This window comes from Syngnathus floridae, chromosome 14, assembly GCF_059516105.1.
Source record: "Syngnathus floridae isolate MCC-2025c chromosome 14, RoL_Sflo_1.0, whole genome shotgun sequence".
Classification (NCBI taxonomy): Eukaryota; Metazoa; Chordata; class Actinopteri; order Syngnathiformes; family Syngnathidae; genus Syngnathus; species Syngnathus floridae.
Window position 1 is genome coordinate 8341352 of NC_142426.1, and position 116505 is coordinate 8457856.

The 116505-nt window shown below is 42.9% G+C and overlaps 12 protein-coding genes and 2 long non-coding RNA genes across 32 annotated transcripts in view; 7 read left to right on the plus strand and 7 right to left on the minus strand.

The window, feature by feature from the left end:
- Window positions 1-1548: 1548 nt before the first annotated feature.
- LOC148387493 (uncharacterized) lies at window positions 1549-9947 on the minus strand. Of its 4 annotated transcripts, none has more exons than XR_015862692.1 (6): window positions 9847-9947; window positions 9525-9628; window positions 9358-9447; window positions 8933-9261; window positions 8803-8857; window positions 1549-1766 (listed from the first exon to the last, which is right to left on the minus strand). It is a non-coding gene; the product is annotated as an uncharacterized LOC148387493 (long non-coding RNA). The 4 variants fall into 4 exon arrangements; XR_015862690.1 differs by having other exon boundaries at window positions 9358-9454; XR_015862691.1 differs by lacking the exon at window positions 9358-9447.
- Window positions 9948-11811: 1864 nt separating this feature from the next.
- On the minus strand, window positions 11812-18220 carry LOC148387494 (uncharacterized). 3 transcript variants are annotated; one of them, XR_015862695.1, is made up of 7 exons: window positions 18116-18220; window positions 17955-18000; window positions 17413-17874; window positions 17008-17119; window positions 15709-16907; window positions 13925-15643; window positions 11812-13672 (listed from the first exon to the last, which is right to left on the minus strand). It is a non-coding gene; the product is annotated as an uncharacterized LOC148387494 (long non-coding RNA). The 3 variants fall into 3 exon arrangements; XR_015862696.1 differs by having other exon boundaries at window positions 13925-14301; window positions 14376-16907; XR_015862694.1 differs by having other exon boundaries at window positions 13925-16907.
- Window positions 18221-20747: 2527 nt separating this feature from the next.
- On the minus strand, window positions 20748-28411 carry ranbp3b (RAN binding protein 3b). Its single transcript, XM_088397306.1, has 18 exons — window positions 28276-28411; window positions 28000-28200; window positions 26118-26173; window positions 25791-25827; window positions 25638-25715; window positions 25489-25560; window positions 24773-24838; window positions 24553-24645; window positions 24342-24451; window positions 24155-24274; window positions 23867-23967; window positions 23709-23784; window positions 23513-23603; window positions 22940-23067; window positions 22739-22859; window positions 22509-22651; window positions 22000-22177; window positions 20748-21918 (listed from the first exon to the last, which is right to left on the minus strand). Exons 2-18 carry the CDS (start codon window positions 28130-28132, stop codon window positions 21875-21877), a joined length of 1647 nt encoding a protein of 548 aa, XP_088253432.1. The 5' UTR covers window positions 28133-28200; window positions 28276-28411; the 3' UTR covers window positions 20748-21874.
- On the minus strand, window positions 28350-35835 carry LOC148387496 (serine/threonine-protein kinase NIM1-like). Of its 3 annotated transcripts, none has more exons than XM_088397309.1 (5): window positions 35688-35835; window positions 35349-35624; window positions 34919-35187; window positions 33995-34725; window positions 28350-28497 (listed from the first exon to the last, which is right to left on the minus strand). In XM_088397309.1, exons 1-5 carry the CDS (start codon window positions 35740-35742, stop codon window positions 28482-28484), a joined length of 1347 nt encoding a protein of 448 aa, XP_088253435.1. In that variant the 5' UTR covers window positions 35743-35835; the 3' UTR covers window positions 28350-28481. The 3 variants fall into 3 exon arrangements, with proteins under 3 accessions (XP_088253435.1, XP_088253434.1, XP_088253436.1); XM_088397308.1 differs by having other exon boundaries at window positions 28358-28497; window positions 34009-34725; XM_088397310.1 differs by lacking the exon at window positions 28350-28497 and having other exon boundaries at window positions 29942-34725.
- Window positions 32322-33617, plus strand: LOC148387497 (C-C motif chemokine 25-like). The gene is made up of 4 exons (XM_088397345.1): window positions 32322-32481; window positions 32981-33098; window positions 33199-33316; window positions 33390-33617. Exons 1-4 carry the CDS (start codon window positions 32418-32420, stop codon window positions 33414-33416), a joined length of 327 nt encoding a protein of 108 aa, XP_088253471.1. The 5' UTR covers window positions 32322-32417; the 3' UTR covers window positions 33417-33617.
- On the minus strand, window positions 35830-53434 carry LOC148387498 (ras-related protein Rab-8A-like). 4 transcript variants are annotated; one of them, XM_088397329.1, is made up of 9 exons: window positions 53251-53434; window positions 52814-52874; window positions 52512-52572; window positions 52278-52355; window positions 52047-52136; window positions 51770-51835; window positions 51644-51694; window positions 41832-41886; window positions 35830-35973 (listed from the first exon to the last, which is right to left on the minus strand). In XM_088397329.1, the coding sequence occupies exons 1-9, from the start codon at window positions 53372-53374 to the stop codon at window positions 35879-35881; spliced, it is 681 nt and encodes a 226-aa protein (XP_088253455.1). In that variant the 5' UTR covers window positions 53375-53434; the 3' UTR covers window positions 35830-35878. The 4 variants fall into 4 exon arrangements, with proteins under 4 accessions (XP_088253455.1, XP_088253454.1, XP_088253457.1 ...); XM_088397328.1 differs by lacking the exon at window positions 35830-35973 and adding an exon at window positions 36923-37062; XM_088397331.1 differs by lacking the exon at window positions 35830-35973 and adding an exon at window positions 40750-40775 and having other exon boundaries at window positions 53251-53433.
- pnhd (pinhead) lies at window positions 36940-41853 on the plus strand. Its single transcript, XM_088397322.1, has 7 exons — window positions 36940-37276; window positions 37653-37748; window positions 37817-37959; window positions 38070-38349; window positions 39544-39725; window positions 40567-40625; window positions 41296-41853. Exons 1-7 carry the CDS (start codon window positions 37225-37227, stop codon window positions 41444-41446), a joined length of 963 nt encoding a protein of 320 aa, XP_088253448.1. The 5' UTR covers window positions 36940-37224; the 3' UTR covers window positions 41447-41853.
- admp (anti-dorsalizing morphogenic protein) lies at window positions 43291-45824 on the plus strand. Its single transcript, XM_088397311.1, has 5 exons — window positions 43291-43647; window positions 44350-44486; window positions 44555-44677; window positions 44750-44942; window positions 45031-45824. The coding sequence occupies exons 1-5, from the start codon at window positions 43338-43340 to the stop codon at window positions 45459-45461; spliced, it is 1194 nt and encodes a 397-aa protein (XP_088253437.1). The 5' UTR covers window positions 43291-43337; the 3' UTR covers window positions 45462-45824.
- On the plus strand, window positions 46817-49230 carry LOC148387501 (calcium and integrin-binding family member 3-like). Of its 2 annotated transcripts, XM_088397337.1 has the most exons (5): window positions 46817-46946; window positions 47031-47142; window positions 47629-47776; window positions 48110-48305; window positions 48460-49230. In XM_088397337.1, exons 2-5 carry the CDS (start codon window positions 47128-47130, stop codon window positions 48479-48481), a joined length of 381 nt encoding a protein of 126 aa, XP_088253463.1. In that variant the 5' UTR covers window positions 46817-46946; window positions 47031-47127; the 3' UTR covers window positions 48482-49230. The 2 variants fall into 2 exon arrangements, with proteins under 2 accessions (XP_088253463.1, XP_088253462.1); XM_088397336.1 differs by having other exon boundaries at window positions 48110-49230.
- Window positions 53435-54140: 706 nt separating the features above from the next.
- Window positions 54141-61250, minus strand: LOC148387502 (tropomyosin alpha-4 chain-like). Of its 3 annotated transcripts, none has more exons than XM_088397324.1 (9): window positions 60990-61244; window positions 59608-59733; window positions 56308-56441; window positions 55730-55847; window positions 55584-55654; window positions 55372-55447; window positions 55159-55221; window positions 54995-55064; window positions 54141-54478 (listed from the first exon to the last, which is right to left on the minus strand). In XM_088397324.1, the coding sequence occupies exons 1-9, from the start codon at window positions 61101-61103 to the stop codon at window positions 54396-54398; spliced, it is 855 nt and encodes a 284-aa protein (XP_088253450.1). In that variant the 5' UTR covers window positions 61104-61244; the 3' UTR covers window positions 54141-54395. The 3 variants fall into 3 exon arrangements, with proteins under 3 accessions (XP_088253450.1, XP_088253452.1, XP_088253451.1); XM_088397325.1 differs by lacking the exon at window positions 54141-54478 and adding an exon at window positions 54604-54861 and having other exon boundaries at window positions 60990-61250; XM_088397326.1 differs by lacking the exons at window positions 59608-59733; window positions 60990-61244 and adding an exon at window positions 57488-57811.
- A 3489-nt stretch (window positions 61251-64739) lies between these two features.
- LOC148387503 (AP-1 complex subunit mu-1) lies at window positions 64740-71654 on the plus strand. The gene is made up of 12 exons (XM_088397002.1): window positions 64740-64942; window positions 65452-65608; window positions 65998-66065; window positions 66139-66269; window positions 66353-66500; window positions 66605-66731; window positions 66834-66976; window positions 67320-67391; window positions 67599-67757; window positions 67909-68034; window positions 70669-70744; window positions 71126-71654. The coding sequence occupies exons 1-12, from the start codon at window positions 64901-64903 to the stop codon at window positions 71146-71148; spliced, it is 1272 nt and encodes a 423-aa protein (XP_088253128.1). The 5' UTR covers window positions 64740-64900; the 3' UTR covers window positions 71149-71654.
- Window positions 71655-100834: 29180 nt separating this feature from the next.
- Window positions 100835-103139, plus strand: klf2b (Kruppel like factor 2b). Its single transcript, XM_088397312.1, has 3 exons — window positions 100835-101200; window positions 101377-102298; window positions 102409-103139. The coding sequence occupies exons 1-3, from the start codon at window positions 101129-101131 to the stop codon at window positions 102582-102584; spliced, it is 1170 nt and encodes a 389-aa protein (XP_088253438.1). The 5' UTR covers window positions 100835-101128; the 3' UTR covers window positions 102585-103139.
- Window positions 103140-105327: 2188 nt separating this feature from the next.
- On the minus strand, window positions 105328-115907 carry LOC148387505 (epidermal growth factor receptor substrate 15-like 1). Of its 6 annotated transcripts, none has more exons than XM_088397298.1 (23): window positions 115861-115907; window positions 115146-115187; window positions 114973-115062; window positions 114842-114889; window positions 114642-114737; window positions 114320-114379; window positions 114133-114258; window positions 113930-113989; window positions 113565-113855; window positions 112688-112845; window positions 112283-112442; window positions 111590-111672; window positions 110991-111063; window positions 110734-110895; window positions 110447-110644; window positions 110112-110273; window positions 109936-110038; window positions 109737-109861; window positions 109601-109661; window positions 108523-108599; window positions 108030-108102; window positions 107266-107300; window positions 105328-106348 (listed from the first exon to the last, which is right to left on the minus strand). In XM_088397298.1, exons 1-23 carry the CDS (start codon window positions 115870-115872, stop codon window positions 106202-106204), a joined length of 2442 nt encoding a protein of 813 aa, XP_088253424.1. In that variant the 5' UTR covers window positions 115873-115907; the 3' UTR covers window positions 105328-106201. The 6 variants fall into 6 exon arrangements, with proteins under 6 accessions (XP_088253424.1, XP_088253423.1, XP_088253422.1 ...); XM_088397297.1 differs by lacking the exon at window positions 115861-115907 and adding an exon at window positions 115445-115669 and having other exon boundaries at window positions 108039-108102; XM_088397296.1 differs by lacking the exon at window positions 115861-115907 and adding an exon at window positions 115445-115669.
- Window positions 115908-116209: 302 nt separating this feature from the next.
- Window positions 116210-116505, plus strand: part of cldn1 (claudin 1) — a 2282-nt gene continuing 1986 nt past the window's right edge. Inside the window, exon 1 of the mRNA XM_088397334.1 lies at window positions 116210-116505. This exon is cut by the window's right edge and continues 110 nt beyond it. Within this exon, the coding sequence (XP_088253460.1) occupies window positions 116393-116505 (113 nt within the window). The 5' untranslated portion in view covers window positions 116210-116392.

The window sequence follows — 116505 nt, forward strand, 5'->3', positions numbered from 1 at the left end:
CCCCTACCCTACTGTCTTTTTGTAGGGCAGGCCCCGCCCCCTGCCCTACTGTCTTTTTGCAGGGCAAGGGGCGGAGTCAGTGGGCGGGGCCATTTCGATGGGGGCGGGGCCAGCTGCATCGCCCCGCCCACTTGCGGGCGGGGCCCGGGGCGGAGCCAGGGGGCGGGGCCAGCTGCATCACCCCGCCCTCTTGCGGGCGGGGCCACACTGGGCGTTTATACATAAATAAATGCGTCGACATGCAACCTATATGCATGTATTCAGACACAAAAGTGGGCCGGAGAAAGTTCCCACCACTGGGATCGAACCAGGGATGTACGGGGCATGAGGCCGTGTCACGAACCGGTCGGCCAGTGTGACGTGACAGCTGACGGCCGCCAGTTCTCTTTTGTACTTACCCAGCGCGCGCGGAGCGCAATACTGAACGTATAAGAATGACTCGAAGTGAAAGCGGGGTCACTGCCGAGCTCGCCACGCTTGGCGAGTGGCTCCGTCGCTGCGCTTGAACACCTGAGACCCAGGGTTCGATTCCCCACCCTTGCTGCTTGCGCCCCATACTGCCTGCGCCGCCTGCGCCGCCAGCGCCGCCAGCGCCGCCTGCGCCCCATACTGCCTGCGCCGCCTGCCCCCCATGCCGGCTGCGCCCCCTACTGCATACGCTGCGCTGCGACATTCGCTACATAGCGATGTCTATAAATAGACAACTTTTTAGGACTTTACAAGTTTTTTTTAATTTTTTTTTAACCTTCTGTAATTTACTATTCTAGGCTGTTCTAAAACACCATCTGGTATGCTTGATACACATTAGAGAAGGTGTAAAAAAACAACATTCCGTTATTTACTTCATATGGTGTACCGGCACAAAGGTTTGCAGTGCTGAGGACATGAGACATAGAAAGAAGCATTGCTGATGTATCAATGGCCGCGCGATTAGGCACATGGACGGGCAACCCCCAGCCTCGGGTTCAGATACGGCATTGCTCAAATTGGCAAATCTTAGCAAGCTACAGAAGACGACTTTCTGCATCACATGAATATTTCTTGGGCATGTGGTTTGGAAGTTTATTATGCAAATGAAGTTGCTTTGTACATTTTAGAGACACACACATTGACGAGATAGCGGCAGTACTTATGTGTATTTGTTAGGTTGCTTTGGGCAAAACAAACCGCACGCAAAACACAGGTCACATTGACCCAGCTGTCTAATTGGGGCGCCTATCATTTGTAATGTACTTAAAAATTTAAATGATTAAAATTGTTAAAAATTATCACATACAGTTAAATAGAGCATCAGACAGGTTGAGGCAAATATCTAGCATGTGGTTTAGACGTCTATCATGCAAATGAGTTTGTTTTGTACTTTTAACACACATGCACACTGGCGAGACAACGGCAGTACTTCTTTCTTAGGTTGTTTTGGGCAAAACAACGAAAGGTGCATCGCATTGACCCAGCATCAGACAGGATGCAAATACGCTGCTACTCGGTGGCAGCACTTGGAAGTCATCTAGCCTTTCTGATATGGTCAATTTCATAAGGATGCCGGTATGAATAAGAACACTCTGGCCTTTATTTCACTCTGAACTGTGTAACCACCCAGTACATGTACCGAGGCTGGCCGTGTAGTTACGCAACTGCTTTGAATTGAAAGCTAAGGTCCTGGAAGTTACACGCTATGTTTATACATTCAATTGACTATAGCAGCAACCTGGACTGGACAGCAGCAGCCTTCTTTGTAGTCAGACAGCCAATGAGGACGCCAAGCCCTGCAACAAAACATGCAAGAAGTTTCACATTCAAGAGATGCACCATCGATTGAGGCACATCGCGAATGATGACTGACACCAAAGTTGACTTTATTTACAAGACCACCAACAGGAAGCAAACACGCCACTGTTGATTTTATTCACAAGAATGCCCACATGATGCATGACGATTCAAAACAAACCAAAAAATGGCTCTGACCACATTAAAACAGCTTTTACTCGTACAGAAAAATGTACCAACATTCTGCAATATTGCAAAATGACGCAAAACATAAAAAAAAAAAGAAAAACAAACAATACATACAATACAATACATACACTACAATCAATACAAAAAAACAAAACAAAAAAGAAAACAAAACAAAAAAAACAAAACAAAAAACAATACAATACAATACAATACAATACAATACAATACAATACAATACACACAATACATACAATACATACAACACATACAAAAAAATACAAACAATACCATACAATACCATACAATACCATACCATACCATACCATACCATACCATACAATACATACAATACATACAATACAATACATACATACAATACATACAATACATACAATACATACATACATACAATACAAAAAAACAAAAAACAAAAAAAAAGAAGAAAACAAAACAAAAAAACAATACACACAATACAATACATACAGTACATACAAAACAAAACAAAAAACAAACAAAAAAAATACATACAATACAATGCATACAATACAATACAATACATACAATACAATACATACAATACAATACATACAATACAATACAATACATACAATACAATACATACAATACGATACAATACATACAATACAATACAATACAAACAATACATACAAACAATACATACAATACAATACAAACAATACATACAAACAATACAATAAATACAAACAATACAATACAAATACAATACAAACAATACAATACAAACAATACAATACATACATACATACAATACAATACATACAATACGATACGATACATACAATACATACAAAACAAAAAACAAAAACCAAAAAACAAAACAAAACAAAACAAACAATACAAAACAATACATACATACAATACAAAAAAAACAAAAAACAAAACAAAAAAAATACATACAATACATACAATACAATACATACAATACAATACATACAAAACAAAAAAAACAAAAAACAAAAAAACCCCCAAAAAAAAGCCAATACATACATACAATACATATAATACAATACATACAATACATACAATACATACATACAATACATACAATACATACATACAATAAATACAATACATACAAAACAAAAAACAAAAAAACAAAAACAAAAAAAAAAAAAACACAACAAAACAAACAATACATACAAATCTTGGGATTTCCTGGGTTGAGCTGGCTGGATGAAGTGGCTGGAGAGAGGAAAGTCTGGGAGTCCCGCAATCCGACGTCCGGATAAGCGGTGGATGGCTGGGTGGCTGGATGGATGGGTGGCTGGGTGGATGGATGGGTGGGTGGGTGGATGGATGGGTTGGGTAGATGGGTTGGGTGGGTGGATGGGTTAGATGGACGGATGGATGGGTGGCTGGCTGGATGGGTGGGTGGCTGCCTGGATGGGTGGCTGGATGGATGGGTGGGTGGCTGGATGGATGGATGGGTGGGTGGATGGATGGGTGGATGGGTGAACAAAAAACAAAACAAAACACAAAAAACAAAACAAACAATACAATACAAACAATACATACAATACAATACAAACAATACATACAAACAATACAATACATACAATTCATACATACAATACCTACAAACAATACAATACAAATACAATACAAACAATACAATACATACAATACAATACATACAATACAATACATACAATACATACAATACAATACAATACATACAATACAAAAAAACAAAACAAAACAAAAGAAAACAAAACAAAAAAAAACAAAACAAAACAATACATACAATACAATACAAAACACACAATACATACAATACATACAAAACAATACAATACAATACAATACATATATACATACAATACATACAATGCAAAAAAAAAAAAAAAAAATACATACAATACACACAATACAATACATACAATACATACAAAACAAAAAACAAACAAAAAACAACAACAATACATACAATACAATACATACAATACAAAAAAAACAAAAAACAAAACAAAAAAAAACAAAAAAATACATACAATACATACAATACAATACATACAATACAATACATTCAAAACCAAAAAAACAAAAACACAACCAAAAAAACAACAAAAAAACAATACATACAATACAATACATACAATACATACAATACAATACATACAATACAATACATACAATACAATACATACAATACAATACATACAATACAATACATACAATACATACAATACAAAAAAAAAAAAAGAAAACAAAACAATACATACAATACAATACATACAGTACATACAAAACAAAAAACAAACAAAAAAAAAATACATACAATACAATACATACAATACATACAATACAATACAATACAATACAATACATACAATACAATACATACAATACATACAATACATACAATACAATACATACAATACATTACAATACAATACATACAATACAATACATACAATACAATACAATACATACAATGCAAAAAAACGAACAAAAAAAAAACAAAAAAAAACAATACACACAATACAATACATACAAAACAAAAAACAAAAAAAACAATACATACAATACAAAAAAAACAAAAAACAAAACAAAAAAAAACAAAAAAATACATACAATACATACAATACAATACATACAATACATACAATACAATACAATACAATACATACAATACAATACATACAATACATACAATACATACAATGCAAAAAAACAAAAAAAAACAAAAAACAAAAAAAAACAATACATACAATACAATACACACAATACATACAAAACAAAAAAAAACAATACATACAATACAATACATACAATACAAAAAACAAAAAAACAAAAAAATACATACAATACATACAATACAATACAATATATACAAAACAAAAAAAACAAAAACACAACCAAAAACAACAAAAAAACAATACATACAATACAATACATACAATACAATACAAATACAATACAAACAATACAATACAATACATACAATACAATACATACAATACAAAAAAACAAAAAACAAAACAAAAGAAAACAAAACCAAAAAAACCAAAACAATACATACAATACAATACAAAACACACAATACATACAATACATACAAAACAATACAATACAATACATATATACATACAATACATACAATGCAAAAAAAAAAAAAAAAAAAAACAATACATACAATACACACAATACAATACATACAATACATACAAAACAAAAAACAAACAAAAAACAACAACAATACATACAATACAATACATACAATACAAAAAAAACAAAAAACAAAACAAAAAAAAACAAAACAATACATACAATACATACAATACAATACATACAATACAATATATTCAAAACCAAAAAAACAAAAACACAACCAAAAAAAACAACAAAAAAACAATACATACAATACAATACATACAATACATACAATACAATACATACAATACAATACATACAATACAATACATACAATACAATACATTCAAAACCAAAAAAACAAAAACACAACCAAAAAAAACAACAAAAAAACAATACATACAATACAATACATACAATACATACAATACATACATACAATACAATACATACAATACAATACAAACAATACATACAATACAATACATACATACAATACATACAATACAAAAAAAAAAAAAGAAAACAAAATACATACAATACATACAGTACATACAAAACAAAAAACAAAAAACAAACAAACAAAAAAAAATACATACAATACAATACATACAATACATACAATACAATACAATACAATACAATACATACAATACATACAATACAATACATACAATACATACAATACAATACAATACAATACATACAATACATTACAATACAATACATACAATACAATACATACAATACAATACAATACATACAATGCAAAAAAAACGAACAAAAAAAAAAACAATACATACAATACAATACAATACATACAAAACAAAAAACAAAAAAAAACAATACATACAATACAAAAAAAACAAAAAACAAAACAAAAAAAAACAAAAAATACATACAATACATACAATACAATACAATACAATACATACAATACAATACAATACAATACATACAATACATACAATGCAAAAAAACAAAAAAAAAACAAAAAAATACATACAATACAATACACACAATACATACAAAACAAAAAAAAAACAATACATACAATACAATACATACAATACAAAAAACAAAAAAACAAAAAAATACATACAATACATACAATACAATACAATATATACAAAACAAAAAAAAAAAAAAACACAACCAAAAACAACAAAAAAACAATACATACAATACAATACATACAATACAATACATACAATACATACATACAATACAATACATACAATACAATACAATACAAAGAAAAAGAACAAAAAACAACAAAAAAAAAACAATACAATACAATACAATACATACAATACAATACATACATACAATACATACAATGCAAAAAAAACAACAAAAAAAAAACAATACATACAATACAATACACACAATACAATACATACAAAACAAAAAACAAAAAACAAAACAAAAACAAAAAAAAATACATACAATACAATACATACAATACAAAAAAAACAAAAAACAAAACAAAAAAATAATAATACATACAATACATACAATACAATACATACAATACAAAAAAACAAAAACAACCAAAAAAAACAACAAAAAAACAATACATACAAGATACAATACATATAATACAATACATACAATACAATACATACAATACAATACATACAATACATACAATACAATACATACAATACATACATACAATACATACAAAACAAAAAAAAAACAATACATACAATACAATACATACAATACAAAAAAACAAAAAACAAAACAAAAAAAACAAAAAAATACATACAATACATACAATACAATACAATACATACAAAACAAAAAAAACAAAAACACAACCAAAAAAAACAACAAAAAAACAATACATACAATACAATACATACAATACATACATACAATACAATACATACAATACAAAGAAAAAAACAAAAAACAACAAAAAAAAACAATGCATACATTACAATACATACAATACAATACAATACAATACATACAATACAATACATACAATACAATACATACAATACAATACAATACAATACATACAATGCAAAAAAACCAAAAAAAAAAAAACAATACATACAATACAATACACACAATACAATACATACAATACATACAATACATACAAAACAAAAAACAAAAAACAAAACAAAAACAAAAAAAAATACATACAATACAATACATACAATACAAAAAAAACAAAAAACAAAAAAAAAATACATACAATACATACATACAATACATACAATACAAAAAAAAAAAAGAAAACAAAAAACAAAATACATACAATACACACAATACAATACATACAGTACATACAAAACAAAAAAAAAAAATAAAATAAAAATAAATAAAATAATACATACAATACAATACAATACATACAATACAATACATGCAATACAATACATACAATACAATACAATACATACAATACAAAAAACAAAAAACAAAACAAAAAACAACAAACAAAACAAAACAAACAATACAAAACAATACATACATACAATACATACAATACAAAAAAAACAAAAAACAAAACAAACAAACAAAAAAAAATACATACACTACAATACATACAATACAATACATACAAAACAAAACAAAACACACAAAAAAAAACAATACATACAATACATACAATACATACAATACAATACATAGAATACATACAATACAATACATACAATACAATACATACAATACAATACATACAAAACAAAAAACAAAACAAAAAAAACAAAAAAAACAAAAAACAAAACAAAAAACAACAAAACAAAAAACACAAAAACAATACATACAAATCTTGGGATTTCCTGGGTTGAGCTGGATGAAGTGGCTGGAGAGAGGAAAGTCTGGGAGTCCCTCCTAAAGCTGCTGCCGCCGCAATCCGACGTCCGGATAAGCGGTGGATGGCTGGGTGGCTGGATGGATGGGTGGCTGGGTGGATGGACGGATGGGTTGGATGGACGGATGGATGGGTGGATGGATGGGTGGATGGGTTGGATGGACGGATGGACGGACGGGCGGACGGACGGATGGATGGGTGGATGGATGGATTGACATAGAACACATACAATACCCTGCTATACGCTACCATACACACAATGCATACAATACAATACATACAATACAATACCATACAATATCATACCATACTATATGCTCTGCATCTGGGAGTTACAATTATAGACATTGAGTAGAGTGGCAATGGCATGATATTTTTGCAACAATTACACATACCAACTCCAGTTTTATATTTAAAATATGTATACAATTATCAGTATATTGTAATGAGTTATAATAATTACAAAAGTATCCGAATTATAATAATTTAATTTTATCATCCATCAACTCACTCAAAAATGTCGGCATGAATCGAGCAGTCGACTAAACGGGAGAAAATCACGCTCGCAAACGTTTGTTGCATAACGGAAGGCGGAGGGGCGGGCGCCATCTTGGAATAGATTTGAACACGACGTAACAAATTTGTCACATTCATCAGTTTGCATAACACGGAAATAGCACACTATATGTAATGCAACATTGTTAATTTGACGAAACACAACGCCAAAGAGATTTGAAATACTGTAGCGGCAAAACGACAGTCGCGGTGGCCGGGACGAGTGTGAAAAGATTTTCAAGATATTTGTTCGCATCAAACAAACAAGGCGTCCGTCGTGAGAAACGGCAATGAACGACAAACATTTGATAGCTTACCCGAGAAACCGCCACACGGTCGGTGGCGCCTGCATTTGATAACTCGCCTTGAATCCTGCAACAAACAAACAAGGCGTCCGTCGTGAGAAACGCCAATGAACGACAAACATTTCCTAGCATGTTAGCTTACCTGAGAAACCGCCCGCTGCGCGGGTGATTGCACCGGTATTTGACAACTTCCCCAATTCACCTGAAGACATGACGTCACATCCGTCAATTCAAATCTTCCTCGCCTGCTCGTCCAATGGTGCTTTGCACACTAGCGTACCACGTGACAGGCCACTTCACACGCGGGCGGTTGCGCCTGTCGCTCACCTCAAGACTGAAAACTGCCTTCAAAAACCTAAGTGCCACTTTGCCCGCCTCCTACCTCTGCCCAAATTCAGTCTGACCAATCACAGCGCAACTGAAATTGGCTTGACCACGCCCACCTCTCCGACAGGCAAGACTGAAACCTGCCTTCAAAAAAAAAAAAAAAAAAAAAGTCACAAACTTTATGCAGAAGTGAGTGAAAATCGACAAAGTACAGCTCGTGGGTAAGGTCGGGTCCCGAACCATGGTTCCATCGTGTTAGAGGCAATGACGTTTACCACTTGACCAAAGACTCGTGTCCATGACAGTGACAGAAGGGCAACCAACGCTCACCTCAAGACTGAAAACCCAAATAGTGTTGGCTCGTGAGTGAACGATTCGTTCAAAGAGATTCTAAAAATTCAGTTCACCTAAAAGAACTGGAATGCACATCAGTACTTGGGGAGCTTCCGTAGTTGGTCTTTTAGCAGGCCCCGCCCACAAGTACCTCCACATTGGGTCACGTGACTAACAGCTATTTACATACAATAAAATAAAGTATGAAAACGTTATTAAAAAACACACACAAAATCATACATACACAAGACTAATGCCGCTGGAACGAGCTGGACTAAAGGAAGACATCCGTTTAAATTTGGTCAGTTTTAAGAAATAAGGAAATCATGAATATTAAAAGAGGATTTTTTTTTTAAACGACAAAGACGACAAACATTTGCTAGCATGCTCGCTTACCTGAGAAACCGTCCGCCGCCGCCGGCCCGCGCTCGGTGGCACCTGCATATGATAACTCCCCTTGAGCGAGCACACCTGTCTTCAATTGACCTAAAGCCCTGACGTCACATCCGTCATTCAAATCTTCTTCTCCTGATCGTCCAACGGCGCTCGGCACACTGACGCCACCAGGTGGTCGCCTGTCATGGTGACTACTGTGGAAAGGCTTGCTTCGGACTATCCGTTGAAACTTTCAACACCGAACATGTTTGGATGGAGGATACCCTATCAATATGACCAAATCTCCTTTGGTTCCCGAGCAGGCTCTGGTCGAGTGGTTAACGCCATTGCCTTCAATCAAATGAAAATATTTGTATCGAGTATATTTGTATTGTATATTTGTAAACGTGCTTTTGTTGTGCAATTAACCCTTTATTTATTTATTCTCTTTTTTTTTTAACCTCGTGTAGTGTACCTACACATATTGTCATATAAAATGTCTGATTTTTATGTTTTAATTGGCGAATATAAAAACAAGGAATAAGACGCCAGACACGTTTTAACATAAATGTTTATTAAAAATAATAATATCAAAAGCAAATTTCAAACCAGCAATCTAATGTGAAATTGCAGTAGATATATTGGATGACAATATTAAGGCGTATATAGGTATACACGTTATTTAAAAACGACTATAAGTGTTATACTACGACACAAGTGTTTACCAGCTCAGTGGCCTAAGAGGAGAGTGTCCGCCCTGAGACTGGGAGGTTGTGGGTTCAAACCCCTGCCGAGTCATACCAGTGACTATAACAATGGTACCCATTTCTTCCCTGCTTGGCACTCAGTGAAAGGGGTTGAAATGGGGCCCCCCCCTGCTGCTCACTTATACTCCGGTGCGACTTACAGTCCGAAAATTACGGTAAGTTCAAAAATATCAGAGGAAGTGATAAACAACTGAGGTGATTTGGTTGCATAAGCAAGCCTAACCCTAAGCACAGCAAAAGCGAGAGCAAGCCTAACACAAACCCCAACCCTAAGCACAGCAAGAGCGCTGGTCGAGTGGTTAACGCCATTGCCTTCAATCAAATGAAAATATTTGTATCGAGAGTTCATCCTAAAATGAATTGTTCTTGCAAAAATTCTGCCGCCGTTGCAGTGCTCCCGTGGACTCATTTTCAAGTCAGTTGCTAAGAAACACCACACCGTTGCACAGAGACAATTCTTGAGTCATATCAAATCAATGATTTTCAAACGGGTCCAAACAAGTTTTTCCCTCATGGCTACAAAGATCTCTAGATCTTTTCGTTCACTCTCGTTCACTGAAAACATTCGTTCTTTTGAACCCATCGTTCACTCACGAGCCAACACTACACTGCAGTAGTGATACACACACACACACACACACACACACACAATGATACGACAAACACGATGACACGACTTTTCACGCACCTGCACTTAACGAGGGAATCTTGGGAAACATGTTGGAACGCGGCCCCGAGGACTAGAGCTTGACACCTGTGACCTTTGACCATGATATTTCCCTCATAAAGTGGCCTGTTATTAGGTACACTTGAAAAGGGCGGTGTACCTAATGGAGTGTCCGTGTGATTCCCTCGTTAAGTGCACCTGCGGGAAAACTTTTAGCTCCTGCGGAACGTGAAAGTGACCAAAAACTTTTCCCGCACCTGCAATATGGCAGTAAATGGCAATATTTTTTCATTTTTACATAGCTTGGAAATGTATTATGATGGAGGAGTTTACAGGTGCAGGCCGGAGGGGGCTCGGCCCAAAGGAAATTAACAGATAGAAATATTTAAAAACACTTGAGGTCACCATTAGATTCAGATTTATCATATATATATACACACGTATATAAATTGAATTTCCTTGAAGGGGATTTACACTGTACATGAAAGTATTTGTAACACCATCATCAGTATCTATAAAAACCTTCAGAGTGGAAAGAAGACAATAGCAAAGTGAAGGGATGGACTGATTTTAGACATCACCATATTTCATATTTCCACAGACAGATATAATTTTGATGTAATTCAATTCAATAAACAAATCATAATGTTAATGTACATTCTTGAAGCATACATCAAGTTGTGCAGGACTTGTGCCATAATGTATACATGTCTGATCATTTCTTTTTTATGGAACAGTCGCCCACCACCCTGCCCAGCCCCCCCTTGCTGGCACTACAGTGCTAACAAAAGTTCCACAAGCCTTTTTTTAATTTTATTTTTTAAACTCTCATACGTTTCACCCATTCAGTAACATTTTTTAAAACTATATATTGGAGGAAATTCGACCTTTTAATTACTATTTTAAAAAAGCTGCAAGTGCAGCATCGATAAGTTCGTGCTCGACTCTTTTATTGTACATAGAGAGACAACTAGGGGCACAAACTTTGAAATAAAAACCCCCTTAATTTGATTTCCAATTGAGGTCTGCAGTGCACGTCTATCATGCAAATGAGTTTGTTTTGTACTTTTAACACACATGCACACTGGCGAGATAACGGCAGTACTTCTTTATTTCTTAGGTTGTTTTGGGCAAAACAACGAAAGGTGCATCGCATTGACCCAGCATCAGACAGGTTGAGGCAAATACGCTGCTACTCGGTGGCAGCACTTGGAATTCATCTAGCCTTTCTGATATGGTCAATTTCATAAGGATGCCGGTATGAATAAGAACACTCTGGCCTTTACTTCACTCTGAACTGGGTGGTACCACCCAGTACATGTACCGAGGCTGGCCGTGTAGTTACGCACCTGCTTTGAATTGAAAGCTAAGGTCCTGGAAGTTACACGCTGCGTTTATAAATTCAATTGACTATAGCAGCAACTTGGACTGGACAGCAGCAGCCTTCTTTGTAGTCAGACAGCCAATGGGTACGCCAAGCCCTGCAACAAAACATGCAAGAAGTTTCACATTCAAGAGATGCACCATCGATTGAGGCACATCGCGAATGATGACTGACACCAAAGTTGCCTTTATTTACAAAACCACCAACAGGAAGCAAACACGCCACTGTTGATTTTATTCACAAGAATGCCCACATGATGCATGACTATTCAAAACAAACCAAAAAATGGCTCTGACCACATTAAAACAGCTTTTACTCGTACAGAAAAATGTACCAACATTCTGCAAGATTCTGAGTTCGGTGGCCATTTTAAAGCAGGGTTGCCAAAGATGACTTACTGATCGCAACAGAGACCGTCTGTACACTTGTCGTTTGCATCTATGGGTGTCTGGCTACTTGGCTTTTGTCAACAATTTAGAATGCATCCAGCTTTTCTTTGTCTAGTTAAAAAATAAATAAAAAGCCTGACACTGCATATTTAACAAGTCAATTTTGTTTCAGCCTAACTTTACAATTGTCTTGTCATTGAGAATGTCTCAAATGATTCCAGTTTGTATGCACGATAGACTGCCAATGCCAATGTTTAAAATGGACCACTTGAATTCAGTTCACAGTTTAATTGCAGTTCAGCGGTACACACACAATTACAGTACAAACAGTTCATTTCATGATTAAAAAAACAGTAAAACAACAATATTGCAAAATGACGCGGCGCTGAGAGAGAAAGAAAGAGGCATCATGCAGATAGCCAGTGTGCACACCCAGTGAAAAAGTGGAGGGAGGGAGGGATTTAGGAAAGAAAGGACAAAAGAAAAAAACAGTCATACTCTCCTTAAATGCTGGCTGGGCGTTTTGCCCTCGCCGCATCCGCACCCGTCCGTCTCGTGTCGGCCGCTCATCACGGGCGAATGTTGGCTCCCCCCCCCCGGCCGGTATTCGACGTTTGGACTCATCCTCCGCCTCGTGCCACTGCAAAAAGAAAAACGGCACTCTGTTGCACGCGGTTCACTTCTGTGGACGTACTCATTACCCGTCTATTAAAGCGTGCTCCTATTTTAAGCTCCTTTATCAATAGCGTATGTACACATGAATGTTTTTGTTTTCTTTTTATGTCTGTTCCTATATGAAGAACTCAATGCTTATAATTTCTTTGTTGTAAAGTGCTTTGAGCTGCATTTCTTGTATGAAAGGTGCTCTACAAATAAAGTTTTTTATTATTACCCTCTGGTCTCGCGGTCCTGTCCAGTCCCTCTCTGTACAGGCACCCATCAAATCCTGAAAGGCAGACATTGTGGTGGTTTTTGCAAGGGGAAAATTTTCACTAGCAAAACAAAGTCAGACTCCCCCCAAAACGCTGGCTGCATCTGCACACATCAGTCTCGTGTGGGACGCTCGTCACGGGCCAAGGTCCGGGTCTACTCCGGCCGGTGTTGGACTCGTCTTCCGCCTCGCACAAGTGCAAAAAGAAACGGCACTCAGTTGCATGCGGCTCACATCTGTCAACGTACTCATGACCTGCCCTCTCCCTGGTCTTGTGGGTGCAGCCCAGTCCCTCCGGGTGCAGGCTGGCGCTCGTCCCATCCGCCGCCCCGGCAACCCTGAACGGCAGACAAATAAGGAAATCAAATTAAAACTAACAAGTGCGTTGCATATTGGATTGCCATGTCACCACCTCTGGCCAGCCTTGGCCAGTCATGCATCAGGCTCCTCATCAACACTTGGCGACTGCTTTCTTTGGGTGAGTCCTTCCTTTGCACCCCGCTCACCAATCGCGGGTCTGGTGGCCTCCGTCCACCGGCTCTTTGTTTCATACATCGTCTCTTCCACCTTGCAAGACAAGCACAAAGGTCTCGCTGCGCCGTCGCTTGCGCTTGCCGTCGCTTGCGCGGTCGCTTGCGCTTGCCGTCGCTTGCGCGGTCGCTTGCGCTTGCCGTCGCTTGCGCGGTCGCTTGCGCTTGCCGTCGCTTGCGCGGTCGCTTGCGCTTGCCATCGCTTGCGCGGTCGCTTGCGCGGTCGCTTGCGCTTGCCGTCGCTTGCGCCGTCGCTTGCCGTCGCTGCGCGGTCGCTTGCGCTTGCCGTCGCTGCGCGGTCGCTTGCGCTTGCCGTCGCTGCGCGGTCGCTTGCGCTTGCCGTCGCTGCGCGGTCGCTTGCGCTTGCCGTCGCTGCGCGGTCGCTTGCGCTTGCCGTCGCTGCGCGGTCGCTTGCGCTTGCCGTCGCTGCGCGGTCGCTTGCGCTTGCCGTCGCTTGGGCTTGCCGTCGCTGCGCGTTTGGCACTCAATGAGGGCTGCACAACATTTTGGAATACCAACGATATGGCAGTATTGGGCCAGACCACAGTATTGAGCAAAGTTGTGCAAAATTCTAGGATGGAGGGGAACTATTTGATCGCAATGACATCACTTAGACCAGTTAACTTTAACTTGCATCAATGACTTGTTATCTTCTAAACTCATTACAAATAGTTAGGAGGCCAGAAAACATGTTTCATTTGCCACATGAATAGAAAAAAATCTTTGTTTTCCTAAAGTGCATGTCAACGACCTATACCACCATATGACGGTTTTCCAATCCAGGTGCAGCCCTACACACACGTCACCATTGGTGTCCAAATGGTAGCCTCGGGCCAACTTGATCAACACACCCCACGAATGAACGCAACTCTACTTTGTAGCACAAAATATGAATGGCAACATTTTGTGATTGATTTAATGAATTTGTGTCAAAGAATTCTCAATTTGATTCAGTATGCAGCCCTCGAATAGACATTTGGACACCGCCGGTGTGAACTAAAAAGAAAAGAAAAAAACCATTTCACATGCTGAAGCTGCGCAGGTCGACGCCTCCAGGGAAGGGGGTCTCCCTCAGAACTCTGCTACTTCAGAGCGATGCCACAGCGGTCCGTCCACCTCTGAGCAGATCGTGTCGCGTCCCGGTCGCCATCTGCACAAACAGAAACAAATGTTAGAAACTCAAAGAGCACCCCAAGTTGTAGGTCACTTGCTTACTTGATCACAGCGGTTAGGTACTCTAGGTGACGGTCACCGGGTCGAATCGGGCCATGCACCCCCCTTTTGCGTCCGGCCTGCAAAAGGTAGAACATGCAATGAGTTGGGCGCTGCTCACATCATTAAGTCTTCACTGTGGACCGGCTCGCCCCAACACCGCCCCCTACACCTAGAGAACAAAGGACGCACAGTGGTACGTTAGGCTTCGATCAAGCACGACAGTGCTAGGTTAGAAAAAGACACAATGTGACTGTCTCGCTCCAACACCTAGGGGAGAACAAAGAACATAAGTACCACAGTGGTAGGTTAGGGTTAGAGGAAGTGCAACAGTGGTAGGTTGGAAAAGGAAAATGTCACAAGTCAAATTGCAAAATTGGACATTCGGGATCGGCTCGCTCCGACGCCACCCTACACCGAGGGGAAAGAACAAAGAACGCAGCAACTACGACAGTGGCAGGTTAGAAAAAGATACACAATGGTTCAAGTCGTATGGCAAAATTGGACATTCAGCTCCACGTCAAAGTTCAGTTTTGTGTCCATCCACAGAACCACGTCCTCCCCTAAGTGGGCCGTCAATGGCAACCAATCACAAGACAACGCTGGATCCAGACCAGCCACAACCACAGCGCACCTCGAAAGCAACACCAACCATCAGAGCCCTAAACACTGTCCACACCTGCAACCTTTCCGTCGTGCACCCATAACCAAAGGCAACCACACTGCCCCCTCCTGGGCACATGATCCGCACACGTCGACTTTGGCAGCGCGATGCTTGATTCTTGACTTGATATGGCCATTGCTCCTTTGCACATGGCCATTGCTCCTTTGCTCCTTTGCACATGGCCATTGCTCCTTTGCTCCTTTGCATATGGCCATTGCTCCTTTGCTCCTTTGCATATGGCCATTGCTCCTTTGCTCCTTTGCATATGGCCATGGCTCCTTTGGATAGGCCATGGCTCCTTTGGATAGGCCATGGCTCCTTTGGATAGGCCATGGCTCCTTTGGATAGGCCATGGCTCCTTTGGATAGGCCATGGCTCCTTTGGATAGGCCATGGCTCCTTTGGACAGGCCATGGCTCCTTTGGACAGGCCATGGCTCCTTTGGACAGGCCATGGCTCCTTTGGATAGGCCATGGCTCCTTTGGATAGGCCATTGTGCCTTTTCATATGGAATTGTCCCATTCGGCTCCTCTTGCAGCCTACAAAAACACAGACAGCCATTAATTGTGTGCTGGGAAGCTAAAACTCGACAACCATTGTGTGTTGGGAAGTTGAAACTTGACAAAAACAGGTTTTCACCTGATTTAGGACTACTCTTCCTCAGTGTCCTCAACATCACTGAAAGGGCTCCTTCAAGGGCCTCCTGCTTGCTTTGTATAGAAGGATGCTGGCTGGGCGGCAGTTTTTAGTGCTACAAAAGACAAGCAAATGATTGCAACAAAAATAGACATTGAGTCGAGTGCCAATGGCATGATTTTTTACCAACAACTATACATACTAGGAGTTTTACATTTGAAAAAAAATATTATATTGTAGTAAGTTATGATAATTGATCAAAATTATAGTTCATCTTTGAATTTGATACATTCTAAGTAGAGTTTTACATTTGAAAAAAATATATAATCATCACATTGTAGTAAATTATGATAATTATTCAGGATTATAATTCATATTTTAATTTCATCATTCATCAACTCCCCTCACATTGGACAGATGATCCAGGTTGGCGGCGTCCAAGACGGGAGAAAATAACCCGGGCAAATGTTTGTTGCGTAACGGAACGAGAGCGGGCGGGCGCCATCTTTGAATGGATTTGGTCCGATTTGGACATGACGTAACATATACGCTGCATTCACCAGTTTGCATTCACCAGTTTGCATGATATGGAAATGGCACACGCATCATATAAAATAATTTAAAAAACGGTTAAGTTGACTAGAGTCAAACTAACATTTCCTATAGTCAGACAAACACGCGCTTATCGGCGGCGTCATTTACGAACCGTCTACAGACAGACGAATGAAAAAAAATGCTGGCCAGCATGAAAAAAAACAACCGCGAAAGACATTTAAAATACCACCATAACGCGCAACGACGCGACGCGACGCAAAGTGGATTGTGGCGTGCCGTGCCGAAACCTCAAGCACTCCCTAGACAGCGAAAATCCTGCAAGAAATAATAAATGGCATCGTAAGAAACTGCAAACATTTGCTCACGGGCTAAATGGCCTGCGGCCTACAATTTACCTCCAGGCCCACCGTCGCGGTGGAGAGTCACGAGAGTACGACAATCCTGCGACAAACAAAATAAATTAAAAAAAAAAAAAGGCTTGTGAGAAAAAGCAACAAAGCGTGCCGTCGTGAGAAACGGCAGGAGATGACAAACATTTGCTAGCATGCTCGCTTACCTGAGAAACCGTCCGCCGCCGGCCCGCGCTCGGTGGTACCTGCATATGATAACGCCCCTTGAGCGAGCACACCTGTCTTCAATTGACCTAAAGCCCTGACGTCACATCCGTCGACTCAAATCTTCTTCTCCTGATCGTCCAACGGCGCTCGGCACACTGACGCCACCAGGTGGTCGCCTGTCATGGTGACTACTGTGGAAAGGCTTGCTTCGGACTATCCGTTGAAACTTTCAACACCGAACATGTTTGGATGGAGGATACCCTATCAATATGACCAAGTCTCCTTTGGTTTCCGAGCAGGCTCTGGTCGAGTGGTTAACGCCATTGCCTTCAATCAAATGAAAATATTTGTATCGAGAGTTCATCCTAAAATGAATTGTTCTTGCAAAAATTCTGCCGCCGTTGCAGTGCTCCCGTGGACTCATTTTCAAGTCAGTTGCTAAGAAACACCACACCGTTGCACAGAGACAATTCTTGAGTCATATCAAATCAATGATTTTCAAACGGGTCCACCACAAGTTTTTCCCTCATGGCTACAAAGATCTTTAGATCTTTTCGAGGGAATCTTGGGAAACATGTTGGAACGCGGCCCCGAGGACTAGAGCTTGACACCTGTGACCTTTGACCATGATATTGCCCTCATAAAGTGGCCTGTTATTAGGTACACTTGAAAAGGGCGGTGTACCTAATGGAGTGTCCGTGTGATTCCCTCGTTAAGTGCACCTGCGGGAAAACTTTTAGCTCCTGCGGAACGTGAAAGTGACCAAAAACTTTTCACGCAGCTGCGCTTAACGAGGGAATCACACGGACACTCCATTAGGTCCACCGCCATTTTCAAGTGGCGTTTTTGGTCAGTTCGCGGCCCCGAGGACTAGAGCTTGACACTTGTGACCTTTGACCATGATATTTCCCTAATAAAGTGGCCTGTTATTAGGTACACTTGAAAATGGCGGTGTACCTAATGGAGTGTCCGTGTGATTCCCTCGTTAAGTGCACCTGCGGGAAAACTTTTAGCTCCTTTTGAACGTGAAAGTGACCAAAAACTTTTCACGCAGGTGCGCTTAACGAGGGCATGTTGGAAAAGATGTTGGAATGCGGCCCAGAGGACTAGAGCTTGACACCTGTGACCTTTGACCATGATATTTCCCTAATAAAGTGGCCTGTTATTAGGTACACTTGAAAATGGCGGTGTACCTAATGGAGTGTCCGTGTGATTCCCTCGTTAAGTGCACCTGTGTGAAAAGTTTTAGCTCCTTTTGAATGTGAAAGTGGCTAAAACTTTTCACGCAGGTGCGCTTAACGAGGGCATGTTGGAAAACATATTGGAACGCGGCCCCGAGGACTAGAGCTTGACACGTGACCTTTGACCATGATATTTCCCTAATGAAGTGGCCTGTTAATAGGTACACTTGAAAATGGCGGTATACCTAATGGAGTGTCCGTGTGATTCCCTCGTTAAGTGCAGGTGCGTGAAAAGTTTTTGCTCCTTTTGAATGTGAAAGTGGCTAAAACTTTTCACGCACCTGCACTTAACGAGGGTAACTTAGAAAACATATTGGAACGCGGCCCCTCGAGGACTAGAGCTTGACACTTGTGACCTTGGACCATGATATTTCCCTAATAAAGTGGCCTGTTATTAGGTACACTTGAAAATGGCGGTGTACCTAATGGAGTGTCCGTGTGATTCCCTCGTTAAGTGCACCTGCGTGAAAAGTTTTAGCCACTTTCACGTTCAAAAGGAGCTAAAACTTTTCACGCACCTGCACTTAACGAGGGTAACTTGGAAAACATATTGGAACGCGGCCCCTCGAGGACTGGAGGTTGACACCCCTGGTTTAAGTGAAAAGTGCCACACCCGCCCTCACCCCCACTTTCTGATTGGCTGGTTGATCTGTGACATCACTCGGACACTCCATTAGGTACATTGCCATTTTTAGGTGTACCTAATACCTTATGCATTTTTTGTACGTGTCAAGAATGTGTATTTGACTACTTGCTCTTTATTCTGGGGGACACCAACACATATTACACAACGTAAAACATACATATTGTCATATAAACCAAATGTCAGATTTTTGTTTTCATGCCCAAAAAAATAAAAAGGAATAAAACACCGGACAAGTTTGAGCAGGTTTTAAAGTTTATTAAAACAATAATAATAAAAGTACATTTCAAACCAGCAATCTAATGTGTAATTGCAGTAGATATATTGGATAACAATATTTAGGCGTGTATATGCATACACGTTATTTTAAGTGTTATAAAATAAAGAGAAGTTGTTGCATAACGGCGCATCCCTTCATGCAATAAAGTTAGCCGTTAGCTGGGAGAAAACATCCATATAAGAAGTGGCGTTTCTTGGCAAATCGTAAATGTAGATTCTGGCTGACATAGTTCACGCCAGGAGACGCAAGACGTTCACTGACTGATCTGTTGATGCACGGGAAGTTACGTCGTTATCTTCTTCGTTTGGTTTTACGGCGAGGTGGCACCAGCTTCAATGCACATTACCGACACCTACTGGTTGAATTTATAGCTCGTTCACTGAAAAAAATCGTTCTTTTGAAGGGGTAGACAGTACATCTTATATCTTATATTTCATGTACGTATTAATTAAATCAGGAAAGCAACATTTATGGCAGAGGTTTATTTTGTAAAGGATGAGGAAGGAGCAGGAGTTGGTGATGAAAAAATGGTGCGCCAATAAATGATATATTGTATTCAAAAATGTACATTTGATGAAAAAAAAAGGGGTAGTACAGTTATCACGCCAATTATTCCACACGCACACAGTTTCCTTCCAACATGTTTTTCAAAATGTAAATAAAAATATAAACACAATAAAGCCCTGGGATGTTTTAAAGAAATACAAATGATTACATGCAGGATGATTGACAGTCAAACTTCTCTGAAACAAAAAACATGTGGGGGAAAAATAGGAGAATTCTTCTGCCCTTCAAAGTCATCACATGAACAGAAAACTGCATGGTTTCAGTCCTTTATTCACTAGAATATAGATCGATAGGAAATCAAAGGAAAATGCTATTAATGACAAGTTGAGTGGACTCTCGCCTAGCTGTTACAAATAGCACAAACGTTGAGATGCCTCATGACCCCCCCTCCCCCCCAAAACAAATAAATTACCGTTGCCAAAACCAAACACACTGATCAGGTTTTGGGGTAGGGCTGGGATGGAAGGGGAGTTTGTGGAGGGCTCGATATAGCCGAGCTGACAGAACAGACTTGGTCTAACGCACTGCGAAATTTGGGACTCGGGTAACATGGATGTGGCATCCAGAGAACGCAGGAGTTTGGGGTGGGGGGCTGTACATTGAAGTAGAAAGGTCCCAAAGTAGAAACTGCAGTCTTAACATGTGCCATACTTTAAAATGTAGAGGAAAAACACCCTTTACACTCATCAATATGATGAGCAGAAAAGTCCCAAACCAAAGCTCTGAAGTCTTTATTTTTGCTAGTGGGGGGGAGGGGAATGGGCGCGGGGGACGTAGAGGAGAAACTCCAACAACAGGAGGAGGAAAGTACTCCTTTGATGACGCAGATTGGCTGGTGGGGTGGGAGACACTTCGGCACTGGGGGAAGGGGGGGCTGGGGAGGTTATTTCCTGGAGCTAGAATTCTAATATCCAAAAGTTACTGGTCTGGAGGGACCACGTTGGTCAAAGGGGGTGTCCGTGGAGATGCCAACAGAAAAAAATGCCTCCAAAGTGGCATCTCTGCAGGCTGTCTCAGAGGGATAGCGCTATGTGCTTCCCGCAGCCTGGTTCTCTCCTCCCTCGGTGTTAGCTGCAGGTGGACAAAACAGACGCCTGGTTGGGGAGGGACTAGCAGTGTAGAAAGGACTAAGACAAAAGTGGAGTGACTTACTCGTTGCGGAAGCGGAGGCGCTGCCTTCCTCGTCGCTGTCGTCCTCGTTGGACTGCGGCACCTCGGCGTCGGGGATGGTTGTCACGGGGGCTTCGGGCTCCTGCTCCGCCCGGCTTTTTAGGGCCAAAATCCGGTGATGCAATGCCGCCGCCAGCTGACCTACATCCTTGGAACTACCCTGAGGAGCACAATAGAGCAATCTTTTTAAGCGGATCATGAGGCATCCTTGTAGAAAACAGCATAAGTGGGAAAGTTCCTGCTTGCTTTGACTGGGGAGAGTAGCACCATCTGGTGGACAACAAAGCAATTACAGCCAATTAAGCCAGTCTCACACAGGTATTATGTCTCATCAAAAGATTTACAGGAATTATGACTTGTGAGTTGTGTGAATGTGTATTAGCTTTCAACGTTTCACGTTTCATTAGTAGTAAATACAAGTACAGAGCTGAATGTAACAGTCCTACATTGGTGAAACTACAACACAATCTAACAGTTTGGTCAAAACATACCGATATTAGGAAGACCTTGACTCCTTGATCCTCTGTGTCTGTGGCCGTGACCCGTACACTTTTGTCGCTTGCCTTGTCCACTTGCATCTGGGGCCAAAGTTTAGTGTTGAGGATCAACCGAAGGCTGCCCTGGGTCCTCATCACTGGAGGGAGTCCAAAAAAAAAAAAGACCATGCTTAGCCATCACAAGTCACGACAGGCCATAATACACTTATTTCGCTTGCGTTTACCTAGACGCGACTGTAGCGTGCCATCGTCCGTCGACGCCATGTCGTTAAGCCGCAGTAGACCCCGCCCTCGCTCTATCCATGACTGCGTCGTCTTCTCGAAGACGTACAACTTGCACTGCATCTGAATTGCGGGAAAAAGCAAACTCACTGGCTGTGTACCTCTTGCAGGTGCCAAAATGTCAAATGAACCCTCGACGGCACCTGTAAAACGTTGCTTTCTGATTCTTCCCCGGTTTTCACGTCCACTTTCTCTAAGATGCACTTCTTGGCTGTGGCTTTGGTGTAGGCGGCGGCAGACTCCTCCAAAGACTCCGACACGCTGTTCAATGCTGAGAAGAGTGCAAACTGTCAAGTGCTGAGCTGGACTATAAACCTTGAGAGCCTGAACAGCCACTACAAACTACTCCGACGGACACTACTCGACTTCAAACTGCAAGCAAAGAGGTAGCCAGGAAAGGCTTTTTTACTGTATCCTACCTAAACAGAGCCTGTTGATTTACTTGGGCCATTTCCCCCCGCCCCACCCATTCAGAGTTCAATTTTAGTTTGCGTGCATGTGTGGCTTGGGTACTGGAAACCCATATACAGAGCAAAATACAGGACTGGTTGCAAGACAGACTGAAGTTTGTTTCCCCAAGGACTGCCTTTAAATTCAACTTCACCTCGAGGGACAGAAACGCTGACTTCTTTTTTCCGAGATGTACTTTTTCAGTCTCAAAACCCTTAATGAGAACATAAATTGTCGTGTATGAAGGGAGGCGGGGTGGCAGTTACCCTTCTCTGGGGTGGCCTCCTGTGACGGGGGCTCTGAAGCCTCTGGAACCTCTTTACTATCTTCATTGGCAGTCTCACCCTTGGGAGGACTCTAGGATGGGAGAAAAATAAAGATACACACAGCCATGAGGGAAATGTTCCAAATTTGGACATTGTCCAACTTGGTTGACCATGCAAACAAGCCGCCAACACTCACCAAAACTCGTTCGGACATGTTCTGTCCAAACACAAATTTCGCCCCACTGTCTGCACTGTTTGAGGCATTATTTAAACTGGGAAGACAAAGAACGGAAGAATTAATTCATGCAATAATAACAATCAATATGAATGAGCAAGAGACTATAGTGAGATTACCTTGGGGTAGAGATGTACTGCAAGAAATAATTGGTTCCCTCTGCTTGACAATCTCCTGGAAGAATGTCCTTTGACTTTTCTTCTTTACTGTTCTGGTCCAACTAGAAAGAAGACACGGGAGGAATCGCTCACATCTTCAGAGAGTGTTGTGAATTTCAAGTAAGTGACGCAAACTAAGAGCAGCAACAGACATGTGACTACGAATGGATTTTCTTGCATTGTCTGGAGTCTCACCCCAAAAAATTGATTAGAATGTTGAACATTTTTCTGTAGCTCATGCAAACCCACCTTTGCTCTGTCTTTGATATTCTGACCAAATACAAAAGAATTTGCTACATCTCCTTCCTCCTTCTCGTCCCCTCCTTCATCTTTGACGTCACTTGGGCCGTCTTCCTCATTTTCGTGTTTCTGAAATAAACGGGAATACAAAAACTCCACAACTAGGACCAAGGAGGAATCATTTGCAGGATGTTACCAGTGACATGTTCGGGGCGGCTGAGTGCTCTGTGTTGTTCAGGAAAAGGGACTGGGCGACCGAAGGGCCGTCTGACAACTTTTTCACGCCATTAGTTCCGCAAGTGGAGTCTGCAAGGAAAGAAAAGATGTAAAAGACACAAGTGTGAACGAAGATGCCGAGCAAAGTAACTGTGACTCTGCAGCACGTGAGGAAATGTGATTTTCCCTACTAGACTCTGTGTGGGATTTGGAGGGTGGCGCTTGAAGAACCGCCGGGCGGAGAACGCTGCGTTGTTGCTCTTTCGGTTTTTGACTCGGGACGCCTGCAAGAACAAGAAGATGCCGTTTCGTGCAGGTTTGCAACAACTGTTCCAAACATTTGTTACTTCCTTTACATTGGATTCAATGTGGAAAAGCTAGGCATGGCTTGAGGCAACATGTGGCACAAACCTGAACTGGGCGCCTGCCCGTGTATGAGAGTTGGCGGCTTTAATCGGAACCCAACTGGCTTCTCCTCTGGCGACGCCCGAAAGCAGGTGAAGGGACAAAACATTAAACATACATCGATCACATAACAACTTGTTCTTTTGCACCTCTCTGAGCCGCTTGGGCCTGTTACCACGGCAACACTCAGTCATTTCTAAGTCCTCAATTCAGACAAATGTTAGCGACTTCATTTTGATTCTAATGCCTTGACACGAGTCTTAAAATGTGGCAGTGATCCAGACACAGGCGACAAGCTGTGTTTGGACGTTCTACCGATGCAAACATTCATGCCCTGTTAAGAAAGCATGATGTTGACATTATTAGTTATATCTTTTGGGGGTTCTGGGGTGCATGCTCTGGATGCACCGCATTCACTGATCTGCATACCAACTGACAATTGCACTGCTTGGTATTGCAGCGCTGCTTTCTCGAGTGAAAGTACAAGACATTCTGTCTTGATCTACTTTTTCCAGTCCCTGAACTCAAAAAAGGAGCCACCTCTAGTTGTCCCGGTGACGCAAGTATTGGAGGGTAAGCGGTGGCAACTTTAGGGGAGACAGGAACTCCTCCTCAAAACAGAAATGCGCTAAAATTCTGGAAGACCAACATTTTGCCACATTTTGTTCTCAAGATAGTTTTCCTTACATAACAATTTAATGTTATAAATTTGGAAAACTCACCAGGCTCAGAGTCAGAGTTCCCAGTCGGAGACTGGCAGAAACTGGGGGGCATGAATATGTTGTTCTTGGGAACTGCAAAAGAGTTTGGGAGAAAGCCTCAGCATACAAATCAACTCTATGCTCCAAGCAAACAGCAACAAAGTTGTTACCCGACTGTAGCGGTGGGAATGATGAAGTCCGCTCCCTTTTTACTGGAGGGAAGTAGTTCGCCTCGTCTTTATCTGAATCTGAGCGAGCAAATGCGAGAAATATTTCAATAACAATAGCAAAGCCATCAGCCTCTTCAGATGTCAGATTTTTACCTTCTCCATCCTCTGCACTTGAGCCCTCTGCAGATCGCTGTAACAAACAAACCAACAATCTCAAGAAGGGCAAATCTTCAATAAGAAATAACATTGTACCAGGTTAAAAATATCCTTTACTTTGTCATTTGAAAATTTACAACTCAACATCAAGCGCCATCGTGACTACAATTGATATATGTGCATGAGAAGCCCTCTCGTGGAGCCTTGTTTACAGTTCAGCCAGTGGTGAGGAATGTGCTAAGCGCCTTCTTCAAAGACGTTCTTATTTTAGCTAGCAAAAGAGCTTCATCATCGTCGAGGAAAAAAAACAAAAAAAACACTCACCTTCTGAGTTTTGTCTTTTTGGAAAACAAACACAGGGGGCGCTATGGCAGGCTTGTCTGTCAGGATAAAAAAAAAAGATTAAACGGAGAGCGATGTTGTGTCTACTCCGCACCAACAGGAGGCAGCATACGATGACAATTGTCTCAATAGGACCATATTTATGGACTCAACTGCATCTAGGGGATCGAACAAGTTATTTTGAGGTCAATTTTGAAATGACAATTTTAAAACTCTTGTTTTCCCTACTTGTTTTAGTTGTTTTTTATACAAGTGTACAGAAACAGCACAAACGTGATCATAAACCAAAACAATAAAAACAAATGCACCTATGAAACTCAATAAAACAATTCTGTCATTACAGAGGCGCACCAGCTAAATTCAGGTCAGGCCCTAGTTTCATCCTCTACCACTATTTGTATTTTCCTCTCTCTTCAAAACAAAAATTCAGTGTCATTTAATCCTTCCAGATGATTCCATACTTTTCAATGTCATTATTTATCATTCAGATATATCACATGGTTCCTAAGCATTTCCCGTCATTAAACACGCTTCCATAAATTGTCATTCAGCATTTCAGCATTCACACACAATTTCTAAAGAACTTGCTTCATCTAGTTACACATTGTACGACCATACATTTGTTAAATTGTTAAAAGACTTTCTGCATAGGTAGTGTTCAGAGGACTAGGGACAGAGTGTGAATAAATATATTAGATAAGGCAATGAACCTCATTGTCTCATATCAAGCTACTTCTTTGGCCCCAAAATGAGCCAAAGCAATAGTTCTCTGTCAGACACAGCACTGGTCCAAGTTGACTATATTTACAGGCATTTGCTAGCCATTGTTGGTTTTTAGTTCATTTCACCAAAGCAACTTGATTGCTGCTTTTATGGTACAAAGGCAGTACTGCAACTGTAACAACAGTTTTATAGGTGACTATGCTCATCCAGTTTATGATTTCAAATTATATGCCATCGAGCGCGCCTAATGTCATACCTAGTGCGTAATATACAAAAAAATACGAGACAGTTTGGTCAATGAATGCAAGTAGAAATCGGATAACATTGATATAGTGTCGAAATTAGCACATATATTGGTATTACCAACGCAGCAAACACTCGTAAACATGTCTATTTTGTGTGTGTGTGTTCCGTACTGGTATCAAATAACACAACGGCACCTCTTTGCAGGTTATCTCTTTTTAATTTATGGACCAACACGAGCATCTTCCGGAAGCTATCCAGCAAATAGATGGTGCCACCTAGTAGAACCGCGATGGTGAGGGAGAGTAGCTGAACATCGCTCCGGTTATGACGTTTCCACTAACGTCGTTCGCAATAATCTCGATACCGCTTAATAAACGTAATGGCAATCACTCCTGGATAAGCGCATTTGGTCCCGAAGACATAGGAAGAAAAATATTACTTTACGCGCCTAAACTCACGTCTACGAACTAACAGACTCGGCCTGACATGTATACAGTGGCTCCGCACAAAGCAACACTTCTAATAGCTGTGAACGTGCAAGAAAACGCGAAGCGTCTATAACAGTCTTTACATGTATAATAAACTAGCTATAAATAGCCGGGTACTAGCATCGTACGATTAGCTCGCTAAGCAGTGAGCTAGCATTCGAGGGCGTTCCGAAGCTTTCCAGCTATTAGCCGCATCCCAAGCCTTTAGCCTGTTAGCATGTTTGCTAACAGTGTAGCCTAGGAAACGCCGGGAAGCACTCGTGCGACTCCAACCGGGGCCAAATGAACCGCCGGTTTGTGTCTTATCATCCTCGGCCCAAGTGCAAACAGCGGGAAATGCGACGTTTGGAACACGGCAATGAGTGTTTTTGTGTCCCCTCCCTACTCCACACTGCTAAGCGACTCACCTTCGTTCGCCAAGTCCGCCATTTTACTTCGACGCTCACACACCCACAAGCCACCGCGCAGATAAGACAGGCGCAGGCCGGGAGAGGGAGCACTCACTCTCGCCGTCAACAGCTCCACGCGTCCCGCCTGCATCTGCACTCGTCTGCTTTCGTCTGGCTGCGTCAGTGGGTCTGCACTCGTCGGCCTTCGTCTGCTTTCGCCTGAGCGTCACGGCAAATAAATAAATACAAATAAACAAATACAAACACATAGGTAAATAAATAAATAGTACTCACCTTAAGTCAGGTGGGATTGGCTCAACATCAACTGTGACCCTAGAATATGGCTGGATGAATAATTATGTTTTGTCATGTGTTTTCCAACTCCAAGTGAGCTTGCTGGCCTATTTTTGTTTTTCCTTTGACGCTTTGGTCGTCTGGAGATCACTCGCGCTTTCTCTGTCCCTCATGATGGATGGCAACATGACCAAGGCCTTTGGCAGTCAAGAGCCCAAGAAGCTGGAAAGCAAAAGGAGAGGGAGACATTTCGGGAATTAAAAAAATAAAACGAAATAACGAATACAGTTAAATAAAATAATCAAGAATGCATACACGAACTAAAACAAAAAATATAAAAATAAAATCAAAACTAAAGAGACGATTGTTCATTACCGATGACAGCTCACACAGCTTTGTATTGTAGAAATTAACTTGTCCACGAGAGGGAGACATTTCTGAAACTGTCTCCTAGAGTCAGGCAGAGTACTATGTATATTAGGTACCCTCCACAATCTAATGAGATTCAATGTAACAACAAATTAGGCAAATTTGCATTATATGTAATTGTTACTCATCACAGAACTTCCTCAAAAACACATCTTCTTTCCTAGGTTTATGTACCAAAGAGGGTAAGTGACCAGAAGTAATAAGAAATATTTGGAAAATCTATATATATAAAAAAACAAGCCAAAAATGTTAACCACAATAATTAGCATCAGGAGATAATGTGGTTTAATGATTGAAAAAAAAGCACTCTTTCCAGGATTAAAATGAATAAGAAGGTAACTCTCTTATTGTTAATTTCTCGATCATGATAAAGTAAAGCAAGTCTTAAGGGGTGAGCACGTGCGCACACTTACACGTACACACGCACACACAAACACAAAGCATCTGTGATTGCTGACATTTGGTAGAAAGACAACCAAAACTAACAAAAGCAAAAATTACATTACACAAGAGTTGATATTGCGCAAAGCCCAAAGGCCCCAAAGGCTTCCAGAAAGAATGATACTTAACATTTCCCCTCAGGCGCAACCACAACAAGCTGCCGCTTGTGTTTAGCGCTCATCTGGAGAGATTGCTTTGTGCTTGGAACCAGAACGCTTTATCTTTTCTTTTGCCATCCATCAGCATCTTGACAGCGAATGCACCCTTACATAAACACAAATATTAAAGCAGCTGTCAAATCTCAAAGCGGTGTGCCATATTTATACTTCCTAAATGTTTATATTTCCTAAATACCTTAGTATCTCACTCACTCACTCACTCACTCACTCACTCACTCACTCACTCACTCACTCACTCACTCACTCACTCACTCACTCACTCACTCACTCACTCACTCACTCACTCACTCACTCACTCACTCACTCACTCACTCACTCACTCACTCACTCACTCACTCACTCACTCACTCACTCACTCACTCACTCACTCACTCACTGGCACTTCTTACGCTTGGCTAACATGCTACTGAGCTAAAAATAAAATGTGACCTTTTGCAATGCAGAATTCACACTGAACTGCATATCTATCTTCAAATAAACAAAACCAAATTAACTAGATTGTAATTTTTGATTGAAAAAAAACCCACAATAAAGTTTACAAGTATATTTTTTCAGATTGTAGGGAGAGCCTGGAAGCAAAATAATGTTACTGCTTCTTTGACAAAGAAGAATAGAACTATCAGAATAATTATTTATTTTATTATCTATGTGATTTTTTTTTTGTCTTTTTGCACACAATACATCAAAGTAGATTTTCACTCATGGGCTTCTATGCCCGCAGGATAGATGCGTTCTTTGCGGACCGTGTTCTGCCAAAGTCATGGCACCGAAACAACAATGTTGTGTTGTCGGGAATGAATGATGAAGGTTTGGCTCATGTCCAAGCCCTGTCGGGGAGGTACCATCAAATCCCGGCATTAATCTATCGGTAATACTTTGGTAATGCATTCCTAGGAGTGGCGATAATAATCGTTTCTAAGTTTTGTTCTGTTTTGCTGAGTTTGCAGGTACACTTGTCAATCTTGAGCTGAAAAGTCCAAGAGAATAGAACTGTGGTAGCAAAATTTGTAGCAATTCCTTTGCAATGTTGCACCAAAAAATGCTAACTTAATAAAGACAAAAGAATAACCAACATTATTTCAGCTTATCGAGTTACTTAGTTGAGTATAATGTCAATGTTCAATCATCTTCAATAAACGTTCAATCAATCAATGCATAAATTTATGATGCATAGATTGTTCAATGCAACATTGTATTTAATGATCATTACCATTTCAGCCTCCCAAAACAATGTTTTCATCAATGAATAATAATAACACATTTAATTTAGAAGCGCCTTACAGGTCACTCAAGGTCACTTTACAAAGAGTTAAAATAAGTTAAAAACAAATTAAAACAATAGCATTCAGTAAAAAATGTGAAAAAAATGTTAAAAAAACATGAATGACCAGCATGACAATATTTTCATCCACAAGTAGATGATTGGAGGTTAGCAAGAGGATGGCGTCGTTCATCCTGACAGAGCGGAACATCACTCTTGTGACGACGACAGCTCCGCATACGCTTGGCTGGCCTTAAGTGCTTCGCTTCACTCCTGGTTGGAGTGTAAACAGGCAGCGGCGCTATCAAATTTCCACGTGGACACTCAAGGCCCATTAAGAAGCAGCAACACTAATATCATGCTACATATACACACACATATATTGAATATGTGTGTGTAAATCTTTAACAGATTAAAAAAAAAAAAAAAAAAACGAGGGGGAAAAAACATCCCATCCTGGTATGGGTGATGATGGGAAGAATTTTTTTTTTTTTATGAGCACTGGAAATGAGCCATAATTCCGAGTGGCTGCGTTTGTCCTGAAGCTCCCGCGAAGTTACGATAAAGACAAGACGCGACTGACATGCTGACAGACGCAGAGTGCACCTGATGATAAACGAATGCAGTAAATAGGCCAAATCTTTTTCAGGGAAGTGGAGGCCTCACGGGCTGTCATCAATCAGGCCCTTGTTGACACAGCATGATTTTTCCGATTAATCACTAAAATTAGTGACTCATTTTATTTCATATATTTTAATCATACATAAACTATACAACTAAGCCACACACAAATTCTGTTTTTCAGCCCCTTGAAATTTTTTTTTTCTGTTTCTGCCAATCAATTTAACGCAACACCGTATGATGGATAATTTCCCACTGGATTAAACTTTAATACGTTTTCTCATTTTATGATGCATGAAACGTCAATCACATGGGCAAAAATAAACCCTCAACATGCCCAACACGTTGTTCGTCGCTTCACTTGTACTGAGCCAATCACGCAGTTTCATTCAGTTAAATAAATAATGTTATGTCAACATTTCACCGCACTACAAAAATCTTACAAACATCTCTGAAAGGGGAAGGAGGGGGAAGTTGGGGGGGTTCACATCTTCTGGGAAAGCGAAACAAAAATTAGTCGGGGTACAAAGGTGAGTCTTTCACGGAAATACGACACCTGTTGAGACACCCCCTTTTTCGCCTTATAAGAAGGCCTCGCCCGAGCAGGTAACACACAAGCTTCACACACAGGTGAGCAGCGCAACACACACACACATGCACACACATATAACAGCATTTCGTTGTTTATCTTTTATCGCATTTAATTATTTATGATTGTGACAACTTGTGCATACACAACTTTTGTAGATGTAAAACAGGATTGAGTGCTTAATTATTTTTTAACTAATGGCTGTAAACTTTTATTATGATTATTATTTTATGACTTTTAGGACACTTATACACACATTAAAATAGTTAATGGTTAATTTATTGTTGTATGTCATATAGGTTATAATAAAATGAAAAATGACTTATTAGTTCAAATGTTTGCTGATTTGTGTGACTGTGAAAAAACATTATATTAGTAGTTAATTGATCTGTATGAGTTTTACTAATGTTAAAAATTTGTTTGCGTGTGTGCTTTACACATGAGTTTGAGTGTCATTTATTCTAGCGCTATTAGAAAAGCAAGCTTCCTGCCTTTTAATCTCAAGTATTTTTCACGTCCAAAGGTTCGCAGGTGACCAAATAAATGTGTTACCAATCTTTTTTTTTTTTATTATCCCTATTATTGCAGCATTACAGCCTATCTAAAATTGATAGAGAGCACCATGCGTTTCAACACGCCACTCATCCTCTTGGTCTTATCATGCCTGAGTTTGGCAATGGCCCAAGGTAAGAGAAAAAAATCTAACTTTCATCTCTTAATTGCTATTTTATTATGGCGAGATACCGCAGGAGATAAAGTGAAAGGTTGCTGTTTATTACCCGTGTGGGGGAAGGTTGAACATGTCCTCATTGAGCCTTTATTGCTTCCTGCTGGAATTCAATCGTGGATTGGGAATACGATCCTATTCGTAATTATTTATATCCAAATAGACTATTTTAAGGGTATCTTGAGCAAGGGAAAAGTGTTGTTTTACATATATATTGATGTTTTTTTGTTAGATTGGGTTGCTCAATAAACATGAAATGAAACGACTGTTTGCAAAGTATTATGACTAAGGTCAATAAAATGGTGTGCGCTTGATTTGTTTGCACCGACAGCTCAAAGGTGCAAAAATTTTTGTCAGTTTGAATGGCGTTTAAAAAGTACTTACATGTTTAATTCTTGATTTTAACATTTTGAATAGGATTCTAATAATAAGAAAACAAAATGTGCTCTCTGCTTCAGTGTCCTACGATGACTGCTGCCTGATGTACGTCAAAGAGCTCGGCAAAAAGACTCAGGAGCGTGCGGTCAAGTACCGACTTCAGGAGACGGACGGAGGCTGCAACATCCGCGCTGTCGTGTGAGCACAACGTGGCAATTGCAAACGATTTTTGTAGCGCTTATGGGTTCGTTGGTGAGCCCCGGTGTAGCTCATCCACTGAATTCTGTCACCCTTGCAGCTTCACCATGCGGAAAGGCCGCGTGTACTGCTGCGACCCACAGGAGATGTGGGTGCAAGAGCTGATGGCCAGCATTGACAAGAAAGCTGTGAAATACATCAAAAGGACTGGCCAAAAGGTCTTTTATTTTTATCATTATTATTATTTTTTTTTACATTGCGCATTGGCTGAGCCTTGTTTGTTCTCCACAGCACATCAAGGGTCGCTTGTTCGGTTGAGTGAGACCTCGGCCTCTTGGAGAGAAGGACACCCGCATTTTTACTTTTGACTGTTTCGCATTGACTGGACTTTTTTATTACGACGCCGTGTGACTATTGGCTAATGAAACACTTTATGTGAAAATGGAAACCATAAAATGTGAATCTGAAAATGAGCCCGAGCTTAAGCATTTTGATAATAAACCTGCCAAGCTACTCAAACTCTGTGTACATGATTTATGCTCATGATTATGACTTAGGATGTCAAGTTTGACAGTAAATTTGAAATGGGAGTGGCATTAAACTCATGACTTGTTCCCTGTTTGCCAAACTGCCGACGAAAGCTGAATTGAGTTTGAATTGAGTTGAGTCACCATGCAGCGTGTGTTGCTCAAGACTGCAACCTGTAAGTTGAAAAACTTTAACTCCAGGCAGCCTTGCATTATTGTAACTGATCAAATTACAAATTTTCATCAAATGGGACTGCCAGGGAGCAAAAAAAAAAAAAACTGTTATTTGCAAGGGTTACTGTGTGTTTGATTGCAATCTCACACACAGTCACTTAGACTGAAAGACTGAAAAGCATGCAAAGTGCTTACATGACAATACAAACCGCAGAGGTGCGTTTGTCCAGCCGCTTGAGTCTGCTGCGCGTCTCCGTCATGCACACGTAGCCGTAGCCCGCCGCTTCCGCCGACGTTCTTCTCTGGACGCGGTGCACTAAGATGCGATAGGCGCCGGTGATGGGACTCCTCAGGCCGGACCCGTTGTCCAGAAGGTGGCGCTCCGTGATGCCCAGCGCCTCCAACGCTGCTTTGACGCTCAGGTCGTCAGAGCTGAGCGTGACCGTCGGCCCCACCAGGTGCGCGGGTGTGGGCCGGCAAGCCAGGTACGCTTGCGGGTAGTCGACGCCCTTCATCCACTCGCAGGACATTATCTTGGCCGCGCTGAGGCGGTCGGCGGGAACGGGTCTCAGCAGGCCCTGGATGACCTCCCTGCAGGAGGCCGGCACATAGGAGGGGATGCTGTAGGAGCCCTGCAGGATGCAGCGCCTCAGCCTACCCGTGTTGACGGCTGTGAAGGGCATGGTGGCGGTGGTCATGAAGTAGAGCAGCACGCCTAGCGCCCACATGTCCACGTGGCGGCCCGTGTAGCCCGAGCGCCCGAAGAGCTCGGGCGCCGCGTACGGAGGGGAGCCGCAGAACGTGTGCAGCACGTCGTCGGGGCGGCAGGACGTGCTGAAGCCGAAGTCACCCAATTTGACGCAGTACGTGCTGGTGAAGAACACGTTCTCGGCCTTCACGTCGCGGTGCACCATGTTGCTGTCGTGCTGCCATGAGAGGAAGTGTTCGATAGTGAAGCCACACAAAATAAAATTAGAAGAGGAAACATGTAAAATTGTCGTAAGAAAACAAAATACAAAAATGTAAATGACAATTTTAATGCAGTAATTAATACAAACAGTACAACAAATAATGTAATTTTAAAACAATAAATTGGTATTTGTGTGTGCTGACACTCACCATGTGCTTGATCGCAGCCAGCAGCTGGGCGAACACCAGCTTGCTCTCCAGGTCAGAGAGGCGCCCCCTGGTGCAGATATGGGAGAACAACTCCCCTCCGCTGGCGAACTCCATGACCAGATACAACCTCTTATAGGTCTCCACCACCTCGTAGAGGCGCACGACGTTGGGGTGTACCAGCTTCTCCATGCACGAGATCTCCGAGGCAAAGAGTGTCTGCGAAAGCTTGTCCAGGCGTGACTTATCCAGGACTTTCACCGCCACTCTCTCTGCAAAAGAAAATGCTGTCAATTTACCTTCGATGAATGGATACCGAGGCACGTGCTGCTTCACCAAGCCAAAAGACATTATCAGTGCCTAAGTGCAGTATGAAAAGTGCTTTATATGCATCAAGCCACCTAATGAATAAAACTACTGAAGCCTGACTCACCTTTGGTCAGGTCGTGTATACCCAGACGGACCTGAGAGAAGTTCCCCGATCCAATCTCTCCCCTGAGATCGTAGAAGCCCACCCGCCGTCCAAATGTGAGATCGTCCATCACCCTCTCCGAGTGGCTCAGGTTGTAGGACGCCATGGCGAACAGCGTGTGGCATGCCACCTCCTGCTCGGGTTTGATTTCCTTCACATCTGGCTTTTGGTTCTTCTCTGCGACATTCCGGGACGCCCGTTTCAACACCTTATTTGGGTGTTGTCCAGAGGGACCCCCTGAGAAGGAGGGCATAGAGTTAGCCACACAAAATACCATTTCATCACTTTTCATTCACTTACATGTTTTTATCTTCTTTTTGTTGCGCTCCGTGGTGCTCGTTTTGTTCAAATACATGATTACAATTCCGTCGAGGAGTTAGTAGGCATCAGTTCCAACTTAAGTCAGCATCCTCAGGTGATGTTTCCCGTAACTCGTCAAGATCTTCAGGTACTGCTGGCTGTTTGCCCGCCTGTCCACTGCTGTGGGAGGATCATGTGGTGGCCCCGTAATGTCCCAAGGGCTGTAATCCGGGCTCCTCCCCCGCAGACAGGCTTTGCAGAGGCTTCCAAACGTGAATGTGGGAGCCTGTAAAACACACAGGTGGGATTATCATTTATCCTTCTCGTCATCGTTGCGTGGCCCCTGCTATCAAGTTCGATTTGTGAATATTCAAATTCTGCTGGCATTTTAACATGTTTTAACACTTTACTGGGAACTATATTAGTTTAATTCAATTCAATTATTTGTTTTAGCAATTCCCATCAGAATATCTAATTATTTTCTTGGGTGTTTTAAAATTATTTTTTTTATATTTTCGTTTATTTTTTTCCAAGTTGACAAAGCTGTCTTTCTATGAGTGAATTAAAAAAAAAGATCACTGCAATATAACTTTTGTCCTAATGATGCACTTTTATCTTTGAGAGTATTCAAGAACACTGTCCCATCCAGTCCAAATGGTAAGTAACCCTTTGACCCAGTGACCCAGACACCCAACAACATACCAGCACAGACACACGACCTGACTCCAGACAGTCTGTTACATGTCACCGCACCGTGAAGATCTTATAACCAATAAGCTTCATACTTTGTGCACATGTTGCCGCTGGATAATCCAATCATCGGATGCCCGCTGAGCGTGTCAGCACGTGATGAGGACACCACTGCAAGTATGTGCACATTTGAACGTCATCATTCACAATAACTCATTTCATTCAACATTAAACTAATTTCATTATTATTATGACGACATACTCTGACCTTTGACCCTAAAAGTAAACACGTCGTTTTCAAGTCGAAAATAAGGAATGCACTGACGTGAAGCACATCATCTTGCTCCTCTGCAAAAGGGGGCCAGCTCCTGGACCATTTGTCACCGTGCTGAATAAACACAAAGGTGCTGAGGGGCGGTCCGGGAAGGTGAGCCCCGGGGCGCCCCCACGCTGATCCTGGCCTGGTTTTTGTTTTAAGTCAGAGGTGCTAAATACCTCCCCCGCTGAGATAAAAGATGATTAATGCCTTGGATTGACACGTTTAATGGCCACTGGGCTACTTAAGGCACTTCATTAGGCCGAGCTGGAGCCCCGCTCGACACACGGAGGAGACAGGCCGGAAAAGCGGACGCTGGCCTTGTTTTGGGCCACCTTTGAAGTGGCTTGCAGGAGGACCGAGCATCCCCTACAAAAGCATGGAAATTTGATTAGCTCTCACTTGTTCCTTTTGACTCCGCACCAGTGACATTTAAGGCCGAAGCTCATATAAAGAACAGAGGCGTTGTCGGGGCGAGAGGGACACTCTGGGTCTGGTGAGCCGAGGAGCACTTTGAGGGAACTGAAAGCCATGGCCGTGTTGCAATTGTGCCTCGTGCTGCTGTGCGCACTTCACGTGACCTGTAAGTACAGCTGTTTGCTTTGTTGAGTAGTTGTGTATTTGTTTGCATGTTTTGCCGGGATTCGCACCGTGTGCCAGAATTTGGGCATTTGATCACTATATGAATAGCATGAAAATATGTAATGTTTTTTTATCTATAATTAAGATTTTGCTGTAATATTTGCAGTAGAATTCAATTAGCAATACATTTTTAATGCAAGATGTTAGTTTTTCGTGGATATCCAACAACATTTTAAATATTTTTGTGTAATGTATAATTATATCTATAATAATCAAAAATGCTTAGTCATTTTTTTGTTCCTATTTTTTTCTATTGAGTTTTTCATTAAACATCACGCACACACATTGTTGAATTGTTAACTTGTGTTATTTTGTAGTGGCGGCAGTGCTCAACAAGCGCACAGACCACCGAAACCTGTTCACGCAAAGAGTGTGTTGCCGGCGGCAGACTCACTTTGTCTACATCGGTCAAGGTAAAGCCTCTAATATCTTAGCCATACACTCTCATCTTAAGATTGATTTTTTTTTTTTTTAATTGCAGACATCTCAGGCAGTCCAATCAGCGTGGACGTGGGCATGTGTAGGCCTAACTGCGAACGGGCAGCAGCCAGGCTGCCCCACGAGGCCGGAGCGCAGGACCTTACGCAACACGCATCCATGCTGGAGTTCCTCAGGAGCAAAAAAGTAGGTACAGTACCTCTTATCCACCACATGGGGGCACTGTGTCTAGTATTGTGGCCCCAATACACTTGTTTTGGCCAATGTCATTCCTCTGACCTCTAATCTGGCACCAGGTGAGGATGCGTGCAGCCGTCGCCCCGGAAGTGGGAAAGCCCCAGAGACCGCCACTGTCCTCATGTGGTACGAACCACGCGTGCGAGCCGACGGGCATGCGAGTGGACCGGGTGCTCTTGTTCGAGGGCCCTCGCGAGGTGGAGGTGATACAGGAGTGCCACTGCGAGATCCAACCGGGTCAGTGCATGCGGGTGCCCTCGCTGAGGACCTTCTACTCAGAGACACCCTACGAGAGCGTAGTGGACGTAGGCGGGTGTTCCAAGTCCAAGGGCGCCCCAGGTAATTCATTCCACTTTCTGATATAATCTTTTATATATAATAATTTAAATAAGATAATAGTTACGTATATTTGCAAATGAACTGAATTAATTGAAAAACGGCCAATTCACGAACACCGACGCTACTAGCCACACGCAGTTCTAAAATTAAAAAATTATTTCTCGGCACAAAGCCAACATTTATACTTTGCCATGTGTGGCTTATTACAAGTGGGAGGGGGGGGGTCAGGGGGTAAACTGCACTCAGCTGTCAAACTTTGGGGGCGTGTTTGCACTGGTGTGTCATTAGCGCAATATCCTTTGTGACTAGGATGTTAAGACGGAGAAAACGGCCCGTGCAAATGAAGCGCAATTGAAGGTGTTATCAATGGCTGCAGTTCATTCTTTGTGAATTCCATCCTGGGTTTTTTCTTGTCTGTGGAGATTGTTAGTTATCCAGGCCATAATCTGCAAGAGTTAAATCAAGGCTTGAAAAAGTTATGTTCCAAAAAATGTTCCAAATGCGATTATTATTAGGCGAACGATTTAATTTTTGTTGTTTTTATGTGTGTGTGATTTCCGGTGCTTTTTGTTGTTTTGTTTGTAATGTAATTTAATTAAAATGTTAATGTTTGTGTAATTTAAGCATGCTTTTGTGTAATCTTACTGTCCTTTTTAAGAATATCATTTAATTTTTGTGTGTAATTTTTCAAGGGCATTCAAGGTGGCCGCACCTTTACATTTCATCAGGTTATGGAAAAAAATCAGTAAATAAATTCAGCCTAAACCATTTTTATGCATAGCTCTGCTGAGTTCAACCTCTCTACCCCATTTTGGGCCCATTTTAATTGTTTAGGCTAAAGAAAAATCGTTTGATATTTGCTAAGCCTAACACTGATCCTCCAAGCGCCACATATATGAGTTTTTTTAAATAATGTTTTATTTGGTCAAATTTCCTGCCCCTGTTCCAAACCCAGTTTGTGTGAATTCAAATATTTAACCCCGGAAAAATAATCTGCAATAAATTTCAACACCAAAAACTAATGAAATAGAAATAAAATTAAATATGTGCATTGATATTTATCTATCATATGTAATATGTGTTTTTAAAAGGAGGATAAAGGGATTTAAAATCCTTGGAAATACTTTGAAATTCTACACTTTTTTTCTAGACATAAATAAATAATTGCGTCATGTCAATCATTTTTTTTCACAGAGGGATTCTCCTGCGTACCCATCAAATTCGACTCGGCCCTGGTGGAGACCCCCAACAAAGTGGAAGTGATCCAGACGGTGGCGGCCTGCGAGCTGAAGGAGAGCTGCTACCGAGTCCCTTATGTGGAATATTACTACGAAATTGTGCACCATGGCGACGGCGTCAAGGAGGAAAGACTCAGGGTACGCTTACAATAAGATTCAAATAGCAATTTACGAAGCCTTCCCTGGAAAACCTTTCTTTGGCTTTCATGGTTTGGCACATGCTAAGCAGCCTCATCTGTAATTCAGCTTTCACAAATTGAGAGGAAATGGCAAACGCCGCTGCTGCTGTGCGAGTGCTCGACGCTAATGAATTAGTTTCATTCATGGCGACAGACAGCACTTCATCAGCCTCCTGCCTTCCTCTTGCTTATTTGTGCCACAAGTACCAGAAAAGATTGATTTCATGTGGCTTTACTGTAGTTTTACTGAATTGAACTAAGCTAATAGGAGAGTGATGGATGAGTTCAAGGTTTACGTCCTACAAATACTCACCATCAGTAAACAAAATTAATAAATGCAATATGTTAATTCATTGAAAATTATATTTACTGTGCCTAATTTGTTCATGATAATTAAGGCCTTTAAAGCACTTCATAATACTTTTTAATTCAAAACATGAACCCCAGAAGAAATGTCAGCTCAAAAAATAATCTAGATTTTTTTTTTTATAACCCAACAATAGTTTTGAAATAAAATCAATAAATGATTCATTCCTGTTCTAGTCAATGCCACTGCATGTAAAAGCTTACAATCAATATTTTTTAAAAGACATCATGGATATAAGGCTTCATTAGATTATCTCCTTTTGTGTGTGCGTGTGTTGGAGGTGTCTATTGGGAGGGTGTTCTGGGCTCAGCAGTGAAGGTGCGAGCATGGAGGGCAAACACAAATGGGGCCCTGCAGGTGTCAAATCAAAGCGGAACGACGTCAATATTTGTGAGCTGACGGCCCGTCTCTGTCTTTTGCTAATGTTCCACAGGAAGTGGACGTGGGCAGATGTTTAGGAGGCTGCACCGCAGGAAACCGATGCCTTCTCAGGTACGTACGAGCGCAGCTGCAACAGCCCTCCAACACGACAATGGCCATCACTTCACAATTGCTTGCGAGCTCTGACACCTTCTCAATCAGACTCTTTTAAGTTTCCTCCACAAACACCAAATGTTCTTTTAAACACCCCCTAACTCTTTTCTGGGACAAAATCAGGGAGAAAGAAGGTAGAAAGTTTTAAAAAAAATACAAATGTATGTTATCATTACTTTTCCACTAGCTAGTCTAATTTTACACCTTCATCATTATCACATCATCAAAATATCAACATTTTAAGACATGGAAGTAGGCATTAAAAACTTTATCGAAAGAATGAAGGACAAATATATTATTTATATAGTATATTGTTTTCATACAACTGTCAATTTTATAGTTCATGTGTTTTCCTATTATAGTTTAACATCAACTGTCTATAAACTATTTGAGAAAGATAGATCCAAGTAAAGATACAGATACAAGTGGAAACAACTCAGCAAATTGTTTTGGAGCAAAAAACTTCCTTACATTGTAGTGTAGTGTAGTGTTGCCACGAATATCAATAATTGGTATTTTAATTATGGTTTCACCCCCCCCCCCCCCGAAAAAAATCAGGACGTGTTCACTTGTAATCAGTACTTGATGTGTTATGACACGTTAATGACATCGTTTTTCTTTTCTCCAGGAGTCCGTCGGACCCCGAAATCTGCCACTTGTGGGCCGAGAAACAGTCCAATTTATGTGTGCCTCAAGGATACGAGAGACACAGCTTCTTGAGCCAACACGGCAAGATTAGCACCGTCCTGTCCATTACTTCCTGCCACTGCCCAAACTGAACGCTCACAAACAGAGCCCTCTGCTGGATGGAAGCGCACATGACATGGATGCCAAGCCACCCCATCTAGTTTCTCAACCGAACTCCACAAAATCAAGCGAGCCACAGGCCAGATATGAACCCACGACATCTAAATGTGAGGCAGAGGAGCCCACCGTGCCACTCCTTAAAATATTTTTGTATGATATGTAATATATGTAAAAATTGATATTTTTAAAAAATAAATCTAATACTCAAATAAATGTGCCAGTGTTTATCTATTAAACAGCTATGTCAATCTTGGTAAGTAAAACAGTAAGCATCATTGCAGCGTTTTGTGTAAGACTGTGGACCTGCTGCATTTGTATATAAGTAATTAAACATTCTCTATAAAGGTTTGTACATACCCTCGCTCTTCTTTCGTAGTAAGTCGACGGGATTGTTCAGAGGCCAGCTACATCTCTGTAAAAAAAAAGTTTTTTTAGCTCACATTTTCATTGAAAGTATAAAAACATAGCTAAAAACTATTATAAATTAATGTATTAATAAACTGTTACCATCTTTCCATGTTACATTTTTTGTGTGAAAAAGAAATAACACGGTAGTTCCAGTATTTCTAAAATTTAAACATAAAAATATCTAAAGTCTCCAACTCCTGATATTTAAATAATAAACAGATCACAAAAATGAACTCACTCAAAATTTAAATGTTATTGGGGTACTATGTATGGACTGCATATCACCAAATTGGCCAAAAAATAATTGTAGTAATGAAAGAATATTGCAGTATAGAGCAGTTATTAGACTCCGTGTAACGGTAACTAAAACGTGTCACCTAGTGGTTATTGGTGATAGTACAGTATAAAATACAGTCAATCTATGCATAGTCGGAGTCGAATTATTTGTAAAACAACAAAAACCCTTTTTTCAACATATTTTCACATTCCTAATTATTATTTTTTTTCCGAGAGTTTCGTTTCAATCCCCGTTTTGTTTTTAATTGAAAACCTGTCGAGCGTTTCTTGAAGACTTATTGGTTTGTAAAACTTCAAATTAAAATGCACCCCCCACCATACACATTTGAATTATTTTATTTTAAGCAAGAGGCCACTCCAGTGTGGTCGCGGGCCGTTGCATGAGACCTAACTTGTCCAACTTAGTCCAAACACACGCGTTTGTTTAAAGGGTTCTTTGATATCAACATGTGTGAAACGGCACGTTTGAGTGATACAACCAACAAGTGCTCCTTTTTTTTATGGCTTGTTTGCCCGCTTCGTCATAGTGTGCAGTGAACAACTTTGATCCCGCCTGCCTCCGAAGTTTAGAATCGATCAACCTGCGCCGAAAATGATTTCCTCTCACAAGCACGTTAACGGCTTTACCCCGCCCCTCCACCTTGTATAGAAATTTAAGTTGTGCCGAGACCATCTGTGACACAATACAGTCATGCAAATCGAGGAAAAGGACGTGTAACTAACAACACCAGTTAATCGGTTTCCATTATTCCAAATTAATGAATCCATTGCCATACATTTCCTCAAAATGGGGGGTAAATGGATGGGGGCGACACTTCTACGTATATAACCCACAGAGTAAAACTTGAATTTACTGCACTTTCTCCTACCCCCTCCTTTCTTTTCCACTTTTAAGTTGATTTGAGCGTTTATTGCCAGACTCGAGAACAATAATGGCCAGTCGGTGGACTTGACACCTTTGTCAACACCGCCATTAGTCTCCTTTTACATTTACTGATGGGTGATTTACATTTGCAGCCAAATAGCATTTTTTTTTTACTACTGTTTACCATGAGATTAAGTGAGGAGGAAGAGGAGGGGGTGCGCGATGAAGATATAAATAAGTGCCTCCACGTAATTCACTATTGACCTCATAACTCACTTTTTAGAGCTTGCGAGATGCTCGCGCTTGTGTTTCTGGTCGCTTTGCCGTGCACGATGGTCCGGGCGCGGCCGTCGCTCAACTACCTGGAGGAGCCCTACGCTACCGAGCCCACCCAAACCGGGTCGGAGGAGGTCCGCTCGGACGCCATCAAGCGACTCCTGGAGGTGTTCGGTATGGACGACCCGCCCGTAGCCGTCACACACCGACGCAAGCAGCCGCCGCAATACATGCTGGACCTGTACAACACCGTGGCCGACGTGGACGGCGTGACCAAGGACCCTTATCTGCTCGAAGGCAACACAGTCCGGAGCTTCTTTGACAAACGTGAGTCAAAATATGTTACAATTAACTTCACCTGGCGCTCTGAAAAGCAGAACGTAAAAAAAAAAAAAACTGTCACGTGTCAGAATAAACCAAATACAATCATTACGTTTTTATGTATTTTCCTAGATATTAGATTTTCTTGGCGAATTTTTAATAAAATTCTTGTAATTGTTTAATGTATTTTAAGCAAACGAGTAAAACAAAACACTAATGATAAGCTTACTTAAAATATAAGCTAAATGAAAAATGTAACTAAATAAACAAGAGTTACAAGAGATTAACCACAATTACATTTTCTTTAAAAGTTAAATATAAGTGAACTGTACTCAAATGTATTGTTTAAAAAAAAGTAATTTTGAAAAAAAATTGAGAAGTTTGAATAGTTCAGTGATTATCTTTCATACCACTAGAGAGAGCCCTTGTATCACACTGAGAATCACTACTGTCAAACTCAGAAAAGCTATGTAAACCATGCTACACACAGGGATATTTTTTAAACATGTCTGGATAAGAATCATGTCCCTAAAACATTTTTTTCTGCATATACCTATTTCATATAATTTCAACTTTTAGAATTATGTTGCATCATAGTTTGACTCTATAGTCAGAAACTGTAGAATAAGAATATCGTGGGATAAAACCATTATATGGCACTCGTTGTTTTTAACTGTGACGTGTAAAATTCTGGCTCTGTCTTTGCAGTTCGCAGCGAACAGGTGGAGTTCCGATTCAACCTATCCACTGTCGCCAGGACAGAGAAGATCCTCACAGCTGAGCTCCACCTTTTCAAGCTGCGACCTCAGGCTACGTTGGTGTTGAACAGGCATCACTTCTGCCAGGTATATTTTATTCTGCACATCTAGTCTTAGTCATGCCAAATGGGCGAGCTAACAAAGCTAATTTCCAGGTTAGCGTCTACCAACTGCTCGACACCTCCAAAAGCAACAACACGCAAGAGAGGAAGCTCCTATCTTCTCGACTCATCCCAATCCACTCCAACGGTTGGGAGGTGTTTACAATCACTCAAGCTGTGAGTCCCTATGACCGACCCTAACTACCTATGACCGATCTCCTTTAACCTCGACTGGTGTTTCAACAAAAGGTCCGCTCGTGGACGGTGGACGAGGGCAGCAACCTGGGGCTCCACGTGGTGGTGCGGACTCTGGGGGGAAGCCAGATGGACCTGAAGCTGATTCGCTTTGCATCGGGACGCAACCACCACCAGAGTAAACAGCCCATGCTCGTGCTGTTCACAGACGACGGACGACGGCGGTCCACCACTCTGGAGAGCGCAGGTGAGACCCTTGCAGATTGGAATTGAAGAAATCTAAGCCCTCTCGTTGATTCAATATCACTCTTAAATAAATATTTTGCTTTTGACAGATCCAGACAATGCCGAAGATACCGCCATTTTACCCCAATCCCCCATGGCCTCCCACAAATCCCCTCGCAGTGCCCGTTCCTTGGACCAGGCGTGGGAGGAGGAAGGCGCGTCCATGCCGTGCCAGCGCCTGCCGCTCTACGTGGACTTTGAGGAGATTGGCTGGTCAGGCTGGATCGTGTCGCCGCGAGGCTACAACGCCTACCACTGCAAGGGCTCGTGTCCCTTCCCGTTGGGCCAGAACATGAAGCCAACCAACCACGCCACTGTGCAGTCCATCATCAACGCCCTGAAGCTGATCAAGAGCATCGAGACGCCATGCTGCGTGCCCGACAAGCTCTACTCCATCAACCTGCTCTACTTTGACGACGACGAGAACGTGGTGCTCAAGCAGTACAACGACATGGTGGCGGGGAGCTGTGGCTGCCACTGACCCACCCCCCCTACCGCCATCCTGTGCGGCCCGGCCTTGTATTATATGTAAATAGGTATAAATTATAATATATGACAGTAGTGCTAACCTGTGAAAGACGTAAATGTGCATACTGTATGTGCCCGGTTGTAAATAATTATAATGCTAGATGTCCGAATGGACCTTTGTCGATCACTAACTTGCGCTAATGCGGTAGTAAACTTATGACCACAGTAAATGCGTGTATAATTATAATAATAATGTCCTAAGAATGAATTCAAACAAAAAAGAATGTTAAGATTTATTTATTTTTTTTAAATCTAACCTAATACACATTTTTTGTACCAAATATTGTATATTTTGTTTAAAAATAAAATTGTGTTCTATGGGGAAAAAATTTTTGCATTTACCAACTTTTTTTTTAAGGACATTTTTGAGCTCTAATTTTGATATCAATATGATATAGTGATTATTTCATCAGCATTTCAGAATCTTATATTGGGGCATGGTTAGTGGTGATAGTTCACCTCTGGCCACCGTCAGCATCTATAACCCCGATTTCACCGACTTCATGGTCCCTCCCTGAAATAGTTAGAGATCGAAGACAACTTTAATTTTTGGGTCAATAACCAAGTTGGCAACTCGGCACTATGTGCAGCTAGGTAGCCATGAGAGGGGCGTCTGAGTGGACCGTAACCCGAGCGCCGGCGGAGGCGTCGGCCCTGGAGTGGCACCAAAGAAGCGTTTGATAGCTTTTGGCACGCTGCTGGACGACAGCCCTTGTTCCCTTTCAAAAGAAACTGCCAGTCACACAGAGGAGAAACCATGTTATTAAGGGCCACCAAATGGGGGCCCCGCGGCGGCCCGACACCCGATCTCCCCTCTCCGCCCCGCTTCGCCTCCCTCTGGCCCTGGCGTCCTTTTGTCCCGCTATTTCATATCTGTCAGTGCCCATACCGTGTAGGTGCCCTATGAGAATGAAGATGGAACCCAGGCTGGGCGTCTGCGTGCTCCGACATGGGGAATAAGCAGACCGTCTTCACCGCAAGGCAGCTAGACGCCTACCAGGTTGGTATAGTCAACAAAAACTTTTAATGTCAATTTTAAGTTACAACATGTGTAGTTCACAATGTCAGCATGATCACTACATGTTTAGTTATCAAAAGAAGTTTTTTTTTTTTTAAAATGCTTTTACATCAATATTCTATGGATCTATATTTTAGAGAGTGCTGTTTTTTTTGGTGGGGAGCCAGAAACGAATTAATGGCATTGCCATTCATTTCAATGGATAAAGATAATTTGAGATGCGAGTGTTTACAACCACGGTAACGGAACAAATTAAACTCAAGGCAGCGCTGCACTTACAAAGTAATCTCGAAGGCCATGCTACTCCGCCACGTCTAAAAACATTCCAATCTGACCACAAGTAGCATCATGTTCTGGGAAACCTCTGACTGTGACTTTTTTCCAGGACTGTACATATTTTACAAGGAAAGAAATTCTCAGGTGGGTAAAGACTGGCTGCTCTTCTTGATCCTTATGTTTATCTCTATTGATGACAGAGTAGCTTGTGTTTGGTACCGGTTTCAGGCTGTTCCACCGCTATCACGATCTGGCGCCGCAACTCGTTCCCCTTGACTACACCGAGCAGCCAGATGTGAAGCTACCATATGAGCTGATTGGCAGCATGCCCGAGCTGAAGGTAGCCAGACGCACTCGCCGCAACCCCGCCGTCCCTCCGTCTGCCTCCATAATTGATGACCAATTCATCCACAGAATTCTGTGAAAAGATCGCCTGTCACCTGACTCCTTTCAAATCTCAAAGAATGCGCCTAGCGCACAATTGTTAATATTAGCGAATGTTAACGCCTCTCCAGTCGACTTGGTGTGATGAACAGGCGCTCGCAGCCGCTTTCCTGGTAGATTTCCCAAATTCTCATCAAAATTTGATGCCATGCTTCGAACCGCATTACGCTAGTAATTTGTCTAGGTCTAGGATCTTCACAGGTGCTAATCACCACCTTTGTTAGCATTAGCCTTAAGCTAATATACTATGATTGTCTTAAATACACAATTCTCTTGTTTTATGGCTAATCTTACAGTAAATTTATAAGATTTGCATGTCAAGGCCGTAGCATAAAAGAAACTCAAAGATAATCGTGTAAAGTAGCATTGTTTGGCTGTTCAGGACAATCCGTTCCGCCAGAGGATCGCCGAGGTTTTTTCCGAGGACGGCCAGGGAAACATGACATTGGACGACTTCCTGGACATGTTCTCGGTTCTGAGCGAGATGGCGCCGCGGGATCTCAAGGCCTACTATGCTTTTAAGATTTACGGTAAAACCTTACATATGGAAAATTCATGTTTAAAAATGGTGCAGGATTTTGTAATTCCTGCCCACATATCAAGTGCAAATTTGAAGAAAATCTAGCAGCTAGGCCTAAAGAGCCACCACCTTCAAATGGCTGATGGACTGACGTGAAAACAATATCGTGTCAAAGCCAAACGTTAAGGAGAGCTGCAGTGTTGTTGGATGCACAGTTTAGGGTTAGAATGTAAATTTAGTCTATATTCGATTTAAAACGTGTTATTTTCTTTCGCAAGATGTACCTGGAACAGATGTTGACCTGTACACTGTGCAACCTTGTGCTTCCGTTCTTTTTGGAAAGATTTCAACAACGACGATTTTATTTGTAAATCGGACCTGGAGAAGACATTGAACAAACTGACGCGAAACGAGTTGACGGAGGACGAGGTGCGCATGGTCTGCGAGAAGGTGCTGGATGAAGCCGATATGGACAACGACGGCCGGCTATCGCTGGAGGACTTTCAGCACATGATTGTACGGGCGCCAGACTTTCTTAGGTGGGTCTGGTCAAAACATTATAATGTACAGTCAACTCATTTCAAAATCACAGAAGTTTGGCAAATAGTAAATCATTTTTGGGAAACCAGTGGGAAGTTTACTGTCGAACATAAAACTGAGAATTTGCCTTCTTATCCCATCTTGCCTCCTCAGCACCTTCCACATAAGAATATAAGGAAACGGAATCACTGACAAATGTGAAAAACGGAAACTGAATCACTGACAAATGTGAAAAACGGAGGAGTCCTCACATCTCTGCGTGAGGATGTTTTCGATGGAACGTTTGAAAATTCACTCCCAAACAATACTTGATTCTACGTGAGTTTTGCGATTTCAATCTACAAGAGATCCAGTTACGCATTACTATGAAACATGAGCCAAAAGGTTGTCCAGCGGATTACGGTGGTCCCGTTGTTATGAAAGTGGTCAAGGTCAGTTACGGCAACAAACGGCCTTGAGTGACTTTCCACGGACTCTCAGCCAGAAAGAGGAAAAGACAAAGCATTAAGTTTGCTTTACTTGTTTGTTTTTTTATTCATCCCAAAAAGTAGACATCTCTAAAAACTGCAGATACACATCTTCACACTGGAAGTATAAAGTACAGTACAATAAGTATATCTCTCAATAGAATATTTGCAATGTTATGTTCTTCACAATGTATGAAATGTATTTGAAAATAGGACCGTAAAAATTCACAATGTCAGCTTTAAGAACAAAAAAAAAAAGGTCAGATTTAGCCTGTTCACACAGGATTTGTGGATCATAAGACACAAACATTTGGTGCATCCCAACAAGTATTAGACTCAAACTTCCGTAAGAGCCATTACCCAAAGAGTACTCGGGCAACAAAAGAGAAAAAAAAAGTTTTTTTTTGTTTGTTTTTTTAAGTTGTAATTTTAGGCGAATAGATTTGTTTTTGTATGTAGAAAGTTGCATTTCGTGGAATAAAAATCCCAATGTTATGACAACAAAGTCTGATTTGATGTTTTTGAGACAAAAGGTTGATCTTTCAAGATTAAAGTCAAGTTTGGGGGAGTTTTGTGCATTTTTTTGTTTTAAAAAAATATATGATTTTATGAGACTAAAGCCTGACTTTTGTAGAAAAAAAAAGCTTTTATGAAAATAAAGATGGACTCCAAATAAAAAGTAGGTGTTGGGGGCAAAAAGGTAAAAATATTAAGATTCCGCTATATAGCGAGTGATGACTACATACACGAGTATTTATTTTTTTCATGTTTCTATGTGGCTGTAGTACTCTTGAGTTGAAAGACATAAAATGTCCCACTCAACTATTAGTTTGGAAGAGTTCAAGTGCAAAAGAAAGTCAGTAAAAGTGATACAATTGGAGGAAAAATGCATCACTAATACCTTCCCAACCCCAATTGCTTTGATTGCAGTGATTTTGTTTTCTTTTCTGGACAGTGCTCCATTTTGGGGTTCAATATCATACAAAGTGAACATTATTAAGAGTGAAAACACACACATATACACACATAGGTCCAAGATTCACAATGCATAGCAGCACCCAGCTCCAAGGACAAATGGACATGATTTTAGGTGCAAGATATTGGGTACAGGAATTAAGTAAAAAGAAGTGTATGTTGGACGTCTGTTAAGAACATGAAATGGACCACAAAGAGAGAGAAGCTTGACTTTGTATGCGGAGAAGGCTTCCCAACACAAAAGCTTTGATGGAATTTAACAAAATTATGCAAAGCTACCCGATTGTATTGGATTGAATTCAAGCACCTAATAAATGTTTCTTTAAAATAATGTATGACTGGAATTTTGTCCAACATGAACACTACTTTTGTCTTGGAATTTCATTTTGTGATTTATTTTACAAATAATACTGTAGAAAAAGAGCTTTGAAAACAAAACGCAGAAATCAAGAGAAGCTTGACAGTCAAATACTGTACTGCTCAGGGCAGTTATTAGAGGTATTACAAAGACTTCCTATGTTTTGGGGGTATTGAATCTTGGGACTTTTGTGGTCCTTCTCATGACAAACATACCAAATTCCACTCATATGCCAAAGTGGTCATGTATGCAATTTGAAATCTGTTTTATACTCAATTGCCAAATGCCTCTATTTGGCTGAGCTTCAAGGTTTCTGGCTGGAAATGAGTATAAAAACAAAACAAAAAAAACACTGAAATAACACCCCCATCTGGCGACCAAAAGAAGTATGACAAACAAAAATGAACAACTTGAGTAAAAGCCTGTTATTTGTGCAACGTCTCGTTGTTGTCCTCCTCCGAGCACCCCGAGCCCGGTCCTCGGAAATTCCTGTAAATGACGATTGTCCAGCTGGAAGCGCTCACAAGGGGCAGTTTTTATGCGGACTGCTATGGAGGAGAGGAAAACGAAGGGAAATGCTCCCAAGCAAGCAAAAGTCTTATTTGGGCTCGAGCGGGTTCTTCGCAAAATAAAAAGGCCTCGGTGGTCCTCAAAGGAGGCTGCAGTGGAAGAAGCTGCTTTTTTTCCGTGTCTCCAGAATCTTCACTCCTTGGCCGCCCCCCTGGGGTGTGTTCCCCTCCTGAGGCAACACAAATGATCAACACCTGGAATGTTTCCGAAAACCCCAGGAGACCTCCGCCAAGGCTTGGGAATACCCGTTTTGTTCAATGCCCCATGTGGATCCGATCTCGATTGACCCTCAGACAACCCTTACAGCGAGCGGTGCCTTGACTTACAAGTTCAGATCGGGATTTTATTGGATCTGAATAAGCACAATGTGGCTGGATTGGATGAATGGCATTTCCAATCATTTCAAAGGGTAAAGATGAGATCTGTCATAAGTCAAGGCACCACTTTTTCCCTGACGCCGGTTATACCAAAAATGAAGAGATTAAAAAAATATGACCCTTTATAGGACAAAATAAATAAATAACAGGAGCAAGAAGGTGGAGGTTCCCAATTAAAAGTTCATAAACACCAACGCAATGTCCCAAATGGCTGCTTCAAGCAAAAACGTTTGACCTCTGGTATAAGTCCTTGAAACTTTTTGATTGACACTAAATTTCATGCTGAGAAGTGAAACTTGTTTTTTAAAGACCACTTATTTCAGTTTTGGGAGGTCATAGGACCCCTAGAAATGACTGATAATGGCTATACCTGTATATTATGGGGAATGCTAATAAATGTAAATCATCACCAAACGACCCCTAAATGACCATTTCAAAACTTCCTGTGTAATCTCAGGCGTAGAGACATTTTTGTGGATCTTATGGTAGACAAGTCTAGTGAATTTTGGTCTTTGAATTAAAACTAAACAAACGTCATGATGACACCAATGTAGGAAAACAATTCTCAGTCCCGTAACGGTTCTCCTTACCATTTTGGTGTCCATTTTGGATTTGATGTCCCTGGCAAGTGTCATAAAGGCCTGCAAGTAGACACAGCATCACATTTATATGCAATACTTATAAAGTATGATTGTCAAAGAAAATTTGAAACTTACGCTCTCCACGTTGATGTTGGCCTTTGCGCTTGTCTCAATGAACTTGATGCCATACTCTAAAGCAAGCTACAGGGAAATTGCGGAGAATTGCATCAGGATGCTTTCTGACATATTCCTCAAAACTAAACAGAAAAGAATACAGTTGAGATACGAGTTTAATTTGTTCAATATGATGCTTGCATCTTAAGTTTGAGCTCTCACGTCAATACAAAAACTTTTAAGTCAGATCATTTGTATCTCAAGGCACTACTGTCTACTCTCTCAGGTTGTTTCTTACCTTTTCACCCCTGTCTTTGGAAACTTGTCGCTTGTCATTGATGTCGCATTTATTGCCGAGAACCATCTTCTCAACGTCAGATGTCGCATGCTGGAACAAGAGTAAGAGCAAATTTTATGAGAATAAAGTCACTTTAACAGAACATGAATCAATAACTTTTGAGAACAAAAATGAAATAAATGCCATTGAAAACCCAAAAGCAAAAAATGAGAACAGTAAGAGAATGGATACCTCCTCTATGTTCCTAATCCAGTTCTTGATATTTTCAAAGGACTTCTCATTGGTGATGTCATAGACGAGCATTATTCCCTGTATGGAAAGGAGCCAATGGTTATGTATCACACACTTTCATCATCTGGGGACTCCAGTTTGAGAACCATTGGTTTACACTTTTAACACAGACAAGAAACCCATTGTGTTCGCAACCCTGGGGAATTCTAGTACTAGCATTTTCCACATACTCACCATGGCTCCTCTGTAGTAGGCTGTCGTGATTGTTCGGAAGCGCTCCTGACCGGCTGTATCCCTGGGAAGAAAATCAGTATGGACTGTTTAACGTGCTGTCAACCTGTGTTTCCCCATACCAAAGACTCATATTTGCCTGCAGATAAATATCACTACACAGCAAATAAAAATGCCAAAAAGTAGGTACTGCTTTTGTGAAAGAATGATGACCTTGTTTGAATGACATCAAGTAACAAAGGCAGGATGTGACACCGATTGTTCTCGACGATTTAATAAGAAGCGTATCATGAGAATCAACTTACCATATCTGCAACTTGATCTTCTTGCCTTCGAGCTCTATTGTCCTTATCTTGAAATCTATGCCTTGAGGAACGATCGTACACGTCAATCAAAATCATAGCAGCGATCTCGCTCGCTACCGACAGTCAGTTTCAATATGTCACACGTATCAGGGATATCGAACGACAAAAGCATACCCGATAGTTGCCCTTAGCGCTACCAGCTACTAGCTAACCGCACGCAGTGACTTTATAACGCTTAACAACTGACAGCTAATAGTAAATAGCGATGCTAACCATCAGGGAATGTTTTTCCAACAACGCTCCCGGGAAATAGCCTCATCCGACATACTAGTGACAGCTAAACATCATCGTAGCGTTTTTAGCAGCCTACCAGGAAATAGACCAAACCAGTGGGCGCACCATTCAAAAGTACCAGTTGTAATCAACATTAAATGTACCTATGGTTGATATGAACGTAGAATTGAAGGCGTCTTCGGAAAACCTGAAAAGGACGCATGTTTTTCCGACCCCGGAGTCCCCAATTAGTAGCAGTTTAAACAAATAGTCGTACGTCTTCGCCATAGTTGTTGATATTGGGTGCGGAAGTGGCGCGCCCGGCGAAGCCCAGGTGCGTCGATGGTATTCAAGAAAAAAAACAACAGCGACATCTGTATGGCTTGGAGGAAAACTGCAGCTTTTGGGCCAATGGATTTTCACTAGAAGTTCAGGATGTTTTTACTTGAACCGAACCAATACAACTAAAAGCACACATCGGTGGGCAAAGAACAGCACTTTGTACTTAAGTATTTTATAATTAACGTGTTTGGTCAAGTTAAAAAAGTAACAATATGTGCAATAACCATTTCAATTGCCTGGCACAACTTCAACAAAACTGACAGGTTTGGTTTTTTTAGGATGTCACAAAGCACAAGAGGTTTACCGCGAGTCATCCTTAGTTTTGACATCGAATTGTTCTTCTAAATAAGATTAAGAAACATCTTGTTTGTCTGAATCTGTTGTATCACCATTGTTAGTGCGCCCTGTACAAGTTCCACCTGATAAACACTCAAGATAACAATCAGTAAAATGTCAGCAGCCAATGTTTGATCTCTCTCTTCACACCTTATTAGGTCATCATTCGCGTAGGTTGAATAAAGTAATGAGCCTATTTTGACAAAGGAGTCTTGAGCGTAACTGAATAAAACAAGATGCACTTTTTTTTTCACCCAAAATCATTGTGCGTTGTAAGCCAAGATAAATATAAAAAGCACTTACTATTATTGAAATGTTCTTCATATCTGGAATATTATACAGATGGGCAAATCTTCAGGAATAAACAACAACCGCATGATTGTCATCCTTAGCAGGTTTTATTCAACAAAATCAGCACCAAAATTTAACATATGGACCCAAAACCATTATAAAAAAAAAAAAAAAGAGGACGGGGAGTGAAAAAAACTAAACATAAATATATAAAAAGGACTAAACGTGTTACTATCATTGTTGTGGTAATTGTTGGGCTGAAACGGATGCAATGGAGGGAACGTTTTCTCTTTAACAAAACTTTTGTCAGAACTGCTTCTTCTCTGTGGTGTGTTTTTTTTTACAAGCTATTGAGCTCCTGCAGTGTTTGGTCCAGGACTTGGTGAATTCCTATGTTTTCCTCTTTTGCATGTGATAGATTCTCTGCAATGGGGGGGGAGAATGAGGGGGAGGGGGTCAGAGATACAATGCAATGACAGATCACAAGACATAAAAAAATAAACACGGAAATATAAATATTGTGAAAAGCAGAAAGACAGAAAACAAGGTAAAATAGAAGAAGTCTTTATTGAGCTTTAAGAAGACAAAAGAGCTGTAAAGAAAGAGAAGACGCTTGACCGCCATTGCCGCCACCAGGCCATGAGGCAAAGAGAGCAAGAGTGAAAACAGAAAAGCAGCTTATGACCTGAGGTGGCCTTTTTTTTTTTTTTTTTTTTTTTTTTTTTACAAGGTGTTCATATCATTGAGGGCATGGTCCAGCTCCTCGCTGATAGCCTTATAACTCAGCTTCTGATTGTACACTTCATCTGGAGGTCAGAAAGCAGGCGGATAGGAAAGGAAAGCAGGAATGAAAACCAGGAAGAGGAAAAAGACAGGTCAGATTTAGTGGGGAAAAAAGATTAAAAGTGATTTGTGAAGAAATGTTGGAATAAAACAAACCTTCCAAGTCATCTATGGACTTTTCCAGCTTGGCCACTGTCCTTTCTGCAAATTCCGCACGGGTCTCCGCCTTTAAAAAAAAAAAAAACACGTCATAGAATCATATAAAACTACCAGATTGGATTTATTATGATTATTATTAGTGAAAGATAAATTTTGCTGACCTCCTTCAGTCTGTCACTCAGGCCCTTGATCTCCTCCTCATATTTGTCTTCTTTGTCAGAGTACTAGAAAGTCAAGGAAACATGCGTCACATCAAACATCCCTCAATAAGTTAGAATTGCCTTAGCTCTTCATTTCATACGTTAACTAGCTGGTTCTGGGAGAACGCTAGGCAGACTGGAAAATATCAATTTGTCTATGTGCGCAAATCTTGCCTTGTCAGACTGGGCCTCGAGGGACTTCAGGTTGTTGGTGACATTCTTCAGTTCTTCCTCCAGATCACTACACTTGCTGTGAGGGTGGAAACAATGATGTCATTGGTTCAAGTCAAGAGCATTTCTATCTCCCTTCATCAGAAGAGTCATGATTATCAAGTGTCTGAATGAATTAAATTAGATCAAATAATCAAAATACTGTAATCTCGTACACTTCTGCAACCTCCGCCCTTTCCTCCGCTCTTTCCAAGTCGCTCTCGAGGATCACCATCTTACGGGCCACCTGTTGACAGGCACACATGAATTAGAGCAGACACGCACACACAATGGAACGAAGCACGCAGATCACTTGTCCTACCTCCTCATATTTGCGGTCGGCCTCCTCTGCGATGTGTTTGGCCTCCTTGAGCTGCAGCTCTTGGATCTCCATCTTCTCCTCATCCTTCATAGCTCTGTTCTCCACCACTTTCATGCCTCTGCAAAGGCAAATTAAGAAAATTAAAAAGCAAATTCAAAAAAATATTACCATTCCTATTGAACAGCAGGTAGCGGAAGGCATTTTAAATGGAGCATTTTTTTTTTAAACAATAATAATAAATGCAGCGAAATAAGTGGGGGAGCCACTTCAATGAATTCAAAAACCTGTTAGTGTGTATGAATAGGTGCTGCTGTTTTGGTTAGCATTTAAGATAAAATGGACTACAAAAAAAGCTAACAGGGCTAAACATAGCAGGAAATGAGCTTATGATATGCGTGTTAGGCAGATGCGATCAATAAATGAGCTAATGCACGCTCAAAAGTCAAACAAAGCTAAACTTGATGGCAAATGCTACAGAAAAGTGCTTATGGTGTGCTCCAAAGCCTCATTATAGACAAGAGATGGAAATGTTTCCACAAAAAAAAACCATGACATTATTTTTGTAGCCCGTCCGTCACCTTTCGCTCTCGTCCGCCGCCTTCTCGGCCTCCTCCAGCTTCTGCAGGGCCGTGGCCAGTCTCTCCTGAGCCCGGTCCAGCTCCTCCTCCACCAGCTGGATCCTGCGGTTGAGGGACGCCACATCGCCTTCCGCCTGTAGCGGTAGAGAGAGCAATTGAGAAAGTTGTCACAGTTGAAACAGGAAACGCATCTTTGTCCAGAGAAGAAGGACTATGCAGGGATTACCAGAATACCCCCCGCCCCTTCTTTCTCAGGTGATTGTGTGCTTTATGCAAATAAGTGACATCATTGCAGTTTGACCTCCTGTAGATGGCCTACAAATGCTACACCTGGTGATGTAACCCTAGACTAGAGGCACAGCTGGCATCACTATATACCTTCCCGCAAGCCCTCCCTCACTCGCTCTTTTTCCTCATCCCACCCTGGATGTTGGGGATGGTGCATTGTCGGGGGCCTGCTTCCTGTGGCGCTGATAACAGTCTGATGGCCACTTCCTGGAGGAACGACTGGGTGTTCGGTTCGGCTCAAAAGGATCTTTTTTTCTATTTAAATTTACATTTGAAGCATTATCAAGCAATGTTAAGTTCCAAAAAGATTAATTTTCATAATTTTAGGAGTTTTATTTTAATCATTTATACATCTGTCAATTAATTGATGTATCAATTTAAAATAGTTTCAATTTCCACCTTGTTAATTGTTCGATTCAATACAAAACTAATCAGTGCACTTTCATGGAGGACTACACAAATCAAATATTTACTCTCGAGAAGTTGAAATTCCGAACATTTGGACAGTATTAAATTACAATTCCAGTACTAAACCGAAACGAGCTTCCTTCTCTTTACACAGACTTATGAGCGCCCACAGTGGTGATCCATCTGCTTTTTCTTCCATTGATTAATACATTCCAATTCAATGGAGTGCTTTCAGTTACTTAACACCCCCCAAATGAGTCAAGAAACGATCCCAGACTGCCGTTTCATCTCCTAAACCAAAACATTTGTACAATTAACAAAACAAAGCTTTTAAACAAATTATAGGGTGGGGCTTCTGCTGAAAAACTTCATATTAAGTTAAAAGCATCACCTCAGAGTGCTTCTTTTAGGCATATTGTTGGCTTTCTCGTGTATAATAAAGTTAACAGACGAAAAAGAAGCATTTCTAGGGCGAAAAGCTCACTTTTTCGCGCAGCTCCTTCTCTGTGTCCAACTCCCTTTGGACGGCCATTGCACGTTCATCCGCCTCATCAACTTGCTGCTGCAAGGCTTGAATTTTCTTCTTCACAGTTTCCATTGTAATCTTCCAATTCCCCGATAAACAATGCGGAGAAAGCAGCAAAAACGAGCCTCCAAGCGCCCCCAAAAAAGCGGAGTTTTTGCGGCCGGTGCGCCTTCCACAAAAAACGTTTTTTTTCGTGCGGAAAACTTTTTTTCTCTCTCTCTGCTTTTTCTGCTCCTCCCCGGGCAGGAAATATGGGACGTTGCGGGAAGTGCGGAGATGTGCAAGGAGGGAGGGACGAGGGAGAGTAGGGGGGGAAATTTACAGCCAATTCCTCCAATCCTGAGAAGTCTTTGCCTCTGGTGACATCACAGGACGCGAAAAGGGGAGGAATTTCTTTTTTTGTGCGTGACTGTGAGCATGCGCAAAAGGAAAAGGTGTGCAAAGTCCGCCTTCTGCGCGAGAGCGTGTGTGCAATAGTTTGGCAAGTGTGGACTTATAAGGAGAATGCATTTTTGTGACCTGATTAAAGGGGTGTGCTTTTGGAAGGGGCGGTTGATATGATTCAGTAGCTGATTCATGGAGTGACGTTATTGTCTCGGTGTGGTGACGAATGAGAAGGGAAATCGAGTTCGTAGAGGTGTGTGTGTGTGTGTCTTGCTTAATCCTCATTCAAGTGGGTTTGTTGAACCCAGTTTTGTGGAATGCCAATCGATTTGGGCAAGCAACCATCAGGCTCCTCACCCCTTCACCCACTCCTTTTCCTTCCTCATTGTTGCTTCATTCCCGCATTTATTTGTCATCCTCCTCCTCAGTGTGAAAGAGGAAATAAGCCCTAACGCCCATTTTTTATGGTGAGCTCTAGAAATGGTCGCCAATCTTTGAAACCATGCTCTGTGTGCAATAGATGACAAAGATAATTCAGAATTAAAGGTTTGTCACTCTGTCTGTCTGTGGAGGACAATAATTGACAGCTCCTAGTGTAACATGGGCTCCCTCTAGTGGCTAATCAATCACTGTTCAATTGCAATTCGGTTGTATTTAACTTTTTGGTGCAATTCACTTATTCATTTTATTTTGGGACAGTGTGACTTTTACATGCTATTATATGCAATACAATTAAAACATTATTTAAGGGCATTTTTTATCAATGAACTCTGGAATTTGCTCCTTCAGACCGTCTTCCGGTGCAATTTCAGGCATGCATCCTTGAGAATTTTGTGCATGTCTTATCATGATAAACATGTTCACCCAGTTTCGTATTGATTGAATGAACTGTTATCAAGATTTTTTTTCCTCACCTTCCAACATCACACTTCCTGAGTGAGCTTTGGTGCATGTTAGCTGAGACTTCTACAATAAAAAATCGCTGTAAAACGCCAGGATGTATGAACATGTTTTCTAATTGTCTTCTACAAAAGCACAACTTATAAAAAGGGAACATTCAATCCTATGTCCCACTGTTGGATGTAATGACTGTGATATATTGTTCAAGAGTTGAGCATGAGTAAGTAATGACTGCACCAAATAAGGCCCTAACGTTGATTTCATTGGACTGTGCAGCGTGTTTGCTTTAGCCTGCATTCCTAGCATTCCTGTTCAACTGCAGGCTGGCCCACTTTTTGTCTGCGCTTATGACAAAAAGCGCCAAGAACTCCCAACAGGGGCGCTTATGCTGTCCCACACTCCAAAAAAAAAAAAAAAAGGCAAAGAACATCTTATTGTTTGTGAGTATGAAGGTCAACAATCAAGATTTGTGCTTGCCTGATCCATCCAAAAGGTGTTTTCTTTTTTGTTGTGCTGACTTCTTACCAAGCATTTTCCATGTCCAGTTTACAACTACGACCCTATTGGAAGATTTGTTAAGGTGGAATGAAACCAAGGTTAAATTCCAAAAGATTCTGAACCCCCCCCCCTGAATCTGATTGACATAAAGCTTTGTTTCACATCAAGCATCCGCGTTCATATTCCGAGGCCATCAGCAAACGTGGCCATTGATACGTTGTCAGGCAACCACAACTTTGTTTTCCCCCCCCATGCAGAAAATGCGCCTCGGGTAGCATCACATCGGGCCAACTCACGTCGGCGGCCGCCTTTTCCGACAGCTCCAGTTTCTCTTGAGCCTCCTTCAGAGCCTCCGAGTATTTGTCCAGCTCATCTTCTGTTCCCTTCAGCTTCTTCTGCATAGCCAGCAGGTCGTCCTCCAGCTGAAACAGCAGTCAGGTGTTATTGTCAGTTTAGTCTACTGGAATGCTACTTGTCACATATTTGACATTGGTTCTTGCAGAATATTTTACTTTCATTAACCTGAGACACTGCTTATGTCCTGTGGTAGGTGCTCCTGTTTTGGTTCGCATCAGCAGTCAACTCTTTAATGTCGTAATACTCTTAATGCAAGAAGTTATTGGCCATTTATATCAGGGGCCAAGCAGGGCAGTAGCCCACCAGATGGAGCTGCACCTCCAAAGCTGCAGTGGGCCATGGTCTCGGCCGTGGAGGACGTCTGCAGCCCGCTCATTGTGCTATTCTGGTTTCCATAATGGTAGTGGTTGCGGGTCGACACTGATCTATGACAGGACTTTGGTAGGGCTTTGCTCCACTGGAATTGACCCTCCCATGAGGAACGTGGCTAAATTGCAGCTGGTGGATGCTCACGGCGTATTTTGTCATCCGCTGTACACTTGAGGTTGGCCAGGAATAGCTAAGAAAGCTCAAAAAACTCGCCATGTTCTAGGATTTCATGCTGACTCTTCTCTATGTGGAAGACGAGCTCAGTGGGCATCTGAGTGCTCCCTTCGGAGACTTCCACTTGAGTTGATAGATGCTCTTGGCTTTGTTTGCCATGCTGTGTCATTCCTGGCGCACCACTGTGTTGACACCGTCTCCCACAGAGCCGTAATTGTCTTTTTTTAGCCTCCTCAAGATAATCTTACATCTCCACGCTCCAATCTGCTCTTATCAAGTGACAATTTGTTGAAGGGAGGCGCGCATGAAGACCACGTAACAGTCCACAAGGAGCTTTGATTGCCGCTAATTTTTCACAAAATGTGACAAGTCCCCTCAGTGTAATCTGAGAGGGTGCATCACTGCCGTTCTGGCCGTAGAATTAAAAATGAAGCATTATTTGTAGGAGGCCTTTTATTTAAGTGGGCAACTACTTCCTAGTTTATATTCACAATTGTTCACATCCCTGTGTGAACAATTGTGAATATAAACTAACATAATTACAAGCTGTTTTTCCTGATGGGTATAGAGAGGCGTTGGAATATTTATTTGTTGAGCAGTTGACTAATTATTGTACCTACCCATTTTTTCCCTCATGGAAAAAGGAAGGTAAATATTTGAGTCAGGTGTTTATTTGTTCCAAGTGGATATAACTATACAATACAATTGCATCATCACCTGACAACTACTTGACAAGCTTAATCATGCAGATGTTACTAACAATATTTTTTAGACCCACCAGTTTGCATTTCTCCTCCGCTGACTTCTGGTCAGTCTCGGCCTGCTCGGCTCGGTCCAAGGCGTTCTCCTTGTCCAACTTGAGCATCTGCATCTTCTTTTTGATGGCCTCCATGGTGATGGGTTTGTTGGGTGTCAGTCAGAAGGGGGGAAAAGGATGGCGCTGAGGTGCTACAAATACAGAGAGAGGAGCGACAAGAGAGGAGGAAGAGGAGGATGCGGAAAGTGAAGGTTCGCTGGAGCCGCGTGTGATTTAAAGTGGAGACAACCTCGGTCCCCCTGTGACAAACCCGACATGTCCACCCCTCTTCCCTCCCCCTCCTTCCCCTCCTCCCTTACACTAAAACATATTCTGCAGCCCTCTCTCCCTCCCTAATATAAACTTCTCAAATGCTTCTGGAGGAGCAACGTGGTGGAGATGTTTTGGCAGCACATGTCCTTATTTGGACCACTGCTCCCTCCGCCCCCTCCCCCTCTTTTGGCGCATGTGTTCTGGCTTGGGAATGCTGAGATTGATGTTAATACCAGAGCTGGTTAGAAAAGACTTCTGACTTTCTTCTGGGTGGAAAAATAACAATAGGTGCCAACAAATATAAGTTCCCATTTTATTTCGGATCAACCAAACGCACCGAAGCTAATTGTTACACTCCACTTTTTTTTTTTAGATGGTTTACCTGTAACTATAAAGCACATTTTACTTTGCAGGATTTACTTTCTGGTCAGTAATACGATGTTGTCAGTCTACTTGAATGATGGATGTATTGATCGGAAGTGGATGACTCAACCAGCATACACTTGATAGGCTCAACCACAAACTTGACTATTTAGTGGTTGTTTGTGAACAATAACTGAGCAATCTTTCCCCAGATGCGCAAAAAGAGGCACTGATTTAAGGGCGGCATTTATTGACCATAGGTGGATGAACAGTCATTTGTGTGTGCGTGTGTGTGTTTAGACATGTAACAGTATATCGTTCATGTGTGATGGCTTTCGCCTTGTATGTGCCAGCTGCCGGGGTGCTAAAAATAAAGCTCGCAAGAAAGGTAGCCAGTGACCAGAAAAGCGATATATCTCAATATCAACTTGCATTCACCACGTCATCACCTAAGAGAATCAATTTGAACAATTTTTCCCCATACGTCACACAAAACATTGGATATCAAACAACACGCCAAATTTCCGTTCAGCCTAGAGGACAACATGAGACTCAAAATTATCATCATTATTATTATTATTATACAATAGCATGCTATATATGTAGCCGAACACAACGTAAGGGGAAAAAAGCTATACAGGGATCAATAAAATGAAATACGAGCATAGATTGACAGCTTTACGTGAATACAAATATAGAAATAAAATACTATAGCATGCCATATGTTCCAATGTGAATTTGAAAAGCAGTAAGGATAGTCATCGGCACTGCAAGAGGTAAAAATCTGTACATATATGTAGTATCAATACATTTTCAAAATGTAGGCATGGATTGAGAACTTCATATGAACGATAAATGGAATACTATAGCAGGTGTGAATGGAGAAAAAATATATAAATGAAATTCTCTAGCATGCTAGAATTAGTCAGCAGCATTGTAGGTGGAAAAAAGAAAGACGTTCTCGACTCGCGTTGTTTGGTTTTTAGGCATTCGAGTCGACAACGCTGCCAGTGAGGACCTCCTCCAAACCAAGCATGAAGTCATAAAATATCAGTGGCACAAGCGCACTTTCTCAAACATGAACTCACATCATATGAGCTCAGTGCCTTATTTGGCCACTCAAGATGCTGCCGACACACACGCACACACAACTTTGACAAACAATTCATTGTACTGTCTCATCTCCACAACATCATTTGCGTTATCTGTGCAAGAAGACATGGAGCAAATGAGTGAAGAGAGGGAGGAATCACATGCAGAGCGCTAGAAACGGGAACCCTCCCACAGGAAAGCTGTCTGAACTCCTCTTCTCCTTTTATGGTCAAAAACTTCCCCAAAAGCCATAAGAGCGCCTTGGGAGTGTATCGTCGGAGAAGGCCTGCTAAGTATAAAGCGGTGGAGTGCAAATTTGCAGAGGAACACAAACATGTCTTCGAGTGTGTTTTATGTTTCGTTCAAAATCCGAAAAAGAAAAGCAGCAACGCTGTAACACCTGTGCACTGAGTCAACAAACGCGTCATCGCCCCTCTGCCCATCTGTACAAACATGTCTGCAAATTATGCAGTGACAACCACTGCAGTCCTCCAGACATGAGCAAAGCAGAGGGATGAACCAAACATGCAATAGTCAGTACATTTAAAACATACCTGGTTTGCTTTTTTTTTTTTTTTTTTTTAAGGAAAGTGCAGCTTGTCTTCTTTTTTAGAAATTGACACAGTAAATTGTTCAATCTTGTCAAACAAATTGCTCAAAGGAAATTCTCCAATAAATGAAAAATTCTCATGTAAATGAATATACACAATGCAATTTTTTCTACCAAGTGTGAAATTACACAACTAGCCAAGCTTTTGTAGTTAGCTGTGGACAAGACAGTCTCCGAAAAGCGACAATCTGAACAGAACTACATGGAGATGTTGCCAAAAAATTGCAACCTAATTCAAATTGACCCTCGACTCATTTCGGTCAGGGAACCCCTGATAGAGTGTATAGAGTTACATTTTGGTTTTGGCCCCGGCAACCACCCTGTTGTGTCCTGACAATGTCTCTACTCAATCTTGGCAGTGGCATGTGTCACTTTGAAGAGGCCCACTCATCCCACCGGAGGGCCTGCGCTGAAAGGCTCCTCATGCCCTCGTCCTCCAGAGCAACAGAGGGATGGCGTCAGATTGCAAGTTATTTAAAACAGCATATATTATAAGCTCGACTACTTTACTATAAGTCACATCGCATTTCCCACCCATTACTGTGCGATTAGCGTGTTGTGGTACAGTGTTGCCTCCATTTGGGAAATTTTCTAGCTTGGGGCTCAATTTGTATTCACGGCAGTGGTAGCATCAGATTAGCAGCTCATAGCCAAATGTTTAGCAAAGTTGTCAATGTGTGGGTGTTTGTATTTGGGGATGTGCCTGCTGCATGCACCAAACAGCGCAAAGAATTAAAAATGTTATGGTGACAAGAAAAAATGTCAGGGAAATGTCAAACCTTTGCAAGCTTAAACAAACCAAAAACATGAAAAACGTGCAATATACAGTCCTAAACCTTGGTGAAATAAGAACTTTAGAGCTTCAGACCTTATTTAAACATGGATGTGCGTCACTTAATGCAGCTCAATTCAAGAGTGCTCTTAGTTGACAGGGTGCCGTGCTGGCGCTGGAGTGACCTGTTAAAACTTAAACGCAGGTGTTATCGCTTGCCCACATAGTCCCTTTGTTTGTCCACATTCCTCAAGTGCTGACTCCACCTTGAGCTTGCACAAAAATTGAGTAACACACTCAGAGGGGGGGAAACATCTGCCAGCTTTACTTTTTTTTTTTTTTAAAGTATTGATATTGGTTATATACATAAAAATTGTCTTACACCAACATGAATATTGCACAAAATACAGTGCTGGTGAAACATGGTTTTAATGTGTGCAACTAAGTCATTTTTGAATGAACACCAACTTTTCTACAGTTTTGGATCCTTAGGCTACATGGGTAGTGCTTCATGCGGACAAATAGAAGGACTAAGGTTTACCAAAGATAGTCATGTATTTCTTCCTCCGAGTCAACAGAGGGCGCTGAATGGCGTGACAAAAAACGGAAGTGCTGCTCACCTTGAGCCCCCCCAGCCACCCACCCGCCCCCCATCGCCGCTTTCAAGTATTATGAATGAACGCCCAAAATTAATTTACCCCTCGGAGCAAGTGATCAACTAGCAACGTTGACGCGGTGTGGACGAGGCGAGGCGCTCGACGTGAAAAAAAAAAAAAATCCAAGATGTCTGCGAGCGCCGTTTACGTTTTGGATTTGAAAGGAAAGGTAAAGACAGCCGCATAACGGGGAGCAGCCGGCTAGCGTTAGCCTAGCAGCTAAGAAGCTAGCCGCTGTCCTGTCGCATTCCTCGCTGGCATCTTTATGCGAGGTGGATAACGGTCCATCGATCATGTTCGTGTGCAATAAAAATAATTGCAAAATCATCTCCGGGGTGGGCAGTATATCGTGTTAAACACGAACTGACGTGATGTGAGGGCTTAAAAACATCAACAAGCTGACAGCTGTTTCCTCTCTGGTCTATTTAACTGGGATGTTGGTATTAGCAATCTTACGCATTATTATTATTTAAGTGTTGTAAACCGTTCAGATATGAAATCGTATAAATAATCGTGTATTTTTATTTCAACACCAGTTTGTGTGTTCTTGCCAGTTATTCGTAACTACCACTTTGCACAATAAAAAGTATCCAGACTGCAGCTCTATGTAAAGATTTTTTTTTTTTGGCAATAGCTCTGAAAGCTTCCTGCTTCCTAAAATATTGGTGTTCCCGTTAGGTGCTGGTATGCCGGAACTACCGTGGCGATGTGGACATGTCCGAAATCGAGCATTTCATGAGCCTCCTGATGGACAAGGAGGAGGAGGGGACGCTGTCTCCCATCCTGGCCCACGGCGGGGTGCGCTTCATGTGGATCAAGCATAATAACCTCTACTGTATCCTTCCGTACACTAAACGTGGACTCACACTAGGCCTTTCGAGCTGCCCTCCCCTAACTCCGTGACAACTCATCTATTTGCCATTTTGAATTAAGCAAAAACGATTAACTAGTACTTTGGCGCCATCTAGTGGATATTCTATGTTGTACTTTTAGTTTTTTTTTTTTTCATCAGTTGCTTTGAGACTTCCTACTTTGTTGGCAGCACTTGAATGCACCTCAAGCACAGTTAAAAATGAAACAGTAATTACTATGAATCAGTATAATTACGCACCTTGTGTAATAAAAATTCAGGACTTGCGCACATAAAAACTAAAACTATTGCACAACAGAAATAAAACTGCACTTTCATTATCGTTACAAATCTCTTAACCTTCATCGCCTCAGTGGTTGCCACATCGAAGAAAAATGCCAGCGTTTCCTTGGTTTTCTCCTTTTTGTACAAAATTGTGCAAGTAAGAATCACATTTTGCGCGGCAACAGTTGTTGGTGGATTGATTTTGAAAAGCCACGTTTGAATTCCCCAAGGTTTTCGCCGAGTATTTCAAAGAACTGGAGGAAGAGAGCATCCGGGATAACTTTGTCATCATTTACGAGCTGATGGACGAGTTGATGGACTTTGGCTACCCGCAGACCACCGACAGCAAGATTCTGCAAGAGTGAGAAATCCCATAATGCAATGCCGGCGCATACTAGCATTTGGCTGTTTCACCTCACCTGAGTTGCTTTCCCTTTCTGTCAGGTATATAACTCAGGAGGGGCACAAGCTGGACACAGGTGCACCCCGCCCACCCGCCACTGTCACCAACGCTGTTTCATGGCGTTCGGAGGGCATCAAATACAGAAAAAACGAAGTCTTCTTGGATGTCATCGAGTCAGTCAATCTCCTGGTAGGAACTAATTCTTTTAGCCTTGTTTAAATTTGTCTGTCCTGCTCTGCCATCAGTCAAGATGGCAAATCTTAAAAGACTTTGCCTCTCCATGCTATTCTCAGGTCAGTGCCAACGGCAACGTCCTGCGCAGCGAAATCGTCGGCTCCATTAAGATGCGTGTCTTCTTATCCGGAATGCCCGAGTTGCGCCTGGGCCTCAACGACAAGGTTCTGTTTGAAAACACTGGACGTGAGTTCCCATGATAACGTAGCGTGGGCTCTTATTGCCAAATATTTTAGAAACAAAATGAATTGCAATATTGTGGTCAAATCTCTTCTGTTGCGGATTTAGGCGGCAAGAGTAAATCTGTGGAGTTGGAAGACGTCAAATTTCACCAGTGCGTCCGCCTGTCACGCTTTGAGAATGACCGCACTATCTCCTTCATCCCACCTGACGGCGAGTTTGAGCTCATGTCATACCGCCTTAACACTCACGTGAGTAGTACCGTGTTTTGGGATTAAATAAATTACAGTTCTTCTCACTGCCTTTGGGTCATGTAAGTGAAATTACTGCTCTTGTTTTTTTCCCCCCCCTAAAATCGTCCATTCAGTATTTTTTTTCTTTCACAACAACAAAAACAATCAAATCATTGGACCTTAGACATAGCTGAGCATGACTGGAAAAAAAATCACTCAAAATGAGTCCCGGCTGTTATGCACTATAGCTATAGTAATGGTCGCTAGATGGCGCCTGTGTAACAGGGAAAAGTACGGTCAAGGCAATCTATTGGCTTTGCAAACGGATGATAGGGTGCGTGTGCTGTTATTTACATCTCAGGTGAAGCCGCTAATCTGGATTGAATCAGTCATCGAGAAACACTCTCACAGTCGCATTGAGTACATGATTAAGGTAAGTTCTATTGTTTGTTTGTATTAAGTATTATCGGTCGCTATGACATAAGATGGCAATTAATTCATTTTTGAATTGCCACTGCCAGTGATTTATGATTCATTCTTTTCGCTTGTCACGCACATGGCGACATTTAAAAATGACAAACTGGTTTCTCATGTTGACCTGCTTGTTTTTACCCGCTTGCCTTCCCACCGCCCATCATAGGCCAAAAGCCAGTTCAAACGGCGCTCCACCGCCAACAACGTGGAGATCCACATTCCTGTGCCAACAGACGCCGACTCTCCTAAATTTAAGACCACGGTTGGCAGCGTCAAGTGGGTTCCAGAGAACAGCGAGATTGTCTGGTCCATCAAGTCCTTCCCTGTGAGTGACTCACCAGACAGTGCGAGTTTATGCAAATAAGATTTCAGTGGGACTCATTGGTCTTGCAATGAGACATTCCTGAGCCAAACCGACTTGCTTTTAATTCACCCGCAACGCATCGGGTTCTAAGATGTCGATGTCCTCGTGACAGGGCGGCAAGGAGTATCTGATGCGGGCTCACTTCGGCCTTCCGAGCGTGGAAGCGGAAGATAAGGAAGGGAAGCCCCCGATCAGCGTCAAATTTGAGATCCCCTACTTCACCACTTCGGGCATCCAGGTATGCACGACTGGAAAAGCTCGATGCACTCCTTGAAAAGTGGCTTGGGTACCACATTTAGCCTTAAACTGATGGAAAACACTTGCTGTAAGACATGACAGAGAGAGACAGTGTCCTCGAGCTTGATAAATAGTGAGCATCAAATGAGTCATTTAAGGTCACCACTTTTGAGCCCATTGCACAACAACACATGTTCTTCGCTATCTCCACATTGGAATTCAAACAATTCAAACAGGAGGAAGTCAAGCAGCTGCAAAGGTTCAGTTAGGGATGGAGTTGTCTGACTGGCATTTGTTTGTCAAGGTAAAAAAAATGTTTTTTATGTTGCTGCAAAACAAAGCAGATGTGCTCCCTCCTCAGCTAACTATTGGCAGCGACGAGCCGCGCCGACTGCATAATGACAGTCGTCCCTTGATTATACGCGGCGCAGGAACGCAGCATCACATTTTCCCATGTCGTGACGGGGCGCATTGCGAATGACGCTTGGCAGCGCAGTCAAAAGACTTGTTTGTGCACTGCTCAGGTCGCCATAATTGCACATATGCGTTCCACATCAAACCAAAGTTTAACAATGTCCTTTTTTTTTTCTTTCACTGACGTTGCAGAAGTTTTCCCATACCAGTCAAACATCATGCTCTGTTGTTCAAGCGAAAGATTGTAAATCTTTTGCTCTTGGTAGTGTCGCCTAGCAGACTTTTCTACATCCTTAGAGAACGGCGCCGACGTGACCGACTTCGGGTGACTTGATTTTGCCTTTTCTCCGCGTTTATCGCATTCGGGTGCAGCCGGCAGGGTTAGGGTCTATATTAGAGGGCAGCAGCAGACGTCTCTGTGTGCTCCCTGCGAGCAAGTTTAATTAACCCGCGTAAATATCTGAGCATGGAAAAGTTCCTCTTAACGGCACCACTAATTGTAGACGGGCTAGCGCAATTGAAGTGCCCGAATACGTGCCACATTTGTGGTAGCAGGTGACAGACGCCAGCTAAGGTGACAAGACCAGAAGGGCAGACGTGAGCCTCTTTAAAAAATTCCACAAAATTACAGCATCAGAGCTGCAGAAACCAGCAAAGGGAGATATTACCTTGACAGCGATAAGGTATCACATTTGGTTCCGGTGTTGCCGTTTCAAATCTAAAATGCTTTCAACAAATGGTTTAGGACAAACACTGCCTCGACAAAAGATTGGGCTGGCACGGCAAAGTCGACAATGCCATCAAAATTCCATTCTTGCCTGTGCCAGAAGAGCATCATGGGGGGAAAAAAAAGCATCTCAACATTGCAAAGTTACGATCTCAAATGGTATTTTTGTGGCTTTTTGATTGTTTTGCTGACTGCTCTGGTCGTCGCTCAGGTTGCAAATTCCTGGGGTCAACTTTCTCCCTCCTGTTAAAGAAGACAAATGTGGGATCCATAGAGTCAGCTAAAAAGCCACCAAAATAACCTTCTCACTTGTGACTTTGTTTTCCTTGCCGTCTCCAAAGAGCGACGACACAGAAAGACGGCTTTTCTTTATTGCAAACAGAGTCAGAAGCGAGAATGGTATTTTGGTGGCTTTTTGCTGACTGCGTGGACACGCTCGCGCCGTGCCAGCCCGATGCCTCGTGAATCCAGAAGCCGCGGCGTTCTGTGACCTCGCTGGGTCGAGAGAAAACAAGGCGGCCAGAGGGCCGAGGACTGCCGCCAATCCGCCAACAAATTCCTCGCTTTTCCGCTCTCATCTGGAAGCTGGCGTGACAAAGACATGGTGGTTCACCCCCCCCTCACAAAAAAGGTCACGTCAGCCTTAAAGTGGTCAAATGCGCAAACGGGCTTCCTAATGGTGAGAGCGCGCACGTGTGGTCAAGTCGTCGCTGCGCACGGGAGTGCTGTTTACATGCAAGCGCAGTCGACAGCCATCTTTACTATACAAGTTGTGACTTTGACGGAAAACGCCGCTGAGTCACTCAAGCGCGATCATGTTTAGATGGAAAGTTATTTTAGGGCCCTTTTCTCGAAACCTGCCCGTGTGGTAACACTTGTCAATCCCGATTGTCGGTTAACGGCTTGTGAAAGCCATACGGGGGATTGTGCTGACGCAGCTAAAAAAAGAAAACTAAGGCCGTGTTGAAGAAAGGTGCTTTTCTCCGAACGGTGCCTCTGTAGCCGCTTCCCCCTTCTCCTGAGTCACACCGCCGCTTCCTCAAGTGCTATATCGCAAGACTCCCTGAAGAAGATGAACTCTTCGGCCTCCCGAGGGCTTGGAAAGTCTGTGGTTTGGACTCGGGAAGCGTGGAACCTTTCCTGTCCTTCGCACTTGATCTACTAAAAATACCTTGAATCACCCAAGCCACCAAACAGTCAATTCCGGTTCAGTTTTAGACCAGTTGACCATGATCTGGCGTGTGTGTTTTTTTTAAAGTCGCTTTACAATTTGTATTACAAAAAGTTGATCTCTAGGTATGGTAGCAATCAACTTCACAACAAGCAGCAGTTCGGTAGATGGTGAACAATTTAAAAAGGAGGCCAAGTTCTTGCTTCGAGGTATTTACTGATACTACGCTTGGACAATCAAAGCACAATAGTTTTACAAAAGCCTGCTAGCTATATGCTAACAAAGTGTAAAACGCTCATACGATGCCATTTGTCGTTTGTCAGGTGCGTTACCTAAAGATCATCGAGAAGAGCGGCTATCAGGCTCTGCCTTGGGTGCGCTACATCACCCAGAATGGAGGCAAGTATGCACACACACACACACACGCACACACACACAATTGATATGCAGGCATTAGGCAAGAGTTAGGCAATGGCCTGCAATGTTGTGGGAACTGTTGTACTTCTATAAAAATAAGAAAAGCTACAGCATGAGGCAACGTCCTGTGAAATCTGTGAAAGTGATTTTTTTTTTTATTCCCCCCTCACTCTCGTATTATAATGCGGAAAAGGTTGCACATGTCGGGTCTTTAAATTCACTAATTACCACACATCCACATCTCATTTCCTCGGTCGTCCCATCCTCTCGGGTTGGAACGCTCCCACCGTTTATTTCCCTACAATTGCTCCTCTTTTATTTATTCATATATTAGATTAAGTCTTGTCCCATTTCCTCCCGCAGATTATCAGCTCCGAACGCAGTAAGGCAACGCCTCAGCCGGGGCGGGAGGAAGCCGGGCGGCGGCGGCGGCTAATGAGCCGCCGTTGACAGTCGTCAGTCAAGAGACAGCTGAGGACCCACTTCTTTTTTATCATTTTCCAGCCAATGCAAAATATTAGACGCCGAGTCCGTACATCGATGGAAAGCGATCGTTTTTTTTTTTTTTTACTGTGCGGCCAACTAAAGCAGGAATCATGTTTACACTCTGTCATCATCAATAGGTCAAAAACGTCACACGCCTGATTGTTGATTCTTTTTCTGTATATATGTGCGACATATCGATGAGGTCAGTATTATTAGTTTTACAAGTGAGCCGATCAGTATGTCTCTTTGTGTTACAGTGCCATCCGCTTTGCCCTGTTTTGCCTGCTTTCAAACACGCGGAAAGTAAAGCAAAGCTTTCATACGGCGCTCGCACGGTGATTCCGTATCTATAACTCCTATGTAACCACATCTTGTAAAATCATTAAATGTATATTTAGAGAAAATACTTGCGGACTTCCTTAGTCATACTTTTTCGTCATTGCAATTCTAATTTGGTGTCTTTTTTTTTTATGTTCAAGTGACCCATATCTGACTTCACTGTTTACTAAACACCCAAAATAATTCAATTGATAAAATCCTATTTGCAGTTGCTAGGCGATAATAGCAACTAGAGCAAAAAAAACAAAAAAAACTAGATAAATAATTTTACTTGGAGCAAGTTGTAGAAATTTAGTCTCTAGTAACATACTGGAGAAGTTCACCCAGTGCCCTGGGAGTAATCATTCGGTAGGGACTCAAACTTGCGGCATTCCGCTCACGGGCTACATTCCCAACCACTCGACCACAGCTGCCTTAAATGTTCACGCTCCAGATGAACTGACACTTGCTGTGACATTGCAATTCACCCAAGCACCTTAAGGCTCCTGGGATGGAGGGCCATTTCTAAAATCAGCCCCTCCCCTTATCCCCAATCTGTGATATCATAGTCTATTTAGTGCCACTTGACGCTTTTTAAACTGGCCCGACTAGCTGGAAAAAGGATGTGAGTCAAGTTGTGGCGAACGGTCAGAGGATGCTCCCGAGACACTGTGGCCTTTGTGCTCACCTCCAAGTTGGGACCACAGTTCAGTGAGATCACTGCTGTAAAAATAGGAACGTTCTTTTTGGGAGGGAGGGGGGGAGTGGTTATGAGTCACGAAATACAGGTGACCAAGATCCACGTCACGACACTTAATACTTATATTCATAATTGGTGCGTTTTACTCAATTTGAAGTGGCCATTGTAACCAGTCACAGCATTTTGGGGAAATCTTTTCCATTTTTCACAGTCTGGCACAACTAAGAAATTATCAAATATCTATCATGCTAACACAGGATGATCAGCTGGAAAAAGACTGGCTAGTGGGATTTTATCATTTTACATCTTGTCCAGTAGTTGGGTAATCTTTTGAACGAGAATTGATCAAATACAGTCAGGTCCTCAAAGATCAGGACATTGAGAACAATCTAGCTGGATCCAAACACCCGCATAATAGATTTGAAATGAAAAGATGTGCTTTGAATGGCAGACTTAGACAAACTAATAACTCTCACTGACAATGTTTTTGTTTTTCATATCTACTATATTGGAATGTGTCCATAATGTCAACTTAATGAGATAATTAGTGCTTTGCGGGGAAAAAAAGATCAGTATGTATTAGCTTTAATGTGCACCTGTGTTGTCTCGCCTGGAGGTGCTCACAACAATGACAGTTGTGAAATGGACCATTTATACTCTCGCATGCGTATCGTCGCCTCTGGAACGGCTGGTATGAGGCTGCTAGTAGTGCCGTACAATTAGACCACATCTTGTCTGCACACTTCGCCGCTGTTTGGCGATAAGAAGCTTCAACGACATTTCGTAATGTTTAACCGAGGATTAATCTACTCCAGGGTGAAACTGGCCACCGGAAAAATGATCTAAAAATTGTGCAAGCGGCAAAAACCATTCATAACATTCCTATAAGTGTAAAAATTGAAGCACCGCCAAGTAAAACGCAAAATGATAAATTACTTACGATTTGTTAACTCATATGTCACACTGATTTCTGGTCCTATTTTTTTTCCTCACTGTCACTGATGACATCACACCAAAAAATGTCAAACGTCAAAGCAAACCCAAAGGGCAAAAACCTTTTCATTTGATTCCACTAAAAATATACTTCACAGTTATTGAAAATGATTCATAGTTTCTAGTCGAAGCACCTGTCATCTTCGCGAGCTTGTTTGGTTGCCGTGGTGATGACACAAACATTTTACGGCTAGTTGCTCAACACATGATAAAGGTAACCGCTGTTGCGTAGGTGTGCCGTGATAACAAAAGGAACCCCCATTTTATTGTTGCCTGGCAACAGAGGGAAACCCTCAACACTGACTATTGACGTCAAAGCCGAGCCCAACTGGCTGCCCCCGTGATGTCGACGACATGGCAGCTTATGATGAGTCACCTAGAGACGCTCGGCAGGTGAAGGATTGCCACCGACTTCCTTCCCATGGAGAGAAGTGGTTGCGGGCCGCATACCGTGTGTGTGGTCCTTGGCCCGCACCAGGGAAACTTTCCTGCAGACTTTACAACAATATTGCTTTAAAGCACACACGCAGCTGACTGTTCAATTTAGCTGACCTTGACACACACGTGAAACTTCTGCACCATTGCTGCTAACTGTTGGTATGTCAACATATAGCAAAATTGCTACGTAAAAACAAAAAATATTCAGGGCGATTGAAAAGGATTTTACATCTTGCACTGTAGTCCGGTGCTATTTCTGACAACATTTCAAATAACTGATAAATACTTTTTAAAATTGATTTTTTAAAGTGGATTTGTTATTTAAATTCCACAAATATGAGGGTTGACAGTGAAGTGTACAAATACGAACATGATACCTGGGTGCGACGGTCCAAAGCTCATGCACGTGTAATTATTAGCCAGTGTCACTACAGTATATTAAACTGACAATAAAAAAAAAAAAAATCTGAAAGGTTTTCCTGCTTGAATTCCATCTCGGAAATTCAGGAGCGCTCTCCCAAGTCTGCCAGATCAGCAAAGTCGACTTGTTGCGTGTGTCCTCACCATTGCTGTCAGCGCAACCGTGTGAATTACTACCGCTGCTGCTGTGGTAGTTCTCCAACCTGGAGGCTGGCTGTGGGACCTCCCAAGTAGTCTCCAAATAAATCCCAAGGATTATTTTAACACTATTTTTATGAACGGCAAATTGTCCATTTTTTGGGGGGGAAGTCATTTTCCACAGTTATTTTTACACGTCTGTGGTTAAAATACTATCAAAAAAATACGACCCAAAAAAATGACAAATTGCGTATGCGCACGGAGCCCACACATGGTTTTCAGGTCCAGTCCAAAAACTACACTTAGCAATTAACAATTTCTATTTTGAAATATGTGTATTATTTTGAGGCTGTTATAAATCAGAGTCAAATTACAGCGGCTAATGTGCAAGTAAATCGTTTAAAGCTAACCGCAAATGACCTGACATGAAAATATGTTTGCTCAAAAAGGATAAATTAAGAAAACAATGAATCAACAAGCTACCATTAAAATAAAATTGATACCACACAAATTTATGTAGAAAAAAATTAAGCAATATTACTGCAAAAGGAAACAGCCGGCTAGCTTACTAGCTAACTGGTCTCTCCGCTATCTAGCCGCAAATGTCTGGACTCAAAATGAACGTTTAGAATTCAATACAACAAAGAGAACCTGGATGTTCTGTGGTTATTCCTGGAAAGCCTCCCTGGATTCTGTCACGCCATCCGAAACAGAAAACAAAGAAAAGCCCAGCTTACACTCGCAGCTCGCTAGCAGTCTGTTTGTTTTGCCTGTTAATAAATGTGTCATCCTCCATTGCTCTTATCCAAACCAAAAGACAAAAGAAACGACTTAACAAATATGCCAACTATTACCACCTCGGCGTGGTTCCACGACATGCCTCGCCACGCCGAAGACTTGCATGAAAGTGACATAGCAATAAAAGGCCTCAGGTTTGAAAAGCAAACATCTCCGCTTAAAACAAATACAGGTGAGTTATCATGTTCCAAATAGACGAATCGTAAAGGGGGGAAAAAAAAGACGACGTACAAAAGGTTCCAAATAAATGTCGCCGGAGGGCCTGGGGAACGGACGTGTCTTTTCTGGGGACACAATAGAGGCTGAAAAGCACTGAACACCTGGCAGTTGCATGGAGCTTCAAAAGCATCCATTTCTTTTATATAGTTTAGGAATCGCTGAGACGACAAGGAACACCTGGACTAGAAACGAGTGGCCGAGGGAGCTGATTGGTGGAAACAAAAAGGAACAAGACAACAACAAAATGGACACTGGGAAGACGTGACGAAACTAAATCCCTTCCAGAACAACAACAACATGAATGAGACAAAGTTGGTTTCTGGGGCTGCTTTGCTACTCCATGCACCGGGTGTCGACTGCGCCTTCTGTTTTCTCCTCGCATTTGACAAAGTGGCTATTCTCTCTTTTCCCGTTCCTCTGGAAATACCATCTTGACGTCTATTTGTTTTCTTAATGCCTGCACCATATTTGAGCACAAGTGCATGGCAACAGCAGCAAAACAAAGAGAAATTCTTTGGGCCCTAACCACATTTTTTTTTTTTTTTTTTGAATTACTGATCATGTAAAAAGCCACTGCGGCGGCTCGCAGATTGCAAACATCAGGGCCTTGTGGAGCCTGCATGCTAACCAGCCCTCGAAATAGGCCCGGCTATTTCCGCGCACGGGCTGCGGGGGGAAACATGTGTTTGACATCAGCGTCATTCTGCCCGAGCCGCCGCTGCCGCGCCATTGTCCCCTTCCGACTCACACTCCAGTAACGTAATTACAGATCGATCAATCAACAAAATTCCACCGCGCGGATGCTCGGCGGTGACCGGGGTGCAACAAGTGGCTTTGTTGCCAGCCATGGCCATGCATCATATTTGAAAGGCGGTTTTGTGAAACGGTTTGAAAGAGATGAGGATTAGGTGAGGGGAAAATGAAAACAACAAAGGCCGAGGGGTTTTCCTTTCAATCAAGTCCGTCCAGAGAGGTCGCTGTCATAAAAGATGAAGCTGCTGCGAGTTTAAAACTCGAGCCAATGACGTTTGAGCTAGCGCTCCCGACCGTAATGCATTCGGACTTGTTTACACCTTGAAGGTGTCCAGGGGGGCTCGTGTCACTCGACGGCTTTCCGCTATAGAAACAGGCGCGTGCTGCTGTTATTCAAACTGCTTCCTGTGACCCTAAATTGGACGTGGGGCTGAAAAGGAGCAGAGACCACCCCCGCCTCGGCAACCCCCCAACTTGAAGCCCACCGCTTTGACAAACCATGAGTGTTTACCCAATCAGCTTGCGGGGAAAAGGACCCGCCGGCTCTCTAATTTTCCAGCCTGCAGCCATATGGCGCTTTGGTGCCGTAACTGCTCGCAGATGAGCCCCAAATAAGACGTTTGGGGTGCATCCTCTACACTTGAGGGTGGGGGGCAGCAGGGGGGGTGCTAAGTTGACTTTGTGCTGGTTATAATAACCTAACTGCAGATTATTCCCCCTGTATAATTTGCAGTAGGGTCAGGGGATGCCGAATATAGAAATCCAACCACATGAAGACGCTCCGAGCCCAAAATAGCAAGTTTGATGACTATGTGCTTTTAGAGGTGGGGTCTCCATGACTTTTTTGAAGGGGAAGGGGGAAATCCAGCGGTTGCAGAAAGGCCGCACGTTAGACAATAAACGTGACACACACGCATGGCAAGATGTGCCTTAATGTTTATCTGGGGCTTTAATTAGCACCGTATTTTTTTCTAAAGTCTTGCAGCGGGGCTTCACAAGCGTTGTTGATGTGCAGGTGTGGTCGCCGCCCGCAGTGCGTGCGTGCGTGCGCTGTCAGACTTAATGCACCTCACTGCAATTACACACACACACACATTTCTCAATGTGTAATTGCTACCTCTTATTTAAAAGGATTTGTAGAGCAGAGTTGTGCAACTAGGAGAAAGCGCCGACGCTTGTGATTCATTTGCTTAATCATCCATTAGAGGCGATGTACTATATTGTACTGTAGAAAGGTGATTTTTAATTGCTCATGTGCAACATCTTTGCCAAAGTGTTGATAGCTCCTTTGCACGCGACAGCACACCAAAAAAAAAAAAAAGTTATTTCAGTAGGGCTGTTTTAGTTACCAGTGATCCAACTTAAAATGGGATACTAGGTGTAATTCCGACGATTCTTTGCTTTGACTTGTGAGCTAAACTCGAGATGAGTGGACTCCTTTCAACAAACAACTTCTCAAGAATCATCAAGTCATCCTAAGATAAGAGACTTTGATATCAGACTGCATCATATCATGGCCCAGGATGTGCTTCCTGGTTGAACAAGTTTATCTCAGATCAGTATCAAGACCTTAAACACACATAGGACTGTTAATGCAAATCATCGTGCTGGTAATGATTGACAGCCAACAGGAAACGCAGCTTAGGGAGTTTACAAATGAAGAAATACCACTTTTTGTCCTATTGAAAACAAAGTATAGTAAAAAAAATTTTTTGACAATGTGTAATCTGTTCTTTCTATTGATTGCTTACTGTTCCAGGCACTGCTTTGACCTCGACAATGAACTTTGGCCTTAGTGTGTACTCATAGTCACGTCTTCGGGTGAGTAACAAAAGCTCCGCAAGATGACTTAGTACTCAAACGATCGTGACAATGCAGGTCAGTAAAAAAATAAATCAATAAAATTTGTAATACTCAGTAACCATTAAACACTTGAACTCTCTGGAAAATGATGCTGTGAGGTTTCCTACAACACCCCTTGGGGCTCGCCCCTTCCTATCCAAAACGACCCTGGGTCACCTCTTTGAATCCGAGCCGCGCTAATCTCTGCGATCTTTATCTACACACTTCAAAACTAAAATCCTCTCTCAAAGTTGTGAAGAAGAAACAAAACAATCCTAATGAGCCTAATCAGCTTCGCCACCTGTTTTAGCATCCAAAGGCTGCCCGAAGGGTGCAGCCTCTTTGGTGTCAAGCTTTTAAGCAGACCAGGCTGGCCTGGATTTTTTAGCGTTGACCCATGCGGTTCTTTTATTTAGCCTGCTACAAAATCCCCATTAAGTTCACCCCAGTCGGGCCAAATATATCAAGCAATTTGAATTTATGAGTCACATTTGGCTCATTTTGAGCAGTCGCTGTAAGTTGTGCTGATGTCTTTTCAGGATGAAAACAATTTGAGTGTTGCATGACAAAAAAAAGTAATGACATAATTTGTTTTGGGATCAAATCAAGTCCGTTTTTGGAAGCATTGCTCTGGACCGGATCTCACGAATCAGCAATATGTGGTTTGATCCCTGCCGGCCTACTGTGCACTTTGAGAATATTCAAAACGTCCTACTAAAAAAGAAAAGCAGATCTGTTGCCATCTCTAAGCAGGTTCAAAAATGTTGGGGGTCCATTTACTGCCTGGCTACTCTTGTGACTATTCCAAAAAGCAGCAGCAGGTTGCTTAAAGTGCTGCTGACAACAATATTTTCAGGATGAGTAAAAACTCTACGTAGTACTTTTTTGAGTTACTGGATGTCTTCGCAATCATTTCCTCAGCATCGAATCAGGCGTTTGTGACAGATACAATTGAGGCGGGGTGGAACCTATCAGAGAAGGCAGTTTCGCAGGAAGGAATTAGTCAAATGTGTTGATTGTTCTTCTCTAATTCCGCATGCTTCGCCCCCACACAGCCATCCCTGCCCTTGCTAATCATCCATTAGCCTCCTACGTACACATTTGCCTCAGTTCAGCTGCCACGGTTTTATAATGGCCCGCACATTGAAATTTCATATGGAAGAAGGGGAAAAATAATAACAGTGGCATTCCAGAGGGGCTGTAATTTTGTTCCGGCGGCTAAGCCGTGTCCATTATGGTCAGGGTCAAGGAACACATGCGAGCCCGTCATCGGGGGCACGGCGGTCGGCCACATCACAAGCGCCCGTCGAGACTAGTGGAAAGACGCAGTGTGTTAGCGCAGCGCGCGGCCAGCAGTTAGCCGCAGGCCTCCGTGATGCCCCCCACCCCCCACCCAAGCCTGACCACGCAGCACTCTAATTTAGGCACACATGTCCCCATTCAAATTATATACCCACCCTCCCCTGCAATTGACATGATTTGATACAATGGGATTCAGATTTGCACGCCGATGCATCAAGATGAATTTAAAGCCTACCGTTGGGTTTGGATTGAGGGAACAAAATGCTAATGTGGCGTTCTCGCCTGGGTTGGGTCAAGGTCGCAAACGTTCGCAGGTACTTTTAAGGAAATTTAGAACATGTTGAATTGAGGGATGTTTGGTGCTCTCGGCAAGCAGAGAGAAGGTTTTCATGCTGGATTAATTAGTTACAGAAGAGCTAGAATTTTAGTATTCCCACACCATGCTGCCATATCACTGACACAACTTACTTTTCAATTTATGTTCACCACCCGAGCGACAAGCTAAACAGAATGCCATCCGGGTCCACTCGAGGAAAAAAAAAAAAAAAACTGCGTGGGAGACCCTGAGAAGCCCAAAATGGCGGTTGGCTGACGCATGTTGGCCTACATTTTTTTGCAAGTGGGTCACCAAAATGTGAAGCATGTTTAATCATGAAAGCTTGCTTGGCCAGAAATGCTTTAAGTGTGGTATCAAGATTATAGTACAATCGAGCCCAAATGTTTGCACAATCCCAAATTGGCACTTTCCTTGACTTCAACAAAACACTCGACACTAGAATACATCATCACATGTTGGTGACATTCTTTGATTTTATCTTTTTTATAATAGCTGTTTATTTGGCGTCGAGAACTTTCAGGAGTCCCCATCATAACTCTCACCCCCAACTCACTCAGTGGCGCCCCCTGCGAAGTCAGCGGTATTAAAGAAGAAAAAAATAATCAGGTCCAGACAAGTTTCACCGATGGACACAGAATTGGTTGGACATCGTACCGATATGACTCGTTGACTCGCCACAAGTAGCCAAACCAGCTTGAAGCATCAACACGCGTTACCGATCTTTCTGAATGCTTCACTGAGCACGGACAAGCGCGACTTTTGGCGTGACACTTAAGCCGCCCACGGCATTGTGTTTTTTGGTCACGCAAGCGTTCGCTTGTTTCACGTGAAGTATGAGTGTGCGGAATGTGAGGCCTTCACACCTACACACTCTCCGACACCGTGAGAGTAGCGGCGAGGAGTAAGCAAGAGAGGGCGGAGCTTGTCGACTGTGAGAAAAAGTGCTGTCAATGGGCGACCGCCAGGACCTCCATCATTGATGGGCTCAGTGACAGACATGACAGACAGTCCTAACAATCACACCCCACCTGAGAATGCCTTGCACAAAAACACGCTCACCAAGCATCCCGGAGTGGTCCGACGGCAGTGAGTCACCACGGGGTGTGTTTTGATTCAATTATCAGATCCAGACTACACACAGAACTCTGCACCGCGTTGTTTTGTTGTTTTGAATCGCTGATGATCTGTCGAAGTACATTCCGTGTCTAGCGCAATTGTGTTTACAAACAATAGTTTTATATTTAGCGTCACCATGACAACCTTGATTTTTATCCCTGATGGATCCAAACGTTTGGAACACTATGGCTTTTTGATATTTTTTTTGTGGGTCTGCTCATGTCAGAAATGCCTACCAAATTTTATATTAAATAGTGGAATGGGTTTTGGGGGCTGAATTTTCAAACCAAAAGTACATGACCAAATTGAATTTTTAGCTTTCTTTTCAGGCATGGATTCTTGAAATTTTGGTGGCTACTCACTAAAATCTATGTATCGGATGGCTTTTATCGGATCTCATTTGATTGCGCAGGTAACTCGTCAAATCCATTTCAAAGGTAGTTTGCCTCCATCCTGTTGTTTTCGTGACAAGACCGTCACGAGCTCATACAGTTCAAGGTCGTCTTTGTCGCCGCCCCCCCACTTCCCGTCTCGCTCTGGCTCATTCATTCATTTACTCAGGTGTGTTCAAGGGGCCCACAATGGCGCGCTATCGCACAGTAAGTGCTTTTCAATGGCAATTTGTTCATTGTCACACAAGATGGAGCGAGGTCCATATTTGAGGGCCTCACTCGGGGTGAGTGTTTACCCGCGAGGACAAACGAAGTCATTGACTTCCCCCCGGCGAGCTGTGAATGAGCTCCTTTTTGTGAATGCACATCAAAACAACCTCAAGCAAACGCAGGGATGCATTCCTCGGGCCGTTTAATGCGAAGGCAAACAGGCGACCACTTCAATAAAATACCTTTCTAGCGCAGGAATTGCATAAGTCTAGTTGAGAGTGGAAGGTTACCTGAACATTTGCCAGTTAAAAAGAAGCAGGGATGGGGGTTTTCTCGTTGACAGGTTTACGGCGGCTGCAAAAAACAACTAATCGGCATGTTTAAAGCAAATACAAGGTGCTCACGTTTTTACTTCATCTCAGTGAAGAAACAACCAGCCGATGTGAAAAGGGATTAACAACCAAGTTGAGTCTTGCCTGCCGTTTAGCCAAACCAGTTCCAAGATCTGAAATTGCCAACTTTAGTCTGACTTCAGTCAAGTTACGCGGTTCGAGTTCCTCACCTCTGATGAACAGACACATAAAAGCGAACGAAGCGTATCAACAAGGATGAACAACCCTATGAACAGGCAACAAAAAAACACAGGAACAGCTATGAAAACACTAAAAGGACGACTATTTTTTACATTGAAAAGACAATAAGTCAAGTCGGCTTTAATTATATTGTAACATATGTTGCCCCCGGCTCTCAGCCCGCAAACCCCTTCCCATTGCAAACATCCACCAAACGATAACTCTCCCTACTATGTAATTACACAATGAACTGAAGGGAAAAGAAGTTTATTTTTGGTGTCTGTAAATGTTTGACTTCTGCAATGGTTGGGTGTGTGTGTGTGTGTGTGTAGGAGGGGGGGGTTGCATTTCACAATAAAAGTTTAACGGCTTCATCGCATCGTCCACTTTGGTGGATTTTACACGTCAAAAGTCGGGGCATTAGCCTAATAAAAGGTAGCACAGGTTGATTTCTACATGTTTTTATCTTCTCATGGATTTGAGTAAGGAATTGCCACGCCTTGGTTTAGGTTGGATGAGGTGAAGTCTGAATATAATCCGATCCGCCTACACAAGACTGACATTTTGGCAGACAGCAAATACGTGAAAAAAAATTCAGTTGAATCCTGTGTCATGCGGTGTGTAATCCCGGGGGTATCTCGGGGAATGATGTGTCCTTTGGAGGCACTGGAGAAAAGAATGTTCTACCATGTTACAACTCTACTAATTACCCGTTTGATGCGCAACAGCAATTTTCGGTTTCAGAAAGAACATCATGGGTTTGTGGATGTTGTTGGCCTTGACCTCGGCAGAACCTTCGCACTCCCCCACCAAGCTCGACACTATCTGCGGTCTGCATAACGTCCATACCGACGCATCATCTGTCTGCCAAAGGGCCTGACTAATCTCTATTTTGATACGAGCGTCAACAACTCCCATGCAAAGACATGCAAAGGGGAATGGATGCGCAGCCAAGAACAGTGTTGTTTCTCAGGACGGCTCATATTCGCAAAAAAACCCTAGTATAGCATTTTACCAGTATCGGCCACCATCGCGAGTACTCGGTACTTTGAAATAAGCCTGGTTTTTGTCCAATACTGGTATGTACCCATCCCTACTACTACCATTAGTAATCATCATAAAAACAAGAATGTTTGATATTTACTGCATATAGAACCTTGTTAGATCCATGGTTGTTTTTTTTTAAGTGCTGGAACAATAAAGTTCACACGAGAGTTGAGTTTAGAAATTACTGTGTATATGTTCGATAAAATATGGTGCGAACAGGTCGTATTTTTAAGCTGCAAAAAAGCAGTAAAACAGTGTTTGAAAAACACAAGTACGGTACATTCGACTTGTATAGGAAACATGAGGCTTCATAGAATCCCGGCATTGCTGCTGGCTAAAGAACAAGTCTTCACACGGTCCCCTCCCCTATTATTTATTTATTAGCGCAGAAAAATCATCAAAGCCTTTCGAGGGCATAATTGCCGTTTGCTTCTGCTCCGACTTGTCTCGGCTGTCCTTCAGAGACGCGCCGCCGCTTTTCACTACGCGCCCTGTCGTCTGGGATGCTTTGCTCATTAGCGCTGTTAGCACATGCTAGCATCTGCCTGGGCAAATGCCGTTATCATTCTGGTTACACCTCTGCTGGTTTGAACTGGACGGTGATAATGCCTGGCTCGTGACGATGAACAAGAAATACGTTTTGTTTTATTTCAAGACTATTTATTCACGGTGTAATTTCTAAGCTAACTGCTTTTGTCACAGCCCATTTCGAGGTTTGGGGTCAGGTCGGGCGCCAGCAAAGATGTGCAAACGAGACTTCCATTGTCATTCCACTGAAGGACCTCGGGGCTGCTTGTTAACTTCATTTTCGGTTAATAAAGAAGAAGAGGTGGGCTAAGGGGTTGGGGGGGGCTTACTTTGCAGAGATGGTATCAGATGACCATTCGCTAATGAAAGCCTGAGTTGGACTAAAAGGTGAACAGTCACCGGTTCTTGTCGCAGTTCTGCGGCAAAAGACCTTCAAGAAAACAGAAGTCTAGTAGAGCTGAAAAAGTTAATTAAGTACAGCAACCAAGTATTTATACTTTGTTAATTCCCACCATTAGCTGAGACGCAATTTTATAGTCTCTGGCAGCAAAAAAAGTTGTCCATAGGAGGAAGAAGGCCTCAGCCAGGGTTGCTGGCCTTATCTGCCACACATCTGTAGGGCGCTGCTTTTTTGCATTTTGCAATTACAGCTTGTCACTCGCAAAGGCAAAGAGATGAGTTAGGCTAGGCTCCGGGAGGCCAGCGGATGTCATTGAAAGGCTGCAATTTACAACCTGGCATCCCGTCAATGAAAGAATTAAAGAGTTTGTTTTGGTTTTGCTCCCAAGCGGAACGACCACAAGATGTTCTTTTTTGTATCAGAGGCGTAAAGGGCAAAATCGTTAAGTGTTACTTTTATTTGCCTGCATGCTTGTCACTGTTGTTTTTTTAGGAGCACTTTGACAAATGCACTTTGGCCACTGCTAACAACTGTTAGCGTGTTAGCATTTGTTTGGTTTTCATTTAGGAATAGTTTCCAACTACTTCAAAAATATAAAATCCTCATTAATCTGGATCCATATATTTATATCTGTGTAAATATAATATGGACAGTGATGATACTAGTAGACCTCAAGAGGTAAACGAGTGTCCTCATTCCCATGTGACACAATTGCGCGAGGACAATGGTAGCTGGCGTTCAGGATTGGATGACAGATCCAGTTACGCGGGCATCCCTCATTTTTTTTTTTTTAATTTCCTCAGCATAGCTGTCACTATCCGTTCTCACACAGGCTTATTGTTCCAAAATCTGTTAGCATCAAGCATTTGATCTGCAGAAATAGTATCCAACAGGAAAATTGCTTTACGTAACGTTATCTTGCTATATGTTAGCATAGCAACTGTTAGCATGTTAGTGTCAATAATATTTTTCTTTATACTGTAGAGATCTGACTGATTGTTGGAAATTTATCAGGGTTCATGTTTCCATAGATTTGTTGATATAGGATATTTACCCCTCCCCGACCCCTCAAAATCAGAGGCCGTTCTAAATCAACAGAGCTCTTCCTCTCCTGCATTGTTTAAAGCAACAATACGATGGCGGTAAATCACCAATAATTCTTTTGAACATTTGCCTCACCTGAAACCTATTAAAGCTAAAAGCGTGTGTGCCCATCCCCCCCCACCCCCCTGCCTGCGTCTCAGGTTGCCCTCAGTCAGGTATGATGGCCCCTGAGGGCCTTGGGTTAAATCCCCCCAGCCCAGACGTCTGCGCGCAGGCCTGGTTTGCCCCAGTCGGGATTCCTGCATTGTCCGTGCGTGTGTGTGTGGGGGTCTCTGTATTGTGAGGGGAAGCTCTTGTGTTATTTTAGTTATCTCTGTGAAGCTTGCACTGCTGGCTGGGTGGGCACTGACGCAGACTCTGTGAGGTCTGAGGTCGCCACTGGAAGGAGCCACCAACACCATTTTAATCACAGGCAAGAATGGAAGTACAAAGGGGCGTTTAGAGTGAATTGGTAAAAATAGGGATTTTTTGGGGGTCTGCTTTAAATACTGTATACACAAATAAATTGGACCCTCACTTTTGTATTTCCTGTAATGTATTGTATTGTGCATGCCTGAAGTACGGAATACTTTGAGTCAAGTTCCGTTTTAAGCACAAGGTGGCCAGGTATGAGGACCTCCGAGTGGCTTTTCCTTCTTTTGTCAACGCTGATAAGACCCTCGCTGAGGTGTACGCAGGGTTCCGAGGATGTCAGTGTTTGCTGAGTCCTTGAGAGGCTTTGCAGCAAATTGGCTCTTGTTTTTTCTTTTTCTTTCTTCTTCCACTTAGGCGCTTATCTTCGTTTCTGTTGATAAGCTAGAGCTGATGAATCAACGTCAAAACGTGAGGACCCGAGAGGGAATTGACTCCATAGCGGGTCGTGTCAAATATGCCACGTTGGAGACTTTGCACGAATGATTTATGTGCAGCTAATAGCCATGAATCAAGCGTGGACATGTTTGTACAGTCATATGACAGAGTGGGTGCGCTTTGTGTGCAGCCGGATTATAAAATTATTACAACATTCCGTGCGTGTGTGTGCGCGTGCGTGTGTGTACCTTGACAGTCCATTACGATCCACTCTTTTATAAGAGTATTTACTAAATCAAAAGTTCAGAAAAAAAAGTTCCATTAAACTGCATGTATCTATTTTGTATTCAAATCTGTCAATTTTCTGACTATGGTCATGTGATGTTTGCAAATTGAGTCGTGATTGGTCGTTAATGGAACTGAGACGTCATTTTCAGTGGACAGCAAGTGGCAAAATGGCCGCCTCCGGATAAAAATGGGTGAAATTTGCTTTTTAATTTGCAATAGACCAGTGTGGCTTGCAGAAAACATTATTGTGTCGAAAAATTTCAAGTTGAAATTAGATTGATGGATTTATTCTTATAAGTACTGAGAAAATTTGTTGAGTTAGCAACTTTCGGCTACAAGCGTGGCCCTTGAGCAGAACATTTAAGAGCCCAAGCGATGTAAACGTCATCATCAGCTCTACGCTAACTCGTGGGAACATGGATCTCGCCCAAAAAAGAAAAAGCTGCTCCGCGTTCCAACTTGACCCTAAATCACGCAAAGCGAGAAGCTCCGATTCCCTTCGGAAATAACGATGGATGTCGTAAAGGCCTTTGAACGCGTGGCGGCGTGTCCAATAAATCCGACGGGGTCAAACGCGATCCAACCATTTCCCATGAAAAAGGAAGGCAAGCGGGCTGCAACATCTTAATGCTCTCGCGTACTTCTAAAACACGTACAGAAATTCTTTTTGACTCACACACACACCACTGAAACACACTTTATATACAGATGATATCTACAAAAATTATTCTAGGTTACTAACAAACATGTTTGAGTTTGAACTGCGTGCAGCAGAAAATCAAACCGAAATAAAACAAACTTTTATTGACGTGATTTTATTGAAGTTCCACTAATCAAGCCGTCATCTGTCTGAAACGTGCCACCCCTCCTTTCTATTAGTCATAGTAGCCGAAATGAAACAATTATGAAAGCAACATTAGCTCTGGAATAAAGCGAACCTGGCATGAGGACACCGAGGGAGCTCCCCGTGTCCCGGCGTGACCCGTGACTTTTCTTTCATGCTAATTCGAGACTGACTGCAGCTATCACTCACTTTGTTTTTTGCTTTTCAAGTGTTGCCAAGGAGTGAAGAGTGTCCATAAGGGCAAAGATAAGAGCTTCACCATGTCGGCACCTTTGTCAGGATATATATGGAACGCTCACGGTCATGCGTGTACAGAAAGCTGCCTTGAAACCTTAACGCAGGCTCGAAGCCTTATTTTGAAACCCTATCCTCGGTGCAGTGATGATGACTCACGGCTTCGTGGGCAAACATTGTCTGCCGCATGAGTCACGGGCGCTGGCACATGGGCATACAGCAACACGTGGACTGGCACTTATCGGGCAGGTCCCAACTGCGGCACATTCCTACGCTGTCTGCTGGTACAGTATGTGAAAGTGCAGACTGTGCAGAAATGATGCACGAACTACAATCAAATGGTGGCATCAAAAAATTGTTTTTGCCCATCCCTAATGAATTTCACTGCTTTGTCGGTGAGGCGCCAGCACAAGAAATACTTTGTGCGTGCGTCGTACGGCAAGTTTGTGGGAGTTGAGCGTAGCAGGATCCTGCTGGTCCGGCCGCTCGTATGCTTTTCAATTCTTGTGCAAACAACAAAGAAAAGCTGCCGTGAGTCACTCGGTCAACACGCCGTTCGGCCACGGGTGGAATCGTGGCGTCCGCATCCGCCACTGACGTTCAGCTCGTCCTTGCATTGGTATTGCGAGGTGAGCGTTCACGTGCACGGTGTGTTATCTATGAGCATAGTTTTTGTTTTTGTCAAGGCGACCGCATACGGTTTAGAGAGGCTTCTTCGCACACCCTCGCTTCCTCCTTTGAACAGGATGTGGTGCTTTCACGCAGCGGCCGGTGAGGTTCTCCAATCTAACCGAGTCGATATAGATCAGTGGGCTTGAAAAGTTACTCAAATTTGCGGACTTGGTCATTAGTCCTACACTTATTGTCATATGGAAGAAAACGTTTTGACACCTCTGAGATGATCTCGTTGAGGCTAAAATGAACAATGCCAGTCGGTTGACTTTTTGCAGCACTAATCCCTCGGTTGGAATGCGGCAATTCCTGCCGAACACCTGACGCCTGAAATAGGAGTCTGAAAAACCACGTTTTCTTTTTAAAATGTCAGCATTCTCATCCACGGCCCGCACTTTGTAAGCCACAGATGTTTCCTCCTTGAGAAAATGTGAAACCCAAGAACAAGGATCTCGTCGAGCCTTGCGGCTTTTCGGCAGGTTACAGTTGGGGCGCTCGAGGGGAAGAAGAAGAAAAAAAACACACAACACAGCTGCTCAGCATCGAGGCCAAGTTAGAAATAAAATATCGGGTGCGCATTGCCAAAAAGCTGTAGTGCTCGACTTATGGATTGATGAGGGTGATAAAGAGGAGTCCTAATGGAGAGCACATGTGGAGCCGAGAGCGCAGAGGTCTAAGCGAGCTGCCCGGCTCGCACCTTTCCTGGCCTTCTTTCTTCTAACTTCAAGGCTATCTTCTCGATGTCCTCGCTTAAGAACTGAAAACTGGTCCCTGGGGCGCTGACAACTGATGCTAATCACGCTTGCGCAAAAACTAGCATAACTATCAATGCGTCTTCTAACCATGATCGAGAACATATTTCCACCGAGATGACCGACCAATCAATGGTGCTGCCTGTAATGGCGGAGAACTTAGCTAGCTAAGGATGAATGGAAAATTCAAAACATTTGAAGTCTCCTATTTTTATGACAAATAATTTTACAGCTCACAAACGCCGAGGCTATTTTGAACATTATGACTGATGAATGCAGAGCTTGTCATGGACGCTTTGCAACACGCTAGCTAATATTTGCATCAGCGGAAAGGCGGAGCACGCCGGAGTTGATCAAGTCCTCGTCAGCATCGCCTCGCTCTCCGTGGCACACATGTCGATAACCGCACTTGTAACATGAGGACGGAGGGTGGGGGGGGGCGAGGGGTTCGTAATTACAGGGCCGCGCCGGGGAGAGCCATAATCACAAAGACCCAAATAGAAAGATGCGAGCTGACAGATGAGAGCAGATTGTTTGCTGCTTGTTTCTCTTTGATTTGTGGTCACAACAAGGGGAAAACCAGCTTTTGTCGTCGTGGCGTCAACCCTTGCCGCTTGACCCAATGCTGACTTGCACGCTGACCACTTGTTGTTTCAAGCTGATGGAAATTCGAGTGACCAGATATGTCCTATTTTTACAGTGACCATAAGGAAGACATTCCAAAAATCAGTTGACATCGATGTCCTGAGGACAGTTGGCTTGTGTTATTCTGTTGCCGCCTTAGTTCACGGGATTCAAATGAACACGCTCGGATACTGTCACATTCAACCACATGATCTGGCATCTCGGTCATCTTATTTGTAGTCACTGGCCGGTCTAGCAGTCATTACAGCGCCACAAATTAGTTGCTTCGCTCACCCACAGTTCATGCAGTTATGCGCCGGTCTTGTCAATCAAAACACGCCGCGCCACTGATTGGTTGGTTCCGTCCTCCCCTCATCCTGCAGTTGTTCGCTGGTTTCTGTCCCAGTCACATTGGCTCAGCACAATAGCATTCTTGCTAGCAGTTTTACAAATGGAAATTCCCTCTTTCAATCATTCCCTGCCAACCCAGCTAAAATGGATAGTCTATATCCGTCAATGGTAGTGAATGCGTCAACTGAAGTCGCAGGTGTTGGCTATGTCTTGATAGGGTTAGGGTTAGCAAGTTGGATCAATTACCGCCTTACAGTAGTCTAGATGTCAATCATTACGGGCAGCATCTATGGCTTTTAAAGCAAAAGGTTTTGTCGTTAAGGTTTTCTTCGTTAATTTCAATTAGCAGCGAGCCGCTGAATCGATGGCATTCAACCTGCTTACGTGTATCGGCGCACTGTTCCACAACAGCTGGCGGAAGCTGTTAAATGAGCAGAAACTATGACACCTCGCACCAATGATGTCATGGCGTATATTTTCCATAGAAGCGTGTTATTTTAAGGCCCTGTATTTAGAGTAGTTGTTGACGCGTATGTCATATTATTCCATTTGTTTTACTCTTTTTTTTTTAAAAAAAACTACAAACTAAATCTGGGCGTGCGTTTCTTTTGGGTCACGCAGCTGTTTTTGGACGGAATTAATATTTAAGGGAAAACGATTCATTCGGTGATAAGCGGGAGTTTTATGGTCGGGCCTGGATGTGTAGTATGAGGCGTGTGTGACTTATTTCTTCTGCGAAGGTCACGCAAAGTTCACTCACGCCTCAAAGGCAGCATCTGAGGAACTTACGGGCTTCCTCGGGAGAACAAACTCCCAAGCTGTTTTCAGCCTCGCAGCTTGTTACTGTTGCTTTAAAAACGCTGCCGTTGCTCAATGGCAATTGCCTAAGACACCCGGTTCCTGGCATATGAATGTGCCGCCTTGTTCCAAATTTAGTTTTTTTTTTCGCCTGCCACCGCGTGCACTATTTGCTCTGCCGTTTCTCAGGGTTGTGGGCTTCTTTAATGACCACTTTGATCCCATTCAGGTCTGGCGCTGGTGTTTATGTGACCTTGGAGAAGACCAAAAAAATAAATGTGGATAGTGGCCGCACTATACGTCCATCATTGTCAAATACCTCGTGTTTAACTCTTGATTTGAGTTCCCGCCATCGAGCACAGAACCTTCAGGAAATATGTCATAACTGGCAAGTACATAAATCAAATCAAAATTAAGCTGCTTCTTTAAGATAGCTGAAAGTATGCTGACATAACTCAAGTTAACTATATCTATCGTGCAAATCTCCATTTTCATTTTAGTCAATTCACATCATACAAGAACTTCCCTGCAAAAATGGGGAGTGAAATAGGGAAAAAAAATAGACGTTTTTCCAATCAGAAATTCAAAGTAAGAGTTTTTGTGTACATTCTACTCGTTGTTTGTGTCTAGTATACACTAATCAATCATTAAAGATCACCACGGACTGATTGGTCCTGTCACCTTCATGCAGGTATCGATTATTTTTTTAACATGCAGTTTTACTTTTTCCGTTTTGGTGACATGTAACTCAAATATTTTTCCAGCTATTGTGAGGGCGAAAAAAAAAAACGACCTCTAGGGATGCTGGTCATCATGTCACACAAGGGTGAAAGTTCACAGTCCACGGCACCGCTTGTTGAGTGCAGATAGCGAGCGTCTCTCTCCAGCGAGAGCCAAAAGTGGCGTGATGAATTGCACCATTCACCTTCTGCCCGCTCCATAAAGACCCTCTATGTGTTTTTGTCACATACAAACACAAGCGCGCCTCTTTAGCCCCAGACCCGAGTATGTAAAAACAGAGGAAATAGAGAGAAAAGGTGTCACTTTTCCTCAGCTGAAAGCATCCAAGTGTGTGTGCGTGCGCGAGCGAGCGCAGCAGAAAGAGTGAGCGGCCTCTAATTCGCTGATCTCAGCTGATTGCGTTTTCCCGTCCAGACGGTAGACATTCCTGCAACCTGCGGCCGCAAGCCCCTTGCTCACGGAAAAACTTCGCTAGAGACGCACAAGCGTGCACACACACAGGTGAAGATTTGTAAAGCCACGCCGTGGGTCGATGGGTTGAATTTAGTTCTAGGGAAAAAAAAATTCTCACCGCAATACACTCCACAAGTATGGCTGACACGCTGCAGTGCTTAGCGGAGGCTAAAGCGTGGCTATCGTCACACAACAAATATGGCCGACAGGTTGCATTCAAAAGACTTCCCTGTTTAATGTAAAAAAAGAAAAAATGATGTGACTTTTTAGGAACAAAATTCTCATGAGAATAAGCTCATGCCAGAATATGAAACATCAGGATCTGCCATCATCATGGAGTCACGTCCGTGTGTGCGTGACTCACAAACACACACAGTCCAAACACACACTTCAGCCGGACACCGACCATCAGTTTTTCCGACACGAAGGTCCCAAAGGTTGAGGAAACAGCACCCCTGTGCCCCCCCTGCCTCCCTTCTCTGTCCTTCATGTCCTCTGCTGCACGCTTACTAATCAACAGGAAACATCTTTGGCGGCACAGGAAGTGTTACTCTCTAATTGGCCTGACGTGATGCGACGGGTTCCCAGCCAATAGGCGGGGGGCTTATTTTAGGAGGCGGTATAAAAGAGGCCTTCGGACAGCACAACGTTCTCACACTTGAGAGAAGAAGCATTAGTAAGCACATCTGCTTTCATTGTTGTTGTGAAAGTAAACTTTAGGACAGTGGTGGGAAGTAAAGTGCAAATATTGTCTTACTGCATTTCAAATTTGGGTTCAATTTGACTCTTGTCGACATTTGATAGTAAGTCCAATTGTGACTAGATGCATTCCCACAACATTTTGATTCTTGCAGAAGTTTAAAATGAATACTTTTGCCTGCTTTTGGATTCCCACAACTTCCTTCTCACACATTTCGAGAAGGCGTGAGAAGCCACCCGTGCAGCCCAGTCAGGCCACCGTGCGTCCAGTCGTCAATCACACTGCGGTTAAAAGCAGAAAAAGACCCCGCGAGGGAACGTTATTTTTTTTTTTTTGTGGTGTTATTATAGAAGTGGTCAGACGCCTCACACAGCTCCCTTTTTTTTTTATATTGTTTGTCTTTACGGCCAAAAATATCATAACGGTGACGCTGTGTCGGAGCTCCCTGATTAGCGGCAGACAAAAGGTATGAGAGGGCCTCACAGGAAAGAGAACAATCAGAGCGCACATTCCAAGAAAAGCACAACACGCAACGCAACACGGCGGGGACACAAAGGCTTCACCGAGGAATGATATCAGCACGCTTGCGGCTGATTAAATCATAATGTCTCTGTTGGCATGAGAGAGGAAAAAAGAAAAGAAAGACGATTACAGCATTTCTCAGGCTCTTAATCGGGGGATTCATCAAAGAGGGCTTCATTGTTTTCTGATCAATCTAAATTGAAGACATTTTGAAGAGTCCTACCCTTGCGGGAATAACAATGATTGAAATTTGATAAATAACGATTGAAATTTCAAAATTCTAAATATTTGGATTACAAAATTACTTTTAAGTTCATTGTCCTAATAGTTTTGTTTCCCTAAAATGTTACCAGCCCTTCCCCATGTGGTCACTGCCTTTGACTAAACATGTAATCACAAATCCAAATGTTAAAAAAGAAAAAAAAAACTGGATGCAAACAACCCCCCCCCCCCCCCCAATAATTAGTGGGATTCACCCCACCCCATCATCCATCTCCATTACAGCCCCTCTCTGATGATGAGGCTATTTTAGCATCAAGGTTTTAGGGGGTCTTCCCAAAACTTCTCCATTCCATAAGTCTGATCTGCAAGCAGGGTCCCTTTAATAGCCATTAGCTTAGCATGCTGTATTAACCTATTTATAATTTTATATAATTTTTAGACTGAAAGAATACAAGACAATAATGTTGTCCTATACAGGATGTTTTTAAGCCAATCAACAAAATATTATTTTGTAACAGAAAGCCAAGGTGGCTTCCATTTACCATCTGCTATGAAGTGACATAAACAAAGTCCTTCTTGCAACGACTGCACAATACTGCAAAGGCCATATTTGCAGCAGAGACGATCTGTGATTGCCTCTCGAGTGCATGCGGCACACCTCAGCTTGAACACACACACACCACTCACCACACGCCACACACACACATTTCAGGAAATAGTGGCCGAACTGCAGAGAAGATTCACTGTTCGAAAAACAGGAAGCGGTTAGGCAGCTGCACGCCGCATCGGAGCGTAAAGAGTGGAGGACACCTGCATCTCAGCTTCCATTATGAGATGCGCCACCCGCCACTCACGCCTTATTAAGTCTCGGAATGCGCTTCTGCAATGAGCGCGTTAGAAAGGAAAACACCAAGGCCCCTTTTGATCACGCAGGAAAAAATGCTGAGCAGGTAGATTAACCCAGGATTAAGTCTCTCCTCCAGGTGAATTGCAGTAGCTGCCATTTTGGAGAGCGAGAGGTCAAAGGGTGTTTAAAGCCAGTCCCATCTCATCGTCCCTCGCCTCGCCACCGGGTTAAAGCTTGGGTTGAGCTTTCTGGCATGCCGACACTCGCCGGAGGAGTTTTGATGGGAATGGAATCAGGCGAGGCATGAATGAAGCGTCGTGACCCGAGGACGAGGCGTTCGTGACAGCTGGGCGAGGTGACGGGAGGTGAAAATTCAACTTTTCAGACCTTTGACTTGGAAAACTCAAAAAGCGTAATCAAACGCCGTTGTAAGTCAAAGTCTTGTGTGACATTGCACGTTTTGTTGTCACGGGTCTGAAACGACGACAAAAGCAATGCTAGCTTATGATGGCTGTCAACCACGGAGATCCAAGTTGAACATTTTGGGCTTCTGAGCGTTCACAAACACTGTGTAAGACTGGTCAAGTTTGGGAAGGCAGGTGTGCAACTTCTTAGGTCAAGAAGTCAAGACTCTTTGAACTTTGACCTCCTGAGCAGCCCGGTGAGATACGCTCACAGCTATGCGGATGACTGACAGTTGTGTCACACAGAAAACAGAATTGCATGCATTCTAATTAAGCCGTCATCATTCCAGTTTTCAGATTAAGAAACATGACAAAGAGGGGAGCATAAATTACCCGCTTGATCAAGGAAGCCCGAAGAGAAACACGAGTCATTAAAGAGCAGCAACAGGGAGCCTTCGGGCCATCACAGCGGCTTAACAACCCCCTTCAGTTGAAGTGTTAAATAGCGATAGTTAATGCATCAATTAGCTGCGCAAGCTAAACCGACAGGCTTGTCGACTCAGTTGTGTGCGTGTGTGTGTGTGTACACGTGGGTTCACCCAAGCAAGAAAGTCGCAGCCATTCTTTGTCAAATGTGAAATCAAATTACATCACAAACTGACAGCCAAAGAGGAAACTGCGTTAGACCGACACTTCATTAGCCGCCGCGCGCGCTAACTTCCTGCCACATCAGAATATGAAACGCCGCGCGTGCCGCCTTTCACGCCACGCCGGATCTCGTTCACTTTTGCCGACCGCCGATCGCGACCATATTAGTCAACGAGAGCAATGTCGCGAGAGCCGCCCTTTAACTGATTTAACCGACCGAATGTCACCAACCGAGAAATTTTGCCGCAAATGTGCTGATTTTTGAAGGATTTAAATACGTTTTTATACGATCGCTTAGCACGGGTCAACCTAGAATCTGATATCTGGATTGCAGGCTGGAAGCAGACTTTTGATTAGACATTTGACGATGACTCCCTGATACAGAATCCACAGAAGTAGATAGCATCATCTTTCTCACCCCGCACCCACCACTAAATCACAGTGTTTTACAGCCTTTGGACGAAGAGGGGGGGGATTAATGCACTCGTGCTCCTTTGAGATAACATCAGCGATGTTCTGAGGAACCTCGTAGCTTCCATTCCGGAGCGACCGGCCCGGCAGACCTCAGCCTCGCGGCTTCAACCGGTCAATACGTCCCGAGGCCGTAGCTGTGTTAGAGATCAAAGGTCAATCTGGCCAAATCAACACTTGAGGGCTCAAACACAGCGCTTGGCTCTACTAGTAAATGCCAAGCAGCCGCTGTCCCCTCGCAAATTGGCCTGAAACGCGGGGCCGTCTGTTTGTCCAAGTTTCGTATTGAGCACAAACATAACGCCATTGAGCGCGTACAGCAGCAACAACAAGGTCTCTCTGACAGAGCGTCGTCCTGTGCAAACACACCAGTGCACTCAAGGAATCGTAACCAGGTGCAGGGGAGGAAATACCTGGCGCATTCCACGCGGCAGGAATGTTTTTATTAGCCTCTTTTTATTTTTTTTTATTTTTTTTAGAAGTGTCACCATTCGGAGGTGTGTACACTATAAAGTGCACTGCAGGCCGGATCGCTCAATCAAGGGCGAGCAGCAGCGGCTTCAATGGGGAACCTGTGTAGCGGGCCCTGGTGGCTTACGCTATTTGGACAGCTGGCACAGTTTAGTTCGGCATGTTCAAATAGAACCGTGGAAAGAAACAGAAGAGAATGGAGTCCACTTTTATTGGACACTGTCACTGCACTGCACTCAAGGTTGATTATCAGCCTTCATTTTTGTTGTCACAAAGTTACCATTCCAAACAAAAATAGAAATGTCGGGGGATCTTTTCAGGCATTGGTTCTTAAGATTTTTGCGTCTAATCCTGATTCGACTAAATTTCATGTTAGTTGGAGTTAGGGACTGGTTTCTTCACCGCAAAAAAAAAAAAACGTATGCTGTGCAAATGTAATTTTATACCAAAATGGTGGCTTCAAATTAAAATGGTAGACTTCCTGTTTAATTTTGGGGCATGGGTTCTTGGGACTTTTTCATTTGTTTACTCGTGATACTGTAGACATGCCAACCAAATGTCGTGTTGAAATAAAACTGGCATCAAGGGCGGATTTTTGTCATTTCTGGGAGTTTTGTATTTTAAGACAAGTCAGGAAACTTTGCAGTTATTTTCCTTCGAAATGCAATGAGAAAAACAGCAACTGTACAGGAGAGCGAGCGAGAGAGAGAGAGAGGAGACACAGAGAGGCCGCCCACCCGTCTGCCTGTTTTGCTTACACATAAAAAGCGCCTTTCTTCTCACTTAGAAGAGAAAAAAAATAACATTTTTACAGCAAGTGGAGCAGTGTGTGTGTGTTGGGGGGCCGGTATGCTTCCTAGTGTTAACAGCTAGTAAATTGAGGCTCGTGAAGACCTTCACTGGCTCAATCATCTCCGTATGCTAGCCTCATTATTAGCAGCTACGCTAACCAGACAGGGTGCTGCATCTGCAGTTTTTAATCTGAGCTACTGACAGTTTTATATTCATGCACGTATATCCACAGCATTTATAGTTTTTATATTATCTACACACTGTATTGCATCAACACAAGTGCAATTTTAAGTTTTATGGGTAAAAATAAATATCCGCCCATGTTATTATCAGACCACTCTTCCAGGTGATTGCTATACACGTCATAAAAAGTCCTGCTGGTAGAAAATGTGAAGCGCAGCAATTAGAAGGGTGTCGCACGTCCACAATGTTTGTTTTAAGTGTAATATATTTTCTGTGTTACAAAATAACATCCAGTAGTACAGACATTTAATAGCACATAATGGTGCCGTAATGAACCGATATGGGAGAGGCACTTTGTACTGTGTAGGCCACACTTACATGAAGTTAGAAAAAGGCTCGGGGCAATGACGAGCTTGTCTGCAGCGAGCAGCTTTCATGTTAAGATTTATGCAAATACGGAAAATTAAGATGAAGGCCAATTTCTGCTTGGCAGGTCTTGGAGTGAAACTGCGCTCGTCTTTGGTGATGCTAATAGCGAGAATTCCTTCAGAGTATCGGCATGTTTCTTGGGCCCTATATACTGTATGTCGTTTAGATTTATTTCTTTTACAAAAGTAAAACACAGTAACAATTACTACATAATATTTTGTATGTATGTATGCAGGACATAAAGATATTGTATCTTTTGTTAAGATTCTTGCAAACTAACAATTAAGCGCCACATTCCAAGACTTGTCCCCATCCTGTCTGTTCTGTGTTTTCCCCCTGTGTTTTTTTTTTTGTACCAAATGTTTTAGTGAAACTGGAGCAATATTGGAATGTCAGACTGTTGGCACGTGCTTCATCTTTTAGGCTAAACATTCTCTTACTCCAAAGAGGAGGGGGGGGGGGGGGGGGGGGGCACAAGAGGCTGAATGCTCTCATTCTCTGCCTGCGTTTGAATGCGGCCGCGTGCGAGCAGGAAAAGGAGCCAAACGTGCTTCCTGAGTGGGTCCGAGAAGGGGGAAACGGCTGTAATGAGCGAGGGGCGGGCGGATAAAAATAACTAGCTATATAAGCCCGAGCGTCGAGGCCCACTCGCTCTCAAACGCTCGCTGCCTCCCGCTCCAGTCGGGACGTCCCGTACGCTCACGCACGCACGCACATTTTCCATGGACGTTGTCGTAACGCAAGCGGGTCGGTCCCCCCGCCGAGGTGACGGAATGCTCCTTCTCGCAGACTTGACACAGACGTGATGCATGCTTGGCGCGAACCCCACGACAACAACAACACGGTCACGGAAATTCTGAGCTCTCCATCAAGTTTTCAACCTCCTCCTCTTTACTCCGAGTTGCTTCAATTAATGCGGTGTCAAATCATTTTGCGGGTTTTGGGACACCCCGATTGATAGGGGGAAGAGGTCGGGGGTCACTAAGGCCTTTTCTGCAATCAGAAGCACGAAGCTACTTTCACAACTTATTTGTTCCATGAAATGTTGTCCCAATTTAGTCCTTCCAGTAATTTTACACTTGCTCAACGGGTAAGCCTCAGGGCCGGGAAATATTTTTGGCCATTGTTCTCGGAGTTGCTAGACTGTTAGTAAGCAGGACGCAAAATATAAGAAAAAAGTACATTCAAAAATTTTACTTCAAGTAGAACTTAAAGTATTGGAACTTTCGGTCAGTGAGTTAAAAAAAGAATCCGAATGAGTTTGATTTTTTGCAAAGAACATGTGGGGCGGCCATCTGCCTCGCCCAGATTCCTCAAAGCACGCCTCGGACGGAACAAAACGCGCTCGTGGGAAAGTAGGTGAAAAAAGAAAACAAGGCGCCTCCAAGAAATGTGCGGCTGGCGTGGAGAGCCGTCAGCGCCTTTGCGACTCGCTTAGCGGCGTGACAACGCGTTGATAGCGCGGACAAGTCAACGGTTGTGCTTTTACAGTTGGGAAATTGAAAAACACAAACACGCACACAAAAATATTGGACAAAAATACAAGGCAAAATAAAACAATATGACTCAAAAGCAATGTGAAATATCAGAAATAATTAGTGGCTAATATTTTCTGTCAAATGTAAAAATGTCTGATGAAAAATGTATGACCAAAAAATATGAAAAATACTATAAAAACGCACACACTCATGGGTTGCCCAACGTCAAGACGATTGCGCAAGAGTGCGTTCGGGAAAGACATTCTCGGTATAGCTTCTGCAGAAACGTTGCTCATTGACTTCGAGCAGCCGCGGCTTCTGCTTTCTCCTGGAAAGGTTGCAGAGTCAAGAGCGACCGGGTCAATATGCCAAACTTGACAATTCCGACAAGCTATTTGTCTTGTTCTTCAGAGAGAAAATGTCCCCAGGGGGGAATTCATGAAATGAACTTTTTTAAGTACCAAAGATCTCACTGAAGATGAAAGAAGCCTCATGAAATGAACATGTCACATCATTGACATTTTAGTGAGAAAAATAGTGACTGTTCTGTGAAATTGCTAAAGGAAATATCTCAAGGATTTAATTATTAGGTAGACTTGAAACCCAAACAAAATGCGGAATGAAAATTATTCTAAAAGCAAAAAATTGCACATATTTGACTGAGAAAAATGATCCAAAGAAAGCTCTTCATCAAAATTGACTAAATTCTTCATTTTTAAGTGCTAGAATCGTAATTTGCGCAAACTCACAAACTGTCACTTCACACCTGTGACTCTGCACGGGAGCACCGAAATCCAAATTCTTCATCACACATTTATGAGCGTTTTGAACTTTTCAGACACCTGACGAGAGGTTTCGCCACAATTATGAACTGAGCAGCTGTTGAATTGACTAACAAAAGGAGTAAATAAAAAATGAGTCATTATTATTTACGCCGTTGAGATGGATTTGCGACTCATCGTTTATCAATGCTACAGAACCACGTGCTGCTTCTCCGAGTCTTGTTAGCCAAAACAAACAGGTTTCCGTCATCTGATCTAACTGGATCCACGTGGCGTCATACGCTTTCCAGTGAACACACAGCCAGAACGTGCATGGCGTGGAAACGGGAAAGCTCACGGCTGATGGCTGAACATGACAGTTGGATGCGATCTTGAGCTGTCCGTCTGTTTGCTTACATCATCGCGCCGAGCACTCACTTCTCTCACCGCCATGCAAAACTGGAGAAAAAAAAACTTTCCTGTCCTCATCACACACGACCCTCCACCCGCCACCTCATGCTTTTGGGATGGATGGATGGATGGATGGATGGATGGATGGATGGATGGATGGATGGATGGATGGATGGATGGATGGATGGATGGATGGATGGATGGATGGATGGATGGATGGATGGATGGATGGATGGATGGATGGATGGATGGATGGATGGATGGACTAAGTGTACGACAAAATCATTACTTTACCTGTACACTAAAAATATATACTACGTATATCCATGTGTACTGCTATTAACTTGTAGTTTCGGTCAAGAATTACGCATGAAAGCACAACTCGGTTTGGTTGTGATGTAAATTGGACCCCCCCCCCCCCCTTCCCCCGCACCACCATTAGCACTTGAATGGCATGTTACCTTAAATCGTGTTTACATCGCGGCTGCTCTTGAGCACGCTGGCGCCTGTTTGCACAAGCCTGCTGGGCTACAACTAAACCCGCTTGCGTTCATGCTCACGAGACGCGCGCGCGCACCGCACCATGCGCATGACATGCGTAAACTCCCACCATGCCACTTCAATAGGCGCACCTAAGTAGGAACAAAATATTACAAAGAGGTCTACGTACTGTCCAGTGACTCTACAGTAATAATAATTAATAATCCTCCTCATTCCTTTCTTAATTAGAAGCACAACATGTAAGATATTTCTTGTAAATCTGCAGGTCATCTAGCACCAAACATTCGTGTCATGTCACGCGTTTTTTTGTTTTTTTTCATGCAATGGATCTCATCGTCCACACTTTTTTGAGAAGTGCATAAATCACGTCGGTGATGTTCTGACAACATTGTTTTCATCCCTGCGCCAAATTACGTAATCCTCTACGGTTGCTATATGAACCGCTTGTGTGTGTACGCTTGTGTGTTTGACACTTTTTTTCCAGCTCCAAAGGGGGCGTGGCCCCTGGAGCGTGTGCGTCATTGCGCGTAGGCAGCCCCCACTCCCTCCCTCGCTCGCTTAAAGGAACCCCACTCGCTCGAACCCGGCGGCTGTCAGCACTGGAGTAGCGCGCGCGCAACTGGAAGAAGCGGCTCGAGAGAAGTCCCGCTTTATAAAGAGCTAAAATTACGCGACGTCGACGTGGTTTCCTGGGCGGCTAAGAGGACTTTTATAAAGAGTCAAGCACGGTGGGGGTGGAAACTCACTGCACTGAGAACACTTCGTGGCGTTGGAGCCACAGCCACAATTATATCGACAAGTCGAAGCGCACGGATTGCGCACACCGATTTTGGGAGCGAGTTGTTGAAACAAGACGACACCAAAAACATGGCTTTATCGGGAGTGATGCTACCTTCTTTTGCCACATTCAGCAACCAAAGGGAGAAAAGCTGGGAAAACGTAAGTTAAACTGAAATGTTCCTCTGCCGCACACAGAGACGTTTAAAAGTTTTACGAAGTAGCAGATACTTCAGCATTCGTTAAAAATGGGAGCTATTATACGATCGTCTTCTTGCATGACTTTTCTACATTTATTGCAATCGTGGTTTCTCAATGGCTTGTTCTGATTTTTTCAGAGGTGGAAATCAGAGAATGACAACAAGTTCCCCACCGGCAGCTGCTCCATGCAAGAGATGGTGCACGGCGCGGACAACCTGTTCGCCAAGAAGGACGACGAGGATCTGAGCAACTACTTAGATCTGGATTTTATACTTGACGGAGCCTCAGCCTACGTGGCTCCGGCCGACCCCGGCGCATACGCCGCGACGGACGCAGCGGTGCCCGCAGCCTTCCCCGCGGGAGAGCACCGCTCCCCGCCACCGCCGTACGCTGCCGGCCTGTTGACAGAGCTGCTGCGCTCCGACGCCGGCTACGGAGTGACGCGCAACCCTCAACAAACGCTGCAGGGCAGGTTTTACACCTCGCACTTCCCGCGCCAGGACATCAAAGTTGAGCCCGCCATGGACAGTTACGGCCCGGTGTTGGGCATGGTGCCCCAAAGCTGCAGCAAAATCAAGCAGGAAGGCAACGTTTCGTGCATGATGCCCTTCGAGCAGCCACGTTTGGCTATCTCTCCGCGGGCTGCCAGCAGCAGCATGACACCGCCGCTCAGCCCGGACGAGCAGGCGGCGGCTTCGGACTTTTGCGCGCCTATGAGTTGCTTCGTCAGTCACAAATACCAGAATAGCGCCTCCTTCCAGCATCAGCAGCATCAGCATCAGCAGCAACAACACATGCACATGGCCTACCACGGCGCGCACCACCCAGCGTTCAGCGTCTATGACGAAGCCATGGGTCTGCAGCAGGCTCCGCCGGGCGCGCAGAGGTCGATGCTCACGCCGCCATCCTCGCCGCTGGATCTGCTCGAGTCCAAGCCCAAGCGGGGGCGGCGCACTTGGCCGCGCAAGCGCACGGCCACGCACACCTGCACCTTCGCCGGATGCGGGAAAACGTATACAAAAAGCTCTCACCTCAAAGCTCACCTGCGGACGCACACAGGTAAGCTCACCTTGCTCGCCCTTTCACGCATTACGCAATGCCACAACTCGGTCACACCTCTATCCCAGTGCCGATTAATCATGTTTTCTTTCCCTCTCTTGCCCTGCCAGGTGAGAAGCCGTACCACTGCAGTTGGGAAGGCTGCGGCTGGAAGTTCGCCCGCTCGGATGAGCTAACGCGTCACTTCCGCAAACATACTGGACACCGGCCCTTCCAGTGTCACCTTTGTGAGCGTGCCTTCTCCAGATCTGACCACCTCGCGCTGCACATGAAGAGACACATGTAAAAGGAGCCTCGACAACAACAAGAGACTGTTTTTTTTTTTTTTGATGAGATGTTTCTTTTTTATTTAAAGTGTTCTCCACATGACCAAAGTCCTCCCCCCCTAACCCTACCCCCCTTTAAATCTATATTATTTTCCAATCATGTAGCTGGTACTACTTTGGTTTTATGAGAGCAGACCTATAAGGGGCTGGCCCTTGTACAGTGTATACTTACAACTGGAATGTCTTTGACACAAAAGTGCCTTTCTATGACTCTGCTACTGTTTAAACAAATAACTCATGGTGACACAACTACCACCACTTAGTAGACAATCACATTGACAGGAGTGAAATACACACATTGTGTATAGACAATGTTTTTCTCCAAAGAAAACTGCCTCCGAGATGAATTGAACAGCTGTCCCAGAGCTGCCCTCCCCGATTCCAGCCCCTTCTGTACACTATCAGGGCTTGACGTCCTGTACATTATTTTGTACTTAAAGTTATATAAAAATGTACATGTATTTTATATTGTCAAATGTGTATTTATTGTAAATATTAAAAAGAACGAAAATATCTCACTGCCTTTGCCTCTTTCACTCCAAATAGCTTCGTTTGGACTCGGAGCTGCAAGCCGTCATGATAGCAGAACTAAAATGGGTTATACATGTTGCCATTGTGTAAGCACTTTAATTTTAAAAATATGAGCACTTGATTTCCACTGGATTGATGTTTTGCAGCTGCAAAAGAGACACACACACACACACATGCTGCAGCCACTTGCGGGTTTTAGCCTATAAATACAAACACTCCATCCCCTAATTACAGAGGGAGCCCGGAGCCGTCTGGACAAGGAGAGGGGGGTACACGACACGGCAAAAGCCTCATCATCAGGGAGCCCTTCTTCCACTCCGCTCTCTGATGCTTCCCAATTATAGTCACACATCAAAAAGGCCCCTTAATACTACAATTACACAGTACACTGCCAAGTCCGGCTCATGCGACGTCTACGCGGTGCACGGTGTCATTTCAGAGCAGCTTCACAAGCATTAAGTGCACTCGAGCGGGGCACCAATTAGTTTTTGGACAATGACAGAGTTGTCATGATTTTTCTTTTCGCCTTGAAACATCACTACGACACATTGGAAATGAAACAAATCATGTTTGGATTGAAAGCTAGACATTGAGCTTGCAATTAAGAAGTTACACACACAAAAAAATGAGACATTTTACATGAAGCATTTTACATTAGGTAGCTTTTTGGAAGACCCAAAGTAGAGGTTCTCAAAATCTGTGCACTGCACTGACAATTGTGATTTTTTTCCACCTAAAGACTTCTGAAATGTGTTATGATAACACAACATTGATGAAAATCATAACACTAAACATTGTATGCTGATACTTGGTTAAGCTCGACTTACCTGAGGCCTAGCCAACTATTTCACGAGAACATCAGCGAAGCTAACATCATCAGAGTAACTTTTCAATGACTGCAATGGCCTGCTCCATAAATAGTACTTGTCATAAAGTGGCGGTCATTCTCGCATGGTACATTTAGTTTTTTTCAGAGACTTTTTGAAATAAAGTTTAAAGTCCACACATCAATCATATGTTATTGTGGTTGCAGTACATGACTAGTCATTGACTAAATATCGTGTCTCTTGTAGAACATGAAAAGGAGAAGGCCACTCACTCACTCAGTTGTTTTGCATGTCAGTGTCTGTCATCCATCCTGAGATGTACCAGCTGGCTTGGAGTAGTAGTACTCTACATTTCTGAAAAAAGACAATGTTCAATTTAAAAAGAAGGAAGTGCTCACAATGTCGATTCAAATGTATCACTCTCACTTCTCTTTTTAGTTTTGTTCCAATATGGTTGTGCCATTTTTTTTCTCCAAAATTGCCAAAGGGTTAGAAGATTTGTCCAAATATACATAAACACGTAACAAAATAAATCCCCTAACAATATTTATGAACAAACATTGCAGTCAAATTAACCAGTATACTAATGCTAGCATTAGCGAAAAGCTTTTAACACATTATTGTGTTCCCCAAGAATAAAACAGCATTTTAATGCAATTAATACATACATTAATGATACAATTACTCAAAATACACACACAAGAAGTGACAATATAGAGCGCACAGCTCTAAAATTAGCAAGCAGAAGCTAATGCTATGAAAACGAGTGCATAGATAAAGTGAAATACAGTTTATTATTTTTGTGTTATCTCAAGCTTACCGTTTTACTGTGTGAATTGAACCATCAATGAAACACCCTTTCGGGCGAATCTTTCTCTATACTGACAAGATTTCTGAAACACTCATCCTTGAACAAGCAGGACTTTGCCCACAGATGTTAGAACATTGCTTGAGAAATGAAATTTGACCAGGCATTACTTTGAGGTTCTGATGCTGGAGTTGTGTGGATTAATGCATTCAACAACAGAACATTTTGACGTCTCCACTTCGGCATCCTTGAATTGTTTGTCTCTGATTAATAAAGATGGCGGATTTGTGAAATTGTTTGGCCACACCCATTACCTTGTTTAGTAGTCCCGCCCAACGGATGTGACGTAATAGATACAAATACGTGATAGAAATCTGAACGGAGTATAAATTAACCCCCAAACAGATAATAAAAGTATCTCTACAGCACCTTTTCTACAATCTTGGAGACTCCAAGTACACAATAAAATGACTATAAAAGCAAAAAAAGGGGATTTTCCATGATAAGTCTCCCCAAAAAATTCACTCAAGATCAATGTTAAATACTATCAGATTTATTTTTGTTATTAAGGAGACAAAGTGACCTTCTTCCAACATTAAATAAAATTCTGTTATCACATACACGTATGTTAATAAGTCCAAGAATAAACTCTTGTGCCAAATTGATTTAAGAATTTCAGAGCCATCACTTTTAGGCTGAGATGGGGGCGACTAAGATTTCAAATTAATATGAACAGAAGATATGAACTTAAAACAGCGGTAGTGTTTAGCCCTTGAGGTTAAAGTGATGAAAATCGGTGTAATAGTACCAGTGGTTTTACACATTATACAGAGGCAATGGATTTTTTTTTTATTTTTTATATGCTGTACTTATAAAAATGAAGACAAGTAAACTAACACAATCTCTACCGCTTTGGATTTAAGGCGTTGAATAACCGATGCATAGGCACAAATGCATTGTATTGCAACGGAATTAAACAAGAGAGGATCTGGGGTCGTTTAAATGGAATTAAAAAATGTTGATTTAGTGCATTTCACACCCATTCATATCATTCCTTATAAATACAACAAAACAGTTTTTGGTTTTTTGAAAGAGGTTAAGTTTCTGTGCAGGCTTTGGAATAAGGCAGCGTCAAGTACCCATCTGCTTCGTGTTTTCCCTAAATCGCTACGTTGTCTCCAGATGAAGCCACACTTGACTTCAAGAGGATCCATCCCCGGCCATGATTATAGTTGCCTTGTCGTTTGGGAGCAATGAACATAGATTACATGCTAAATGTGGAGTCATTTGAGGCCAGCGCATGGCGGGGGCGTCACTGGGCTCGTGCGCAGGAGGGGGGCTTTCGGTAGTGCGGTCGGTGTCAGTGCAAACGTCTGCAAGAGAGGAGGGGGGGGCTTGCGGGTGGGCCCCATCAGGAGCCGGGCGCGTCAGCCCGGCTGAGCGCGATGGCCAGCTCTAGGTCCTGCTGCTCCTGGAGCCGCAGTCTCCGCAGCCGGTCGCACTCCTCGCGCTCGCTCTCCCGCTTGGCCCACTCCACCTGCTGGCTTTCACTTCCAAGCTGCAGGAGCCAAACAACGAGAGGTTAGCCGCAGAAACGAAGCGCAGGCTCAAAAGGCGAAGCTGACCCGGGGACAGGACCGAACACTGGATGCAAATTTGGCAGAGGGAGGGGAAAAAAAAAAGTCATCCAAAACACGGCTGTCGTTTTTTAACAGAATTAGAGGATGTTCAGGTTGATGATATAGCAAAAAGCAAAGAGATACAACTGATAAAAGCACACCAGATGTTGCCCCGTGTGCAGGACATGCAAACTGCAGAACATTTGCCTTGAACAGGACGTAATCATGCAAAAGCTTGGAGCCAGACCTGCTGACTGACCTTACCTGGTCATCTTCACATTCAGGCAAGAAAATAAAAAAATAAAAAAGCAGAAGACCTTCCACGTATAAAGTAGTCCCGCTGAATCAAACCAACTCGAATAGTTCCACTTTAAAAACAAATCGTCCTCAAATTGAATTGCACCCCATGCATCGAAATACGTACCAAATTGTTTTTGAATGCACACCCTCACTAAATGGCAATCAAACTTCATATTTTTCAATGAAGGCCCTTCCTTTGCTTTTTTGCCACAGGCCTTCGCTTATGACCTCAAGTTTGTGTTCATAAATGCTTTTGGCAGCTCATTTGAAAATGCATCACTCAAAAATGACTATAAATGAATAAATGAATGAATCATCTTGATTGATGTTCCTTCTATGAGTAAATGAAACTCCCAAAACATAAAAACTTGGTGGAATTATAGACCGGACAGGATGGGCGCAACAAGGTGTCCAGCTCAGTCATGCAGGCGTAAATGAGACACGGCAAAGTCATGCGCAGTGCCGAAGATGGTTAACGACTCCATGCAGCCATCACAATGGCAACGTTGCTCCTTGGGCTCATGCAAAAAAAAAAAAAACCCTAGCACAAACTTACGAAGGCAGGACCATCTTTGGGAGCTCTACCCGAGCCTGCCGGAGCAAAAGAGAGGACACTTGACTCTCCGCTCAGGGCGGTACTTTAAATCCAGATGTGCAATACTGTGTTACACAATTCTGACAGGAAGCAAAATGTGGCTGGCTGACAGTACACACACATATACACACACACACACACACAAAAAGAAGAGTCAGCGAGGGTTCAAATGAAGAGTAAATCAAGTGGCTGAATTGCAACATTCTGACAATCTGCATCTAAGAAAGTGTCTAAAAAAAAGAGAAAAAAAGGGGGCTAATGAAGAAACACTAACGCCTCCATCCATTCTTTATAGAGAAAACCAATAAATAGATTTTATATTATTTTTTTTTCAGATTTGAATGGACTGCATTAGACTTTAAGGTTGCACTGTATTTATTATTAGTGCCCTACTATAATTTCTCATCACCCACGGCTTTTGAGGCTCTCACTTCCCCATCGCGTACGAGGCCACACACACACCTCTGCCACTCTGCGTGGTCGGGCAAAGGGGAACAGCAACTTTCTCACGCCACTGCTTCTGCTTAAGAGCACAAGTGCAAGGTCACAGGAAGTGGCACTTTTTTTTGAGGGGGGGTATGCCCTCCTGGCACATAGCTAGCTGCACTCGATGAACCGTCAAAATGAAGGCCTCGAGAGAGGCGTGCCATGAGGTACCAAAAAGAGTGTGTTTGGATGGAACCACTGCTTGCGTGTTCGTGAGTTCTGCTCAGACTCACACCGACCTTGCTTACCGTAGGGCGGGGCAGGCCGGTTAGGCGCGCTTTTCTTTGATGGCAGAACAGGATTATCAGACTTCTGTTAACACACACACACACATACAAAAATCAACAACCGTCACTCAACAAGCAGCCTCTGGCATGGAATTAACAGACAGTGTTCATACATGTGGGTTGAGGCTGAAGAGAAATGAACCGGTGTGATGAGTGAGGCATGCTAGATCAGTGTTGAAATGAAAACTAATTACTGAAAAAAAATTACTTATTGCCTTTAACAGATACTGTGTCGCGATTAGGCACTGGGCACAAATAAATACACAGTGGCCAAAGAAGTAACAAAATAAATGGACAATTTTATTGTCCATGCTTTTGATGTAGTTTAGATTTACAGAAGGGGTTTGTGTTGTTTATTTGGGTGTGCTGGTTGATGTTGTTCAATGATAAAATTAAGATAAAAAAAAAATGTGTCTGCAAATCCATGAAAGTGTTTGACGCTCACCTTGGACAACTGGTTAAAATCTGGAAATCCAGCGTTGCTCCTGCCTCCAAAGAGGTGGTTAGGCATCCGGACCGACTCTGCAAAAAGAGCATAGTGAGACACTTGTGGAAAAAAATCTCCCAAGTTGCAACAAAATTCACTTACAGACCACATGCTTTAAAATTACACTTTATTCCACTGAGGAACCGTGTGCTATTTTTAGAGTGCCATAGCTGCTAAAGGTTCCATGACATTTGCCCAAATCTTAAAAAGCAGAGGGGGGGTTCTGTTTAACCTGACGTATGCCTCTGATTAGCTAATTAAAGGCGTCAGTTGGAGCACTGTTGAAGCAGAACTGTGCCCGGCTTGTTTTGAAGCTTTGTGGTATGGCGCTTAATGAAAAAGAGAGGATGGGGTTGGTTGGGGGGGGGGGGGGGGGCAGATGGTCACAGTGAAAAAACAAAACATTGTAAATGAATGTTTACTGTGCATAAGCAACCACAAGAGGGCCTATTCAGACACGTGTTTGCTTTTTGGCACAGTAAGCCCACGCAGGTCCACAGTTGCTTCTGTGTTCGTCTGATGACGGGCAACGCGCCGGTCAGCGTCATAGCGTCCCCCTTTTACCCCCGTCGCTGACTTGAAACAACTTCCACACTCAATAAAGAAGGTGAAGTGCAGCAAGTGTTAAGGTGGGGACGGGGGGGGGGCTTCAAGGAATGACGGTGTGTCCTGTCGAGCTCCCGTTTTTCCAGGGTAGGTGGGCGAGTGAGTATTTTTAGTTTTCCCGTAGTTAAATGAGTAAGCCTTCCCCTCATCTAAAAATAGTCTCAAATCACAGGAGCGGTAAATCGGTGGCGAGTAAAAACATACTTCTGACATAGCACCCAAAAGGAGTGTCGTACAATGAGCCTTTACATGAATAAGACGTTTGGGAAAAAAATAGTGAAAATTATTTCTACGTATGAGGGGAAAAAAAATACTGCTCTGGCTTGTCCAACGTTTCCAGCCGCTTCTCTAACAGGGACTATTGATGAGACGCTTGGATACAGTTAGGACAAAATGTGCATCACTAGATGGTTCTGTGTCACGCCGGTACCTGAATGCTTCGTTTTCGGGCTGTGCGATGAGAAGCCGAGACGTGCGCGGACGGAGCCGGGCTGAGAAGAACAAAGCAAAAAGTTGAGTGAAGGCGCTCAAAGCCGGTGCAATGTCGCTAATTTCCCCAACGTCACCTTGACTGGCGGCTTAGGTTTTTCTGCAGTGATGTCGGAGGCTGCAAACAGATTGGAGCTGCCCGCCCCGCTAAATAGATGGCTGGCCGAGCTACCCTTGAAAGGGTCGCTTTCCCCGAAAGGATCTACAAGGACAGAAACAGCTTGTGAGGGTGCAAAAAAGCTTGCAATTGACTCTTCTCTCATTCTGCAAAAGGACCATTGAAGGGGTCGGATTTGAAGGGATCCTCCGTCTGGAAGGGGTCTGCTGGAGCGCCCTTAGCAGTGTTGAACATGGCTAGCCTTGATTTGAATGAGTCATCCTGAAGGGGGCGGGGACAATCAATCATACAGATTCGATAGCCCATCGACATACGTATACAGTAGGCTGCCCACCGCCGCACTCCCGAAGGCGCCGTTCTCCTTTACGGCAAACAAATGCTCGGTGTCTGCTGTGGTGTTCCCCCCGGCGAGATCTCGCAGGGCGCTGTTGTACTGCTCGATGGTCTTGGTGAACTCCTTTTGGTTCTCCTGGATCAACAACAACTTGCTGCGAGCCTGAAAGCACCGCAGGAAAAACATACAAGGGTGTTATTGTACCCGCGTAGCTGCTGGAGTGGGAAAGAGTTGAGCCCGTCCTTTCTTCTTTTACTCGTGAGAACCCTTCTTGAGAGCTGAAGTGAACATTTTCACCTCTATGTAAATGTGTTTTGTCTGAGGTCATCTCTCACCTGACTGATCTCTTCCTGGGTGGTCTTGAGAGACTTGACAATGCTGTCCAGTTGGACGCGGCCGGTGAGGAGGCTCTGCTCCAGCTGCGCCTCCTCGTCCGCCAGGCGGCTCAGTTCCGTCTTGGTGCGGCCGACCTCTTTCTCCTGGCTCCGGAGGTCACTCTCCTGTGAGCGAATTTGACTTTGCAGGGTGGAGATCTGCGAGGGGACGGAGAGGATTCATTATATTGCGATGACTTTTTCATTAAAATTAGAGAGAAAGAGAAGAAAAAAAAAAAGAAGCTAACCGTCTGCGACTCTTCCTGACACTTCTGCTTGACGTCGTTGAGCAACCCATCCAGCTTAGAGCGCTGCTGGTCCATCTCATCCAGACGCTTCTGGGCGTTTTGCTTCTGGGACTCAATGTCCTGCAAACTGCTGCTCTCCCTCTCCAGGTCATGCTGCATGTTCTAAATACCAAACAATATTTGCACAGTAAATTTAGACATGTTCTGGCACACATTTTAATCTCTCAAGCATATTTTTTGGGGGGGCTCCTTCTTACTTGAACAGCATGATTTTGCCTTTGGATGGTTTCCTCCTTTTCTTTGAGTTCATGTTCCAGGATTAACTTCTCTCTATAAGGGAACCATGTGAGACATTTCAAATAGTGATTTTTTTTTTTTAAGACCACGAGGCAGATGAACACACCACTAGCTGCCCATGTACTGTTGCACCTCCAACAAAATAACGATGAATTAAAAAAAAAAAGAGTTAACTTAAGACCTGAAAAGAGAGCATCACAATCTTTATAAAAAGCACAATTTTTTAAACAGCTCTTGTATTGCGCAAGTTGGCGCCTGCAAATATAGATTCATGTGCACTGTTGTGTTAGGCAACAAGCTGGATGTGATTTAAAGTATGTTGAAAAAAATTGGCTGATTTGACTTTCTAATGAAGACTGCTGCTGGACACTGCTTTGCTTGGCAGCGCCTTGCTTATGAAACAGCTGATAGCAGCAGCAGCAGCACGGCTCGCAAATGTTGATATAATAAAAAATAAATACAAGTTGTCGTTTCACAGAGCTCATATCCCGTGGTTTTTTTTCTTCTTCTTCAAAAGGAAGAGAAACAAATCTCTCCTCAGCCGCTTCGAGGGGCTCACCTCTGCAGCTGACTTATTTCCTGACTGAGGTCATCCAGCTCTTTGATGCCCGTCAGCTCTACAGGCGCTAAGGAGGTGAAGTCCTGTGGTGAGGTGGAAAGTCGGGGAAAATAAAATGAAGTGAGAAAAAGAAATGTTGGAAGAGGGCAGAAAACAGGTAATGAATTAGGGATCGGGATCAGTGAAGGAGCTCTCAGCTTATGTGTGCAGCAGAACAAAAGGCAGGAAGGAAATGCATCTTGTGCGTCCTGAACAGCCGCACAATGCATGAAAAGCCGTCTGGCGAGACGACACAAAAGAGTGCACCGTTTTGAATTATGATCTCATGCCAAATGCAGCTCGAGGAAGTTTGATGGGGATCATGGTGCAAGTTTTTGTTTGTTAGCCAAGTATGAATAAATTGTGTACTCTTAGGAACAAGTACAGAAAGGAGGTGGAGACGTTGAAAACAGCAACGCTCGCGTAGAATATCTGGATGGAGCAATAGCACCCTCTGGTGGTAAATTAGCAAACACTCACTGTGAGCGCATGAGTGAGTGCAGCAGAATAAAACTCAGCAAAGCTCTGCCAAACAGGAGGGAATGTAGTAAAAAAATAAATAAAAATAAGGATAGTAGGACAATATCACCAGGTAGAGGCTAAAAGACAAAACTATGAGAAAAGTAATGCAGGGTTATTCATATCAAGACTTACGGGAGGCGTACTTGTCGTCCGCTCTGAGGGGGGAATCATGTCCGGCGTCAGATTGGTTGGCGGGTCGATGCCTTTGGTGATCTTCTGCTGGATCAAATGCATGGCCAGGCAGAACTGCTCCTGGCTTAGCTTGCCCGTCTGTTTGGTGTCGGCCAGGCCCCTGCGCACGAGACGCATCATCAGTCATCGGAGGGAAACCGCAGTGCATTCACAACATATTCCTTCACAAATGGGCTTCAATAGAAAAAAAGAGAGCACTTTCAACTTTAAGATTTTAATATTCTGTAACAGTTACCAAGTCAAATGCACAAAAGCATTTACCGCCACCTACAGGGTTGGAGAGTAACAATCAGAGCTTTCATTTATTTTTGCTCTTTGGGGAACACAAGAGAGTCACGGTCTCACCAGATTTGGGCCAACATGGTCTGGGAGAGGCTGGAGTGCATGAAGATCTCGATGACTTCCGTTCCATCGACCAGTCCGTCATGATCTGTGTCGGTTTTCTTGAAGATGTCGATGTATCGCTCCCTGTCAGCCACCGGCACCACCCATGGCTGCTCCGGCTGGAATTCAGCAAAGCAAATACTACAATTATTATTATTATTTCGATGATGATTATTATACGACACCTAAAAGTGATTAAAATACAGGATCAGAAAATATACTTTTATAAATACTTGGACACAAATAGTTGAGTCTCTAAAGTGCCAATCCACCCATCACGTGAATCAGTCTTTGTGAATTTGACCAAATTACCAAGCGTGTTGACCAAACAGCGCCCTCACACAGAGCTCCTCCACCCATGACTTGACAGCTCCGCTATCTACATTTGGAATTAAAAATGCAGGCCATATGACTGTTACAGATTTGTTTGCCCAACTAAAGATAACACTGACAGTAATTGTTTAACAAAACGAAATTTGACAACAAGAAAGAGGTGGAAAAACCGTGATCCGCCGGTCTGGCCAAACCTGTTTGTCAAAGTATCACGAGTGCGAGAGTCCTGAAGCAATAACAAGGAAAAGAGTAAGCGGCAGCTGAGGACAATGTGGCGGAACCAGTCGAGCCACTTGATTAGCAACTGAATAGAATTCTGATAGGTGAAATGTCAATTTTGATACTCAAGCTGCCATTTTGATCACAAATAATGATTGACAATGACTTGAATTGAAATATTTGTGGAAGCATTGAAAAGTATTTTTGATTGGTTGGTTTCACACCTGATGGGTGGACAAGCACACCAGTGAGCCAGTGACAGCTCATGAAAGAGAACATGACGTACCTGTTTACTGGCTTTAGAGGAGTGTAGCGGGGTTAGTTTGGCCATTGGCCTGGTGAAGGGAGAGGCGCTGGCAAGGGGAGAGGCGCTGGCGAGGGGAGAGGCGCCAGCAAGGGGAGAGATGCTTCTCGTGCTGTCCTTGAGAGCAAAAGACGCGGACCTGGAGGGCAGCACGGCCACAGCGCCGGGTATCGTGCCCGCCACCTTTTTCCTTTTGGAGGGTGGGATGAGGGATGGAGGCAGGACGGCCGGTACCGGCTCCTTTTCCATGGCTCGGTACACAAGATGCATGACCTAAAAGGTCGTGTTAGCAAAGTTAGGAATAGGAAATATGCATTTTTGTGTTCAATTACAAGTGGGGAAGTTACCACAATGAATTCCTCTTTATCCAAGTAGCCATCTTTGTCTGCGTCGCCCAGATCCCAAATCTGCATGATGACAACAGTACTTGGTTAACTTGTTGCTTTAGACCTGGGGTCACTGATGTGGTGCCCCCCAAGGAACATGGGAGTAGGCAACAGAGCTTTTCCATTCAATTTCAGGAGTTGTCATTTTAAGTAGGTAACATCACCTTCCCCAACAAATCCAGAGGTAGTTTGGAGTTGATCAAGACAGGCTTGACTTTATCACCGGAGAGGAGGCCATTCATGGGGGTCAGACTCTCGAAAATACCCTCGAATTTCCCTTTTTCGTCTGGCTGCAAATCAAAACAGCATGATAGTGTCACATATTGGGGAATGTTAATTTTAAAAACTCACCCTTATGGCCCAATGCGAGTCTGGCGCTGGAGTGCTTGGTAATGGGCTGCTCGTGTCTCGCTGAGGGAAATTAATAACAGCAAGTTCAGTAACATTATGGAGAGGGAGGGGGGAAAAGAGAGAGAGAGAGAGAGAGAGAGAGAGAGAGAGAGAGAGAGAGAGAGAGAGAGAGAGAGAGAGAGAGAGAGAGAGAGAGAGAGAGGGGGGTAATGTTAAGTACAACCACTGGCCACAAATTTAGGAAAGTTTTGAAAATGTTCAAAATATCTTTGCAAAGACAGAAACTGGACATAATTTTTATTATTATTTTTTTGCTACTCACAAATTTAGGAGGTGGCACCGTTTGGCTGAGGTTGCTGATGCTAATGTCATGCCCTGCCTGCGCCGAGGCGACCAGTCTCAAGGCGATGAAGAAACCCTGAAGGAGAAGAAAGGGTGGGAGAAAGAGAACAATCCAGTGACTGGCGCGCACGTCAGCATACACAATGACATCACATTTTGCACATAAAATCTGTGCGTTACCCGCTTGTCCAAATAGCCTTTTCGTTCCGAGTCAGCCAAATCCCATATCTGAACAACATACGGGATGTGTTATTGTGTGTTATTACCGCTTACAAATACATGTATGTTAAAGTATATAAAGGATATCAAACCTTTCCGAGTGTGATGTCTGACAGCCCCGACTTTTTCAGGAACTGAGCTGCATCCCCAGATGATATCTTGCCACTGATCAATGGATCCAACTACAAAATGAAGAACTCATGATGAGTTTGTTGCGCACAGAAACTTTTTTTTTTAAAGAGAGTCATGGGAGTTTAATACCTACCTGTCTGTAGTAGCTCTCGTAGGCTGGGTTGCCGCTCGATAACTGGAGGGAAGCACAAGAAAGTCGATAAAAAGGGAGTTAAGCTTATTACATTTAGCGGCTATTGCGTTTCTGTTCTGAACGTCGAAGTTGAGCGGCTATACGCAGCGACAAAACCAGCTAACAACTTGATTTAGACGAGAAAAGCAACATACACATGTCGCATTACAGTGCTGTGTGTAGAGTTTGTTGTGGTGTCAAGGTGGCGGACGACAAATTCGATAAAACGACTTTTTCGAAGCTGGTTGTTAAGTTGTTACCTGGCTGAGAGTCATGAGCGCCGCCATGTTTCCTGGTGTCTCGGGAGCGCGCGTCCACCCACCCATTCAGTGCGCGGGCACGAACGGCTCGTAAACTTGGTCCCACTTGCGTAACATTGGCGGTTTTCTAAAAATTTATATTATTTCTACATTATCATTTTAATAAATCGTGTTTCTGTACGGTTTAACGTGACTGCACCTTTGTAAAACGGACACCGATTAGCAAGTGGAGCACTTTCTGCTTGAACACGATTGGACATTGTCAACCAGTGGGCGGAGTTCACAAAAGCACACGCGGAAATGACACGTAAAGAAATTATATTTCTCCGCGGTTGCGTTGAGGTCAAATGGCGTTAAATTCTCGACTGTGGGAGCTATTTAAATGTCCTTTAGTCCTAAAAGTAAAGTTCCCTCACCGGGAATCGCATCCTCGAGCGGCGGCGGGGTCCACCGCGGATAGAGGAAGCGCCCGAACCATCGCGATAAACAATTGTCTCGCGAGAGGCATCTCGTCTGGTAGACGATCGGATTCGAATCCCGATCGAAGTGTAAACAAATGTCACTTGTGTGCCTAAATTGTTCAAATGGCATGCACAAACTTCACCAATAAAGCTGATTCTGATTAACCTTTCAAAATTCAGCCGAATATGGGAGGGGCGTGGTGTTTTGTAATCAGATTACATTTGTGGGAGAGCCAGGGACTCGCGTATCTCCACTAGGGAGCGTACAAACATCTTTTACCTGTATTGTAGATCTTTGAGGGTCGACCCTCCCTTTTCTCCAGGTCACTCCCTATGATGCACACCTAGGGGAAAAAATAGTGCTACAAAGAAAGATTCACATCACCAAAACATCTGACTCATTACTTGAGTTTTTCTCCCATGGAATTTTGAAATCCTGGGTTTGAATTGATTTTTCCTATTAGTATTTTTGCTCTTGATTTGAAACATGGCCAATTCTGGAATACAACTTCTTGGCTTCTCACTCGCCTTTCTGGGCTTCATTGGCGCCATCGCATCCACCATCATGGTGGAATGGAAGGCTTCATCGTACGCTGGAGA

What these genes read in the sequence shown, in the direction of transcription:
- LOC148387502 (XM_088397324.1), bottom strand. Translation starts at nt 61,103, where the DNA reads ATGGAGGCCATCAAAAAGAAGATGCAGATGCTCAAGTTGGACAAGGAG. An exon ending in CGGAGGAGAAATGCAAACTG is followed by an intron (nt 59,734 to 60,989) that starts GTGGGTCTAAAA and finishes CTGCTGTTTCAG; the next exon opens with CTGGAGGACGACCTGCTGGC. An exon ending in CCGACCGCAAATATGAGGAG is followed by an intron (nt 55,655 to 55,729) that starts GTAGGACAAGTG and finishes GCCTGTCAACAG; the next exon opens with GTGGCCCGTAAGATGGTGAT.
- pnhd (XM_088397322.1), top strand. Translation starts at nt 37,225, where the DNA reads ATGGCCGTGTTGCAATTGTGCCTCGTGCTGCTGTGCGCACTTCACGTG. An exon ending in GTGCGCACTTCACGTGACCT is followed by an intron (nt 37,277 to 37,652) that starts GTAAGTACAGCT and finishes GTTATTTTGTAG; the next exon opens with TGGCGGCAGTGCTCAACAAG. An exon ending in TCAAGGAGGAAAGACTCAGG is followed by an intron (nt 39,726 to 40,566) that starts GTACGCTTACAA and finishes AATGTTCCACAG; the next exon opens with GAAGTGGACGTGGGCAGATG.
- LOC148387497 (XM_088397345.1), top strand. Translation starts at nt 32,418, where the DNA reads ATGCGTTTCAACACGCCACTCATCCTCTTGGTCTTATCATGCCTGAGT. An exon ending in GAGTTTGGCAATGGCCCAAG is followed by an intron (nt 32,482 to 32,980) that starts GTAAGAGAAAAA and finishes TCTCTGCTTCAG; the next exon opens with TGTCCTACGATGACTGCTGC. An exon ending in TGCAACATCCGCGCTGTCGT is followed by an intron (nt 33,099 to 33,198) that starts GTGAGCACAACG and finishes TCACCCTTGCAG; the next exon opens with CTTCACCATGCGGAAAGGCC.
- LOC148387498 (XM_088397328.1), bottom strand. Translation starts at nt 53,374, where the DNA reads ATGGCGAAGACGTACGACTATTTGTTTAAACTGCTACTAATTGGGGAC. An exon ending in GGATTAGGAACATAGAGGAG is followed by an intron (nt 52,137 to 52,277) that starts GTATCCATTCTC and finishes CTCTTGTTCCAG; the next exon opens with CATGCGACATCTGACGTTGA. An exon ending in CCAACATCAACGTGGAGAGC is followed by an intron (nt 51,695 to 51,769) that starts GTAAGTTTCAAA and finishes GTCTACTTGCAG; the next exon opens with GCCTTTATGACACTTGCCAG.
- LOC148387501 (XM_088397336.1), top strand. An exon ending in CTATGCTTTTAAGATTTACG is followed by an intron (nt 47,777 to 48,109) that starts GTAAAACCTTAC and finishes CTTTTTGGAAAG; the next exon opens with ATTTCAACAACGACGATTTT.
- LOC148387503 (XM_088397002.1), top strand. Translation starts at nt 64,901, where the DNA reads ATGTCTGCGAGCGCCGTTTACGTTTTGGATTTGAAAGGAAAG. An exon ending in TTTTGGATTTGAAAGGAAAG is followed by an intron (nt 64,943 to 65,451) that starts GTAAAGACAGCC and finishes TGTTCCCGTTAG; the next exon opens with GTGCTGGTATGCCGGAACTA. An exon ending in CTACATCACCCAGAATGGAG is followed by an intron (nt 70,745 to 71,125) that starts GCAAGTATGCAC and finishes TTCCTCCCGCAG; the next exon opens with ATTATCAGCTCCGAACGCAG.
- klf2b (XM_088397312.1), top strand. Translation starts at nt 101,129, where the DNA reads ATGGCTTTATCGGGAGTGATGCTACCTTCTTTTGCCACATTCAGCAAC. An exon ending in GGGAGAAAAGCTGGGAAAAC is followed by an intron (nt 101,201 to 101,376) that starts GTAAGTTAAACT and finishes TGATTTTTTCAG; the next exon opens with AGGTGGAAATCAGAGAATGA. An exon ending in TCACCTGCGGACGCACACAG is followed by an intron (nt 102,299 to 102,408) that starts GTAAGCTCACCT and finishes TTGCCCTGCCAG; the next exon opens with GTGAGAAGCCGTACCACTGC.
- admp (XM_088397311.1), top strand. Translation starts at nt 43,338, where the DNA reads ATGCTCGCGCTTGTGTTTCTGGTCGCTTTGCCGTGCACGATGGTCCGG. An exon ending in TGTTTACAATCACTCAAGCT is followed by an intron (nt 44,678 to 44,749) that starts GTGAGTCCCTAT and finishes TTTCAACAAAAG; the next exon opens with GTCCGCTCGTGGACGGTGGA. An exon ending in CACCACTCTGGAGAGCGCAG is followed by an intron (nt 44,943 to 45,030) that starts GTGAGACCCTTG and finishes TGCTTTTGACAG; the next exon opens with ATCCAGACAATGCCGAAGAT.
- LOC148387505 (XM_088397296.1), bottom strand. Translation starts at nt 115,510, where the DNA reads ATGGGTGGGTGGACGCGCGCTCCCGAGACACCAGGAAACATGGCGGCG. An exon ending in CCTCTAAAGCCAGTAAACAG is followed by an intron (nt 112,846 to 113,564) that starts GTACGTCATGTT and finishes GCTGAATTCCAG; the next exon opens with CCGGAGCAGCCATGGGTGGT. An exon ending in CCAAAGATGGTCCTGCCTTC is followed by an intron (nt 106,349 to 107,265) that starts GTAAGTTTGTGC and finishes TGGCTCCTGCAG; the next exon opens with CTTGGAAGTGAAAGCCAGCA.
- LOC148387496 (XM_088397308.1), bottom strand. Translation starts at nt 35,742, where the DNA reads ATGTATTTGAACAAAACGAGCACCACGGAGCGCAACAAAAAGAAGATA. An exon ending in CAAAAAGAAGATAAAAACAT is followed by an intron (nt 35,625 to 35,687) that starts GTAAGTGAATGA and finishes CCTCCTTCTCAG; the next exon opens with GGGGTCCCTCTGGACAACAC. An exon ending in TGGACAAACGCACCTCTGCG is followed by an intron (nt 28,498 to 34,008) that starts GTTTGTATTGTC and finishes TTTGCTTTCCAG; the next exon opens with CTTCTTGGGCTCTTGACTGC.
- ranbp3b (XM_088397306.1), bottom strand. Translation starts at nt 28,132, where the DNA reads ATGCAGGCGGGACGCGTGGAGCTGTTGACGGCGAGAGTGAGTGCTCCC. An exon ending in GGCGGACTTGGCGAACGAAG is followed by an intron (nt 26,174 to 27,999) that starts GTGAGTCGCTTA and finishes TTATCCTGACAG; the next exon opens with ACAAGCCTGCCATAGCGCCC. An exon ending in ATTCCCACCGCTACAGTCGG is followed by an intron (nt 25,561 to 25,637) that starts GTAACAACTTTG and finishes ACTCTTTTGCAG; the next exon opens with TTCCCAAGAACAACATATTC.